This window comes from Eubalaena glacialis, chromosome 5 (assembly GCF_028564815.1).
Source record: "Eubalaena glacialis isolate mEubGla1 chromosome 5, mEubGla1.1.hap2.+ XY, whole genome shotgun sequence".
NCBI lineage: Eukaryota > Metazoa > Chordata > Mammalia > Artiodactyla > Balaenidae > Eubalaena > Eubalaena glacialis.
This window is the reverse complement of record NC_083720.1, coordinates 96,141,469-96,285,647: the sequence shown is the minus strand read 5'-3', so window position 1 is coordinate 96,285,647 and position 144,179 is coordinate 96,141,469. Positions and strand designations below refer to the sequence as shown.

Here is a 144,179-nt window from a genome sequence, read left to right as displayed (position 1 = left end):
TAAATGTTCAGAGATCCATCTAGAAGAAGTAGAATCAGGTAAGTTATAAAATATAAAATATGTAAATATTACTTCACTGCAAGATTGGTTACTAAAATCTGCACTCTGTAAATGTACAACCAGGCTGATATTTGGACTGACTGGGTCACAGGCAGTCAGCCAACAGAATGGAGAAATCTTCTGACCACTTGGAATCTACAAAGAAAGTTGTCTGTTTACATAACTAAGCTGTAGCAGTATCTGATTTTGCATTCTGTAGGTAACAGATACCAGATAAAAATTTGAATTTATTCATGATTAGACTACTAATAACACCATTATAAATATTACAAAAATGTCCAACAGCAAAGGAGCATTAGAACAGAGGAAAACAGAGGGAAAGATCATGTTCCCACTATGGTCAAAAACCTGTTCCGTATTTCCTTCAGAATAAAAGCCTAGATCTTTACAGTGGCCTACATCGCCCCCGCCATCTGTCCCACTTTACCACTCTGAGCTCATCTCCCCTGCCTCTCTGCTCCAGGCACTCACCTCCTCACTGTTCCTCAAATATGCCAAGCATGCTCCTGCCTCAGGGCCTTTGCAAAGAGCGCTCCTGCTGTCTGGAAGCCTCTTCCTCAAGGTGTACACAGGGTTGCTCCCTCATCTTCAAGTCTTTGCTCTAAAGTCACCTTCTCAAGGAGGCCTACCCTAAAAATATAAACCACATAATTTGTTACAGTTAGTGTTTATTGTCTATCTCCCTCTGCTAGAGCCAAGGTCAAGGACGGGGACTTTTTCCAGCTGGTTCATAGATTATTCCTAATCACCTAGTACAGGGCCTGATATATAGAAAATACTGGATGATATATTGTTGAATAATTGAAAAAGCAAATTTAATTTAACCGTATAAAAAGACCAAAGTGAGTAATCTGGAAGGAAAAATTCAAGAAATACTGATGTGATTTAATAATTTTTTCAAGTGACAGAAAAATTAAGTACATCTGATTAACACTTCAACAGGAAAAAGGTACTTTTCCAAACTGACATCAGAGGACTTCAGAAAGAGATGGTATATATCGAGAGAGGTTATCTACATTAGCTTTTGAATATATTTAACTTAATCTGACTTAAAAATAATTGCATTATAGATTACTTTAGCACCTCAATATGTGTTAAAATTAAAATTAGAATCTTATTTTTAAAGAAATAATCATGATTCTTTTATAATGTTGTATTTTACTTGCAGGGTTTTCACTCAGGGACTCACTAGCTGCAGAATTAGTGAAAAAGTCTTGCCCGTCACCTGACATTTCCTCTTCATATCCCCAGATGTCGGGATCTTTCTATGACAGATCAATTTAGGAAGTGCAAAATCACCACATTTAGTTAAGAAGGATGCACATAAGCATGATGGAGGCTGATTTTGCAGAGCTGAAAAGATGTAACCTCAACCTTTAAGAACCTATTTAACCACACTGCTCCAAAGAAGCTTTCGGATACTACAGTTAAATGTTGAGCTCCCCTCTGTGTCTGGGAAAAGCCATCCAACAATTTCTAGAAAAGCAGACTGGTGGTTGGAAGGCTTCAGTAATAAGAAACAATTTTCTTATTACTGTACTTCCTCTTCCCTACTTTATAAGGAGTTCTTCCTCTGCCTGGAGACAACAAAGCTATCATTTGGCAGGTTCAACTACAGCATGCAGAGAAAGGGCTGCCCAAATCCAAAGAAAGCTATACAAGAGTGGTTATTCAGGGACTTCCCTGGAGGCACAGTGGTTAAGAATCCACCTGCCAATGTTGGATACACAGGTTCGATCCCTGGTCCGGGAAGATCCCACATGCTGTGGAGCAACTAAGCCCGTGAGCCACAACTACTGAGCCTGTGCTCTGGAGCCCATGAGCCACAACTATGGAGCCCACGTGCCACAACTACTGAAGCCCGCGTGCCTAGAGCCTGTGCTCTGCAACAAGAGAAGCCCCCGCAATGAGAAGCCCCCGCACCGCAACGAAGAGTAGCCCCCGCTCGCTGCAACTAGAGAAAGCCCGCGCACAGCAAGGAAGACCCAACGCAGCCGAAAATAAATAAATTTTTAAAAAAACCAAATGGTTATTCATATCCCGTGTGTGTAAGCTTGCTTCATGAAGGAAAGAACTATGTCTTCTGTATCCCTGTATCTTATGTATACATGGTTGGCTTCCAGTAAATGGTTATTGAATGAATGAATGGTTCAAAAACAAAAGAACTAATAACTGTTCCCTAGGTTCAGAGTGGGACTACAGCTAAGTGCTGAGCACCTATTTCTTATCATTCTAAGCACACATATTTTACTTTTTTCTGTCTTTTTTATTATTAAACCCCATTGAATTATTTTCTGAACTGCTTACTTTTATCTTTTTGCATAACTTAATTCTTTTATCTTTTCATTCATCCAACAAATATTTGTTCATCCTGAGCCAAACTTCCTACTTCAGAGATAATGAAAGAGCAAATGCCTTGGAAACAGACATATGGACCTATACTTATTCCATCAATCTCTTAAGTGTCCTCAAGCAAGCTGCCTAACCTCTCCCAGCCTCAGCAACTACATATGTTATCTACAATCATACCCATTGAAGTAGATTGTTTGAGGGCCAATTGAGATCATATATGTATATAGTAGGCAATTGATAAGTGTTCATTGTCTTCTATGCTTCCATTTCCTACTAAAAGGTGGGAAATTTAATGACCGATGAGCAAATCCAATTTAAGCTCCCAGAAATTAGAAAAGGTCAGCCTGAGAGATTCCTTCCAATGGCACAGACTATGCTATATGTCATTGAGACTCCACTTTGTTTCCCTCTGTGAACACAGAAAGACTGCAATTCTCAGACCACCTTTTAGTCAGTGGGTTATGTGGCCATTAGAATGTAGAAAAAGTGACATTCACCACTTTCAGAACTAGTGCCTAAAAAAATCTTCCAGGCCTGGGCCCTAACTGAAGCCCAGATGCAGAGAATCCAAGGGAGGACTCCAAGACCTTACATGATATAGAGGCATAGAAAAGAAGGAATCTAGGGCTCTAAATTACTGCGTGGACTAGACCCTTCACCCCCAATGACCTGCAAAAAAGTATGACATGTAAACTGCTCAGTTTGGGAGTTGTTTTGTTTTTACAGCAGTTAGCCTATCTTGAATAATTCATCACACAAACCACCACTCAGTCCTAGAACTGAAAACCTGGAAACAGATTAATAGTTTATCACTAAATTTGAGAGCTGAGACTGGGTCTTAACTTCTTGGTACCCTACTCGACACTTAGCACAATGCCCTAAATAAATCAGTTGCTTATTATCTATGTGTGAATTGAGTACTGCCACAAGATAGGATTAAATATATTTATATATTTATACTTACACACATACATATTTTAAATAAAGTCCACCCTGCACACTGTAGCTATTTTAATTTAAAATACAAAGCTTATTTCCTGAAATCATTCCAGTTTAGGAAACAATCAAGATATGATGACAATTAAAATGGCAATTAGAATATACCCCTGTTTCCCCAGGTCACTTATAAGAGGAGGGCTAGGGTAGGAAGGAGGAAGTTATAGGGACAATCAAGTGAATAGGTAAGACTCCTAGTTGTGTTTGAATAGTAAGCTCTGAGATTTCAAATCCCTAACATTTCCCTGTCTCACTGAGTCCTGGAGGGGTCGGGGTCATTTTCTCCTTGGATTATAGTCTCCAACCAATTCTGTTACTGCTACTGTCACTTCCATTCTTTCTTCCAGCAGCCTTGTTTGTACCACTGCTGGCCCACTTTTTAACAAATTCTCATATCCCACCTTTGATGAATCTCTTTCCATCACACAAGCATCCATCTGCAAGTGTACAAGTATTTGTACAGATACTAGTTCAATTTTTATGGTCCCCTCCCTGATGGAACGTGGGACACATTCCTCCATAGCTACACTGGAGAATGTTTCTTAACTGACATTCTCAAAAACATTTCTTGGGGGCTTCCCTGGTGGCGCAGTGGTTAAGAATCTGCCTGCCAATGCAGGGGACACGGGTTCGAGCCCTGGTCTGGGAAGATCCCACATGCCGCGGAGCAACTAAGCCCGTGAGCCACAACTACTGAGCCTGCGCGTCTGGAGCCTGTGCTCCGCAACGGGAGAGGCCGCGACAGTGAGAGGCCCGTGCACCGCGATGAAGAGTGGCCCCCACTTGCTGCAACTAGAGAAAACCCTCACACAGAAACGAAGACCCAACACAGCCAAAAATAAATAAATAAATAAATAAATAAACAAACAAACAAAAAAAACATTTCTCCCCCATAACAATCAAACAGTATTCCAAGTTTTAGGGCCAGTTGTCAGCTATCTCCAGGTGAATTTCCTACCTAGAGGTGATATTTTCTGTAAGTATCTGTCTCTCTTTACTGTTTAAATGCCCTAATGCCAGTGGCCTGGGTACCCGTTAATCCCTAAATACTCTTCCCACTCTTTCTTAATGTAAATTTTGTTAAGTATATCATATATTCAGAAAGATACACACAGCACAAGGGTCCAATTCAATGAATCTCTTTGCTGCTGTTAGTCAGTAGGCCACTTAGTTAGTTGGCTTTTCCCAGAAGTCTTAGAGAACCCTCTGCAAAAAGGAATTTTGATAACAGTCCCTGATATCCTAACATCTTTGATGTGAGCAGGAAGATTCCCCCACCCTTGTCTACTGCCACTCACACATACTCCTACATGCTTTTGCTACATAAATAACAAACTAGAGTTAGCACTGGTAATATGTCATGAAGAAAATCTGAAGGTTTGATATCTAGTTTACACCCCTGCATATATTGATTTTGATAAAGTAGCACTTCTTATTTACACAAAAGCATCTCAGGGATGGAATACATATTGACACCGTGAACAATACTCTGAAGAAGAGATTTGCATGCTTCACTGGAGTCATATTTATGATGGATTCAAGACAACTCTAGAAATGGTGGGGGAAGGTGAGGAGTGGAGAAACTGGCCTCACATCAGACCAAGAAATCCTTTCGAGACTTCCCTGGTGGGGCAGTGGTTAAAAATCCGCCTGCCAATGCAGGGGACACTGGTTCGAGCCCTGGTTTGGGAAGATCCCACATACTGCGGAGCAACTAAGCCTGTGTGCCACAACTACTGAGCCTGTGCTCTAGAGCCCGCAAGCCACAACTACTGAGCCCATGGGCCACAACTACTGAAGCCCGCGTGCCTAGAGCCCATGCTCCACCACAAGAGAAGCCACCACAATGAGAAGCCCGTGCACCACAACAAAGAGTATCCCCTCCTCGCTGTAACTAGAGATAGCCCGTGCGCAGCAACGAAAACCCAATGCAGTCAAAAATAAATAAATAAATAAATAAATAAATTTATTTTTTAAAAAAATAGAAATCTTTTCATGTCTCTATCCACATATTCACCACATGCTGTGCTCTCTCTCACCACCAGCTTCAAAAATCAAGACGTAAACATACTGGATTTATACCTGGATATAAATTTCCATGTAATCAAATCTTTCCTGTATTCTCAAGCATATCCAAAACATGTTCTTATTTAAATGCCATTAAAAAAATGGAAATTATTTCAAAAGGTGGCATTCCAATGTTCTTAAGAAGACAACTGTGCCCACATTTAATTCACAGGAAAGTGGGGGTAATGGACAAAAGAAAAAGCATTCTTAGAATTATTCTTTCATCCCACAAATCATTTCCTCTTTTTTAATACTCCAATTTTGGATTTTATTAAAACATCAGCTTTTCATTTTCCAAAACTATCCATGAACTTGGTCTATCTTATCTATAATCCTACAACTGTCCATCTATCTTCAGGCAGAACTAGAACTCCTATTTAAAGAATGCTATGAAAATTCCCTTTTCTCCCATTCATAACTAAACACACACACCACCCTACTGCAGCTGCTTTGCTGCAGTTGGTTGTGCTGGAATTTCTTAACTTATTCACACTACTGCTGCAGGGTCTGAAAGTATGGGTGATATGAGCACCTGGGGCTCTAAATGACTGTCCTCTTCCAACAGGAATATGGACATGTTGAAATTATTTAGACGTCCCTCACATGTTTATTTCACTGCTCTTGGGTGGAGTTAAGTGAAGCCTCTTCACCCACATATTTTATTGTAAATTTTCATGAAAAAAGGAACTGTCTCCTGACACAAGTAATCCTATTTCACCATTATTTAGGTCTAATGATGAAACATGCCCAGTGGGCCTGGAGTAATCTAGTAAAAGGCCAGATGACAGGAAAGGATGGTAGTACACCCTGTGAGCAAGCAGAAAATCTGAATCTATAAGCCACAGTCAGCACTCTTAAAACATGTTGCTGAATTTAATTCCAATCTTTTATATACATGTGACATATGTATATCACATGTTTCTTTAAAAATGTAATTGATTATTAAAAAGTTTTACAAAGTGCAGAGGATTTTTAGGGCAGTGAAACTATTCTGTAAGACACTATAATGGTGGATACATGACATCACACATTTGTCCAAACCCACAGAAGATACAACACCAAGACTAACTGTAATATGGACTTTGGGTGCTAATAATGCTTCAATGTAGGTTCATCAGTTTAACAAATGTACCATTCTGGTGCAGGATGCTGGTAGTTGAGGAGTGTGAGTATGTGGGGGCAGGGAGTATGTCTATATTTTTTAAGTTTCTTATCTAGATATTTTTTCATTTAAATTAAATCATGTGGAATAAATAAATAAGTACATAATATGGATATGCCTTCTCTGTGCTCTCTCATTCCTCTCTACCGGGCTAAAGATAATATTTTAACTGCTTCCAACATCCCTACAATGTCAGACAAATCGCTTTCTGAATGTCTCCTTTTAAAGAGCTTTTTATTCTTTCCTCACACAGTTCCTGGAACTACCCTTCTCTTTCTCATTGCATGCAACTTCTTTTTATTTGTATTTACTGTTGCCTTGGCCACCAATCAGAGATGAAATCAGCTTTTCTAAAACCTGGCTGTATTTTTAGGAACATTTTTTTGAATCTGTATGAAGACAGGACTTACAGAGTTAGATGGCACCCCTTCTCTCCAATCTTCTCATACCACCCACCACCCAATCAATTCTATGAGCTCCTATCAGAGATGGCATTTCAAAGAGCCCTTATCCAGTCAGTGATTTCTTGGTTGAAAGTTGGGTTGGCTCCCATGTCCACATGGGCATGCCATGCCGTGAACGCCCTTCTCAATCTGACCTGCACTTATCTTGTCTCCTTTCATTTTCCCAAGAGATCACGCATGGCACTTTCCCACATCCATCCATTGCCTGGCCTTTGCTTTCCTCCTTCTACAATGCCTTTTCCCCTTCTATGCCTGGAAAAAAATGTTTATACATCCTTGCATTTCAACTTATCTTCTCAGTGAAACCCTCCTTAACATCCCAAGATAATATCAACACAATCCCTCTTCTGGTTTATATCACTAGCATAAAATTTGTTAATTATACTCTGGTTAATTATTCATGCAGTTGTCTTTCCACTGGACTGTAAGAAACTTGGGACTCAAATGACCTTCGTCATTTTTGTATTCCCGACTTTCACCTGAGTGGCTGGCACCAAGAAGGTGTCCTGTGAAGTGACTGTTTGGTGAATGCATTCACTTAATAACCAGGAATATTCACCTGACCAAAGAGAGGAGTCAGAATTTTCTAATCTCACCAATGAGAGGAAGCAACAAAGGTTTTTTCTTATTTCTGCTTGACTGATTAGAGTATGTACATTTTATTTCTATTACAGTCTTTCAATGGACATAGTATTACCTTCCTCTACTCTTCAGTTTAGTTTAAAATAGCAAAATTTCCCCATTTTTCATGAAAATGGCAATGTAAATTTGAGTAATGGTCATTTACAAAGATTTATCCATTCAGTCACTCAAATATATTTTGTATCTTCCATAGGGAACAGATGAAGTTCTTTTTATCCATGGATTTTATCTGGGAGACAGAGAACAAGACTATTTATATCAAGCTCACAAGCAAAGTACAAAATGTCTCTGAAAATTCAAAATCCTATGAAAATTTTCACATCAGCAAGATCTAACTCTCATGGGTTCCACAAGAATCAACTTCTACAGCACTCACTAAATAATGCTTTCCTCCAGCCGCTTGAAGCCTAAACCAGACTAATGGGCTTCAGGAAAGAGCTATGGTTTCAGGAAATGGGAAAATATGACGATCTACCGTTGCAAGCTACCCACCACTGCTCCCACTACTACCACTCACCCCTCATTTATCCACTGTCTCATACACACACACACACACACACACACACACACGTCCCCACAACTCCCCTTTTGAGCTAGGCTGCTGTCAGAGGCATATGTAGAGGAACATTACTCTTACAGCAGTTTTCTAGGTTTACTTAAATAGCACAGAAACCAGGTTAAATGGGGTCAGTCATGTTCCAGATTTTCCTAACTTCCAGAAGCCCTAGTTTCCAGGAACCCATGTGGAAAAGACATCAGGCTAAAACATCTGTCAGAGATTGATGGGAAACCCACTGGGCTGGAAGTCACTGGCCCTGAATTCTCTGCTGATTCTACCATGGTGATCTTAAATAAATCTCCTTACATTTCATGGTGTCACTTCACTCATTTACTATAGGATATAATTGTCCAGTCTACATATTTTATACTGGACATGTACTAAGTGCTACATAAAGGGGAAGAATAAATAGGGACCACTGTACTCATTGGTAAGTAATTTAAAATATTTATTAGAGGGCTTCCCTGGTGGCGCAGTGGTTAAGAATCTGCCTGCCAATGCAAGGGACATGGGTTCGAGCCCTGGTCCGGGAAGATCCCACAGGCTGCGGAGCAACTAAGCTCGTGCACCACAACTACTGAGCTTGCACTCTAGAGCCTGTGCGCCACAGCTACTGAAGCCCGCATGCCTAGAGCCCATGCTCCGCAACAAGAGAAGCCACCGCAGTGAAGCCTGGGCACCACAACGAAGAGTAGCCCCCGCTGGCCACAACTAGAGAAAGCCCACACACAGCAACAAAGACCCAACACAGCCAAAAATAAATAAAAATAAAATAAATAGGGCTTCCGTGGTGGCGCAGTCGTTGAGAATCTGCCTGCCAATGCAGGGGACACAGGTTCGAGCCCTGGTCTGGGAAGATCCCACATGCCGCGGAGCAACTGGGTCCGTGAGCCACAACTACTGAGCCTGCGCGTCTGGAGCCTGTGCTCCACAACAAGAGAGGCCGCAATAGTGAGAGGCCCGTGCATCGCGATGAAGAGTGGCCCCTGCTCGCCGCAACTGGAGAAAGCCCTCACACAGAAACGAAGACCCAACACAGCCAAAAATAAATTAATTAATTAATAAATTTTAAAAAATAAAAATAAAAATAAATAAATAAATAAATTTTTTAAAAAAACATTAGAAAATAAGTAAAGATATAACTTGGAGTCAGTTTCAAAGTTGCAGGATCAAAGACATATTATGCTCATTCTGAGAGGAACTATCTCTATACCTCCAGACATCTGGTGAATAGGGTCCTTTTTCTCTGTGTTAGAAATCCCTTATTGAAAAATTATGGCAAAATACTGATAAACACTCTCCAAAAGTCCCTTCTATACCTTTTCATCCTATGAGTCTGTGTATTACATGACAGACTGTTTGCCAGTTTGATTTAAACCCTAGTTATAGCTCACTATTGAAATATGCTGCTTTGCATAGAGAGAAGTTAAAATTCCAGATTAAGGTATATCACAATCCTGAGTCAAATGTCCTTTCTTCGTGGTAGGGGAAGGAAAAAGTAGAGTTATAATGAGAGAAGATTCTGGCAAATGGGCAACTGATTCTCTACAGATGAGGGATAAAAGCAAGAGTGAGAAGTAAAGGAAACATGTAGAACTTGCCTGGAAATGGAGCTGGGACAAAATGGAACTGTCCCAAAGAGAAGGAGCAGAGAAGGAATTTTTCTGCAAGGTGGAAAAAAGCAACTTCTCCCTACAGGAATGTTGAAAAAACTAGACTCCAGTAAATACAGTGTAGGTAGCTTTACTACTTTGGTTCTGGACATCTCTGAGAAGTAAAGGTCATGAAAGGTTAAATTGTACCATTCCCTTTCTCCATATTTCATGTATACAGATTAATTGTAAACCTTGGTGTAACATACCTAGTCTTCATTACATTACTTCATGGTGAATATCATGCATTTGAATACTGTAACTAGTCATAATATATCTAGCCAACTCTACAATGGCCCTTGAAATCAAGAATACAAATGCCCACAGATAAATGTGGTAAATTCAGATATTTTATCTTGACAATATCCATCAGCCAGGAAGCATATGCAGCACTGTTATTCATCACAGCTTTTATAAAATAGGAACTTGAAGAAACATGTCTAAACATGTCTAAAATAGACACAAAATGTACTCTTGGGAAGACACATTCATGGGAAAATATTTTCTTGTACTTTAATTTCTGCTAAGGTTGTGATAACAGGGTTTGTGTTATAAGTACTAAACAAGGAATCAGTTTAAAGGCTACACTTATGTAAGGGAACACTACTGTAAGTCAAAAGCTTTACAGGCACAACTGCAATTCAGCTGTGTGTGCATCTGGCAATGTGGTCATTTGTACATATTTTTTAAGGTGTGCGAAAAAAATGATATACTGAATAGATTATCCATGATTTATGAAAAGGAGGAATCATTATCTGCTTCCAAATTTATAAGCTCAGCATATTCTTTGTATCTTATGGCTTCACATATTTCTTAAAATAAAGATAAGAAAGGGAAAATGGAAGATGATAATTTTCTTTATGGCAGAGATACATGTTGTAAAATAGCTGGTAAAATAATTAGAACAGATAAATTCACAAGCAAACTAGAAACTTCTATCTTGTACACATAGCTCTAATGAACCTGGAGAAGAAAACATTTTAAAGTCTTAGCTGTAGTGTTTTCTGTGGAGAACAATAAACTTCTGAAACTTTCATTGGGCTCTCCAAACAATTCAGGGTGTTGCCCTGATCTTCAACGCCCCAATATCTTTTGGGTTCAGGTTTCCATAGAAACTGCCTTTATGTAGCAGCATGCTTGTTTCAGCTGGCCAAAGAACAGGTGCCAACAGGCCTTAGGTGAAAATACCAAGGGCTGGAAGCAACACATTTTCCATGGAGAGATTCCATTTTTAGAATTCATTTTTTCAGTTGGTTTCACCAAGTTCAGGAATATTGGCCTTCAGGCCATAGAATAGAGCCCAATTACTTGATACTTATGAGAATATTTAGGGGTAAATAAACATCAAGTGACAACATTATTAAGATGGAACAAGTATCTTGGCTTAAATTCTCAAAATTCTTTGACTTCCTTCTGAATTGCTCCAAGCATGCCAATGTGTGTTGAAACTGTAATTAAGTCCTCCCACTTCTCCACGAAGAAGATTCAAGTCTGTCTAAATAATAAAGGTTCCTTTGCAAATGCAAGGTGTTTTAGAACAACTGGCAATGAGTTATTTAAAAAAAATAAAGCCCTCAGAAATAGAACATTTATTTGTATTGCATATCTGGAGAGCTCAAGTAGGGACACAGAAATTTCCATCAAATGCATTCATCTATGGAGATCCACAGGGAAGGATCAATCCCCTGCTCCAATCTATGGAAGCAGAGTCTACAATTCAGTCTGAGAACAGCCCACCATCTTTAGGAAACAGTTCTTTAACCATGACCAAGTCTCAACTCAAGTGTCATCTCCTCAGAGGCCTTCCATATGTACTCTAGCTAAAGTAGTGCCCACTCCAACATTACTCTCTGCTGCTTCTTCATAACAGAACTGGCAGAAGAAAGAATCAGAAAACAGGTCAATTGAGATTAACTAGGCAAGAAACAGAAAGAAAAATGAATGAAGAAAATGAACAGAGCCTCAGATACCTGTGGGAAACCATCAAGCTATCAAATGTATGCACAGTGGAAGTCACAGAAGGAGAGAATAAAGAGAAAGTGGCAGAAAAAAAGTGTGAATAAATAGTGGTCAACAACTTAGCAAATTTGATATAAAAATTAATCTAACAGTCAACTAATATTTGACAAGGGAGCCAAAGAATACTCATATGGGAAAAAGATAGTTTCTTCAATAAATGTTGTTGGGAAAACAGGATAACCACATACAAAAAAAAAAAAAAAAAAAGAAATTGGACCTCTATCTTATAACCCTCCCCAAAATTAACTCAAAATGGGTTGAAAACATAAATGTTAAGACCTGAAACTGTAAAACTCCTAGAAGAAAACATAGGGGAAAAGCTCCTTGACATAGCTCTTTGCAATGATTTTTTTGAATACGACACAAAAAACACAAGTAACAAGAGCAAAAATAAACAAGTGGGATTACTTCACACTTAAAAGCTTCTGCACAGCAAAAGAAACAATCAACAAAATGAAAAGGCAATCTATGAAACAGGAGAAAATATTTGCAATCCATATATCAGATAAGAGGTTAAAAACCAAAATATGTAAAGAATTTATACAAATCAATAACATTAAAAAAAATCCAATTTAAAAATGAGTAGATGGGGCTTCCCTGGTGGCGCAGTGGTTAAGAATCTGCCTGCCAATGCAATTCTGCGAGCCCTGGCCCAGGAAGATCCCACATGCTGTGGAGCAACTAAGCCTGTGCACCACAACTACTGAGCCTGAGCTCTAGAGCCCACAAGCCACAACTACTGAGCCCACATGCCACAACTACTGAAGCCCACATGCCTAGAGCCCACGCACCACAACGAAAAGTAGCCCCCACTCAGCGCAATTAGAGAAAGCCTGTGCACAGCAACGAAGACCCAACACAGCCAAAAATAAATAAATAAATAAATAAATAACAAATAAAAATGAGTAGAGAAACTAAACAGACATTTTTCCAAAGAACACATACAAATGACTAACAGATACCTGTAAAGATGCTCACCATCAATAATCATCAGGGAAATATAAATCAAAACCACAGTAAAATATTACCTCACGTGTTAGAATGGATATCATCAAAAAGACAAGAGATAACAAGTATTGTTGAGGATGTGGAGAAAAGAAAACACACACTGTTGACAGGAATGTAAATTGGCACAGACACTATGGAAAACAGTATGGAGGTTCCTCAAAAAATTGAAAAAGAACTACCATATGATCTAGCAATCCCTCTTCTGAGTATATCCAAAGGAAATAAAAACAAGATTTCAAAGAGATACATGAACCCTCATGTTCATTGCAACATTGTTTACAATAGCCAAGCTATGGAACCTAAGTGTCTATCAATGGATGAATGGTTAAAGAAGATGTGGTAAATATATATGCAATAAAATATTATTCAGCCATGAGAAAGAAAATCCTGGCATTTGTGAACACATGGATGGTCCTTGAGGACATTAGCTAAGTGAAATAAGTCAGAGAGAGAAAGGCAAACACTGTATGATGTCACTTATATATGGATATCACTTATACATATTGTACCATAAGTGTAATATAATACTGTACTATACACTTGAAAGTTGCTAAGAGAATAGATCTTAAATGTTGTCACCACAAAAAAGAAATGGTAGTTATGTGATGTAATGGAGGTGTTAGCTAATGCTACCATGGTAACCACATTGTCATATATAAGTTCATCAAATCAACACATTGTATTGTACCTCTTAAAATTACACAATGTTATATTCAATTTTATCTCAATAAAGTTGAGGAAAAAATTAATCTATTCACCCAAGAAGCTCAAGAACTCCAAGATAAACTCAAAGATCAAGTACTTTATTCACTGCTGCATTTTCAGACCCTAAAACAGTGCCTAACACATAGAAGTCTCTCAGCAAATATTGGTTGACTCATTCAATAAATTAATCTTTATTTTGCAAATGAAAAGCCTGAAGCACAGAGAAGCAGAGTAATTTTCCCAAAGTCAAACAGCCAGTAAGTGATGGAGTCTGGTTTTAAATCCTGGCAGGCTGACAACAGAGCTCTCAATCTTAACCTCATGCTAGTGGACATCATGTACCAGCCCTAGAGGTGCTGAAGTGTTCAAATCTACATCTTCTGTCTGAAACCCATGTTACATAATTAGCCATCTTCTACTGCCTCCCTCTGCTTCCATCTGAAGGACTTGACGTTTCTGAAACATCGCTTCTCAGATCTTCAAAGACAGTGAGGTATAGTGGAAAGAAAATGAGCTTTAGTGTCATACAGACCTCGGTTTGGATCTCTAATTGGGCCCTATCTGAGGCTTGTCACCTTGGATAGGTAACTTGATGTGCTTCCCAATTTTCCCATCTTGCTAGGCATAGAGAATTATAATATTTCTACAGCACACTGGGGCGAGGTAGCACTTGGTCAAAGGTGACTGGCCTGGAAATCCAGGTGCCTCATGCTCTTCCTACCCACCTCTAGGGCTAAGATGATCATAAGGGGGCACTCCTACAATTGATTTGCATACACAACTCTTGAGATGCTCTAATTTACCCAATTTCCTTACCTTTAAAAATGGGGCACCGGTTCATAAAATGGGGCAAATGATGTCTATTTCACAGAGCCCTTGTGAACTATAAATAAAACATCATAGACAAAATGCTTGCTATAGACTATCAATATGTAGGTGCTCAGTTGATGGTAGTTATCATCATGGTTACTATGATTAGTATTGTTTAAAAAGAAATAACAGGTCCCAAATAGAGTCACTTGTGCTGAGCCCCACTTCAGCAAACCAAGACTTAATTGCAGTTTCAACCTCTCCCAGGAATGTGACCTTTAGCAGTCAATCTGGAATCACCTGATCAACACTAGTGAGGTAATCTGCATGACAGACCCCACTCTTCCCCCAAAGGAAGGTGATCTTACCTGAAAAAATCATTTCTTTTGTTTATGACTTCCTTGTCCCACCCCCTTTTTGCCTTTAAAAACCTTCCATTTTGTACAGCTTCTGGGAGTTCCTTTATCTTTGCTAGGTGGGATGCTGCCCAATTCATGAATTGTTGACTCAAGCCAATTTGATCTTTAAATTACTCAGGTTGGACTTCCTTAGTGGCGCAGCGGTTAAGAATCCGCCTGCCAATGCAGGGGACACGGGTTCAAGCCCTGGGCTGGGAAGATCCCACATGCCGCGGAGAAGCTAAGCCCGTGCGCCACAACTACTGAGGCCGGGTGCTGCAACTACTGAAGCCTGTGCACCTAGAGCCCGTGCTCCGCAACAAAAGAAGCCACCGCAATGAGAAGCCCGCGCACCGCAACAAAGAGTAGCCTCCGCTCGCCCCAGCTAGAGAAAGCCCGCACATGCAACGAAGACCCAAAGCAGCCAAAAATAAACAAATAAATAAATATTTTTTTAAAAAAATTACTCGGTGAATTTTGTTTTTTAACACTATTAACATCAGCAGTAGCATTTACTTACAGTTTCTATGGGCTCTCTATACCCAAGAAACAGCCTGGGCCAGATTTCATCATGCAGGTTTGTTTCTCTGCTTCCTGTAACACTGAAGTATTGTTGTACATTACTTTTAGTTTATTAATTTTGACTTCCTGTTCACTCAGTGACAAGGCACCTAACTGTGCACTGTGGGAGATTCCAAGGAATACAATCACAGACTCTCAGGACAGGATGAGACCACTACCCTGTTGAATTGCTTCCCTCAAAGGCTTGAGTCCCTTCTAAAACATTCACTGAATGAACATTCGATCAATTTTCAGATACCTCCAATGATGAGAGTATAACCATCCAAAGAAGCCCATTCTAACTTGGGACAAAATTTTATTAAAAATTCTTCTTTACATTGATTCCAATCCAGCTTCTGCTTACTGATAATTTTTCAATCTGGAGCCATATTGAGGAGCTCCAATATATGTCATATAGAGCTCAGCTTGAAAGATCACATTCTAGGACTCAGACATACCTGGGATTGTCTGAAAAGAGGGAACCTGGATCTGGTCTAGGGTATTATTTGTAGGAGGAACTGGAGAGCTTCCTGGAAAAGAAGTCATTCATCTAATCAAAAACTAGCTGTGGAACAGTAGCAGACAGGAGCCATGGTCTACAAATACAGGAGAACAAGCAAACCACTTCTTTTCTATAATAACTTAATTTCTGACTAATAAAATAACCTACTTTTATCATGCATTTGTTCACAGATGATGAAAGAAGAGCATATGAGTAGAGCCCAACGTCAGTCTCTGAGACTGTCTTCCAATCCTGCCCCTATGGTCTCATGCTTAAGTCCCAGGGACAGGAAGGGCCTTACAATGAAAAGAGAGATAGGGACTTTTCTGAAATTAAATAATTACTATCTGCAAGTCTGTGCTGATAAATTCCAAAATCTCAATGAAATAAAAGGTTGATAGGAAAAATATATATAATAAAAACTCAAGAAAAGTACCAAACATGAAAAGATCAATAAGCTTGGAAGAAATTGAACATTATCAACTAATTACCTCTAATAAAAGATTTTAGAACCAGACAATTTTGCTGGCAGGTAATTCAGTTCATTTTATTAAGCTAGCATAACCAAAATAGCAGAGGTGACCAAAGACGGTCTAAAATACAAAAGCTGGGGACTTCCCTGGTGGTCCAGTGGTAAGACTCCGTGCTCCCAATGCAGGGGGCCCAGGTTCTACCCCTGGTCGGGGACCTAGATCCTGCACGCATGCTGCAATTAAGAGTCCGCATGCCACAACTAAGAAGTCCACATGCTGCAGCTAAAAATACCAAAAAACAAAAAAGATCCCTCATGCCGCAATGAAGGTCCCGCGTGCCACACTAAGACATGGTGCAGCCAAAAATAAATAAATAAATAAATAAATATTTAAAAAACTAAAATACAAAAGCTGTAAATCTCACTTATGTGGATTTGAAAGGTCAAAATAAAATAAGAGCAAATTTTGTAAATTGGAAACAAGTTTAAAAGATGGCTTTTCATTAAAGGAAGGGGTATACAAGGGTGCCAAGCACTAAATACCTATTCCTCTAAGATTTCTGGAAGGTATTTTATTTATTGTTCATTGTCTATATACCCCTGTTAGAATATAAGCTCCACAAAGGCAAGAATCTTGGTTTACTGGTACATCTCAAGCATCTAAACAGTGCCTGGCATATAGGAGACATTCAAGTATTTGTTTCAGAAACAAATGCAATAAGAAGAAGTTTATTTTTTAATCATTATTATGTAGCCCCAATGGCAAGATTTAATAATAGCAGGTTACAACATAACTGTCAAGTGAATACATCCCTATGTCCATCTCATTCTCTGCTATTATTTATCATGACACAATTTGAGCTTGACTCATTTACTGCATGCCTACTTCAGATATAAAAGTTGCATTCTTTAGTTCTTATATGTAAGAGAAACTGCTAGTTGCCAATCTGATTTGTTTCTCTTGCTTTCTTGAAGACCACATACTCAACTAGAAGACCACTTTCTAATCTCCCTTGCAGACAGGTTGTGGTCAGATAATTAATATATCTGATTAATAATGAATATATCTGATAATTAAGATATATATGGAGGGGCTTCCCTGGTGGCGCAGTGGTTAAGAATCTGCCTGCCAATGCAGGGGACACGGGTTCAATCCCTGGTCTGGGAAGATCCCACATGCCACAAAGCAACTAAGCCCATGCGCCACAACTACTGAGCCCACGCGCTGCAACTACTGAAGCCCACGCACCTAGAGCCCGTGCTCGGCAACGAGAAGCCACCGCAATGAGAAGCCTGCGCACCACAACGAAGAGTAGCCCCCACCTGCCACAACTAGAGAACGCCTGTGCGCAGCAACGAAGACTCAACACAGCCAAAAAACCCCCCAAAAAACAAAAAAAGCTGGGGGGAAATAAATAAAAACAAAACACAACGAAGGAAAGAAAGAAATGAAATGGATCTGACAGAAAATCAAAGTGCCATAATGACACAGAATTGAAAATTTCATTATGGGATCTACTTTCTGCCTGCCATATACTGTTTCTTCTTTGCTTTTGTGTGTGTCCTTCACTCAGCAACAGCTGAAAAGAGAAGAGTGTGAGAAAACTAACCATGTTCCTAACTATTGAAACTAACAAGGAAGACTCAGTTCTCTGCTACTCACTGGACATATGACCTGAAACATATCAATTTATTTGGGCCTCAGTTTCTCCTTTTGAAAAACGGAAGAGATTGTCATAGATCAGTGATTCTCTAATGCAGCTCTTGGACCACCAACAAACTAAGAGGGGCTCATCTGTCCTAGGCGAAATGAACAATGTAGAAATCATGTAAGAAATTTAGTGGGTTTTTTAATAAATTTATTTATTTTATTTTATTTATTTTTGGCTGCATTGGGTCTTCATTGTTGTGTGCAGGCTTTCTCTAGTTGCGGCGAGCGGGGGCTACTCTTCGTTGTGGTGTGCGGGCTTCTCATTGCAGTGGCTTCTCTTGTTGCAGAGCATGGGCTCTAGGCGCACAGGCTTCAGTAGCTGTGGCACGTGGGCTCAGTAGTTGTGGCACGTGGGCTCAGTAGTTGTGGCACGTGGGCTCAGTAGTTGTGGCTTGCGAGCTTAGTTGCTCTGCGGCATGTGGGATCTTCCTGGACCAGGGCTCGAACCCATGTCCCCTGCATTGGCAGGTGGATTCTTAACCACTGTGCCACCAGGGAAGTCCCAAGAAATTTAATTTCTTACATGAAATTAAGTTACTAAAATAAAAGATTGCCATTGATTCTGAGATCAAATCCTCTTACCCATCTGGTGTTAAAATATTCCTCCCTCTAGGAAGCAGTGGTGACATGATTTTAGGGGTGGCTTGAATGTCCTCACTAAGTAAAACATTGCCAACCAAAAACTGACCTCCAAATTTGGGGTCTATGAAATCATTGAAAATCCACTGAAAAAAATTTTTTTTCTGAGTGTATAATAGCAAAAAGATAGTTCAGTTTGGAGACTGGCTGACCCAGGCTTCAATCCAGGCTCTGTTAATTACAGATTATGTGACCCAGGATGTGAATAGACTGTCTCTGCTTGAAAAGCTTATTGATCTTGAAAACCAAAAATCTGGAAACTCAGTTCCTTGCTGATCTCTAAAGGTCCTTGCAGCTCTGCTTTCTAAACTAATACATGGATGTCAACTGGAAAAATACACTTGAGTGATCAAATTAACCTTGACAAGCCAAAAACAGTGGATATTCTATATACTCCAGGGCTGAAATACAAAAGAAGAGGAAAAAACAGGCTGTGCATAAACATCACAGAGAAAGATTAGAATTCTAACAGAATGCCTTCTGTATATGCTTGTTACACAACTATTATACACTAATATACACATGAAAGAGTCATTTCATCACTCCTGAAAACATAAACTGTTTGTCATGAGATTTTAAAATTCCAGATTTTCTTGAATTTCATACTCTTATTTGTATCAGTTTTGTGAACTCTCTTTCTAAAACGGGAGAAAACAAAGGGAATTGGCAAAATGAGAACTGAGTAACTATATAGGGTCCCCAAGCTCCTTTTGGTCTTTAACACTGCCTCCCCACAGAGCTTGCAAAGTAGGAAACACACACACACACACACACACACACACACCCCACACACACACACTCACCCACAAAAGCCCCTTCTCCCCTGCAGTGTTTTTCCTCTGCCTCTGACAGACAAAGCTGCCAAATCCAAATGTAGGTCACAGGCACCACCTAGAGGCATTAATCCCAAATCTGACTCTCATTTCTGTGAACTGATACAAGTCAGTTCAAAATCCAGATGAGTTCTCCCTCTAGTCACAGACCTGCAAATTAGTTAATCAAGTAAAGTGCTCCCATTTCTAAATGCTGTCAGGGGAAATGAGTAAGACTAAATGAAGAGATGTGCAAATAGACACATCCTGTCAAATTGATGACTTATCTGTCTCACCATCTCATTCGTTAACATTCTGTGGTTTCACTTGCTGCCTATTCCAAAAGAAAGATGTACAACACAAAGGCCACAATTCTACCTTTGGGGGATCAGGAGATTATGAAACTGGAACCACAATAATTCCACACAAGCCTTAACTCAAGAAATAACATGCCCTTTTAACAATGAAAATGTGTCTGCAAGAAATGATATTAGATCCTCCAGTTACCGTTGCTATTAGGGACAAGGAGTCCATTTCCAGAAAGTTCATCTTTCATGTGCCAGCTTTATCTCATCAGCAATAACAAGACAGCTGAGTGCTGTTTTAATCATCTGCACATCTTGTCTAACTGGAATACATAAACAGAGTCCCCAAGATTCAAAGGCTAATCTAAACCCAAGGTATCACAAAGCATCATGCAAAGTTAGGAGATAGTTTAAAATAATGAGGAGCTATGAGCTTCCTATGCATAACTGAGTCCACAACTCAGGACACTGTTTTACAAATACCTCAAACTTTTAGGATGTCAGCAATCTAACTTAGATGGCAGCTCTGCTTGGCAGAAATTATGTTGGCTATAGACACTGGAGTCCCCATGTTCTAGCATCTATATCACTATCTAGCTTTGGGATCTATAGTTATTCATTTAACCTCTCAGTTTTCTAATCTGTAAAATAAAGAGGCTGTTTCTTATGAATTATAAAGCTCTACAGGCAGAAAAATATTTCATTATAATTTGAAAGTCTTAGGTGTAATAAAGCCTATAAAAAACACCTGCCCTTTATTATCATCGATACTTTTTCTACAAACCACTAGTGGGCAGTGTTGGGCTATCTGGTTAAGACAACCTGCAGGGTGGGCGAAGAGATTCCTTTAGCACAGAAGAACTGCCTCTGCAACTTTTCTCAGAACTGTCAGCAGGCCACCTGCCCATTGCTACCATCACTATCTCACCTGTGCTATAAGACACACCAATCAAGTAGATCAAGAGAAGTTTGAAGAATAAAAGGCTCAACATTAGATTTCATTTTATTTTCACTGTAAGTTAATCATTAGGCCCCACTCTGATATTTTAAGTTTAATCTTTAATTAATCACTTCAATTACCATATTAATTCATTAAAATCATAATTTTTCAAAAAAGACTTAAGATCTCATTTAATAAGAACAATTATATAAATTTTTGCTTTATCCAAATAAATGTTTCTGAAAAGATGTAACTACATTTTTTACGATGACAAAAGAAATGTTTCACTTTTTAACTTCAGAAATTATCCAGAAAAATCACAAAAAAGCAAGAAGCCCCTCAAATATTAATGTTTTGAAAATATCATTGTTTATATTTTGTGGCTTATCCTTTGTGTAAGCATTTAACTTCTGCTTTTTTAAATTTATTTTTTATTGAGGTATAGTTGATTTATAATACCAAATAAGTTTCAGGTGTACAACACAGTGATTCACAATTTTTAAAGATTATACTTCATTTATACTTATTATAAAATGTTGGTTATATTCCTTGTGCTGTACAATACATCCTTGTAGTTTGTTTCATACATAATAGTTTGTACTTCTTAATCCCCTATACTTACATTGCCCCTCTCCCTCTTCTCTCTCCCTACTGGTAACCACTAGTTTGTTCTCTGTATCTGTGAGTCTGTTTCTGTTTTGTTATATTCACTAGTTTATTTTTAAAATTTTACATGTAAGTGATAACATACAGTATTTATCTTTCTCTGACTTATTTCACTAAGCGTAACACTCTCCAAGTTCATCCATGTTGTTGCAAATGGCTAAATTTCAGTTTTTATGGCTGAGTAGTATTCTATTGTGTGTATATGTATGTATATTTGTGTGTGTGTATGCATGTGTATATATACACACACAGACACACATCTTCTTTATCAATTCATCTGTTGATGGACACTTAGGTTGCTTCCATATCTTGGCTACTGTAAATAATGCTGCTATAAACATTGGGGTGCATGTATCTTTTCAGATGACTATTTTTGTTTTCTTAGGATATATACCTAGGAGTGGAAGTACTGGATTATATGGTAGTTCTATTTTTAGTTTTTTGAGGAACCTCCATTACTGTTCTCCATAGTGGCTGCATCAATTTACATTCCCACCAACAGTGTACAAGGGTTCCCTTATTTCCACAACCTTGCCAACATTTGTTATTTGTGGTCTTTCTGATGATAGCCATTCTGACAGATGTGAAGTGCTATCTCCTCATGGTTTTGATTTGCATTTCTCTGATGTTTAGCCATGCTGAGCATTTTTTCATGTGCCTTTTGGTCATCTGCATGTTTTCTTTGGAAAAATGTTTATTCAGGTCTTCTGCCTATTTTTTAATTGGGCTGTGTGTTTTTCTGATGTTGAGTTCTAAGAGTTATTTATATAGTTTGGATATTAACTCTTTGTTGGTCATTTCATTTGCAAATATTTTCTCCCATTCCTTAGGTTGCTTTTCATTTTGCCAATGGTTTCCTTTGCTGTGCAAAAGCTTTTAAGTTTAATTAGGTCCCATTTTTTAATGTCTGCTTTTGTTTCCTTTGCCTTAGGGGACAGATCCAAAAGAATACTGCTACAAGTTATATCAAAGACTGTCCTGCCTATGTTTTCTTCTAGGAGTTTTATAGTTTATGATCTTACATTTAGGTCTTTAATACATTTTGAGTTTATTTTTGTGTATGGTGTGAAAAAATGCTCTAATTTCATTCTTTTACATGTAGCTGTCCAGTTTTCACAATACCACTTACAGAAGAGTCTTTCTCCATTGTATATTCTTGCCTCCTTTGTCATAGATTAATTGACCATAAGCGCATGGGATTATTTCTGGGCTCTCTATTCAGTTCCATTGATCTCTGTTTTTGTGCCAGTGCCATACTGTTTTGATTACTGTAGCCTTGTAGTATAGTTTGAAGTCAGGGGTCATGATTCCTCCAGCTCTGTTCTTCTTATTCAAGATTGTTTTGGCTATTCAGGGTCTTTTGTGTTTTCATACATATTTTTAAATTATTTGTTCTAGTTCTGAGAAAAATGTCATTGGTATTTTGATAGGGATTGCATTGAATCTGGAGATTGCCTTGGATAGTATGGTCATTTTAACAATATTAATTCTTCCAATCCTAGAACATAATATATCTTCCCATCTGTTTGTGTCATATTCAATTTCTTTCATCAGTGTCTTACAGTTTTCTGAGTACAGGTCTTTTGTCTCCTTAGGTAGGTTTATTCCTAGGTATTTTATTCTTTTTTATGTGACTGTAAATGGGATTGTTTCCTTAATTTCTCTGATAGTTTGTTGTTACTGCATAGAAATGCAACAGATTTCTGTATATTAATTCTGTATCCTACAACTTTACCAAATTCATTAATGAGCTCTAGTAAGGTTTTGGTAGTGTCTTTAGGATTTTCTATGTATAGTATCATGCCATCTGCAAACTGTGTGACAGTTTTACTTCTTCCATTCCAATTTGGATTCCTTTTTTTTCTTTCTTCCCTGATTACTGTGGCTAAGACTTCCAATACTATGTTGAATAAAAGTGGCAAGAGTGGGCATCCTTGTTTTGTTCCTGATTTACAGGGAATGCTTTCAGTTTTTCACCATTGAGTATGATGTTAGCTGTGGGCTTATCATACATGGCCTTTATTATGTTGAAGTGTGTTCCCCCTATACCCACTTTTTGGAAAGTTTTTACAAATGGATGTTGAATTTCGTCCAAAGCTTTTTCTGCATCTACTGAGATGACCATATATGGCTTTTATCCTTTAACTTGTTAATGTGTATCACATTAACTGATTTGTGGATACCAAACCATCCTTGCATCCCTGGGACAAGTCCCACTTGGTCATGGTATATTATCCTTTTAATGTATTGTTGGATTTGGCTTGTTAACATTTTGTTGAGGATTTTTGCATCTACGTTCATCAGTGACACTATTCTGTAATTTTTTTAATGATAACTTTGTCTGGTTTTGGTATCAGAGTGATGTTGGCCTCAAAGAATGAGTTTAGAACCATTCCTTCCTCTGCAACTTTTTTGAATAGCTTGAGAAGGAGAAGTGTTAACTCTTCTCTAAATGTTTGGTAGAATTCACCTGTGAAGCCATCCGGTCCTAGGCTTTTGTTTTTTGGGAGTTTTTTGTTGTTGTTGTTGTTGAATTACTGATTCAATTTCATTTTAAAGAACCTCTATACATATTGTTCTATAATTTGCTCTTCCCCCATTAATTATGTCATGAATAGCCATGTCATTAATTACCTTCCCCATCATCTTCATTAATGTCTACACAGTATTACATCACGGACATAGGAAAAAAACTGAGTCAACTGCCTTTTTGGAAACTTAGGTTTCTTTCTGATTTCACAACACTGAAATGAATATTCTTATTGATAAATTTCTATACACATTTTTGATATCTAAGCATAACATAAGGTTTAAAAAATCAGGCAACAATTACAGATGTTTCAATGTTCAGATGTCTTCATTTGAAGACATTTCAGAGAGCCTGTTTTAAGTAGATTCCTGGGTATTTGAAGAAGCCTTGGGGTTACTGTTTTCTGATCTTGATTTTTACCAACTCGGATACTGTCTTAGTCCATTTGGGATGCTATAATAGAATATATAGACTGGGTGGCTTAAACAACGAACATTTATTTCTCATAGTTCTGCAGGCTGGGAAGTCCAAAAGCAGGGTGCCAGCAAATTCAGGGTCTGGTGAGGTCCACTCCCTGGTTCATAGATGGCCATCTTCTTGCTGTATCCTCACATGGCAGAAGGGGGCAGGAGCCCTCTAGGGTCTTTTTTTTTAAGGGTACTAGTCTCATTTACAGGAGCTTCACACTCATGCCTAATCATCTCCCAAGGGCCCCACCTCCAAATAACATCATCTTGGGGGTTAATTTGGAAGGGGGGGACACAAACATTCAGCCTATAGCAGATGCTTTGGTTTAAGTTACTGTAAAAGAATCATAAAGTAAATGTCTTGGACCCATCCACTATTCCCATACAAATTTGGTTAATACTCCTCTCCAGCCAATATCCTCCTTCCTTGCATTCACATTTTAGGATTCAGTAGAGACTTGGATTTAAATCCAGATTGAATTACTTATTACTATGTACTATGCACCCTTGAGCCTGAGATTTAACCTCTTTAAACCTTAATGTCTTCATTTGTCAACTGGGAATTATAACAGCCTATAACTTACCAGGTTCTTGCAAGGAGTAAATAAGCTTAAGCATGAAAAGCATTCAGGACAGGGTCTGACACAAGTACTATGAAATATGTGGTAAATATTGTATTATTTTGTTCATTCAGAATTTATCAAGCGTCTGTTCGTGTGCTAGGTCTAAGGGGTACAACCCTGTACCTGACACTCTTTCTGCCCTTATACTGGGTATGTGCTAATGAGGATACACATCCAAGTCAATTATAATACAGTGTAATAAGGGCCATGTAGAATCAGGCAAGAGCTATGGATGCAAAGAAGAGGACCACTCAACACTAATGAGTGAGGCAAGGGAAAGTTCCCAGAAGAAACGACACTTCAGCTGCAGGATGGTTGAAGTGCGAAGCAGTGTTGCTAGGAATGTGAAAAGTCCTGGGGGAAAAAATCAGGAATAGAGTGACTGCATAAATTAAAGCTGAGTGTATAAGAGTCACCATGTTGAAGACTTTGTATTCTATTTTTTAAAACAGTGATTAGTAAAGCATTTTAGGCAGGAAACGGCAAGATTCTATTTCCTTTTGAGAAAGGTCTATAGCTACAGAATGAAGAATAGACTGAAAAGACAAGACTGCAGGTAGAGAGCAGTTAGAAACATGTTGTAGAAATTCAAGTGGAATAATGGTGGCTCACAAGTACCAGCAATGGGGATTTACAGAAGCAGACACATGCAAAAGAATTTTATAACTTAGAGTATGAGGCAAGAAAGGAAGGTTACAGCAGAGGGTGAATTCAGGATATGTATTTCTCTAACCTGAGCAACTTGCTAAGAGAATATAGAAAAAAGAAGGGGTTTGGTCAGAGGGTGATAATGAGTTGAACTTTAGGTATACTGAATTTACCTAAACAGACAGCCACGTGGAAATGTCCAATAGTCAGGTAATGTTATTAGTCTCGAGCTCTAGAGAGCCAAAGAATTGGAGGTGCAGATTTTGAATACACAAGTGCATAGATGGTACTGTGGCCAAAGGAACCAATAAGATCACCCTAGAGGAGGGTGTAGCATGAGAAGATAAGACCTAGAAAAAACTCTAATGGTCAAGACTTAAGAGGAACAGGAGGCCACAAGGGAGGTATTGGAAATAGGAGAGGAAGACTAAAAGCATGCTTTGCCATGGAAATTAAAAAGGGTGTTTAAGGAAGAAAAAAGTGGTTAAGCATACCAAATGCTGCCAAGAGGTAGAAATCAAGAAGTGAAGCAAAATAAGGATTGAAAAACGTTTGAGGAGGAATGTGGATGTTTATTGCGGTGGCATAGTGTTTGAAGAGAAAGGAGGAATCCACACAGCAGACTGGGGATACCTGTCTGACTGCTCAAACCTCTAGAAATTACCAAAAAAAAAAAAAAAAGGTATTTTAAAAAAATCTATAGCAGCAATGAAAAACGAGGGAATCATTAATGGAATAGAAATGATGAAGAAAACGTACGCAGGGAAGGAGTTACATGAAAGGTGGAAGCAGTTCTGAGGGTACTCTAAGCTTGGAAATTTGGCAAATATGAAGATAGACAAGGGAAAGGGCAACTGTCCGCTTGTTTTCAGAGCCCTTCAACCACTTGATCTTGCTTATGTCAAATAACAGCCAGCAGAGTCATCTAACAGCTATAAGAAAAATGACTGTAAGTCCTTGAATTAGGGGGGGCAATGTAATGCCCTGAGTGGCCAGCTACACTTCAGAGGAACAAGGAGCACTCCTCATAGAAGAAGACATTATTGACACCTTCTGCCTTGCAGCCTTTCCTCACAATTACTGGAGGCTGCTACAATAACAGATGCTAGCAGAGAAAGTTAAATCAAAGACAAAAACACAACCAAGAATGACCAAATAGTTAAGTAAAATCGTGCCCTGAAATATAAGCATCGACCTAAATAAACAGAACTAACTCCTGAGGAAATAAAACTGAAAGTTCTTTTAAAAGAAGTATAATTAGTATCTTCAGAAGCATTAAACAGAAAGATCCATGTAGCAAAAGTAGGCTTACTCATGTAGCAAACGTTGGCTTTTGTGAAAAAAGAATTGATTAGAACAAATAAACTTTTAAATATTGTAACTGAAATTGTCAGGGGAACCACTGACTGAAACCGCCCGCCCTGGCCAGGCCCAATAGTAGCCACTAGCATGCGTTATCTTAAACAGGAGGTCCTGGTAAGGAACACAGAACTAACAAGCCACCACCAACCGGAAGAATTCAGGAAAGGTCAAAAGGAGGCAGGAGACGCCAGTCCACATGTCCTCCCAGAATCCTTCTCACTGGAATTGATCTTGGCTGAACGATGCACGTGCCACCGGGAAGGACCCTGAGTCAGAGTGTTTGGCCAGAGATAACCCGGAAACTAATCCTATCACCATAAAACCCGAGACTGTGAGCCATGTGGCGGAGCAGTTCTCCCGGGTTCCCTTATTCTCCTGCTCTCCACCTGGGCGCCCCTTCCCAATAAAGTCTCTTGCTTTGTCAGCACGTGTGTCTCCTCGGACAACTCATTTCCAAGTGTTAGACAAGAGCCCACTCTTGGGCCCTGGAAGGGGTCCCCCTTCCTGCAACAAAATGAAACTAAGAACACTGAGGAGACACAACTGCAGAATAGACACAGATGAAGAACAAATTAGTGAACCAGAGCACAATGCAAAACGTCAAAGTAATGGAGAGTGGGAGGGAGTGAAGAATGAGAGACTGAAGACAGCCAGTACAGACAACTTAAAAATAAAATGGGGTGCTTTCCTGGTGGCACGGTGGTTGAGAATCTGCCTGCTAATGTAGGGGACACGGGTTCGAGCCCTGATCTGGGAGGATCCCACATGCCGCGGAGCAACTGGGCCCGTGAGCCACAACTACTGAGCCTGCGCGTCTGGAGCCTGTGCTCCGCAACAAGAGAGACCACGATAGTGAGAGGCCCGCGCACCGCAATGAAGAGTGGCCCCCGCTTGCCGCAACTAGAGGAAACCCTCGCACAGAAACGAAGACCCAACACAGCCAAAAAAATAAATAAATAAATAAATAAATTTAAAATAAATAAATAAATAAATAAAATGGCTAGGGAGTTCCCTGGTGCTCCAGTGGTTAGGACTTGGCGCTTTCACTGCCATGGCCTGGGTTCAGGACCACGAGGAAGAACGAATTAGTTATTTGATCAGGCACTACCAGAAGCTCAGCTGTGTTTTAAAAACAGGCTCTTATTCACGAGAGTTCAGGGCCTTTCTCTTCAAGGTGCCACATTTTTCTGCTTCTGCTGAGCTGGCCCTGTGATGGCAAACTCCTGGGGAATCCCTTCTGAGTATTGGAAAAGACCCAGGAATGCTGGGACTGACTGGCCATAGGGTTTAGTGTTATACCCCAGAGGCCCGTCCTCCATACTGTTAGTGACAATGCAGCCTGGCTGGCCCAGGCCCTTTTCCCTAGAACTTAGAAGAACTAAAGGAAAGTAAAAATCAAAGCAGGAGCTTGCCAGGTGGAGTTGGACACTCTCTATTATTTTCCTGTCACTATAGGAGAGGTGTGGCCCAGGTTCACCTACAGGTCCCAACAGGAAAATCTTTCCCCACTGCACTGCCTCTCCCCAGCAGTACCTCCTACAGTCCTCTTTCTGCCTAGCAATGATAGTAAGTACTGCCATTCTAAACAGCAACGCACTGGGATGCAGCCTAGCAGTGAGGAGGAGGTTTGCTCCACAGAACGACCCCCAGCCTATTGTTTCTGAAGAACAGGTCCATACGAAGCAGTAAGCAGAGAACCAGAAGATGGGCAGTGCAGTAAGGCCTGCCCCTAAACAGGGTCAGGACTCACAGACCACACATCAAGCTCTCTGGCATTGTTTGCTAGACCATGGAACTGTGAGAAAGCAAGTCAAGGGGAAGGCTGGAACGGTTTCAAAGTAAATATTTTGCCAGCGGAACCACAAGCCTGTTAACCCCCGAGGTGCCTCCCAGGCAGGAAAAGCAGTACCAAAAGGGAATTGGTGCAGCTCCGGAAGGGAAGTCCTCCCAGTGCTCATCTCACACGCGGCTGTGGGCAAGACAAGCTAAAACGGCTTTACTTCCCCGTCAGGGAGCCGCAGGGGCTGTGTGTGTGTGTGCACTATGAACCTGCAGCCACGCGGTGATTTCCCTTCTTCCCTACCTCAAATGGGAACTTCTACTGTGATTTTCCTGTTTTCTCTCCCTTCCACTACTTATTATTGGACACTTAAGTATATTTCTTACCATGTAGAATCTCATGAACCTAACTCAGAGGGATATAAATTATTCAAAGATCTTGGATCTAAAAGCAAATGCAGGGCTTCCCTGGTGGTGCAGTGGTTGAGAATCCGCCTGCCAACGCAGGGGGCACGGGTTCGAGCCCTGGTCCGGGAAGATCCCACATGCCGCGGAGGAACTAAGCCCGCGCGCCACAACTACTGAGTCTGCACTCTACAGCCCGTAAGCCACAGCTACTGAGCCTGTGAGCCACAACTACTGAAGCCCGCACACCTAGAGCCCGTGCTCTGCAACAAGAGAAGCTACCTCAATGAGAAGCCCACACACCACAATGAAGAGTAACCCCTGCTCACTACAACTAGAGAAAGCCCGTGCGCAGCAACAAAGACCCAACACAGCCAAAAATAAATAAATTTATTAAAAAAAAATAAAATAAAATAAAAGCAAATGCAGGAATTATATGAGAATTTGGAATTTGGGCTGTCTTCTGTTAAGGAGGAATAGTTACATTATGTTTTAAGTTATATATTTATATAAATTACATATTTATATATAACAAATGTAATGTTTAAATTATATTAAAATTAATATTAATTCTACATAATTATATATTAAATAAAATTAATTATATTGATTTTAATAATTTTATTAATTTTAAATTAAATTAAAATTAATTTTATTAATTTATTAATAATTTTAATAAATTATATTATATATACATATGTTGCTGAGCAGCTAAGGAGCTGGATGGAGAAGTCCTGTATCCTTTGAAAATCCATTCCTTCCCAACACTCCATTCACATGGTTTAGGTTGGAGTTACCCCAACACTGGATCTGGGAGTGGTAAACGTAACCCATATCTGGCCAAACAATATACTACACCCACACAAGCCAATCAAGGTCTTCCCTAGAACATTTTCTAGAAGTACAGGAAGCACTAACTGAAGAGATATTGTGAGCCTAGAGCTACTAGTGGCCATATTTGCCACTTGAGCTTCAAAAATCAGGCCAACCCAAAGGAAAGCAAAGTTGAAAAATAAAAGAAAATGGTCCTGAGGACACTGTTTAAACTTCTAGGACCACCCATGCCTAAACCCAACATTACCTATAAACTTTGTAGTTATATGAATAAATATAACCTCTTTTTTCTGAAGTTAGATTGAATTAGGGTGCCACCTACTGTGATCAAAAGAGGTCTTATAATCAAACTAAGTAATGGAAAAGTAAACTATAAATCAGGATTTAGGTGTTCTCTATCATTGAATGGGACGTAAAATATGCTAGAGAGAAATAACACTGGCAATATGAAGCCCTCTACTTTTTAGGGAGTATCCTAGAAAAAAATGGCTTATTAGAGAAAATGACTAACTTAAGCATCATATTAATGAAGTATTAATGTCAGAGTGTCTGGATATTGGAGTGCAACAAAATTAAGACATATGTGGAGCATGGTATGGGACAAATGGGCTAAAACACATCAATATCCCACGTTGGCACTTCAAAATGCTGAAACTGCTGAGCCAGTGCTCGGTGGTGTGGTCCGTGGTAACAGGTTTCTTAAATTTAAGAAATGGGTATTTTCCCAGAGGACTCACCCTGTTGTTATGGGAAACCCTGGGACCCTCTGCTATTACCACATAATGATCTTAGTTCTCATGGAAATCAGATGAATTCGTAGATCGTGAAAACTATCTCTTGTTCTTCCAACTACATACTGCAATTATCTGTCTGTCCCTTCTGAGGGTACATAATGCTACAAAGAAAGTGAATGTATAATGCTTGCGAAATTATTATGAAATAGCCTTCTTTCTGTCTGCAAAACATGCTTGGTCTTTATATATACATTAAAAATAGTGTAAGAGAAAAAAACAGTGTAAGAGACCCGAGAACCTTCCACTGGGTCCCTGCAACTGTTCCTCTCTACTCCCTTCTACATATGACCTTAGCCCCTTGTCGTTCTCCACTGCTCTTGATAAAATCCATGCCCAAACCATGGCTATGAATCAGCACAAACTATTCCTCTCTCTTAGGAGAACACCCTTGACTAATTTTCCAAACCATCTAAATGTTAAGTAACCCTTCGTGTTAAACTCTATACAATTTTGCCCTCCTCCCCCATGTTAGAATGTTCCATTGGACCTTCTCCGGGCCAGCATTTTAGAATAAAGATTTATGCTAATGGTGCTCTGGGTGGTTACTGTCTACAACAAAAGATAGGGGGAAACAATCCCTTTCCCTTCAATATACTGCATGAGATAAGAAAGTTTTGATTTAATATCACCCCAGGTCCACAATTTCTTTCCCAAAGAAAGCAAGAAAGAATACTTCCTTCCAGAGCAGGCAAAGTCTTGTCTGATTGTAGCAGACCTGCAATCTGACCCCTCAGACCAATTGAACTGATATCATTTTAAACCCATTTGAAGACTTTAAACCCATTTGGCCTCAGAGAGAGGCGAGTGTGCACATAATATCTGAATATACCTGGGAATAAAAGAGAAGAAAAACCTTGTAGACGAGTCAAAAGCAGTCTTATGGCAAGAAAGGAAAAGTTAGATGAAACAAAGGAAAGGTCTAGCTCAGGGAAAAAAAAAAAAAAGTTAATCCTACATTTTATGGAACAAAAACACCAAATCTCTGGGGCTCCAACTACCTTTCAGCAGCTGATCTAGAGAAAGTGCTTGGGAACGCAAATTCCCTGGACATAATGATGCATCTAGACAATCTCATTATATTTGGTAACTCTTTGGAAGAACAAGAGAAGAGACTTTAAAGCAGTAGACCAGGGCTTCCCTGGTGGCACAATGGTTAAGAATCCGCCTGCCAGTGCAGGGGACAGGGGTTTGAGCCCTGGTCTAGGAAGATCCCACATGCTGTGGAGCAACGAAGCCCGTGCGCCACAACTACTGAGCCTGCGCGCCTAGAGCCCATGCTCTGCAACAAGAGAAGCCACCGCAATGAGAAGCCCACGCCCCGCAACGAAGAGTAGCCCCCGCTCGCTGCAGCTAGAGAAAGCCCACACGCAGCAACGAAGACCCAATGCAGCCAAAAATAAATTAATTAATAATAAATAAATAAAAATAAAGCAGTAGATCATCTCAAAGAGGCGAATCTGAAACTTCGCCATGGTAGTCGTCAATTGTACTGTATCTACTGTATCCCTGTTAAATATGCTGGGCACTTGTTATCTCAGCCAAAGGCAAACACAAAATCCCTTGGAAGACTTGCTCAAACACTGGCCCTGTCCCATGCACTTTAGAGAACTAGAGATCTTATACCTGGGAGTTATCAGTGGGCTGTTGCTGTTTTTTAAGGATTTGGGTTTCCAATTCCTCTATTTTGACTTGAGGCTACACTTTCACTAGGTAACCACCTTGTCTTCTCTCTCCTCTGATGACCCCCAGCAGCCCTGGGCACTGGAAGAGGAGTGGAGTCATTCTATCCTGGTCCCACTGGGAGAAGAAGCCTGCAGGCAAGCATTCTATGCATAAGTCGATTGACTTCTCAGTGTCACTGTACCAACATCTGACCTACATATGACACACTCACATCTGTTTGGAAGGCTTAGGGGCAGTGCAATATAAGATGATTCCAGAAAAGAAAAGAACAGGAACAGCTGGTTGCCTTTGCTAGTTGAGGGCCTATGGAATTATAGAGCTTTTTACTCCACTTACAAACCAGAATTTTTAGGGAATTCCCTGGCAGTCCAGTAGTTAGGACTCCTTGCTTCCACTGCCATGGGCCCAAGTTCAATCCTTAGTTGGGGAATGGGGAATCAAGATTTTGTAAGACACATGGTACAGCCAAAAAAAAAAAAAAAGAAGTACAAACTAGAATCTTTAGCACTGGAATGGGCTATTAGATATAAATTTACGGAATGAAGAGGTACCATTTCAAGTGTGGGCTCATAATTACTCCCTTATCTTCCTATTCTGTGTAAATTGGATGCTTCCCAGGACTACTGTAAGGTGGTATTCTCGAACTATAACTTCAGCGTCTATATTCAGTCTGGGGTAACCATGGAGATTCATGTGTCCCACCAGCAAGGGCATCAGAACAGTATGGAATACTGGAGGAGAGAGAAAGTGGCGAGTAGACAGGTACCCGACAACCCACGCCTCTGTACCTGGGCACGTATAAGGCCCTAAATTATATAATCCTAACCCTACTGTATCTCAGATAGAGGTTGAGGACTGGTCAAAGTCTGTCTGGAACATCTGAAGCTTCAGATGGGGTGAAGGGAGAACTGAGTCCTACTTGTGAGGATGAAATGGGAATAAAAGCATTCTTGAAAAAAATGGCTGTGGGTGCAGCTGGCACCTCCTCAGAAATGCTGCCCATGGGAGGCTGAGGTCTATGCATCTTAACTTTGGACACTTGGGGAACAGAGGCACTCCAAGAGCTCATGTAGAAATGCTTCTTCTCCAGGACAAAGAGAGCTGAGTGTCTTGACTAAAATGTGACTCTGGTGGCCAGTGCATTCATTTCAGCATATTACCCACCACAGTGGGCTATCCAGGCTAATTTTAACAAACTCATAGAATTCATATCCATGAAGCTTTTTCATAAAATCAGAGAGTAAAATCTGTATACACACTTTTGTTGGTGGATCAATCACTTTACTTCCTACCCTCAAGAAGGCCAAATTCTAGCCTAGACATTATGGGGAAAAATATCTCTGCTTTACTCTATGTGGTCAAGGGGGAAAGACTGAGAGGTGGTTACTAAAGAAATGTCTCATTTGGCAGGGCTTTTTTTTTTTTTTTAAGTCTATTCCCTTTTATCCTCAGAAGAACCCCAATCCTGAGAATTTTAATAGAACTTCATCGACAATGAATGTGAGCAACTCTGCATATAGAAAATAACAATGGAGCCAATGGGTGGGTTGCCAAGGCCACCAGGAATTACCAGCTGCATGACGGCCTCACCTTTTTTGATTTCTGAATATGTGCCCTGCTTCCATTAAACAATTTTAGGGTAAGTGACAAGGTGTCAGAGCTATTAAGCTGGGGCTGAGCTGGGGGAATGAACATCTTACCCCTTGGGCAGTTCAGCACATCACTGACATACAGAAAAGACAAGTTACTCATGTGCAGCAACAGGAATGGCAAGCCAGATATTGGTTCCAGAAATGTCACTTGTGCGTTCCAGACATATAAACAACTGACTACTGGAAGCTTATCATATGTAGTGGTGGACAGGTTAGGTTCCCTGAGGTGGATGATGTCAGAGACCATGGTCAGGATTACCTTGGTAAGGCATTTTAGTAAGCTCCTGCCCACAGGAAGAGGGTAGGGAGAAAACACACCCTGCCCAAGGCACTGACATTAACATCCAAGACACAAATTGGAAGGATTATTCTAAATAGTGTCAGAAAGTGACCCTGCTCTCCCCATCACCACCTAAAAGAAACAGGGGGCTACAGATAGGAAGAAAAAGGGAGGAGATGATGGGAGATGGAGTGACTCCTTAGATCTAGATGGTGCAGTGGCAACATGGAAGACAGAGGAGTACATTCATCTCCACAGATCTTGATCTACAAGTGGTAGTGCTGAGACATGAGAAACAAGGTCAAAAAATGTACCTAAATTAAGGATCTTGAGATGGGAAGATTATCCTGGATTATCAGAGCAGCCCAATATAATTACAAGAGTCCTTATAAAAGAGAGGCAGGAGGGTCATAGTGAAAGAAAGAGATAAGACAAGAGAGAGACTGGGTGTGTGTGGGGGGGGAGGGAGGCCATGAGCTAAGCAACTTGAGCAGCCTCTAGAAGCTGGAAAAGTTAGGAAACTAGAGTCTCTCCTAGAGCCTCCAGAAGGAAAGCAGCCCTGTGGATCCATTTCAGACATCTGACCTCCAGAGTTGTAAGATAATAAATGTGGGTTGTTCCAAGTCACTAAGTTTGTGGTAATTCACTACAGCAGCAATAGGAAAATAACACGTGGCTTGAACTTCAAAATTTGGAATTGTGGCTAATTGCTCCATCTCTTAAGGTGGTGGAGTCTATGAGATCTCTCAATCTCAGCTTCTTTTTGCAAGATGGTGTAATTTTGCCTCCCCTCTTATCATAAGCTTTCTCTGCTACCCTTGCCTTCTTTGCAACATCCTAGTCTTATCAAGCATGTGAGTTTGGGCTGGTGGATGGCTGGTCTAGCATTCATTGTGCATGAATCTGTTCCCCAACTGACTTGGTCTCCATACCTTAGTTCAAATTTCCAAGAGAGATTTAATCGGTCCAGCTTGAGCTACCTGAACAACCCTGACCCAATCATCTATGGCCTGCAATGGTAATGACTTGTCACCTGGTAAAAAAACTTACTCCTGAAGGGTGGAAAGGAAATTACAAACCCAGCAAACATAACAGGTGAAACGACTGAGTGGCAAAGCTGTCTGATGGGACATCTGTTTAGCTATCGAAGTCACCCAGTGTGATGGCAGGACTGAAGATAGAGAGGAAGCCAGTAAATAAGAGGGGTGACCAGGCAGCCAGTAGATGTCAGAAAAAAAAGAGGGTAGGCAGTGGTAGATCCAGTTGGCATGTATATCAAGAGAAAGTTATTTTTACATAAGAGTAAAGGAATAGTAATCTATGAGTAAAAACTGGAGGTCCCTTACCTTCTACCATCCTGAGTTACAAGGGGAGTGAGGAAAGAAAGCTGAAAAGGATGTGGAAGTTGTGGGGAGTTTTCTTTACCATGAAGATAAGAGGAGCAGAGTGGAGAGGTTTGGGAGAGTAGGGATAGAGTGGGAAGCTTAGTTAAGAGAAGGGAAACCTAGATCAGAATGAGAAGGAGAGCTCCAGAGTCAACAGATGACAGAAAGAACCAGTGATCAGGCATCATGGATTTAGGCAACCACATGTTTTCCCAAATAATTAGCTCTAGCTGTGCCCTTTTGCAGAGGTTGGTGTCCACTCAGAGAAACATACTAAAGCCTGGTGGGGTTATTTCTGAATGTGTCCTAGCTCATAAGAGCAGACCAGCGCTGAAATCTGGTTCCAGGGACCAATCCCTTTGGGGTAGCCACTTTAATTTTCTTTTACCACCATTAGAAAGATTCTTAAAATGTTCTTAAAAATATCACTTCAATTCACAGAACATCTTGATGACATCATGTCTTTCCAAAGCCTTTTTGAAGGCATATGTGTATATGTGTGTATATATATATATATATATATATATATTTTTTTTTTTTTTTTCTCTTTCACCATAGCAGCTAGTTTGGGAATAATGGGTTATAAAAGTAACAAATAAGTCAATCTGGCTATATACCAAATTGTTAGGTTCTTTTTGGCAGACAATGATACTCTTTCAAGAGTTTGATAGGGTTGAATGTTAGTTATTCCCCCATCCCACTCTCCAATTTCACTAGCAAGTTAAAATGAAAGCAAGTCTCAGACTAAACTCTACCACATATACATTTATTAAACAAAAATATTTGATTAGCAAGTAGACACAAAAAGTTCAGCTCTGTGCTCTGAGCTCAAAGAAATCTCAGCCCCTGTCCTTTAGGTGATCTCATCACATCTGGCATGAAGACTTACTACAGGCAGGGTTCTGTTATCCTTGGAAGGAATCAGAACTGCTCACACAGATTAAGCCTTAGGACCACCACTGAGGTTGCATGTACAGACCTCATCAGATTCTTATCCCCTATTCATTCAAATGTAGGCATGTCTCTAAACTATCTCAACCAATCCAAATGCTTTCATACAACTAATCTGACCAATGAGAATCCATTTCAAATATCCATTGTGGTGATTAAAAAGCCACTAATTTCATCAAATAAAACCCTGTGATACTGCAATATAATAAGAAATATGTATTTGGTCTTCATTCATGATTCCTCCTGGCACAGAGCTCCTAGAACACTTGTAATTTCCTAGGTGAAAAGAGCAATAGAAGGATCTTCTGTTATGCCGTTTGTCTTTTGTGCGCCTCAAACAGCTCCTAAAGGAGCTGTGGGTTTTGTTATTCATAACAAGGCCCTTTCAAACACAGCTGAGTTTATAGTAATGAGGTAATTTTTGGAAAGCCCCTCCTGGATGACCAAAGGATGGAGGCTGAATGCCAGAGGAACCAACCACAAGATCAGAGGGTTGAAATGGAAACTTTCAGCCCCATCCCTTGACCTCCCAGGTGGGGAAAGGGGCTGGAGACCGAATCCAATCACCAATGACCAATGATGTAATCACTCATGCCTACGTAATGAAGCCTGCAGAGTATGGGAGCTCTGTGTACCAAGCCCTATACACTGACCCAGGCAATCCTTCCATTTAGCTGTTCCTGAGTTGCATCCTTTATAATAAATGGATAATAGTCAGTTAAATGCTTTCCTAAGTTTTGTGAGCTGTTCTAGCAAATTATCAAACCCAAGGAAAGGGTTATGGGAACCCCAGATTTGCAACCAAGTCGGGCGGAGGTTGTAGGTAATACTTCAGATTGGTGTCTGGGGGGGCGGTGTTGGGAGGGCAGTCTTGTGGGACTGTACAATCTGTACTGACTCTGTAAGCAGATAAGGTAGGGGGTGAACTAGGCATGGCTTCCTTGATGTAAGAGAAGCCATTTTTGCCCTAAGCCTGCCTACGATGCTTGCCCTTGAACAGGTCTCTGTAATCAATGATCATAAGGGAATGCAGGAACAAAGGAAATGCAGTCAAGAAACAACAGTTCAGAGATAAAAGAGTCTTAGTTCCTCCTCAAGGGAGACACATAACAATCTGATACATCACCTTTGAGTTCTGAAGGCACTAAGGCCCCCACCCAGGTGGAGGATGGTAACTACACGCTGAGACCTCAGATAGGTCAGAACCTAAGGAATGATGATGTTAACCTTTTCCGACCCTTGGGAGCTTGGACTGTCGACCTTTGCCCCAATTCTGTGCTGAATTCTCCTCTGCTCTAGCCCCTTCGTGAATGGGCACATATCCTTAGCTTAAAACTTCCCCAATTTTGCAGTTCGGGGAGACATTCCTTTTGGAAAATCCCCCGTGTCCTCCTTACTTGCTGCAAGTAATAAATCCTTTCTTCTCCTGATCTTTGGCTTGTTTGTGTCTCTTGGCTGGACACCCACCAAGAGGCAAACCCAGTTTTCAGGTAAAAACTCCAGGTAGTATCAGAACTGAAGTAAATTGTAGGACACTCAGTTGGTGCCTGCAAAGAACTGGAGAACTGCTTGGTATGGAGAACACACACACACATTTGGTGGCCAAAAGGGTTCTGTGGGTAGTGTATAGAAGAAACAGAATTTTCCATTAGTTGTGAGTTTTTCTTTCAAATCCATTCTGCTGTGATGAGATATTCCACTTTAAATTTTCTACTTTTTCTGACCACTGCTTTCCTGCAAGTTGGGAATATCATGATGTCTGGTAATGTTAACATACATCGTGTTCTTTCAGCGCAGCGATAGTGTCATTGCATAATAAACACAATGTTTTGCCATCTAATTCAATAACAAAATAATCCATACTCTACTGTGCTTTAAAAGTATGACATTTGAAATCCACTTTTCTTATTTTGACTGGATATGAACTGGTAATAAAAAATAAATAAAATGTCTCAGTAGGGCAGTACACATGAAATGCTGTGGAGTTATAACTGTATCACTAAGATCTGTGTGCTGAGCAGAGTATGAAGCACTGTGACATAAACTCTCTGTCACAACCACTCAGCTCTGCAGCTGAAGCATGAAAGCCGCAGACAATACATAAACAAACATGGCTGTGCTCCAGTAAAACACTGAAATGTGAACTTCATATAATTTTTATGTGTCACGAAATATTATCTTTTCATTTTTTTTTAATCATTTAAGAATGTAAAAACTACTCTTGGCTTTCAGGCTGTACAAAAAAGGGCAGTGAGCTAGATTTGTGGCCCATGGGTCCTCAATTTCAGGATGCCTGATTTAAACCATCATATGACTATAAAACTGTGTGGCATAGGCTGAAATACATTCAATTCTCATTCTTCACGGTAGTTTCGTTCTATAAAGCCTCCCATCACTCCTAGAGGAAATTCAGAGTTAGGTTCCTTCAAGCCTTTGGTCACAACAACCAATTTCATCAACCAATCAAGACATAATCACGTCCTCTGTGTGTTTCTGTTTAAAGACACCTTATGTAATATATATTGTTGATTCGTTAACACTGAACTCATGGCCAGTAGCACCGTAACTCACACTGGGAAGAGACTCACCTAACACACATTTTCTCTGTGAGGGCATCACAGTCTCCTTGTACTTAGTGCTTGGGGGCCAGCTTAAACAGAGAAATCATCAACAAAAAGTGTAAAAATGAGAAAAACACGGCACTAAATAGACCACAAGAAGGACACATGTTTACAGCATGAGAGCTGAAACAAAACGCCGTGTCACTTGATTTGACTGCTGCTGGGAATGTGTGCACTGGTCTCATTTTTTGCTGCTCTGAGCGTGCAGCCACATGTCTGCTAGTAACAGCAAAAACATCACGAGCATTTTACAAATAAATTTTAGTGAGTAGGTGAATTCACAAATATGAAACTGTGAATAATGAGGACCGAGTGTATTTTAAAGTAAAGTAACACATTATGATGTAGATAGGTGAGAGTTAAAGATAAGGAAGAAGATATTTCACTTTAAAATCTCTACTTGGTTGTGACTGTAATTTTAAATGGGAATTTCGGGTTCTCACTTGCATCCCAAAATGGAACATCTGTATTTGAAAACTCATATAAGCACAACTGAAGCTTCTATAATGAAACCACAAAAGAAGAGTTTCCTACCTATAGCAACACATGGGACACATTTGGAATAACATGGAATAAAAAGCTGTTAATTCTCTCAGATACAGAATTCATATTTTTAATACTCCTTACCCTCAGAAGCATCCATCACTCACAGAAAAGCCAGGAAGTTTGAGGTTATAATTAGAAGAAATTCCTCAAATTATCAATTGTACTACCGTTGGAACATGCAGAAATGCAGCTGCAATGAAAGGGATATAGTTAGGTATATTTCATATTCCAGTTTTAAGTTTCCCCGGAGAGCTACAATTTAGCCAGAAGACAAAAACCAAGGCTAAATTAAATACAATGCTGCCTTCTCAACTAAGGAAAAACAAATATAACTGCCATATCAGGGATACAGAGGAAGAGGAGCATGACCATAAAATTTTCTCAAAATAGGAAAGATAGAAATGGGGCATTTTCCCTAGAGGCTTCTTTTTCAAGAAATTCTTGGCCCTCTGGAGTCTAGCAGGGACTTTCAAGGATAGAAATTTTTTTGTTGCCTTAGACAGAATAACTCAATAACAGTGGCTGCTTTTTTTTTTTTTTAATTATTTATTTATATTTATTTTTGGCTGCATTGGGTCTTCGTTGCTGCGCATGGGCTTTCTCTAGTTGCATCGAGTGGGGGCTACTGTTCGTTGCAGTGCACAGGCTTCTCATTGCAGTGGCTTCTCTTGTTGTGGAGCACGGGCTCTAGGCATGCGGGCTTCAGTAGTTGCAGCACGCAGGCTCAGTAGTTGTGGCTCACGGGCTCCAGAGCGCAGGCTCAGTAGTTGTGGCACACAGGCTTAGTTGCTCTGCAGCATGTGGGATCTTCCCGGACCAGGGCTCGAACCCATGTCCCCTGCACTGGCAGGCGGATTCTTAACCACTGCGCCACCAGGGAAGCCGGGCTGCTTTCTTAAAGCATTTATTTTGATTTTAAGGTCTTTCCATCAAGGTTTTTGTTCTCAAACACCCAGAAGTCCTCATTTTACAGAAGAAAATCAGCAGTAGAGGCCTAGGCAATTAAAGGTAAGACTATCTTGCAAAACTTACGTAAAAACTGGGCAGTCAAGAAGGTAGTCAGCGAGAATACAAGGGAACAGGGTTCTCTTGTTACATATTCCTTTGGGACAGTTGTGTCGGATCTCTCTCATGTTCAAGTTACAGCAAAGCAAAAGTTACTGCTCTAGGAACTAGGCAAGGCTTCTGTGTAAAAGTGCTTTCTTGGTTTAATCTCTTTTGCTGCCATTCCTCAGCTGGTAATGTTTTTCTTTTTTTGTGGTAATTGCCAGGCCTTGTGGTTGCTATGGACAGGAATCAACCAGGATCAAAGTGCTTTTATGTACAGTCCTGTCAACAGAAAAATTCATCAACCGTTTAAGAAAAATATGGAAAAATTTCAAGCCAATTTGAGGGTTATAATCTGAGAGATAGACTTTCAGAAAGCTCCAGGGACTGTTCTGCCAATTAGGGGTCAAAGCACAGTTATGTACGTTTTTGAGACAAAGGGTTTAGTTTATGTCAAATGACGTATTATTAACAGTTTACACGATCCAGACCTACAGGTACAAAGCAAATAGTGGGTCATGGGTCATCATGGTCCCTTACAAGAAGGAAGGTTATCTCCTAAGAGTCAGTGTCCCTTAATGAGATTAAGGAATGTCATCTCTCAAAGAGCTCTGGTTAATGCAGATGCACAATACCTGTTAAAGGGGAGGGAGGAGGCCCAAAGGGACAAAGAAAAAATTTATGTTTAAACTTTTCTCATCTTGCCATCAAACATGAATTTTATTTCATCAGTTCTTAACTGAGATTGTGGAAGGTCTTAGGTGAAACAGATATGAAGGCTAGGCTTTCTGAGCATACCGGTGGAGAACTGTGGGGAGGACCCTCTTTTGTAGGACCTCAGGGGCAATCCCTAAATCTATCCCTTAAAAGAAAAATTTGAAAGAGATATATCTTATAATATCAAACACATTCAATAGCATCTTCTTCTTGGTGCATAAGCAGCATAAAGATTTTGTTAACAGCATCCACAGAAAACAAATATACCAGTAAACATCATTATATATTTTACCTGACAATAAGAATTCCAAAACAGCAATGCAATATTAATAAGAGCAATACAATTACCAAATAAAGTTCAAAGTTTTCTAATAGTCCTTTTTACTTTGAAACTGTATTCCACAAATGACTACAGTCAAGTTAATATGTTCAAGAGTCACAGAATCATTCCCTCTCTGTGGCTATGTTAGTCCTTATCTAATGAAGTCTGGTTCAGCTGTTTGTTGGGATTCTAGCTGCTGACAGTTTGAAGCTCTTAATGGTTGTGGCTTTGGGGCTAGGAGACAGAAGGGTCTACTGTACTTTGAGATGATAGGAAAGACTCAAACAGCTCTGTCTCCAGAATTCTGCACAACAAGCTTATTTCACAATTATGTGATCTACCTACATTCTCTAATGAGTGAATACACAACGCTCACATGCATGCTCTCTGGCTGAATAAGATGATTCTTCATCTACTATTTAATTTCTAGTAATAGTGTAACTAATGTATCTTCATGTATTCAGTCATTATTTTTAAAACTTGCTAAATACTATCCTGATCTTTTGAGCTTTTAAAATTTACTTTGATCCTTTTTTCCAAGCTATGAAATTATGAATTTTATAATATATAAGATCCTCAGACCAATTTAATGTTATGTATTATCATACCAAGGTGTACAGGTCTAAAGGAGTCTCCCAATTAGCATAACCTTGACCCTAGTACCAGTTTTTCACTTTCTTAAAGGATTATCAGAGATATTGGGTTCCTTCATACTCTATATGATTAGCTTACGATTTTCTACTTTGGGCTCTAGCAGGACTTAGTTCTATGCTCTGTATTCCGGACTTCTTAAATTATAGAGAAAGGAAATGTACACCCTTTGTATCCTTTCAGAGCAAGGCTGAGGAGCAACACTACCTACCCTACTAGGTACTTTCTTCCATGCGCGGACCACTCCACTGCATGTCTCTCAAGTCCTCTTCATTTTAAAATCACACATTAACTCATCATCAATGTATGTTCCATTAGAATAATACTTATTAACTAGGAATTACCAGAAGGGGGGGTCAATAAAGGCCTCCATGTTGTGAGTTCCAGGACTTTTCTGAAGAGAAAACCATGGCTTTATTAAATGATCAAACGGGTCTATGATCCTCCACACCCCCAAAATTTTAAGAATCACTTCATTGGATTCTTTTTTTTTTTTTGGATTCTTTTATTTTATAAAACTTCTCTAGTCCTGTTCTCCAACGTTCTAGCACCTCTCGCAAGTTGTAATTTTATAAACAGGGCCCGACACTTTGATCCCACTTTTATATAATTGAACATACTACATTTTTAGCACTTAAAAGATTTTAAGTACTGTCAAATATATCTGGATTATATCTTAATCCACAGTACTTCACAGAGCTCATGATTTTAAAAAGCAAATTAAACCATATCTGAATTTCTAAATCTTCTAAATACATTAACAGTGAAACTTGTAATTGTTTCAAAATTACTAGAAAGTATGTCATTTTCTTGAAATGAACTTGGCATAAAAGGCAGCAAAGAGGTCTTTATAAGGAGTGTCTGAATCTGACTTGGTCAACGGTATTCGACAAAGTTGGCGGAATCTAGGAGAACGCAGCAGCAAGTTCTGTGCAAGGCCCATGAGGCTGGAGCATAACCAGTAGAGAACAAGCGACTGTAAAGAGAAGAAAGGACGTGAAAGTTAGCATCTCTCCATTCTCCAAGGACACCAGTGTCTAGAAATAGGTAGGCAATAAAAAAAAAATTACAATCTCTGCAAATATAAGTACACCAGGACTGACCAAGACCTTCAGTAGCTATTAGATACCTGTGACAGATCTAATACAGGTAAGGAAGTTGACAGGAAGACTCAAAAGTGAAAAGAAACAAAAAGGAGAGGTATTCATGACAGAAAGTGGATGACAGAGAACAGGTCCCAAGCAGAGGTCCAAGAGAGATCTCACCTCCGTCTCTGGCAGTTAAGCATACTTTTTCCCCACCAAGAATCTTGACAGGCTGCTACACTGAAGGTACGCTACTGGGGGCACGGCCATTTATCATGGCAAACTTAGCCCCCCTAGACCTATATACAGTCACCTATCTTGCAAATTTTTCCCACTAACCAGTTTCTAAGTGTAGTCAGGACTGCATTATCTTTGCCTTTTCCTGAGACAAAGAGTCTCAGCATTATCTTCAACTTTCTTTTTTACTACCATTCAGATTGACTTATTTAGGTCAAAGACTAAGTTCTGTGGCCTCTCAAAACATTCCCGTACATACATACATCTTTCCCAAGCCTTTCTTTGGCATCAGAAGGTAATCAGTCCCCAGAGGCAAGACCATGTGGTGGTTGAATCCAGGTCCCGGAGTCAAACTGCCTGAGTTTGAAATCTATTTATTTAACTTTGGGTACGTTATTTTTCTTGTTTCAGTTTTCTCTTCTATAAAATGGAGACAGAACTGTACCCACCTCAAAGAGATGCTGTGAGGAATAAATGAGAAAATTCAGGTAGAGTGGTAAGCACAGTATGTGGCCCATATTAAGCACTTGCATTTGTTCCAGAGCAAGTTTTTAAGGGCAGTAAGCAATACATCCTTAAAGGCAAGTTAGCACAGTAGTTAAGAGTAAGAGCCAAACGGCCTGGAAATGTGTTAGACTCTGCCACTTAAAAGATGAGTAACCTTGATGAGTTACTTATCCTCTCTGTGCCTCAGTTTCCTCAGCAGTAAAGTGGAGATTATAATAGCTCCTACTTCAGTGCATTGTTGGGAGAAATATGTGTACTAATATATGTAAATGATTTTAAAAAGGGCCTGGTACAATGTTAATGTTGAATAAATATTAACTACCATCATCGTCAAACTTATCCACGAAGCGAACAGTATCCTGAGCCTCAACTACGTCAGACTAAAAACTGCCTACTAAGTAACATTCTTCTTCCTTAGTAAAAAAAAAAATACTAATTTTCAGCAGGGTATACTGCCATCTACAAAGAAGAAAAAGAAGACTATCCTTCCCAACCTCTTCTGCAGTTAGGTACAGCCACATATTTAAGATGGAAGCACAGTGTTTGGTGGGGCACCCGGCAAGGGTCCTGAAAGGGGCTGACTGCGCTTGAGGAACTTTTACTATTCTCTCAAGATAACAAGCTCCAGTGGCCATCACGACTATCCTGCGGCCTTCAAGACCATTACAGGCTGTGGACAATGCAGCACTGAGAGAGAAGCAGGCTGCCTTTCTCAAGTCTTCACAGGGATGCTACATCAGCTCTACATTGAAATACCTAATTCAGAATTTCCTGTATTTGAGGGAATGAATTTTTGGGTACTTAAGACACTGTTTTTCAGGGCTTCCCTGGTGGCGCAGTGGTTAAGAATCTACCTGCCAATGCAGGGGACCTGGGTTCGAGCCCTGGTCCGGGAAGATCCCACATGCCGCGGAGCAACTAAGCCCGTGCACCACAACTACTGAGCCTGCGCTCTAGAGCCTGCAAGCCACAACTACTGAAGCCTGCGCGCCTAGAGCCCATGCTCCCCAACAAGAGAAGCCACCGCAATCACAATGAGAAGTCTGCGCACCGCAACCAAGAGTAGCCCCCGCTCGCTGCAACTAGAGAAAGCCTGCCCACAGCAACAAAGACCCAACACAGACAAAAATAAATAAGATAAAATAAGTAAGTTTTAAAAAAAAGCTTTTTAAAAAAAAAAAAGACCGTTTTTCAGATCTCTGTTACTCACTTCAAATCCAACCTCTCACTAAAACTTTACTGCTCCTATTTTACTTGATCTGGGAGTTTCCTCAGTTATAACTGGTATTATTTCTCCTTAGAAATGCAGTGAATTTGTATTGTTCTGTTTTTACAGAGTATTTTATAACAATATTATCATTACATGAAAAGTACTATAACAGACACTTGTCATTTCATTAATTCTCACAGACTTTATGGTGTCTATTTTAGAAACAAGGAAACTTATTTATTTTACACAGGATTAATGATGGTACTACGTCTAAGTGACAGCTTAAAAACATTTAACATTTCATTGAGCCCATGGACACCGCCAAGTAAGCGTCGTTGAAGTCTCCCCCATCTACTGCCGTCATGTCTAGTCGGAGTCTCCCAAATAGCCCAAACATCTGCAGAAGCTCTTCATCGGAGGTTTGAGCTTTGAGCTTTGAAACAGCCGATGAGAGTCTGGGGAGCCATTTTCAGCAAAGGGGAATGCTCAGATTGTGTGGTAACGAGGGATCCAAACACCAAGCGCTCCAGAGGCTTCAGGGTTGTCACGTATGCCACTGTGGAGGAGGTGGATGCGGCCATGAAGGCAAGGCCACACAAGGTGGATGGGAGAGTTGGGGAACCAAAGAGGGCCGTCTCAAGAGAAGATTCTCAAAGACCTGGTGCCCACTTAACTGTGAAAAAGATTTTGTTGGTGGCATTAAAGAAGACACTGAAGAACATCACCTAAGAGATTATTCTGAACAGTATGGGAAAACTGAAGTGATCGAAATCATGACTAACCAAGGCAGCAGCAAAAAGAGAGACTTTGCTTTTCGTAACCTTTGGTGACCATGACTCCACAGACAAAATTGTCATTCAGAAATACCACACTGTGAACGGCCACAGCTGTGAAGTACGGAAAGCCCTATCTCAGCAAGAGAAGGCTAGTGCTTCATCCAGCCAAAGAGGTCAAAGTGGTTCTGGAAACTTTGGTGGTGGTCGTGGCGGTGGTTTTGGTGGGAATGACAACTCTGGTGGTGGAGGAAACTTCAGTGGTCGAGATGCCTTTGGTGGCAGCCATGGTGGTGGTGGCTATGGTAGCAGTGGGGATGGCTATAATGGATTTGGTAATGACAGAAGCAATTTCAGAGGTGGCGGAAGCTACAACGATTCTGGCATTTACAACAGTCAATCTTCAAATTCTGGACTGATGAAAGGAGGAAACTTTGGAGGCAAAAGTTCTCGCCTCTATGGTGGTGGAGGCCAGTACTTCGTCAAACGATAAAACCAAGGTGGCTATGGTGGTTCCAGCAGCAGCAGTAGCTATGGCAGTGGCAGAAGGTTTTAATTACTGCCAGGAAACAAAGCTTAGCAGGAGAGGAGAGGCGGAGAAGTGACAGGGAAGCTACAGGGTACAAAAGATTTGTGAACTCAGCCAAGCACAGTGGTAGCAGAGCCTAGATGCTACAAAGAAGACATGTTTTAGACAATACTCATGTGTATGGGCAAAAAAACTCGAGGACTGTATTTGTGACTTAAGTGTATAACAGGTTATTTCAGTTTCTGTTCTGTGGAAAGTGTAAAGCATTCCAACAAAGGTCTTCACTGTGACTTTTTTTTTTTTTTGCACCCATGCTATTGATTGCTAAATGTAATAGTCTGATCATGATGCTGAATAAATGTGTCTTAAAAAAACAAACAAACATTTAATTCACATTTTTTATGATGAAAACATACTATTTCAGATTCCTAAGACAAGTCCTATAAACTACTTTTATATAAATGATATAACTCTAACTACCAGCAACAAATGACTACTACTTTATGGTCTATGTGTTGGCTCTGAGCTAAGACAGCTCTATACCTGACATAGCTTTACTCATCTTAGCACTAAAGTATCCATGGAAGTAAAAGGCTAAAAATATGAAATAACTGCAAATATAACATTTCTTTTTCTATTTCTATAAAAGTTTAATTACATATGAATAGGGACAAGAATACGTATCTCATAAAACTGTTATGAGATTAAACAATATTACATATGAACCCATACAAACCTAGCACAAAGTTTTGTTTCTTTTTTCAGTGCTAAAATTCCTTGGACCAGTCTATGAAGACAGAAAGAATTCAATATATCAGTTAATCAAACAGAGCAAATACTACGTTCATAGTACTGTGTCAGGTACTTTGCAAGATTAAGAAAAAAAAAAGAGGAAAAAGGAGTTTGGTTTAATAGGAGGGTTAAGACACATTCACGTAAAGGAAGATTAACCAATCCCCCAAGAAATATTCAGATGTCACTTGGTGATAGAGACAGTAGATTCGTTACTACAGAAACCCAGAAACCAGTAAGGGATTGAGTAGTCAGAGGAAGCTCAATAGAAGAGGCAGAATCCCAGCCAGTCTAAGCTAGAAACAGAAGATTTATATTTAGCACATGCTTCGCGCAATACTGGTGCTTACTCACTGAAGGTACTGTCGCTGCAATTGGAATCATCAACACTGATACTGCACGAACAAAGTACGTAATATATGTCTGGAAACGAGACAGTCCAATATTTTGCAGAGCAAAAATCTGAAGGGGTAGAATATATAACACATGCTGATTATTGAAATGCACATTAAATGAGACAAGCTTTAAAATACAAACTAATTTTTGACTGGCCTCTACCTATATTTTAAGAAAAGCAATAAAAATTAAAAATAAAACTGATAAATTTATGTACAATTCTTAAATGGAACTTTAAATAACAGCAATAAAGAGATTCATCTAAACAGTATCACAGCATAATTTTTACAAGTCAATGTTTTTTAAAGATTGTCTGTAAAACTGAAGTCCCTTCAAGATAGGTATTATGTATGAATCACTGTCCTTGTTTTTTAGCACCTAAACACAGGACCTGGCATAAAGAAGGAACTTAACAGGTATCTCAAAGGTTTGTGATCTGGCTACGTGGAGTACGGAAAAGAACCAAGGCTAGGAAAGGCAGTTATGGTTTATGAATTACTTATTTAAGAGGCAGCATAACTTAATGATTACAAGCACAGATTCTACACTCAAACTACCTAGATTCACAAGGCAGCCCTGCATTCAGTGGTTATGTGACTTTGCACAAGTTACTCAACCTTTCTGTGCCTTACCTTCTGCACCTTAAAATGGGGATAATAGTAGCACCGACATCACAGGATTATTTTAAGAAGTAAATGAGTTAATTCATGTAAATTGCTTACAATAGTGCCTGGCACATGGTGAATGTTAAGTAAGAACAGGCTTTTATTAAACTTATGCATGCTGGGTCGTTAGATGGAATAAAAGAAAGACTAGAGGACTGACATTATTCACTGTGACCCTGTGTTATCGATTCTTTCTTTCTAAGAAATATTCACTAATTACCAACCACGTTAACAGAACTGTGCTAGATGCTCTTAGGCTAACACAGTTAGATTACACATAGAGTCTTTCCTCAGGAAAACTTCACCCAAGACCTCAGAGTATCATCCTCACTTTTCTCATCTGAAAAAATAAGGGGTGTATTAGACTTCCCAAACAGAGAACAGTGGATATGAGGTCTGTGAAATCTCAACTGAGTTAGGTCTTTTCTAAGGTTTCTTCTAGCTCAAAGAGTCTATGTTCTACTCAGAGTCTGAGAACAGTTCTTTATGGAATAGAGGTCATATTTTATATGTATGTTTTTCCACTCCATCTTATAAAGAAGTTCTATGACTTTTCTAAGGTTGTGTAACTAAAAAATGGCAGTCAGGTACAGACCACCTACAAATTGACATATTAAACATATACACAAAACATCAATATATTGTGGGAAGAAAACCAGATTCATTAGGCATCTTAATTGCTGTCTTTACCAAAAAGCAAATCACAAAACTGTATGTATTAGAATCATATAATTTTAAAGCTAAAAGACATTTTGGAAATGTTCTAATTCAGCTCTCTTATTTTAATTATGAGCATTCTGACCCCCCGAGATGTTAAGGAACTGGCCTAAGACAATTTATCAACAGCTGATCAGTGACCAAAACTAAGGAGTCTCAATTTTAGCTCAGAGCTATCGCCACCAACTCAAATACATTTACATTTCAGGTCAGAACAGCAACAACAAAAACTCCAATGATTTAAATGGCAAGCAAATCTCATTTAAAACCACTGACCTCCACTATTAATAAATTGATGACACCAATGGAGACAGGCAGAATCCAAGTGGAATCCAGGGCAGTGAGGTCAGGAAACCATAGGACCCCACCGGTAGCTAACTGCTCCTGAACAGAAAAACCTGCTGAAACATTTTTATAAGTAAAACAAAAGAATTTCTAAAATAGCAGAGGGAAGTAATTCCAATAAGGTGTTCCTCACACTAAAGATCTGCACTTCTTATTCAGGTTATTTTCATTCCACAACATAAGTTAGTTCTTCCTGTACTGAGAAAGAGGCAAGAAGCTTTTTGTAGTAAATAGATGTAGAGACAATAAAGATATGTAGCAGTAATCTTTTCAGACTTAAATTTTAAAAATTTTAAAAATTAGACTTTCTTTCAAGTCTATTTAGATTACTTTCTGGTTAGAAATGCCTTTAAATGAAAGTAAAAAACAAGCCCTTTAGTTTATAACCTTTCTTAATTAATGTTTACAACTGTGAAAGCTTTTCTGGCTTCTTAAATTTATAAATAGAAAAAATTCTTGCCCAGGAAACCATATTATGGAATTATAACACTAATTTTATCATGACCTCCAAGAAGCAGTACTAATGACGTCCTTCCTAGATGGATTTGTTTTCTCAACACAGCTAGTTTGCTTTATACTTAGTATTTTAAATTCTATACCCTTGTAAGGGAGATGATAAAAGTGTATTCTAGTTATGAGAAGTATGGATGTTTTTTACTTTTTGCTTTTTTTTTTTTTTATTAAGAGTACAAAGACAATGTTAGAAAACTTATTTGGGGGAAAGAGACTTCAATAATAACTACCTTCTGAATGTGTTGCCCCTGTGCTAAAATTCCGGAGAGCAACAGACATGAATATCCACATTGGAAGCTGAATCCAGACCAACACAGTGGCTTTGAAAGGGTGGCAGTTATCCCGAACATACAGCTCTGAAACGAGCCTCCGCGTAGTCTTTAGATAAGTGAGCCTAGTTTGAGGGAAGAGGGAAGAGGGAAAAAGGGAAAGGAGAAAATGTCATTTGACTACTAGCAGTGCTTCATCCCCACAACACAAACACACCCGTGCTGTGGTTACTGGCTAAAGGATTTATGCAGGATTTTTGGTTGTCGTAAGCTATACCACGGGGCTGCCTAAACAAAAGGCAAATAAAGCCTTTTACTCAAAGTTCTTTTGCAATGTACGCAAATTACATTAACAATTTGATAAATCTGACACTGTCAGACTACAGTCTTTGCTTCTGGTGATCTCTGGCAAACTAGGCTTTGAGGAGGGAAATTTCACTACTAACATGGTATGACCACAATTTAAATCACAAATACTAGAGGTGAAAGCACATTTTACTCATATCTCTCCACTCCAGCCAATCACTTGATCCCCGAACATACCTTGCAATGTGGTTCTGTCCTGTGTATGCTCTTGGCCCGTCAAAATGGTCTTCACTCTTCAATCAACTCTTTCATAAAGACTTTCTTATTCTGTTTCTCTATTAACCATATTAGTTATTTCTGTTCTTAAGTCCCACTTTCTAGACTATAGTATTGGGTCTTCATCTTTAAATCTCTCATAGCATGTTTTGTACAAGGTTGGTTTTCAATACGTTTGCTGAATTTAATCAAATTACAATGTACTGAATTAAGACAGTATACGGAGACATCGCAGGCTCTTTGTAATTCAGCCTCTGCCTACTTTTCCAACTTTATTTCCTGTTACTCTTCTTTAGACACCTGTATATTCTGGTCCCTTGAATGACTGGGGTCATCCAACAAATCAGACTTCCACATCAGCATGCCTTTGGAAGTTATTATATCATCTGTGTGGACTGCCCAGTTTCCTGGCTGTTCACCTGACAACCTCCCTTTCACGCTTCAAAACACAGCTCCACTGAAAATGCAGGAAACCTCAGATATGTCTTCCTAGAAAGCCACTCATCTGTTTAAGGCTGTGTCTGGACAATCATCCTGCCGGTGCTGCATAAGCAAGGTGCCACAGTCTTGTCTAGGCTGCATTTATAACCCAGGTGAGCAGCTACTAATCTGTTCTTCTGGCCTAGAGCTGTAGTCCTCAGATTTCCCTGATCAGTAAAACTTTAAAACTATAGGTTTACCAACTTTCTATTTTAACAAGTAAAGACATTAAGCTGTAAAAATGATTTTTTTTAAAATGTCAGGTCTTTTTAACTCTATATAAAGAGGAACACAATTTCATACTGAAGATAGTTGGCAAATTTACACCTATATAGATAAAAATATATGGAAAGCTATATATATATAACATATTCATACTAAAAAACCCTTATTCTTCTCATTGCTGTGAACTGGTGAACACTTTGTCACAGTCTAGTAAGGATCAGAATCTGGGAAACTGACTAAGCAGAACTAGCTAGGCTGATAGAAGGAGGTGGACTTAGAAGTTCCTAGTGGACGACTGTAGGCATAGAACTGTGCCATGGTCAAGCACCCTTGGGCAACGGCTTTCTAAGAGCCCAGGCAGACAACTACACAGGGTAACCACAGCAGAATGACAACACCTTGCCTATCCAGTTGCTTTTACCATGGCATTCATACTTTCTACCTCCCCATTCCTTTGGGCTACTACCTGCTATATGTTGTCAAAAGGTCAAGTTTGTAAATAACCTGTATCATTTGTTGACTAAAATCCCAACAACTGTCACAGTATCATCCTGTGAAGCCTTTCCTGACTTTCCGTGATGACCCAACTCCTTGTACATAATCTTTTGTACAGTACTTAGTTCAGTCATTATTTGATTACATGTCTGTCTTTTTCAGTAGCCTGAAGTCCCTTAAGGACAAGGAACTCTCTCTTCTTGTTTCTCTATTTTTTTTGCTTTCAGTCCAGTATATAAAACTACCATGCCACATAAACTTATTAAAATATTAAAGAGAAAAAAGAACTACTTTGCTGCTAAAGCTACAGAATACCAAAACTCATAATAAATATCACTTATACATTATATATATGTATATATATTTTCATGGTCTTATATGCACAGAATTAGCTTACCTGGCAGCTCTTTTGGACCACCCCAACTGATTTGCACGAACTGCAACTTCTTGGTTAAGATGCCTTGCAATGTTTTTTATTTCTGGCTGCAAATTTTCCACCTAGCTAAAGAAAAAGTAGACTTTGTTATGAGAACATAAAAGATCTTTATTCATAACCATTCATAATTTCACTCTCTATTCCCTCAGCTCATTTAAAAATGTGGTTTACTGGTCATGTCAAGAAACCCTAAGTCTGCATATAAGATGTTAATTTAAGATTTCCTCAGTTGCAACCAAATTCAAACTCCATCTTGTACATCAGTATGATCTTGGACAAATTATTTAACCTCTAAAGTCTCGTTCTCTCATATATAAAACGTATATCAGCACCTACTTCACAGGGTTATTATAAAGATTATATAAGAACTACATTCTGCACTTTAATGTTTCAATTCCTGGATTTCCCAGTAATGTCAACTGAGAAAACAGAAGTCTATTAAGAATCTTTAATATGCTCTGTGGCAGTCACAGAGCCACCAAAAATTGCATTTACTTCTGCCCTGTGTTAATTCCTTTTTGTAAAGTAGCTCACTGCCTTACTGGTACTGATGACTAACACTAAGCACTTCGGAAGTACCTGGGGACCTTAAGCCCCGGGTAGACTTCGACCCTCCTAACCACGGAAGCGGGTCCATGCGCGGCTCGGCGCCCCTCACCTTGGCCAGGATGTAGTGCTGGTAGGCGGCCAGGGGAAGCGTGACTGCGCCGCGCAGGGCCACGGTGGTGAGGAGAATGCTGCCCCACCAGGGCAGGCCCGAGGCGGTGTGCGCAAAGAGCAGCACGTCCTCGGCGCCCTGCACCGGCGCCGACGTAGCCAGGGCTTCGTACCAGCCACCCACGCCGCTCGGGCCAACTGCAGAGACTGATGCCACCGCCCACAATGGCAGAGCGGAGGGCTTGGCGCCGCCGGTGGGGGCCGATGCGACCGGTGGGCCCAAGCCCCGGAGCTGCAGGGCAGGCCCCGGCTGCAGCCACCTAACGCTCAGCCGGCACAGCATCTCTGCACACGACTGTATCCAGCACGCGGACAATACGGACTATCGGCGCATACCGCTCCGCCGAGGCCGCTACGCGCATGCGCCGGCGACCCCGGGCGTAAAGATGGCGGGAGCCCGCCGGCAGCCATAATTGACTTTCCCAGTCACACCAGTGACGTCTTGAGTCGCACTAGAGATGACGCAGGAGGTAGTGAAGTCCCGCCTTTCCCACGCGGCACTAAGCAAGCCTACTGCGCACACACGAAACTTTCGCGCTGCTGCGGTGGAGCTCCTCAGAGGCTCGACCGGAATTGCAGAGTCGGGGGTGGGGTTTGCTGCCCGGGGCCGGGAGAGGTGTTTTCTGGGAAGTGCTCACCTTGGAAAGTTGGTCTTCGGGTTGTGCCTTTCCGTTCTTTTTCACTTAAACTAATCGGGTCACGGTTTAAGTTTTAACCTTATGTGATCAGGAGGTAGTCCCCCACGTCTTTTTGTGCGCCCCAATTGCTTCCGCTAGAGATTGAGATAGATTATACTACCCAGGAGTCAACATGTTGCTGAAATGCCGGTTTGGAGAGAGGCGTGTGTTTCTGGATTGTTTTAATCAACAACCTTTATGCACTAGGCATAGTTTAGTCTGTGGTATAAAGATTTAATTGGCTCATCTGTCCTAATAGACATTTTCAGACCCAACTTAAGTGTTTTCTTACATCATAAAGAGCAGCAAAACACCTTATGTTAAGGGTAAAGTACCATCTCCTGAGTTAAGGGGAATTATCACTGGCAGCGCGGTGAATTCTTTACTGGGGCTTAACATATATCCTATATAAGCTTTCAAGAGCCTGAACAGCAACATTAGGTGTCTTCTGATTAAAAGGAATAGGCTAAATGTACATGGACTAATTTTTGGCTTTCTGTTCCCGGCAAAAGCAAACACGGGAATGACATGAAGGAGTTTCCTAAAAGAAGGGTCACCCCTACACCTAGAGGGCAGATTGTGTTGTGAAGAATAAAACGTTGATTAAAACGAAGGCTCCAACCAATGTTGGGGTAAAGTCAAACTGAAGCTACTGTTCTTGCTTCATTATGTACCTACCCAAGGGTACCAGATATACCCTTTCCTCTGGATTCTGGAAGTCATCTTCCTTCAAATCGGCTGATAAATCCATGCATGAATTTTTGAATGTTAACACACACATCCCAATATATGTTATACATAGGATTTCCTTTTTAAGAGTAAAAACCTATCAATCTATCTCCCTATCCGTTTGTCAAGTTAAAACAAGCAACCTATTGCTACTGACTACTGATTTAAAGTGGAAAGGAATTTAGAGGGAAATATCTTGGCCTAAAGATTGTGAGAGTAAAGAAGCAACTTCTATGCTGCTGCATTCCTCTCTTCCCAGAGAACTGATGACATTAGGAGTTGGCCCTTCCACAGTGGCACATAAGCTTAGGGAATCTGATCTTTTGATATCCAGGAGAAAAGGAGTTGATTAAAGGATAAAGATCCTAAAGTGAAAAATTCATATTTATGCATTCACTGTTCATATAATTTAAATCAAGAGTTTGTCAAGCTATTCCTCAAACTCCTAAGACTTCCTTCTGTTGAGCTGTATCAGGAGTCGGGACTGGGACCTCTTCAACCAGTGTAGGTCCACCCTTTATGCTACATTTTGGGGTCACAAATTACATTCTCATTTACAAATGTTCCATTGTTTTAAGTTTGAATATTGTGAGGTAAATAAAATTTATGAATATTTAACTTGCTAATTTCATATACATAAACATACATTTTAAAATTTGGATAATGGGGATGATCAGAACTGGCTGTCTACTTGGTAGAGAATATCGGGAAAAGTCTGTCAATTATAAAGCCCAATGCAAAAGAAGTGTTAGCACTTATGTATATGTATGTACTGGTAACAAACATTGTGATACCTTGTATCTTTTGAGTTGCAGAGTACAGTACAAAATGACCATGCAAATATTGGGCAAACCAACCAACTGAAATCATGTACTTTGCAAATGGACATACTAAACATTTTTAAAGTTCAACATTATTAGCCTATTCCTGTCTTTTATTCTTACTACATCACACTTTTTTCTAAATTTTATTTAAACTCCTTAAAAACAAAGACTATATATTTTATTTACTTTCTAAAGTTTCTGAAATTCTTATCCATCGCTGTGCTGAACATAGGAATGGAGGTCAAAATATGAATGTAGGCTATTATACATAAACTGTATATATGTACAGTCATTTAAATTTCTCATTTCCCATATATGCCTTCTGAAATGTTTGACTTTAAAGGATATTTTCACAAGGAATTGTTAAAGTGTTCCCTGGGAATCAGATTTAATTTCTTCTCTTTTTCCTATTTCTTTAATACATTACTTTTTAAAACCAAAGATACCTAATGTAGAATTAGCTTTTTTCTCTCATTAAAAAATATCCTCTTGTATTATCTTATCATTGATTTTTAAGTATTGAGCATACAAAATTGGCTTTTACTTTTCAAAAGTGTGAATTCATTTAAAGGTAGAAGTCTAATATGAGACCCCTTGTAACACATCTATTAGTCCTACATTCCAAGTGTCACATAAAGAAATTCTTATTTCTAAGAATTTCTAAGCCACAGTGGCACACTTTTCTCTATATTCACTTACCCAAAATGGTAAGTGATGGTATTTTTGCAATCAAGGTCTGTAACACAGTAGATTAAGTATTAAAGCACTAATGGTGCTCTCACCCTAAATTCCAGTCACCTGGAATTAACACCAGTTGATTCACAAGAACACCAGTTAATTGAGTGTTGTGACTTGTTTAAGCATTTATCAATAGGATATATATATTTCTAAAGAGATTCAGGAGCATCCAGAATTTACAAAGTATAATGTAAGTGTCCCAAACGTTAATATTAAAAGACATCTGAATAGATACATTTATCTAAAGTAAAAATACATTGAGTACTGGAATACTGAATCTCCATATTAGTAACGAAAAACAGTGTAATGGTTTTCCTTTGATATTTTAATCATTTTGAAATAATCCTGATTTAAAAATTTGTTATTTGAAAGTTTTGTCATTCTTTAAATGTTCTGTTCTGTAATGCGAGATTTCCAGTTTAATCTAACACTTTGTATTGTTTTAAAACTAAAGTGAATAACATATTCACTATTGTGCAAACTATTGTGCAAAATAGTTTTTATGAAATGTGTATTAGGTCATTTGAATCAAAAGAAAAATGGAATAATATTTTCATGAAAAACAAGACAGGAACAGTTAGTGAACTATTTACCTCCTTCTTTTTCCTGAGAAGAAAAATGACTGTAAGGTAAGTATAGTAATTACCAAAAAAAATTAATTTTCAATTACTAATAAAATGATTTAACTTTACAGTAACAGGGAACAGAAAGGGAAAATATCTTTCACATGAACACTAAAATTACTTTTTTTGAATATATTGGTATATGTTGAAATATATGTTGAAAAGGCATGAAATGGGGATTCTCTTGGCACAAGTAAACAAAAGTATCTCTAAAATGGAATGGTTGGTATAAACAGATTACACAATAATTGGGATATTAACTGTTTTGGGATTTAAGGTGTGAACTAACCTAACCGCTATGTCCAAGAGTTAAGCTGCTTCTTAAAAGAATAAGAGAAAAGAAATACCTTACATAGTCTGCAGTTATACATAACACATACTTTCAAAAAGGGGGGGGGGAGACCTGCATGGTCTCAAAAGATTATGTTTTATTGTTCAAATAAAAGTGCACTGCATTACATCTGAAATATAAAAAATGTATTTGAAAAATGTTCTTACTACAGACTTCTAAAATCATGGTATTTTATTTAACAAGCCTGAACCCCAAAACTAAATAAGGAACATTCCAATCAATACTCCCCTGTCCTGTAGCTTTAAAGTAAAAATATATATATACAGGGTTTTTTTTTCTTTTCTTTTTTAGTAAGACACCCTATCTTAAGAAATTCACTTTTGTGAGTCAACACAAGTCATGTGTTTTGATAAATACTGGCTAGTATCTGTTATCTAGCAAGATTATTTTGAATGTTAACACACACACTTAGAAAATAAACTCTAGTAAACAAAGAAATTAAGCAAAAAATTATAGGATGGTGGCAAAAGTCATACATAAAATACTCTTAAATAGCATTATACCCCTTTCTTAGTAAAGTGCAATCATTTTATGTCATAAGTATATTTATTTGTAGGATATCATTTAGCTTTTCCTTTAAATTTGGTCATATCAATCAAGGACAGGTAGGAAAACAAATTTATATATTTTAAGACTACCTCCTAAAATAAAAGATATAAATGTGTTGTTTACAAACTTCTGGATATGTTTGAGAAATCCTCTGTTTACTCTTTACTCAGGCTACCAGAGTAAAGAAATCATTTCATTTACTTGAACAGCCAAGGAACCATATTAATATTGTCAATTGTGGGTGATCTATCTGAATTTTAGTTAATGTTTATGTTTCAACAGTGAGGAATTTAGGTCTAATTTTTTTTAAAAAAAGAGATTGATATATACATTACTTCACTTTTATGCTTACTTTCTTTTACATTTCAACCATATAATTTATTTTTCCACATGAGACGGTAGGACACATATTCTTCTTGGATATGTTACTGTTTATTGTTTCAAGTGAACTGAATAGATAAATTCCACTGAGTAGTTTAGTGTGGCCCTGTGTCTTATATAAACAGGTTAAATGGAGACTTTATTTTGTAACCTGTGTATTCCTGTCTACCATAAATTGTCTTAATGAAAAATGCAAAATGTATTTTATTACTTGCCCCAAGTTAGCTGTTGATCCCTTTCACTTTTAATATACACGTGTAGAGATTAAGAAGCCTTTAAAACTGAAAAAAAAACCCAAAAAACCAAAAAAAAAACACCTTCCCCTAAATTACTGAAAATTGGAATTTTTATGTTGACTCCTGATGACTAGAAAGCCAATGTTAAGAATCAATATTATCCAATATAAAATAGTACATTGAATTGTTTAATAATAAACAGTATATTAAGAGCTTATATATGCTGACTGGGAACCAGTGGTGGCTTTTTAAATTCTCAGAAAGACTGTATGTTTTATGGTTAGAAGAAACGACAGGTGATGATGAAGATTCTCCATCTCTCCGTAGCAGCCATTAGAGTAAATATCTTTACAGAATTATTTCACTATCAGCAAGAAAATTTTACTGGTATTAGTGGTAAGGGTGAGGAGAGAAAAAAGAATGAAGAGAGAAGTGTGTATTAGTTTTAAAAGTGTGACAAGGTAATAAAGAGACATGAAAAAGTGATAGATTTCTTATTCTATATGTGCCTTGCTGCAAACAAACTCAAAAGAAAGAAGCATGGGTATTTTAAAAGCCAACGTCGGGAAGCATTCACTGATAATGCCCATTGTTTTACTTTATACTTAAATTACACAAGCAAAAAAGTTGTACTTATTAATAGTTTAATGTATGAAGGAAACATCCAGATTTCTGAATATGAAGGTACATATCTCACATTAATTTAAGTCTACATAAAGTAGAGCCTCTATACTGACATATTGAAATTTACTTTCTGCTTAGCCTTTTCTGTTATGTAAACAATTGTACATTTATTTGCCATTCTAAAACTTCAGGATCAAGTTTACATAATTTTGCTAAATTTCCGTGTTTGCTCAGAAGCAGTTTACAGTACTAAAACCAACCAGCCAAAGAACAGCTTCAACAGAAAGTTATGTCCAAAGGGGAAGAGGGAAAGAAAAAAAGAAAAATGATAAGAAAAATGCTAACTAAGGTAAAACAGATGATGATGGGGAATGGGCAGTCACAAATGTTCACAGAAAATAGGTCAGTTAGTAAGTTCTTCTGCAAAAAGCCTACACACTTCAGTCAAGCACATCAGTAGAATGATTTGGGAGCATAAATTTTTTTTCGGCCACTTGTGATTTCCTCTGAATGAAAAGGAATCTGCAGGCTAACAAGCTGATCCTCATCAGCCAAGCTGGTTCATATGCACACTGTTCATGTGAGGTGCCCAGGGTCCAGTCCACACCTATGAATATAGAGCACACATTTTATTAAATATGTATTGAACATATATTTGATTAAAACAAAACTCTTAAACACTAAGGAAGTGCTCCTAATATTTATGAACTAAAATAGCTAAGTCTCAATCAGTTTGCAACATGCTGGGAAACAATGAAGAAAAGCAGTGATAAACCACTTTTATCTGTTGTTTTCCTGCCTCTCCCCTTATTCCTCAAACAGGATCTGAATTATCATCGTTTTTTAAAAACCATTATCTGAGTACATACAGGTTGATGACTGTGGAAGGAAAATGAATCAGGTATTAAACATATACCATAGGGGCTTCCCTGGTGGCGCAGTGGTTGAGAATCTGCCTGCCAATGCAGGGAACATGGGTTCGAGCCCTGGTCTGGGAAGATCCCACATGCCGCGGAGCAACTAGGCCCATGAGCCACAATTACTGAGCCTGCGCGTGTGGAGCCTGTGCTCCGCAACAAGAGAGGCCGTGATAGTGAGAGGCCCGCGCACCGCGATGAAGAGTGGCCCCCACTTGCCACAATTAGAGAAAGCCCTCGCACAGAAACGAAGACCCAACACAGCCATAAATATAAAGGAAGGAAGAAAGAAAGAAAGAACAGCAAACTTAAAAAAAAAAAAAAAAAAAAAACATATACCATAATAAGCTAAAATATACAACCATTTCTGTGCATTTTCACAGTTATATACTGTTTTGACATTTATAATACTTTTAATAAATAACCTCTAGATGGCCCTTTTCACACCACTAGTAAATTTTGATACAGAAAATTACATTACAACACTTTGTAACTTAAAATCTTTTACTTACCACCCGCTACCCAATAGAATATATTATATTATGCCTTTCATAATTTTAGCCCCAAACCACTACCTTTGGTACCATTTTCCATATCACTCTGCTGTATTTCAGCTATATTAAACTTCCCTCAATTTCCTCAACTGCCCATATTCACCATACTCCCTCACAACAATGATTTATCTTTATCCCATTTGTCTTGGCAGCTCATAAACACTAAATAAAAGTTCACTGAATGATCAGCCTTACCGTTTGAGGGCCATTATTTTCTGTGGAGCTTGAAACCATCTTTATCAGGGAATTCCAAGAGGGGTCCGCAGCATGAGGGCCATTAAATATGGGTCCTCCAGCACCATCAGGAATAGGTGCTACTGGAGGAATCATTGCATTCCCATACACAGAAAAAGGCATACCCTTAAAAGAGGAGAAAACAAAGATTATGGACATTCAAGTCACTGGTTACTTTTCCCAGTATAATCAATAGCCTTAAAACTGATATTTGAAACTTCACCTCATTTTGGAAAAGTGTAAGTTATCTAGGTGATGTAAAAATTATTTTCCATAATATGATTTCTTCTAGCACTAAACAGAAGATACTATAAGCCTAGTATATAAAGTATTTTGTCAAAAAACATTTCTCTAAACAACTGGGACAAAATCAGGATTTATAAATGTTTATATTTTAGCCAGATTTTGACCTATAATTCCAAGCCAAAGCTCCAGCATCATTTCAGAAATGCTTATACACTGGTAAGTGAAATAAGGCTAATAATCAGAAAATCATTTTGAAATAATGAAAATGCTTTTAAATCACCATTACCCCAACTTTAGGAAAGTCCATGTATCCTGCAGGAACATGCTGATGGAATGTACCAGAAGGAGTTACAATTCCTGTACTCTCTCGCTCCATTGCTTGATGCTGTGAAAACACTCCTGGATCAGACATTGGCCTGTGCATCATAGGATTTCCCATCCCAGGGTTACACCAGTCTACTTTGTCTGAGGGAAAGTGAAGAGGCAGAAAAAAATAATTGGTGATATTCAAAATCAGAAAACAGCAAAAAAAGTTTATATATTTTGAATATTTTCCACATTGAATTGTGAATTCCTTCAGAATAATGACCTACTTTTATATATTTACCACAGTATTTCCATGTTTGTAGGTAGTGACATAATAGCCTAACAAAGTAACATAAACACTTTGTGTTACAAAACAAAAAAAGCTAAGATAAAAGCTTAAGAGACCCAAAAGAAATATTAATATTTCCTTAACATGAAGAAAATAATATGCTTGCATTAAACTATCTTCAGGAAGCAATGATAAATTCAGTAAGAGCTAACATGGGAACAAAAAAATGTTTCAAACTCTTAAATAAATTGATTAGTCAAAAAGATACGAATACAGATTTTTAAAGAATGCCTATGATAATTAAATACTGCTTACAATACTTTAGTTAAATGCATAAACTTACTTTCCAGTAAGCAGAATAGCATATCATACCTTGATTGCCACCAATCCCTTCAAAGGACCAGATGCCACTATGCCCTACTGATGTGGACAAATTACTCCCAATAACAGATGGAGCTGAAGTTCCAGTTTGCCTGATCCGTGCAGAGCGTTCTGTCCCAATAGGGACTGGAACTTTTCTATCCTGAGAGACGTTGCTGGGCTTTTCTGACCCTAAAGGTACTGATGACGGGGCAGGAGAAGGTGCACGAACTCCGGAGGATACCGGCTGTGCAGGAGAATCTAGAGAAAAGATATTTTCAAATAATATACATGTCAACTATACAGCCTGTACTTTTGTAAAACAAAATCTTAAATTCTGAAGACACCTTAAATATGCATTCTTTGAGGAAAAAATGAAATTTGAGTATAATGCTTAGATAATAAATTATGTATATTAAAATTTGGTTAAAGTTCTATGACTTCGCAGCTTTTAATTTGGCTCACAATTTTCCCATTTAGTTTCATGATAGTAGAATGGGAAGATGTGAATGCTGCAACTACACGCTAATTAATATTTAAATAAATTTACCCTTGACAGTGAGTAAAATATAACACCAGAGCAATGAGAAGACAATGTTTAAATTAAAAAAACAAACAACAATGACAACAACAAAATGGAGGTGGGGAAAACCACTGCCTGTATTGGCAATTCTCAAACTATTTTCCTTGGGAACATTTGTCCCTTGGTATGTTATGATGAAAAAACAAAGATATTCAGGTATCTAACAAATTTGGAAGATCAAGCTTAAGAAAAAAATAAGTTTCTTTAAATCAGGACTTCACAGAACTTTAATATGCTGATAAAATACCAACAGAAGGCTATGCTTCATAACCCAACTGTTTCATTGTATCTTGTGGGTATTCCACAGAACACTTTTAGAAATGGCGGTTTAAGCTCTACTTATCAAAACAAGGCTAGTTCTTAATATAGGCAATTTGGGAGCATTCATTAGTGATTTAATCTCTTTACACACTACAGAGAAGAAGGATAAACAAAAAAACCCAAACCTGTATTTCTTATGAAAAGTTCAAATCTCAAGCACATTTAAATTTAAATAGAGTCTAAATTGTGGAGGAGCTTGAAGCTTAAAAGTCAAAACAGTTGGGCTTCCCTGGTGGCGCAGTGGTTAAGAATGCGCCTGCCAGTGCAAGAGACACGGGTTCGAGCCCTGGTCCGGGAAGATCCCACATGCCGCAGAGCAACTAGCCCATGTGCCACAACTACTGAAGCCTGTGCTCTAGAGCCCACGAGCCACAGTACTGAGCCCGTGTGCCACAACCACTGAAGCCCACGAGCCTACAGCCTGTGCTCCGCAACAAGAGAAGCCACCGCAATAAGAAGCCTGTGCACTGCAACCAAGAGTAGCCCCACTCGCCACAACTAGAGAAAGCCTGTGTGCAGCAACGAAGACCCAACGTAGCCAAAAATGAATAAATTAATAAATTAATAAATTAATTTTTAAAAAAAGTCAAAACAGTTACCTGCATAGATACAATTTATTCATAACTGTCTAACTCTATGCCCTAGTGATAGTCATTAAATATTTTTTCATTTATCTTTGCATTTAAGTTTTCTATATGTATGTGTGTGCGTGGGAATGTGTATGTGTGTGTGTGTGTGTGTGTGTGTGTGTGTGCGTATCTATCCAAAAGGACTCAGGTAGCTAATAAATTTACAAAATCAATCAATCTATCTATCTGTACACACAAACATAGTGCTTCTATATCCTGAGGTACTTTTCAGGGAACTTGGAAGACAAAGAAAATTCAATAATATTATTGACCTGAACATGTTTTTTAGAAGACTTCTCACATATATTTTAGAATCATACAAAATTGGAAAGTACTGTGGAGATCAATTCCATCTTACTAGTACTTGCAGAGGTCTATTTTGGTTAAGTTGATAGTACCGCCACTCAATGAGATGTAGTGACTATTAACTAAAAGGAATGAATGCTAAAGTACCTTATAAATTATAATTTATTGTATGGATACTGATTTCATTGGGGAACAAAAACATGAAACATGGACTTAACTGTAAAAGTAAACCAAGAAAACTATTACCTTCTAAAAATTAAAATATATTTCCTGTGGTCATGGATCCATTAGCATTACTTGACAGCATTTACTTTTAACAAATGATAAGAAAATGGAAAAGCCACATGTGTCTTTAAAAAAATTATAAATATTTAAAAATTCATCTCACAGTGGTATAAGAAGGAATCCTAGGATGATGGAAGTAACAGTAGCACAGGTTTTGATTCTTCCCATTAAAAAAACCCACTAAGTTAGCTAAGCCCAAAACCCATGGATAACATCTATAACAAAACAGACAAGATATCCAAATGAATCCAAAGATACAAGTGAATGGGGACAAATCACCAACAGCTATAAGACTCGTGTAGTAGCAGCATCTGTGTGGAAGGAAGCAATTCTCTAGACCTGAGAACAGGAGAGCCACAAAACAGTCAAAGGTATTAAAAGGAAAGCAGGGCACGCCAATCTGAGAACAGCAGGTGAAAGTGGGAGAGTTCTGCCTATGCATGGGTGATTGTAAGGGATTCACAGTAAGGTCTGAAAAAGCTGGAGCAACTTGGGCCCTATGACTTTTAAAAAATATTTATTTATTTATTTATTTATTCGGCTGCATTGGGTCTCAGTTGCGGCACGCAGGATATTCGTTGCAGCATGTGGGATCTTTCATTGTGGTGCACGGGCTTCTCTCTAGTTGTGGCGTGTGGGCTCCAGAGCGTGCGGGCTCCAGGGCAGTGGTCCCCAACCTTTTTGGCACCAGGGACCAGTTTTGTGGAAGACAATTTTTCCACAGGGTGGGGAATGTGTGGGGGGGTGGGGAATGGTTCAGGTGGTAATGGGGGTGATGATTCAGGTGGTAATGTGAGCAATGCGGAGCGATGGGGAGCTGCAGACGAAGCTTTGCTCGCTCGCCCGCCACTCACCTCCTGCTGTGAGCCCTGGTTCCTAACAGGCTGCAGACCGGGGCCTGGGAACCCCTGCTCTAGAGCGTGCAGGCTTAGTTGTCCCACAGCATATGGAATCTTAGTTCCCCGAGCAGGGATCGAACCCACGTCCCCTGCATTGGAAGGCAGATTCTTAACCGCTGGACCATCAAGGAAGTCCCTGCTATGACTTCTTAAAGGTACCTGCTGATAAAGTCCTACACTGACAAGAAACTTCTGGCAACAGATTCTAAACTGAACAGGAAAGCGACAACAAAAGCAAAGTGAAGAGAATATCCAGTCAAGAGTAGGGCAGAGGTGGAAGTAGGTGGGTAGGTTGGATGGGTGGGTAGGGACAACAAAGCCAGGAGATTTAACAAAGTATAAGACCACATTTTTGCACACTTCCTTATAAGAGGAAATTCTAGAGTCTTTATGCCAGAGAAGATATCCTGATCCACTTATTCCTTCTAAATGTTCTGGAAAACTCACTTCATTAAAAAATGCAAAACAAAATAGAACTGCAGTCGAATTCCATGCAGAGCTATTATATGAACTAAAGGAGATATGGACCCATAATAACTTGTAGACCAGAGGTCCCCAACCCCTGGGCCGCAGACCGGTACTGGTCCGCGCCCTGTTAGGAACCGGGCCGCACAGCAGGAGGTGAGCGGCGGGCAAGCGAGCGAAGCTTCATCTGCCCCTCCCCAGGGCTCCCGTTACCCCCGTCCACAGAAAACTGTCTTCCACGGAACCAGTCCCTGCTGCCAAAAAAACCAGTCCCTGCTGCTGTCCTTGGGGGCCGCTGTTGTAGACAATAAAAGCATGCCAGAAAGAAAGCTATAGTGTAGTCTAATATTCTAAAGGCACATCAGAAAGAGAATATAATCTAAAATTCCAAAGTAAGCTTAAAGAAATAAAAGGAAAAGATTTGAAAGAACAGCATAATTCAGAATTAGTAAAACTAGAAACAAGATGACAAAACTCAGGAAAGGATTAGAAATGAAAGAATATTCCAGAAAAGACTAAATCAAACTGCAAGGAACACAAGAAGTTGTAAATATGATACACAGAGTTCTATTTTTTGTTTTTTTAAACTACATATTGAAAGGGCACAATTATATACTTGAGAAAAATCAACCCAGAAAACTAACACGAAGACATAGTCAAAGGTGACCGGGAGGAAGGAAGCAGAGATGGAAGGCAAGCAGGAAGGACTGATGGAAGGAGGATGAATGAATCCTACCTTCCCTCAGACTCATCTCTGGGAGCCTGCCCTAACTTCTACGTTAGAGCTAATTTTTCACTCTTTTACTGTATCCTTCAAAAAACAAAAGCAAAGCAAAATAACAGAAACCCTCCATATTCTGTTTTTGTTTTTTTTTTTGGCTGCGTTACGTCTTCATTGCTGCAAGCGGGCTTTTTCTAGTTGCGGCGAGCAAGGGCTACTCTTTGTTGCGGTGCGCGGGCTTCTCATTGTGGTGGCTTCTCTTGCTGTGGAGCACAGGCTCTAGGCGCGTGGGCTTCAGTAGTTGTGGCATGCGGGCTCAGTAGTTGTGGCTCGTGGGCTCTAGAGCACAGGCTCAGTAGTTGTGGTGCACAGGATTAGTTGCTCTGTGGCATGTGGGATCTTCCCCTACCAGGGATTGAACCTGTGTGCCCTGCATTGGCAGGTGGATTCTTAATCACTGCGCCACTAGGGAGGTCCCAGGAAACCCTCCATATTCTGTTTAAATGAGCAGAATAACTAGGCTTGCCTGCTAACCCACCTCATTTAAGAAATTTGCCCTGGGACTTCCCTGGTGGCGCAGTGCATAAGAATCCGCCTGACAATGCAGGGGACACCGGTTTGATCCCTAGTCCAGGAAGATCCCACATGCCGCGGAGCACCTAAGCCCATGCGCCACAACTACTGAGCCTGCACTCTAGAGCCCGCAAGTCACAACTACTGAGCCTGCATGCCACAGCTACTGAAGCCCATGCGCCTAGAGCCCATAGTCCACAACAAGAGAAGCCACCGCAATGAGAAGCCTGTGCACCACAACAGAGAATAGCCCCTGCTCACCACAACTAGAGAAAGCCTGAAAAAATAAAAATTTGCCCTTTTCACAGATTCTGCCACCTCACTAGCCATAGTTCATTGTTTTTTTATTTTATTTTTTTTAAGTTTATCAGATGACTGTTTTCTGCTTCCTTCCTGATGGCTTAACTGGACTAACAGCAGACATCTGACTGAAGAATGATCTACTTCAGGCTAGCTGGTAATCTATGACTGACGACCTTACTTGAACATATGAGCTGAGCCAACCATATTTCTCAATCAGAAAGGTGCAATTGGTAAACAGAGAAAAACTGGTTTCATTAACTATGAATTGAATCTTTGAGGACCGTATATAAGATGAGATTACGAAGAAGCCTAGGTGTAAAGAGAGTAAGTAAGATAAGAAACAGACCATGAGTGAGAGATCATAAATCCGCTATAGAAAGAGATAGAGAGTTGCTGTATTAAATCCTGGACAGTTCTGAAGATCACCCTGCATAGCCTTAAAGTAAACACCATTTTCCTTGAGATTGCTTGGGTCGGTCTATATTCCTTGCTACGAAAAGAGCCTAATTATAATTTCTCTTCTCATCTCTAATTATTATAATTTCTTTAATTAGAAAAAAAGAAGCAAAATCTAAATCAGAGTCATGTTATTAAATATGCTAACATATATTAGAGAAAAAACAGGTTTTAGAGGTTTTGTGGGATCCTATATAATCTTGGCAATCTGTTTTAGAAAAAGAATGCGAAACTACAAATACAAAATCAGGTACAGGACCTTGGCAGGGCCCCTTGCAAATAAGATTATCCTGAAACTGAAGCTTCAGTAAATCCACCTCAGTTCTGAAATGACAACAGGGTCCTGAATTCAAATTGAAAGAGCAGTGTGACTTACAAATGGAAAAAGTGCTCCTGCAGGAAAATTACACTGTACTTTCACGCTTCAGTTCAGTGTTGATTAAACTATAGTAGATCATGAGATGAATGTGGTTGGTCATGACTAACGTAAAAAACTTTTTTAAAGGTTAAAGAAAACAGAATAGAAAATACCAGCATGCAACATATATTGTAAGGATAAGTATTGTTTTGTAAATATATTTCAATCACACACAGGTACATGTGTACTGAGTCACGATGTAAAATTAGTTTTTTCCTTAAAAAACTGTAACGCTTTTTTACTGCTTTTTGATCCGACAACAGCTTTGTAAGACTGAATGTCAAAATGGCCCACTGACTAAATTTGCCAAGGCCTGAAACTCACAGACCAGAGCCAGTAATCAGTGCTCAATGCATGGACTGGTTGAATGTTGGTAGGATAGACCTTAGCAGTTTGAGTGGGATAAGGGCCAAAATGATCTCTGCCCAGCCTGTATGCAGAGGGATCTCGGGCATTACCGATCTGCTGTTTGGGGGCCTCAAGGAAGGTTCTTTGCTTTCTTCCTTTTTTTTATTTTTTTTTGAAGGAAGGGACCCATGTCCCCCACATCCCAACTTAATTTGCCAGAGTCCTAATACCATGTCCTGATGTCCTAAAGAGGGGGAGGGAAAAGAGAAGTGGAATGTATGGAGAAGTGTTGATAAAACCTGTTCAAGTACAGAAACCAGATACATATATTGTGAAAAATAAGTCATGCTTCTGTGGTTAGTTCTACAACAACACCCAGAATGGCAATTTTTAAGAAAAATATAAATACTAAAAACAAAATTTTAAAAGACTACCATAAATAAACAAAAATATGAAGTTACACTCATGTGAACAGATTACCTAAAGAAGAGTTAGAAGTCAGATGAAACAAACTAAATGGTCATTAAAAAGTATTAAGATTTACATTAGGTACGGAAAATGCAAACTAGTTAAAAACTCAGTATTAAAGGTAAAAGTCTGAGAGTCTTGCCTGAATCATCCTAACAGTTGCAAAATGATGACTCAAATTATAATTCCTCTACATTTATGAGTTGTCATTATACTGTAAGGAGCAACATTCCCTCTTCTGCATTTTAAAATTTTATTTACAATCATTCTGTACACATGGGTTCTTGTTTTATTCAATGAGCTGACATTATTCATTTTGATGGTCAAATTGTCCTGAATTTGGCTAGTGGGAGCCCCTTTCAAGCTGCCTCCTGTGTCCTTCTGACATGTCCCAATCATCTGAGCACTGAATTACTTTCTGACACTATAAGACTTTTGCAGGCTCCCCTTATACTTTCCCTGCCCGAGCTCAGCTATTTCCCCAAGAAGACCTAGTTTCTTTTAGTGAACTAAAATATTTAACAGACAGATCTGGACACTGAATATGCTTACCGCTACTGAAAATTCATTGCTTCTAGGCCCTTTCAGTAGGCAGTGCTGGAGGGGTGGGGGTGGGGAAATGGCAATTTTATATGATTCAATGCAACACATAACGTCATTTTAAAATTATGAGTTCAGGGACTTCCCTGGTGGCACAGCGGTTAAGAATCCGCCTGCCAAAGCAGGGGACATGGGTTCAAGCCCTGGTCCGGGAAGATCCCACATGCCGCAGAGCTACTAAGCCCGTGCGCCACAGCTACTGAGCCTGCACTCTGGAGCCCGTGCTCCGCAATACGAGAAGCCACCACAATGAGAAGCCCGTGCACCTCAACGAAAAGTAGCCCCTACTCGCTGCAACTAGAGAAAGCCCGCTCGCAGCAAGACCCATCGCAGCCAAAAATAAATAAATAAATTTATTTTAAAAAATAATAATAAAAAAATAAAATAAAATAATGAGTTCATATTGATCCTCTAATTCCAATCCAATTCCATAGGGTTCTTCCTTGCCTTACTCTACTCTACATTTCTCTCTTCTTACAGTGAGAATCCTGGATCACATCATCATCAATATTTTTACTTATTCATTTGCTCAATCTTACAATACACCCCATATAGTTTTAAAATTGTTTATCCATAACATTATAAAAAAACAAATGTCCTAAGTAGAATTGCAGATTTGTCTGAAGTTTATTTGTCTTTAGACTGAAGGGTATACAAAACACTACTGTCTTCAAGAGTTTTTTGGATTGTTTTTCTTTTAGTAGGTTTATGTTAATAATCTAAAATACAGATAGGTTTACTTGTTTCTATTTACATTCAATTTTAGTGTTTTTCCCTTCATCGAGGTTGGTTTTGTTTTAAATTTATAAACATTAACATGGTTACAAAAATAAAACTATTATTTCTACTGAGGTAAGTGCTACTTCTTCCCCCCCTTCCCTTATATTCTGCCTGAAAGTCTGATGAGGAATAAGAATTGTCTCAAAACAACTCCCCACAGATTAATTATAAATTACAAAGGAGAAGATGACAATTTGACAGTGTAGAAATCTGTGAAACCAAGTGATCAAAGTTAACAGCACCAATAATAGCACAAACTGACATTTTATACCTTCTAATGTCAGTGAGAACGGTGCAATGTTGACTAATACTAATATTCGTGTCAAAAATATATAACTTAAACTTAATCATGAAGAAATATCAGAAAAACAAACTGAGGCATTTTACCAAACAACTGACCTATAACCTGAAAAAAAAAAAAGCTTTCTCTGAAAGATACAGAAAGGCTAAGGAAACAGTTCCAGATTGTCTGAGACTAAAAGACATGGAAATTAAATGCAATTTGTGATACTGATTTGAATCTTGAATGAGAGGAAGTAATAAAGGCATTATTGGGACAAGTGATGAAACGTGAATATGGACTATACATTAGATAATAATAACGTATCAATGTAAAATTTGCTGAAATTGACAACTGCATTGTAGTTGTGGAAGAGAATGTTCTTGTTCTTCCAAAATATTATAATCTGGAGTATTTAGGGGAAATCAGCTTGATATGTGCAACTAACTCTAAAATGATTCAGAAAAAAAAAACCCCTACAATCCCTACACATAGTCTACACACACACACATACACAGACACACACCCGCTCGCTCATACATACAGGGATACATGGTGGGGAAAGGGAGGAATGTGGCAACATGTTAACAATTAGTGAGTGGGGGTGGGGGGATATACACGGGTTCTTTGTGCTACTCTTTAAAGGCCCTAGAGATATAATCAAATGCAACATGTTTACCTTGACTGGTCCATGGTTCAAAAGGGGAAAAAAAATCTCTAATGTATTTCCTAAAGTAATAAACATTAATATCAGTAAGTATGTTTTATTTTATTTTAAAACATTCTCTGCTTCTGAGAATCCATTGTATTTTAAAGATTAACTACCAAAAAATTTCAGGTAACACATTTCAATAGCAATGATGTTACAATTTTAACACCTTTTCTCCCAATTCCTATTTTTTTATGAACATGAAAATCAAAGACTATCCTTATTTTTATATATAAATAGGTGAATATGAATCACCCATATGTAGATATTTTAAGGAAGATGTTTTTATTCCTATAATGGTTTAGTTTCAGCTCAACATACTCAGAAGACACTAATCCAGATCTGTTATATACTTAGGAATAAAAACTAATTTTAAGAGGAGTCAAAGAAAAAACTAAGTAGGTAAAATCATTCAAAAATTATGTTTCAGACTTTTTAATCACTGGCTATAAAAACGTTCGCTCTTCTGTTACCATTCCATTAGTACATTTCTAAAACTATTAGAAAACAGGACTAACACTTACTGTTCATTATCATCAAAAAGAAGAAAGACCAACAGTAATAGTAGATAATAGTAGATAATAGTAGTAATAGTAGCTAATAGTAGACCAATAGTAATAGTAGATTATCCCATTTACTCCAAAACTAATCCAGTGTGGTAGATATTAACAGATCAGAAAATTGAGGTTCACTGAAATGACTTGTCTAAGCTCACCTAACTGTTTATATTAAGATTTTGCTGACAAAGGCAATCTGGGGGGAAAATTACCTTGAAAAGTATCTAAACCTCAGTAAATTAACTGTTGTTACTGTTATTATTATTATCATTTAACATATGGTTATTAGCTACACTACAGAGTTCGTTGGTAATCCTCAATATTTTACTTTTCTGGGTTTTTTTTTCTTAATTGTTGTAACTTGCCCTAAAATCTCTTCAAATTCACCTCCCTAAAGGGAGAGAATCCTGAATTAGGATAAAGTACCAATTTTTTCTTTTTTTTGCTGCACCACGTGGCGCGGCTTGCGGGATCTCAGTTCCTTGACGAGGAATTGAACCCGTGCCCCTGGCAATGGAAGCTCGGAGTCCTAACCACTGGACCGCCAGGGAATTCCCCCCCTTTTTTTGGGCCAACTTTTAAAATAAATTTATTTATTTATTTATTTGTTTTTGGCTGTGTTGGGTCTTCGTTGCTGTGCGCAGGCTTTCTCTATTTCTCTAGCTGCAGCAAGCGGGGGCTACTCTTGGTTGCAGTGTGCAGGCTTCTCATTGTGTTGCCTTCTCTTGTTGCAGAGCATGGGCTCTAGGCACGCGGACTTCAGTAGTTGTGGCTCACGGGCTCTAGAGCACAGGCTCAGTAGTTGTGGTGCACGGGCTTAGTTGCTCCGCGGCATGTGGGATCTTCCCGGACCAGGGCTCGAACCCGTGTCCCCTGCATTGGCAGGCAGATTCTTAACCACTGTGCCACCAGGAAAGCCCAGGCCAATTTTTAATACAGAGTGAATTACCTTCCATTCAATATATACCTATCACTCTTCCTTATAATAAACTAAATAAAAAAAACAAATATCCATATTCCTCTAGTACACAGAAATTTATGTTGCATTGAATACAGCTTTAAATAACTGAGGCTATAACCTTTCCTTATAAGCCAGATAGTTAAGACTAAAATGTCATAATCAGTTATTCCTTAGAGTTATATTTAGTTTCAGTGTTCTGTTAATAGCTTATGTTTAGATAAGCCAGGCTAAGTAGCTATGTTATACTATATTCACTTTATCTCAATTATGATTCGTAAGAAATTTTCTAAAGCTTTTTCAAAGATGGGTAAAGTATCCTCAATGAGAACTGCTGTAAACTTTTTTTCTTCTTACATTTGTACTTTATTTTCATACTTCTCACTTTGTTTCTGGCATGTTTTATCACAGTCACTTTGAATTCTTTCTTAAACCACTTCTTTTCACTTAGGGACACCTGTACAAGGATAATTAATATTCCAAGTGACAGTCCTTGTTATTTGACAAACACAAGAAAAACTATAAATATGTAAATTCACTATATGCTACACCTTACTTCATGATTTCACTGGCAATGTACTTTCATATGCATCTCTCAAATACTAATATTTTTTTACTCCTTCATTCAGTTAACCAGTCTCTATTAACTGGGCTCTAACATTGTTAGAAGAAATTTGGTAGTTTAAAAGAAACTGGATTCTTATTAAAACTTCCTCAAGGTGAAAGCAATTTGATGCCTTTATCCTCGCTAAATAAATAAATAACCACAAGTAATAGCCTCACTATGGAATTCTCTTAATATGAGTTGAATTCCCTATTGATGAATGATCTTCCCTGGTTTGAAAAATCTGATCAATGCTTCAAAGTCTGACTACAATTAAAAACACACATCTGGTAATGTGAAATCAGTTGTATTATTTATGTAATAGATGAGATTTAAAAGTAGACCAAAAGCACATGATATTTATACTACTTTTAAGGCTACAAATCTTTCTTCTTGGGAGCTACATTCTCAAACCTGAAAGTAAATGTAAATCAATAGATGATACAACAAGATTTTTTATTCTCAAAAAATGATCCCTCTTAGAAATTAACTTCAATATAATATGCTAGGTTTGATAGAGCCGAAGTTGATTCTAATACTTTAAAAACCTGGAAATTCTATTTAAATTCCTCCTGATTTCAGATTGCCATGAATACAAATTACATTTTTATAGAATTTAAATTATTAAGAGATTTAAAACTTAAAAATTCCAAACTTTGAAAAACTTAAAACCTTTTGTTTTTTAAGGGAACAGACAAACTCTTCCTCTGGAACTACAGTGTATATTACTCACCATTTGATGCTGATGAACATGGAGTCAACAAACTAAGTGGGGAAAAATGTTGTCTGTTAAAGTTAGTAGCTGTGGGTGCTCCTCCAAGGGGTGTCCCAGGTCCATACATTTGACCTCCTGAAAGGTTTGAGGCAAAGTTTCCCAAATGTGTAGAAGAAGGTGTTACAGAACCATATGGTGAGTCCAAATTGACAATACCTATAATGTAGAAGATAATCATAATTTATAATAGTTACCCCTAGGAGATATAATTAGAAAAACCTAAAATTCCAAGAGGTCCCTAATATATCCAAAAATATTTTAGATTATTAAAAAAATTTCTCCTTGCTTACTTCTTCCAGTCATTCCACTCATTATTCCACTCATTATTTCCCCCTTTATTTTATAAAGATAGCTATAAAAAAGAAATTACCAAGGAAAACATTTTACATTTAATTTTAATTTTGACATTTTATTACTTATTATAGAATACATATAGATTTAATATTAACACTAGAATTTAAATAGGTTTGGTGGCCAAGGAGTTGTATAAAATTTTACCTTTAAAAAACGTATGGGGAAGGGAGGGATGAGTAGGCAAGCCACAAAGGATTTTTAAGGCACTGAAAATACTCTGGATGATAGTATAATGGTTACTATACTAGACTTTCGTTCAAACCCACAGAATGTACAGCACCAAGAATGAACCCTCATGTAAACTACAGACTTTGATAAGGATGTGTGACTGTAGGTTCATCAACTGTAACAAAAACACCATTCTGGAGTGGCATGTTGGTAATAAAGGAGGCTATGCCTGTGTGAAGGCAGGGGGTATATGGAAAACCCCTGTACTTTTCTCTCAATTTTGCTGTGAACTTAAGAGTGCTACTAAAATAAAAAACAAAAACAAAACTGAAAAAACCCCACAAAACTAAAAACAAACCAGAAAAAAACTATAGGAGATAAAAAAAGATTGTAGCTATACTTTATAATAGAGAGATCTGACAATCAGCATCTTAACTAAGTGGCCATGCTTTCCATAGATAAGAGAAGGACAATCTGTCATTGAGTGCCTCCTGATACAATACAGTGTGAGATTCAAACATTACCTATCTGATGTTCCTGCTATAAATGTTTAACCAGAATGTAACCACAGATTGAGAAAACGGGTGAATTTGAAATGCAGGACATTCTTCAGTACAACTGGACTCTTCAAAGGATTCAATGTCAAGAAGAACAAAAGAAGGTGGTGAGATGTTTTAGACCACGGGAGATCAAAGAGACATAATAGCCAAAAGCAATGTGTGAATCTTGATTGGTTGGATCAAAAGGAGAGAAAAAAGAAACATACAGGCATAAAGGGTATATTTGGGATGATGGTACTACATATTGGGTGCTATTACTGAATTAATGTTAATTTCTAGGGTGTAGAAATAGTGGTATAGCTGTAAAGGCAAACATGCCTAAGTTGACCTGAAGCTAATACTTCCCTCTGATAGACTCTTAAGTTAAACTTCATTGCTAATTTTGGCTCTAATCAACTGTACACTCCAAAACCTTACGTCCCGACGGAGCACGTCTTTTTTCTATACTTTTCCACAAAACAAGAATTTACTTCTTTTTTCTCTAAATCTTAATTTTAGTCTTTCTTAACACATTACCTAGATTTCACATTTTTTGAAAAGTGAAGTATTTTCACTAAATTCCAACTTTACAAAAATGAAATATAAAAGCATTTCCAATTAATCCCCAAAATATACAAACAGCTCATGCAGCTCATTATCAAAAAAACAAATAACCCAATCAAAAAATGGGCAGAAGATCTAAATAGACATTTCTTCAAAGAAGACATACAGATGGCTAAAATTACATGAAAAAATGCTCAACATCGCTAATTATTAGAGAAATGCAAATCAAAACTACAATGTGGTATCACCTCATACCGGTCAGAATGGTCATCATCAAAAAAATCTACAAACAATAAATGCTGGAGAGGGTGTGGAGAAAAGGGAACCGGCCTACGCTGTTGGTGGGAATGTAAATTGGTACAGCCACTACGGAGAACAGTATGGAGGTTCCTTAAAAAACTAAAAGCAGAGCTACCATATGATCCAGCAATCCCACTCCTGGGCATATATCCAGAGAAAACCATAATTCGAAAAGATACATGCACCCCAATGTTCACTGCAGCACTGTTTATACAATAGCCAGGATATGGAAGCAACCTAAATGTCCATCAACGGAGGAATGGGCAAAGAAGATGTGGTACATATATACAATGGAATCTTACTCAGCCATAAAAAAAGAATGAAATAATGCCATTTGCAGCAACATCAATGGACCTAGAGATTGTCATACTGAGTGAAGTCAGACAGAGAAAGACAAATATCATATATTGCTTATATGTGGAATCTAAAAAAAGAGTACAAATGAACTTATCTATGAAACAGAAATAGAGTTACAGATGTAGAGAACAAACTTACAGTTACCAGGGGGTAAGGGGCAGGGAGGGACAAATTGGGAGATTGGGATTGACATATACACACTACTAGACATAAAATAGATAACTAATAAGAATCTACTGTATAGCACAGGGAACTCTACTCAATGCTCTGTTATGGCCTATATGGGAAAAGAATCTAAAAAAGAGTGGATATATGTATATGTATAACTAATTCACTTTGCTGTACACCTGAAACTAACACAACACTGTAAATCAACTATACTCCAATAAAAATTTTTAAAAAATAAAAAAATGAAAAAAATAAAAGCATTTCCAATGTACTAATTAGCATATGAAGCTTTTACAACCAAATTATATAGATTCTATTTAGTATTCAAGAGAAAGTGTTTTTGAAAGTACATGAAAATATTTCAATCAACCCCCAGCAAGGAAATATTTACTGACCATGTTCTTTACATTATATTTATGTGTTATAGAAATACTTAAAAATAACAATCAGTTCCCATTATATTTAGAAATTTTTAGTCCCAGAATGTCATCTCTTCAATAACACATAACAAGTTGGCAACCTTTCTGTAAAGGGCTAAATAATAAATATTTTTAGGCTGTCAGCAGAGCATGGAAGCAGCCATAACACAATATGTAAATGAATGGGCATACATGTATTTCAATAAAACTTTTATTTATGAACACTGAAATTTGAATGCACTATTTTTTTAAAAAATATTTATTTATTTATTTATTTTTGGCTGCATCGAGTCTTAGTTGCGGCACGCGGGCTTCTCTGTAGTTGTGGCACACGGGCTCCAGAGCAGGTGGGCTCTCTAGTTGCAACACCAGGACTTAGTTGCCCCGTGGCATGTGGGATCTTAGTTCCCCAACCAGGGACTGAACCCACATTCCCTGCACTGGAAGGCGGATTCTTAACCACTAGACCACCAGGGAAGTTCCGAATGTACTATTTTTTGTGTCACATATTATTCTTTTTAAAAATAAAAAAAAAATTTTTTTTAATCTTACACAATTGTTATAACTCAATTAAAAAAAACCACAAATGTAAAATCAGGTAGTATGCCATACTTGGCACATGGACAATAGTTTGTCTATCTCTAGCATGAAATTATCGTTATTTATTCTTATTTTATTATTGCTTTAATGGTAGACTTTTTTTTAACATCTTTATTGGAGTATAACTGGTTTACAATGGTGTGTTAGTTTCTGCTTTATAACAAAGTGAATCAGCTATACATATACATATATCCCCATATCTCTTTCCTCTTGCGTCTCCCTCCCACCCTCCCTATCCCACCCCTCTAGGTGGTCACAAAGCACCGACCGAGCTGATCTCCCTGTGCTATGCGGCTGCTTCCCACTAGCTATCTATTTTACATTTGGTAGTGTATATATGTCCATGCCACTCTCTCACTTCGTCCTAGTTTACCCTTACCCCCTCCCCGTGTCCTCTAGTCCATTCTCTACGTCTACGTCTTTATTCCTGTCCTGATCCTAGGTTCTACAGAACCATCTTTTTTTCCGATTCTATATATACGTGTTAGCATACAGTATTTGTTTTTCTCTTTCTAATTACTTCACTCTGTATGACAGACTCTAGGTCCATCCACCTCACTACAAATAACTCAATGAAATTATCTTTAATTATTTGAAATATTCATATTAAAACACAAAGCTCAAAATGCAACTTGGTATCCTGGACACTGCAACAGAAAAAGAACATTATTGGAAAAACTGTGAAATCTGAATAAAGTCTGTAGTCCAGTTAATTGTACTGTACCAATATTAATTTCTTAGTTTTAATAAATATATGGTGTTTATGTAAGAATGTTTAATTAGGGGAAACTGGGGTAATTATAGAAGAACTCTTCTATAAATCTAAAAATATTTCAAAGTAAAAAGTTAAAAAAGAAAAAGCAGTCACTCAAAACCAGATCTTTAGATCCTCTTTAGATATCAGCACTGTCTAACAGAACTTTTTATGTTAATAGATGTGTTCAATATCTGGGCTCTCCAATATTGCAGCTACCAGCCATTATGTGCTTATTAAGGAAGCACTTGAAATATGACCAGCCTACAGCCACTATGGAAAACAGTATGGGGGATCCTCAGAAAACTAAAAATAGAACTACCACATGATCCAGCAATTCCACTTCTGGAACTATATCCAAAAGAAACAAAAACACTAACTCGAAAAGATACCTACACTTCCACGTTCGTAACAGCATTATTTACAATAGCTAAGACATGGAAACAACCTAAGTATCCATCCATGGATGAATGGATAAAGAAGCTGCCATTTCTGACAAAATGGATGGGCTGTGAGGGCATTATGCTAAGTACAATAAGTCAGACAGAGAAAGACAAAAACTGTATGATCTCACTTATATGTGGAATCTCAAACAAACAAACTCGTAGAAAAAGAGATCAGATTTGTGGTTACTAGAGGTGGAGGTGGGGTGGGGGGGAATTGGAGGAAGGTGGTCAAAAGGTACAAACTTCCAGTTACAAGATAAGTAAGTATTAGGGATGTAATGTGCAACATAGTAACAGTAGTTAACACTACTGTATGATACATAGGAAAGCTGTTAAGAGAGACTAAATCCTAAGAGCTCTCATCACAAGGAAAAATATTTTTCCTTTTTCTTTTTTTTAAAAAATTGTATCTATAGGAGATGATGAATGCTAACTAAATTTACTGCTGTAATCATCTCACAATGTATGTAAGTCAAACCATTATGCTCTACACCTTAAACTCATATACAGTGATGTACATCAATTGTATCTCAACAAAACTGGGAAAAATTTTTAAAAATAGTCAGCTTGACTGAGATGAATTTTTAATTTTATTAAATTTAAATAGCACATATAGTTAGTGCCTACCCTATTTAACTATGTAGCTCTATATTTTTCTCATTATTTTTAAAACAAAAAAGACAGTCGGAAGTGAAATCAAATTTTTAAAATCTTTGGTAATTATTTTTTATTTGAACTAAAAGCAAACTTTTGATGGCATTATCTTATTAAATTAAAATATGAGATTTTCCAAATTTTATTTATTTATTTATTTTAAAATATTTATTTATTTATTTATTTGGCTGCTCCCGGTCTTAGTTGCGGCATGTGGGATTTATTTCCCTGACCAGGGATCGAACCCGGGCCCCCTGCATTGGGAGTGTGGAGTCTTAACCACTGGACTACCAGGGAAGTCCCCTTTTCTTTATTTTGAGAGAGAAAAATATACCTGATGAAGAAATTTATTTATAGTAAATTTAAGATAAAAATCCATTACAGCTTCTAAAAAGATTAAAAAAATAATAATGCCATACTAGACATACTCAATACTCACAATAGCATTTGAATTAGTACTACAATCTGTCTATCTGACCCAGTCACAGAGTAAAAATATTAGAAAATAACCAAGAGTTTCAACATCATTTGTATAAACGAGCAGCTGCAGAATGTCAGAAAATACAAACTTACCTGAGGGACTTGCAGCAGGTCTCTGTAATGGTGGTCTGAAACCTGGAGCTTTGGAAGTATCAGACCGATGTAAAGGATCTGTATTTGGCAAATATGCGGATTTTCCTGATAGCATAGATTCTGGTGTTGACTGAGATGAAACAACAGATCCTCCCCAGAAGGCATGAGCAGGAGTAGGGCTACTTTCAAACAATGTGCTAAAGGGCCCAAATGGTAAGGGGGCACTGAAACTGGGAGCAATAGGCTTATTTGCTGGATGTACTGAATTTTGACAAGCACTTTGTGTACTTAAGGTCGAAGGTAGCTGGACAGAAGAGGGAACACTGTGAGGTCTTTTAATGTGATTGACACTGAGGACTGCAACAGATGAATTTTGCACAGGAGCTGGATTCTTGTGAGGGGCAGTTGTGCCATGAGAGGGTGGTCTAATAGCAGGGGGTTCCATTTTAGGCGGAGGCTGGGAGCATCCCATTTGTGTCTGAGGCATAGGGTAAGTCACTGGGGCAGTAGAAGGCACCGCCACTGGAGCAGAACTTGTTGTTACTAAAGGAGGAACAGTCATTCTAACTTCCGGGGGAGGAACCTGAGACTGCTGAAGAGGTGGTCTTGGCTCCTGAGAAACAGATCCCGGAGGTTGCTGCTGAGTAGAATGAACTGATGAACTCCCAGAAGAACTGCTGCTGTTTGGAGGTCTACTGTTTGTTGTTTCTACTACTGGTGGACTACCTGCTTCCTGTTCAGAGGAAGATGCCCCTTTATTTGGAGATGCTGTTCCACAATCCAAAGGGCTGTTTCTAGAAACCCCTCCTGGCTGGGCTGGTGGTGATGGGGAAGATGGGGATGATACTGGGTAGTGTTCTTCGGCAGTAGGCATAGGATATGTGGCATTTGTGGGTGCAGTGCTGTTGTTACTTGCTGTGGTTGTGACTGTTGTGGTGGTGGCATTGGATGTCTTCACAACTGTGACAAAAAGCTGCCTTCTAACAGAAGGTGAACTTGGACTGCCATTTGTAGATGTACCAGGCACCGTTGAAGCTGATGAACTGGTTGTAGTTGTTGGACTTGAAGTTAAAGAACCTGCTGAATTCACCTGAGAACCACTGCTATTCTGATTGCTATGGCGAGGCACCATGTGAGGCTTAGGCGAGTTAGTAGCTCTGGCAGGGCTCAAAGGCCTGACAGGAAAAGGACCCCAAGTGGATTGAGCTGGTGGAAAAGTACCTCCAAAGTGCGTCATGGGCAACCTTGGTGGACGGATCTGCTGGAAAGTCTGAGCAGCAAGCAAAGCATGTGCAAACTGTGGAGGAGGATATGCTAATGGAAGAGAAACTGGAAAACCAGGCCTCACATTATTCACTGGGTTCTTAATGGTTTTGTGAGTAGATGCAGAGGAAATTGCAGGCACAGTGAGTGCTGTGGCAGTCTGAGATGTTGGTGACAGAGCTACAGTCGTCATTTTAATCCCCATTAAGGAACTGTTAGCAGCAGTGGTGGTAGGTGCTGATGACCCAATTTTGGAATTTGCTGAGGAGCTTTTCAAACGATTCTTTGGAATAAGTTCATCAATTTCTTTGTCTGGATCCTTGATCAGAGCATTGATCAACTGAGTTGCTTGTCTTGTTGATTCAGTGCCACCCCTATAAGTTGACAAAAAAAATTAGGTTCAATTTCGCCTTTTCAATATGTAAAGCCTAAATTAATTCATGTGTGTATGTGTATGTACACACATACAGAGAACAGATAAAAGTTAAGAAGCAATTTTCTGACTATTTTTGAGGTATTATGCAAACAAAGCAATAAACTGTCCTGACACACCACTATATTTTTCAAAGGAAAAGTAAATGACTTCTTTTCCAAGAAATTTAATTTCACTATTGTTTCCTCAGACTAAGCAATCATCTTTCTACTGTGAAATACATTCTAGACAGAAAAACCACTGCACTTTAAAATCCTATGTAATCCATATTGTTACCATGAAGTTAAACAGCTGATCAATATTAAAAGCAGTACAAATAAGCAAGAAAAATAATACCATTGAGTAAGAAAATAGTATTTTATTTTAAATCCTGGTAGCTAAGATGACCCCATTTATATTTATTAGTGGTTTCTCTATTAGTAGAGTGATTATTATAACTCTTTTGGACAGATGTCTCAAAATGAGAGAAGAATCCTGATAATGACAACCATGGCCATAAGGTCAAACCCCAGTCTTGGATGTTCAGGAAAATATTTGATTGAAAGGAAAGCCTTATAGAGATCCTAAGGGGGAAATTACTTACAAAGGGTATATGCTTCCCCTCTTCTCTGGATAAAGCAAGTTGTGACTACACCTATCCCAGGGGAGGCATAAACAAGATAGGAGAAGGGGATAAGTGCAAAACAGAGCTGGTTAACGGCCTCCTTCCTCTTGAGGCAGGCCTAAAAACTATCTGCCCCTTTACCACTGGGAAGGGCACCTGTCTCTCACAACCAAATTTATGATTTCTTAGAATATCATCTTTACTCTGAGGGTATTCAGGCATAGACATGTTCAAATATTCAATTTAAAACAAACATCCACTTCAGATTTAAATCTATTACTGAGCTCATATTCTAAGGATACAATCTCAGAATAACAAATCTCAAATGCTAATTTAAGAGAAAGATGGAAAACTACAGATTAGAATGTGTTAGAAACCCATTCCTTCTTAAAAAGAAGTTTTTAAGAATGTCATATTAAAATTTTATATAAGGAAAAGATTATTCAAACCTTTGCCATACACACACAAAAGAAAAATTCCTTTAAAGCCCTTTGAAATACTTCACAAGAGCATATAAATAAGAAAAAAAAACTGTAAAGGTTATCTTAAACACGAATCAAATTCCCATTTAAAAAAGTATGCTATTAAATACAAAGTTCCACTGAAAACTCAAATGCTTATATATATTGATAATTAAGCTCTAGTGCAATAAAATACAAAAGAATAAAACCGTAAGAGACAAAATTTTGCCTTCCGGTCTCCTGTCTTGTCTTTCTGCTTATCAATATCTATGTGTGCACCAGTGAACTCCCGAATAGCGTTAATATTACAGCCTCCTCTTCCAATCACTCTGGATATCACAGTTGATGGAACAGATACTTTCTTTGACCTGTTTAACAGTTGCAAAAATAAATTAAGATAAATCATAAGTATCAGTGGTTGTACTTAAAATAAGAATTATTACTAAAATATGTGTCTGTAAATGCAGAATATTGTCGAATAAGCCTCTTCTACCTACTCTCACTCTAAGTGATAAAAGGCAACTAAGAGCCACAGAAAAAAGAGAAAGAGAGAGAGAGAGTGAGCTTTACCACAGCTTCTCATCTCATTACCAAAAACTGTTTGCTTTTTTGACTTTCGTCCTTCATTAATATCTGTGAAGCACATACATGTAGATATACACTGTGTTAATGCAAATACTAATGGCAAATAAGACAGACAGGGGTTCTCGCCCACATATACTGACTATGTAGAAACCAAGTAAGAAAACTACAACACGATGTTGTAAGTGCTCTAATAGGGTATCATAAAGACACATTGGTTGGGGCATCTAATCTACCCTAAGGAGTCAAGAAAGGTTTCTTGTGGGTACCTTTGGGTGTTTGACTCACATTATTGTTTTTATTCCCTAATACATAACTGAAAGGATGATACTAAAAATTCATTGTTGCCCTGCATTCTTCTAGAGGCATTAAAATGATTATCCACAAATATGGAGACTTGCTAAGGGATGTTTAGTTGTGTGAGGAAAGAGAAAAGCCTGCTGGAATTCCAAAAAAGCAAAACCCACCTAACACTTACAAAATTACATTACAATTTTAAACACTCAGATTCAGGAAAGGTAGATATAAATTTCTGACAAGTCTAAATTAAAGAATACTTCTAAAAGAAAAACAGTATAACTCTCAATAAAAAGAAGGAGCCAATTGTGCTTCAATGAATAAGTAAATTATTTATTTAGAATAGATTAAATATGAAATTATACATTATTTTTTTAAATGGTAAGGTATGATCCCTGCCCTTTTGTATACATAACTAAGTTACTTGATAATTCCTTTTTCCCTAAAGGACATAATAATCAGTCAGTGATCATTATTTTAAGTTAGTTAAGAATTTGCCTGCATACTACAATATAAAATACATGCAGGAAAACTGAATTCTCTTACTTTTGTACAGAGAGTATTCTGATGTTGTGATTTCAGTTAGTTCAAAAGAATGTGTGTGAGACAGAGAAAGAGATAAAGATAGAGATGGGGGTTGAGGGGAAGTGTTGGCCCAAAATAAGATAAAAAATGTACAGTACATTTTGAGATTAACAGTAATAAGCTTGGTTCACTACAGATTTTGTTTTAAAACAATCAGAAGTTTAATTTTTTGATGGAATTTCTGGTGAGTTCCTTAAAATAGGTTATCAAAGATTTATAATGGATCACATCCTTTCTAGGTCTGTGGTATCTTACCACCTTTTAGTTTCTGGGATGTTGTTTTACTTTTTAACACATATTATTTAAAAGTTCCAAGCAAAATACAGCAAACTATTTTAGTCCTAAAACCCTTGAAATAAAGGTATCCTATGATTTGAAGACAAGAATAGTTTAAAACCAATACTTAATTCATTCTCCAAATATTTACAAGTTTGTAGTAGACACTACATATTGGGCTCTGAGGTTACAAAGCTGAACAAGACAATCTATCACCTTAAATAAATTAGTTCACTACCAAATACCAATACCCATGGGGGTCAAGCAGACACCACAATGATCTAACTTTTCATATAAAATTTCCCAATTTTAAAAGTGTTAACATATACTTTTTTTTTTCCATCTAAAATATAGTATAGGTTGTCTCTGTTGGCCAGATGCAGCCTTGGGCCACCAGTTTGTTTGCAACCTTTGGAAGAGTTAGGAGAATTTAACTGTAAGGTAAACTATGCTTCATTGTGAAATAGAGCACATATAAAAATGAGAAAAACAATCAAAGAAATAATCAGTCACCTTCTTACAACTTCTTTCCATCCTTCTTACCACTTTTGTCCATGCTTAGGACTTGCTACTGTTAATTTCCCATTTGGAGAGGAAAGGGGAGATGGACCAGATTTTGTGCAAGTGGAGAGAGAATTACTGGTCATTTCACTGATAGTCTCTGACAATCTTTAACAGGGAGGAAAAACACATTAAATATAGAAGAGATGTAGAATTTTTTAATGATAAAGGCAAACTATTATATGATTTTATTCTTTATTTTAAGAATACTATGATGAATAAATGAGAAATTTATTTTTCACTTTTCAATACTTAGCATAATATGAAGGGCCAATTTTAAGAAGATAATATCTACAGGTCAAATTTAGCAGAACTGAAATACAATAATAATCCCTGAGAAACCATAATCAATACTTTTCATGGGTTAAGTTTAACAACCAAAACGAAGAAATTACACAGTAATTCTTTAATTCAAATGAAATCATGCCTTCTTTAGAACAAAGACAAACGCTTATTTTGTCAGTTGTTCATCTGCCTGCTTTACTAAAAAAATCAGCAACAAAGTGTTTCATAATGATACTATAAATCATGAAAATGAAAATTGGAACTAACTTTATTGAAGCCTTGCCAGAAACAGATTTTCTCTCTTCCTTTGGAAATGTAACCAGAACTGATGGCTGCTTCTTGCTGGTCATAGTGGTGGTGACCATAGCAGGTGAATGACTGTCACTCTTTCGGCTGCTGTTGCTGTTACTACTTTCATCACTGCAACTGGAAATTCTCATGTTATCACTGTCTCCACTCTCGCTGGTACTGCTGCTCTTGGACTCTCCATTCACCTTCTCTGGCTGACTGTATGAGATTCGTAGTGGATCATCAAATATAATTTGAACATTTTCTGGAGTAATTTTATTTTTCCTGTTTTTCCTCTTTGAACTGGTTGTAGTTATGGTATTGTTTCTTTTACCATGGGAACCTGCCAAAATGGTCCAGGTTGCAGATATACCTATGGTAGTAGTGGTTGTGGCACTTGGAGGCTCTGTCAAGACTTCAGGCTCATCTGTAGAAGTAGCAATACTGAATTAGCAAGTTCTAACGTTCTTGGCATATATTTAGCTTTAAGCACTCGACAAAAATAAACGCTGCATTTACTTTACTACTACTATTACATATAAAATTATCAGTCATTCCAGCATTCACTGGTAATGAGATGGATATGACTGATCTATTCTCTCTGTCCCTAAGTTCTAAACAACGCATAGTAGGCAGTTATAAAAAATATTTCAGGGACACTTTGGGAAATATGAATATGTACTGTATATTACATATTATTACATAATTACTAAATGTCTTAAGTGTAATAATGTTATTGTGGTTATGCAAAATAATGTTCTTTTACTGGGAAACACTGCTCAAGTATTTAGGGGTAATTTCGTATGATGTGTAGAACATATATAAGACTATTCAAAAAAAGAGAGAGGAAAAAAGATAAACAAATGTGCCAAAATGTTATATGAATCTAGGTGACTTACAGGTGTTCATTATACTAATCCTTAAACTTTTCTGTAGTTTGAAATTTTTCAAAATAAAAGGCTGGAGGAGGGGGAAATTAACACACACACACAGCATAAATACTTGGTGGTTTAATGACAACAGTTCTTTCTAACAATATCCTCATCTCAAATAATTTTTTAGTTAGAACCTAGTTTAAAATAATTCCCTCATTTAAGAAAAATCTGAATATGGTCTTGACTGTAGATGAAATTATGGAATTACTGTTAATTTTTTAAGGTATTATAAATGGTATTGCAATTATGTAAGCAAATGTCATTCCTTGGATGTGTGCTGATGTTTTATAGATGCAATGTCAGATGTCTGCAATTTACTTTCAGACGGCTTAGGAAAAAACTATGTATGTATATTTAGAGAAAAAGATAAAGCAAATATAGTAAAATGTTTATTTTTAAATTAGGTGAAGGGTATTTCAGGTGTTTGTTTCATTATTCTTTCAACTTGTATGTAGGTTTGAAATTCTTTATAATAAAAAGCCGGGAAGAAGTCAATAAATGAAAATAGCATATAAATACTTTAGGCCTTAGTAACGTAGAGATCTTTTTTCACCTTAAGTTACGGATATTTAAGGAAATATAATTTTGAGTAGAATGTATTACATGAAACAAATTAGATGGTTTAGAGAAAATACCTTCAACTTTATGCTTTTCTTTTTCTTGAGCAGCTTGGAGTTCAAAGTTTTCTTTATTTTTGGCTTCCATCTCTTCTAGTTTTCTTCTTTGTTCTTCTTTTTTCTTTCTTCTCTTCTCCTTTCTCTTTTCTCTTTTTGCAGCCAAAGCCAGCCTCCGGCTTTCTTCCCTTAACTGTTAAAGAATCAATAAAACAGAATTATAACACTGGAATTTACCTTGGAAAAAAGTTGTCATATAATGTTATTTTATCATTAAGGGTACTGGGCTACCATACAATTCAAAGTCATCTTAGTTCAATTCATTGTTTGATCAAGATCATACTCAAATCACTGTAAAGAGAAAATAATATTTTTAAATGTCAAGATCAAATTAATGATAAAAGACAACCTAATCTCAAAATGGATGAATGATAAAGATATACATAACTTCACAATCACTACGGAAATATAAATTAAAATAACAAGCTACCATGTGTTGTTCATTAATTTGGGAAAATTAAAAAAGATATCAGGTAGCAAAAGTTTGGGAAAATTAATTCTTCCCTACACTGCTGTCAGTATAAACATTAACATTTTTAGAAAGGTAATTTGAAAGCCTCCTATGAAAATTACAAAGTGCTTATCCTAAGAATATATTCTATAAAATGACTACCTCTAGTGGAAAAATATAGGCTCAATACTTTCCATCGCAAAGCTGATTACAATAGTAGTAAATGGAAACTGGGTAAATCCATGGGGTGGGGTCGGGGGTGGGGATAAATTAACAACAGTATACATTCACAGAATACTAGGCAGCCATTAAAAGTTATAAATGTATACCTGGGAAAATGCTCACAATTTACATTTGCTAGGGAAAAAAAGGCAAATTGCAAATCAATGATCTCATTTATGGGGGGGGCAGTGCTTTATGTGAATCTATCCGTGGGAATTTAAAAAAAAGGCTAAGAGGATACAAATCAAAGGCTTACTAGTGATGACCTCTAGAGCATGGGCTTGGACAAGAAGTAGCAGAAAGATGGTGACTTTCAATGTTACTTTATATGAATGTACATTGTTTCTATTTGTTAAACTGGATACATATTACTTTCACAGTCAAAAAAACTAGGAATAAGTTTTAAAGTCCAATAACATCTCTTAATAAGCTATTTTAACTATTAAATTTTCCTCTTTGGCTCATAAAATGGTAAAATCATCTACAAACTCTTTTGTTTGCATGTTCTCTAAATGACATTTTCAAAGTACATATTCCTTGATATAATCTAGCTTTCTATATATTTTATGTGTATTTTAAATATGTGTCAAAACAATGATACTCAGTTTATGGAAAATGTCACAATATCCTAACTACTGAAACCAGCCCTTAAAGACAAACTTATAAGCCAAATCAGACTTACTTTTCTTGAGAAAAAGTCTGACTTTTTAAGTCTCTAGCTTGTGCTAGACACTCCTCCTCCCTTTTGAAATAATCCCTGTTGGGTGCCTAAAAGGTTTTGCCCACCTTGAAAGTTTTCACACCCTGGGGCAATGCACCATAATTACATTCTCTTGGGTAAGAGATATGACCTTTGTTTCCAAAAAGGTAAATAATTAAGGAGAATCTATAGAACACCAGATACTTTCTCAAGCAGATGGATTTTAGGAAAGAACACAAATGGAAACTGGAGATATAAAAATTGTCTGCATAGTACCTACCCCCTAGAAATTTTTGCTGGTCTTCCAGAAGTACCCAAGTTTCCTCTGAAGACCAGTAAAGGAGGAGCTTTTGACCTTTCCAAAGGACTGAGAAGAAAACAGTAATTGGTGACCTTCACACCCTAGTTCACTACAAGGGAGGAGTACTACCTGATTGGTGAGTTTGAAAGAAGGAACTGAGCGTGTATGACTCAGCTCATTCAGCCTTGCTTTAATGTAGCTAAGATGCCTGTCCTCAGGAACTGTACTTTCTACATCTTTGCCTGAGCTCCAGTGAGGGAGGCCTGGGGTTGATCTGTTTTGCTGACTTTCACAAAATAAATAGGTAAGTGTAAAGGGAAGAGAAGGAGTAGAAAGGGGGGTGAAGGGTGTGCCAGAGACATTTTCAAAGCAACTGTGGCTATAGATAGATACTAACCTCTCCAATTTAGAATCAGGAATAATAAAACTGATATTTTATCTATATCACATCTGTATGGACAAAAAAGCCTTGAGAAAGGTACAGGAAATAGCTTTGGGGGGATAAAAATAACAAGTGAGGTTTAAGACTTTTGGTTCGGCCAGATGAGTTATTCATTTTGCTTGATTTTAAAAATGTGTCCAGTGGTAAGAAGTAATTGTGATTGGTATTCAAGGGGGGAAGAACGTTTAAAAATAGAAAAACTAGAAAGCAGGCTTTCCTCTAAAACCATCTGGCCTTAGGGGTGGGTAGAGGTGATGGGCTGGGATAGGTCTTAGTGTCTAGGTGTGGCTGGGTCCTTAGGTATGAATGTGCCTCAGGGCTTACAGAGTTCAGTCAGTGGAGGCTGGCCCGCTGGCAACAGTCTGAATTATCAAATTTTAGAGTTTAGCCCTAAGGGATAAGTAGTTACTCTTATTTCTAAATTTTGAAGTTATAAGGCTGGTATTTTGATAATTTCATAGATCTTACTAACCCTTTAGATGCACTAAAAAGTGAGACACAAATTCAGAGGTCTTAGGGAAACAATTTCTTTCTAGGGGAGAGATCTCAGACTATGGCTGCAAAAGGACCTACAAGGTATGGAGCTCTCTAAAACTAAGCAGAATTTGACAAGATAGATACAGACTTAAGAGGCATTATTAGTTTGCAGGTGGTAGCTGAAACTAATAAATAAAAGGAAATCACCAAAGGTAAAAGGCTATAACAATGTGTGTGTGTGTGTGTGTGTGTGTGTGTACACATAAAGAGGGGGAAGGTAGTGGGGAGGGAATATCCGTTATTAAAAGGAAGACCAAATGAGACTTTTAGAAAGGCATATATCAGGCAGAAGAAGACAATCAGGAGAAAGCAGCTTCAATGGGAGAAGAGTTTCATAAAGGAAGGCAAATCAACATTGGTAAGTATCACAAAGTATCAGTAAGGACACAAGTATGAGATGTCTAATCTTATTCTGGATTTGGCAATAAGATGCCATTGGTGACCTCTGCCATAGTTAGTTCACTGAATTAGTGGAGTAGTAAGCAAATGGTCCTGGACGGAGAATTAAAAAGAAAAGTAGAGTCAACAAGACATAGATTATTCCCTTAAAATATTTAGATAAGGAAACAAAATACTAAATTTTAGGTAAGGTTTCATTAGGATAGTTAACTTCATAAAGTTGTAGAAAGAGGGTAGGAGTTAATGAAACAGCAGGCACTAAAGTATGGGAGAGGTGGTAATAACTGATACAAGATCCGAAAGAGAAAAGATGAAAACAGAGTATTTAAACCATGAGACTCGAGTAAGTCTGGAGGTGCAGGTAAACAGGGTTAGAAATTCAGCCTACATTCTACATTTTCTCACAAGGTACATGCCTAGACCTCCTTTCACTTACCGGGGAACTACTACATGTTTGTGAGCATATGTGGGGGAGGGTAGAGGTTTTGAAGAAAAGAGTCAAATTGCAGAATAAATAACCTCATTGTGGAAAAGGAAAGAAAGAGCACTAGTCCAGCTGATTTTTTTTTTGGCTGCAGGATCTTAGTTCCCCAACCCAGGCCCCAGCAGTAGTGAAAACACTGAGTCCTAACCACTGGACTGCCAGGGAATTCCCTAACTGGTGATTTCTAATTATAGATTCAGGAAACAAATTGATGTTTGAGAGTTAAGCTTTTTAAGATGAGAATTTAAGGATTTAGGGAGAGGCAGTCCAGACTAAAGAAATACCATGTGCAAATCTGTTTTTTTCTTTTTTTGGTCGCACCTCGCGGCATGTGGGATCTTAGATCCCTGACCAGAGATAGAACCCACGCCCCCTGCATTGGAAGCGCGGAGTCTTAACCACTGGACCGCCAGGGAAGTCCCCCATGTGCATATTTGGATACAGTTATGTGAATGAGATATGTGAGTAGAAAACCATTGTGAGTGAGGAGCCTAGAGAAGACAGGAAGAGCTGAATGTCTGAAATTTCCCATGCAGACAATGAAGACAGACTGAAGGATTTCGAGTAGGGAGTAAAGGCAATCTTATCTGTGTATCAGAAACTATGGGAACTGGAAAAGTTACATTGGAACAAAGAAGGATTAAACTGAAGGCAAAAGATGACAGAGGCAAAGGTATTTATTTATAGACAGACTGTTAAGAAGCCTACTGCAATACTTCAGGCGAGAAGTGATAATTTAGGAGAGGATGGAACAGAAGACATAAAGAGACTGCCAAAGCTCAGTTAAAGGTGATGATGATGATACTGATACCATTAATATTTAGGGGGTTAATATGTGCCAGATACTGGATTAAGTTAATTTACTACACTAACTTATTTGATGGATATAGAGAATGCGGAGCAAAGATAATTGAGAATCTGAAAATGACATCAAGATTTCAGTTATTTCTGAATAATCAGTAGTGGTATCAATAACAGAAAAAGAGATCAAGGAGTACAGGGGAAGGGAAGGGCAGGATCCAGCGAAAATTTTTTGATAACTATGTACTAAGCATGGTTCTAGTCTCTTAGGACTCAGCAGCAGACAAAATATCCCTGCCCTCATGAAGCTTATGAAGCTTACATTTAGTTGCTGGGGGAGGCACACAGATAGCAAACATAATACATTATATAGTTTTTTAAAAAGGTGTTAAGTACAATGTAAAACAGGAATACTGGAGCAGAGGAAGAGAAGTGTGTATATGGGGACATGTAGGGGAACATGAAGGTGAAGTTTAAGTAAACATTTAAAAGATTTGAAGTAGAGCAGGCAAAGAGAACAGTCAGTATATAAGCCATATGTTCAAGTAAGCCTGGAATGTTTAAGTAGGCCAGTCTGGTTGAGAATAATAGAAAATGACTTTCAGAAAGCATATCAGGAGACTTCATCACCTAAGGTCCCACGGGGCATTTTAAAGACTTTTTATCTTTTGCGCTGAGGGAAACGGCACTGTAGGGTTTTGAGCAAAAGAGTGATTCGATTTAAGTGATATAGAGGATCACTCTAAGTGTTAAATAGAGAACAGACTGCAGAGCAATGATGGAATCAGGGAGACCAGTTAAATGACTACGGTGGAAATACAGGTAAAAGATGATATTAATGACTTGAATCAGGGTGAGAAGTGATAAACAGTGACTAGGATCCTAGATATAGTCCTAAGGCAAAGGTAACTAGACTTTCCAACACAATGGAGGACAGAGAGAAATCAAGCACGATGTCAATATCTGTAGCCTGAGCAATTACAAGACAGAGCTGTGGGTTTGGAGTGGGCAAAGATCAGGAGCTCACATTTGAACATAAGTATGAGATGTCTAATTAGGTATCCAAAAGGACGTGTTGAGTAGCTAGCTAGATATAAGAGACTAGAATGTAGGGAAGAGGTCTGGGCTAAAGATATAAATCTGGGATCAGCTAGATTATATTTAAAGGTAAGAAGCAGGATGAGATGACCAGTGGATAAAGAAGATCATGTAATAAGCTAAATGACTTGCCAACTAAGAGGGGAGAAGAGGAGGAACTAGAGATACAGAAGGAACATTCAGAAAGATAAGAGAAAAACCAAGAGTGTGTAGTGTAATGGAGGCCAAGTAAATAGAGTATGTCAGGTGTTATTAGGCTTAGTACGATAAGGATAGAGACGTAATCACTGGATTTAGCTAGTGAGAGTCCCCAAAGACCGTAAAGGCATAGTTTTGGTGGAGCTGTAGGAGTGAGAACCTGATAGGAGTAGATTCAAGACAAAAAAGAATTGGAATACCCAAAATAGACAAGTTTTGCTGCAAATGGGAGCAGAAATGGGCTTGTAGCTGAAAATGGGGGGGCGGGGAGGTACGTGTTGGAAAAATCAAAAGTTTTTTTTAAGATTGGATAAAGAAGCTTATATGATGATGAGGATGATCCAGGAGAGGAGGGAAAATGATATAGAAGAAAAGAAAACTGCCACAACAATGTTTTTGAGTAAGGGATGGCAGACAGAAAATATGATGTAGTTCACAAATGGAGGGATTGGTTACAAGTTTATCTAGTAATTGGTAGGAAATATATGGGTACAGGGCTTGGTGGGTTGGGAAGATGAGGTAGGGGAAGTCTCTGGCAGTTTTCTTCTGGTGCTTCAGTTTTCTCACTGAAGTAGCATGCAAGGTCATCAACTGAGGTTGAAGAAGAGGATGTACCAGAAGTCACAGGATAAAGGAGAAAGAAATAATGGTCTAGAAGAGTGGGAGAATAAATTAAACTAGGGAAATATATAGTATGACTACTGGGCAGCATTAAAGGGTTCACTGTCACACATTTAAAGTAAAATTAGTCATCAAGGTTGAATGCTTTTTTTTCCTTAGACACCTTTAGTTACTAGGCTTCAATTAAGAATAAGGAGAAAGAAAAGAGTAAGGCCAGTGAAGGGTGGTACGATAAATGGATCCTACAATTTATTGGTAGACAGAATGTTTTTAGGATTTCTGGAGGTAGAATTCTAGAGAGAGTAAAGCTGAAAAGACAAGAGGTGATAATCAGAGAATGAAATGTATGAAACTGAGATTGTGAGGTGGACATATTAATAGCTTCAGTGGTGGCAAAAAACCCAACTGAAAACATCTATGAGGAATATTTTAAAAATATACCATACATAGCTCCCTAAAAGATTATGAAATTTTACAAAGAGAAAAAAACAATAAGTGATAAAGTAGAGGGGTAAAACATTAAAAATGCAGACCAATAATACCCACTATGGATTCTAACAGCCCAAAATATAACCTAGTTATTAATGTCCTAAGAGAAGAAGCAATCAACTGCCAGAGAATTCCACAGTTAGACCAGATGAACTGCTCTAGAGCATGGACTCTTCCACATAGTGTTTGCTGCATAAGGAGATAAGGGAATCTGATGAATATAATGAGCAGTATTCTCAGCAGCAATTTTTACAAACCTATTACCCAACATTTTCAAATTAGAAAGGTTGATCAAAGGAGCATTTTTACACAAGCAGTAAGTTACCCATGCAGAACATCCAAGTCAAACCAGACAAGACCACTCCAATGATACTTCTAAATCAGAAATGGTGGAGCCAGAATGTACTGAGCCTCAAAAAGCAAAACAGTGTATTTTTCCAGATGTAAATCATACATAAAAAATAGTGAACCAAACCCTATCTCAATCTGATAATTTTTCAAATAGAAATAGAAAGGGGCTGGAGTTCAGGAAAGAAGAGTCTCGTCCACAGTCTAGAATTCTATCTATGTACCATCCCCATTCAAAACTGTTTATAAAGTATCAGTGCATGCAGAAGAATTTGCATCTAATTAATTTATGATTAGGAATTAATACTGGAAAATATGCAATGACATTGAAAGAAGTTCCTTTTGAATTGCTTTAAATCTGAGGCTCTGAAAGCATGAACATCTAGGTTAAGAAAGACTGGCAAGAATTCAAGGAAACAACACTTATGTATTGCTGATGGTAGTAGGAAAATATTCTGAAAGTATCAAATTTAAAATATACTGACCCAAGTGAAGAAACTTACTCCATAAAAATAAAAGCACCAAAATATAAAGAAATATGTATAATGATGTTTATTGCAACATTATTTGTAGTGACAAAACTGGAAACAAACCTACTATGGAGTATATTATGCAGTTATAAATCACTATCAGTTGACAATATTCTTCACTTATTGAGAGAGGGAAAAGCAAGTATTAGAGTAATATGTTCGCATGATTCTAATTTTTAAAAAGTACAGTTTTCATATACATGGATATTTATTTGTTCAACAAATGTTTACTAACATGCCAGGCACCATTTTGTAGTTCATACAATCTAGTGGTAGAGAGAGACAAACAAGATAACTAAGTAAAATACAGTATTTAGAATATTAGAACATGAAAATAAAGAAGGGAAGAAGAGTAGGAAGAATGTAAAAGGGAGACTAAAATATGAGGCAAGTGAAGTGACATTCAAGGCAGAAGGCATAGAAAGAGCAAAAATGATGGTCATTATGGATAGAGCAAAGTGACCAGGAGAAAGTAGTAAAATAAGCTCAGACAGGTGTAAGAAGTGGTGTGAGTGGGCAGAACATGTAAGGTCTTAAAAGGCTTTAAAAGTTAGAAGTGAGGACTTTTAGTTAATTACCATACCAGGTTTTGAACTTCAGTTACCTTACAATGATGGCGTATGCTTTTCTTTTAGTTATCTTTGCATAGTTCACAGTTTAAACTGAACACATTATTGTAATAAAAAAAAAAGACAAAAATCATTGAAGTTGATTGAGAATAGACATGCACAATAGGACATTCCTAAAAGCTGCTTCTTGACTTTGTGATCCACAGGTATGCAGTAAATCTCTAAATGTATTTCATGTAACGTATAAACAACAAAGGTATGAAACAATTAAAGATTTTATTTAAAAACAGATATCTATGTCTCAGCTATAGAAAGGATGCCTTCTAAGATTCATAAAAATGCAAAAAGAAACAATATTATGAAATAACTATTACTTAGCGATTCTAACATCTAAAAATGAGAGAGTAATGCAAAAACAGGATATTATAATATTATAAGGGGAAAGCACTAAAAGGTAGGTTGACTTCAATTAAGGGAGGAGAGGAAAGCAGGGAATTTAGAATTTAAAAAGTGGATTTAAATCTTAGCCTAGCTTCAGCAAGTTACTTAACTTCCCATAGATTCAGTTTCTCCATCTGTAATATGAGGGTAATAATATTTCTCACAGAGAAGACTCAAATAATACATCATCTGTCATACAACTTGGCCCTATTACATTGTCTGGTATTTAGTAAACATTAAATAAATATTTGATGAAACTGAATATTAAAAATAGGTAAAGTAACAGTTACAATAATTATAACAATATCTGTTCTCAATGTGTTCATATTCAATTAAAACTTCAAAGTGGCCAAAAAAGCTAATTTTCATTTGATCAGAATCTAAACTAGAAAGTTGTTAAAATGAAGAACCTCTGATTTTAAATATATTTTTCAGAAAACAATAGTGTATTTTCACATTGACTTTAGAACAAAATATTTAAAATAATTCATATTTTCTTTATGTGAGATGAAATATATAGCTTAACAAAGTCAGTAAGTCTAATTAAAAAGAATGGACCTGACTCAAATGAAAAATGTTATATATACAATTGACCTGTGAACAACACTGTGCAGGCCCACTTTATGCGGATTCTTTAAAATAAATAAGTACTACAGTACTACATAATCTGTGGTTGGTTGAAATCCATAGACTTGAAACTGCAGATACGGAGGGCCCAAATGTAAAGTTACACATTGATTTTCAACTGCATGGGGGTGGGGGGCCCCAGCCCCCACTATCACTGCATATCCTTTATAAATCTAAAAAGTGTATGTTAAATTTCATAGCATTTTTAACCTTTTTAAAAAAGATGAAATATGGCAGAATATATATTCCATAATATTCAATACCAACCAATTCTTTTCCTACTATTACATTCTAGAGTACAGTTATTGATAGGAACAGAGAGTAAAGAAGCAGCTAGGGGACTGCCCAAACTGTACATTGTTTGGAGTGTTTTACTCCCCATGGGAATAAATGGAAATGACACTGTAGTGTGCCTGAAAGAGAAAAATACAAGAGAAGTCATCCATTTAAAAAGGTACGCATTAAGGGGCAGGAAAGGAATAAAGACGCAGACGTAGAGAATGGACTTGAGGACATGAGGAGGGGGAAAGGTAAGCTGGGACGAAGTGAGAGAGTGGCATGGACTTATATATACTAACAAATGTAAAATAGGTAGCTAGTGGGAAGCAGCTGCATAGCACAGGGAGATCAGCTCCGTTGCTTTGTGACCACCTAGAGGGGTGGGATAGGGAGGGTGGGAGGGAGACGCAAGAGGGAGGAGATATGGGGATATATGTATATGTATAGCTGATTCACTTTGTTATAAAGCAGAAACTAACACACTATTGTAAAGCAATTATACTCTAATAAAGATGTTAAAAAAATAATAGATATACAATAAATTTCATGCATTTAAATTGTACAATTTTATAAAAATAAAATAAAATAAAAAGGTACGCATTAAACATTCCATCAACTGGTCATATTTCACTAGTTGGTCATGGCTTGGTAGTGTATGCCTTCGTAGTGTATTTGGTACTTCTGATAAATCCGTTGGCAACAAATTACAAGGTCTAGGATCAATGAAGTACAGAGTTGGATGGGAATTAAGAGAACAGTTGAGATAATTGAGCATTAGAGGCTAGGTTCCCTGACTTGCAGATCAATGCAATTCCTACAATAACATTTTATTAATTTGATTATAAAGAAAACTATTTTAACGATATAATGATGTTTAAAATACTCACAATTCTCTCCACTATTTGAGCCAAACTTGGAGAGAAAGCCATGTACATAATTTAAAGCAAAACCAAAACAAAACAAAAAACCACAGATTACAAATTAGGAGGAAGAGAAGCTGAAAGGAAAAAAGTAGGTATTTTTCATATGTAAAGGTTACCATTACCTTTTCCAAGTCTAACTCCTCTAATAAAATGCTGGCATTTTTGTTTGCTTCAGCAGCCTATCTTTGGCTTGTACTATCAACTCATACAAAGGTGACACTTCTTCAGCATCTCCTAAAATGAAAAATTAAGATGTTTCCAGACTCAAAAAATTAACATTTAGAGATTCCTGAAAACATGAAAATATTAATTAAGGTACTTGAATGAACATAAGCAATAAAGATCAGTAGTAGGGCAAAAAAAGAGTGCAAATAAAAACATAATTTAAATGGTATATTTTTAAAAATACATAAGCAAAGAGCCTCTATTTTTCTTCAAAATAATATCCATTTGACTGGTACTAAAATTATTTACTCCTGTAATTTAAATATGAGAAATCATACTGCAAATAGAGCTGCAATAATCTGTCAGCTGGTTAATGGGCTAAAGGAAAAGGTCAATGTCAACAAAAGAAAATGGGTTTAAAACAATTTAAAATACTAATTTGGCAAGAACTGTTCTCAAATATTTAAGCTTTGTTGCTATAACTTCTTGTGCTAGAATCATTCATAAAAAGCACGTATTTATAGACTTATCTCAGTGATTTCATTCTTAGAACATACACTTTTTGACAGGAAAGAGATATTTCCCTATTAAGACAAAAGCTTTATTTTTAATCGCTGCCCCCCTTCCATAAGGGGTATCCAGGAATATTAATCGTCATAAATGAATCTAGAGGCAGGCAAGACAGTGGATTAGCTATGTTAAATAAAACTTATGGGAAAAAGCTGTTCACTATCATGTGATAACTGCTGAGAAAATGAAAGACATTTTTAGATTTTCAGAGGCATGTCTTAGGATTTTATTCAAATATTTTGATCTCAATTAGAATTCTAAAGGGATTTATTTTATTTTCTGTACTTTCCCTGCAAAAGTCCTAGCAAATTCATTCTTAAACTGACAGTTACTCCAACTTCTATATTATGTTGAACATGTTAAGAGTTTTCTTGACCATAATTAAAAGTACTGTGTTAATTTTTGTTTAGGTATAAAAAAAATCCACTGACTTGTTCCTCTCAGAAGAGATATCTGTCTGGATAGATTATAACACTAATGAATAGTAACAATAATTTGCTTTAGATTGTTTAGTATTTACATTAAAATTAAATTAGCTTAAGTACTATTTAAAAAGATAAAGTAATTCTAAAACAGAAAATGTTTTATTACTTCATGAGGTAAGTAAATCATCTGAAGAGTTTCTTAAGTATTATACTTAATTCCCAAATACTAGATAAATGAAAATTGCTATGTACCACACATTACTGCTCAAACTAAGACTTTTTTTATCTTAGTGTGGAATATACATACATATAAAAAGCCAAATGGGATCCCAAGCTCATATAATGGGGATGAATTTAATCAGTATATTACCTTATCAGTGATCGTTGCTATGTATCTCATACATTCAGAATCTGATGGAAACTGATTGACTTCTTTGACTAAGTAGCGTACCACCTTCACATGACCCTAAAAAATAGATATCAATGTCGGACTGAAAACAGACTCTATCAGGATTCAGTGAATCTAGTCTGTCTTAACTAAGATTCCATTAACATTAGTGCCACAAAATAAAGACTTAAATTGGGTATTATTCGCATTTTAAATGAAAAAGAGACAGGCTTTGGTTCTAATAAGTTAGATAAATCTACATTGTTCATTTTCATCCTACCCTCCAAAAAAAAAAAATACAGAATAACGTGACCTAAAATTCTAAACCATTCTGAATTTAAAAAAACAATAAAGTCAGTATGAAGAAATACAGGATATGTGTGAAAGAAAAGAAAAACCTCATCTTTTTTTTCCAGCTAATTCATTAGAACTGAGCATCCTGTTTCAATTTTAAGCATTAAAAGAGTAGAAATAACAATTTTGTTCTTCCTTTGAGATAAAAACTGAATGCATAGCACTATACTAGGTAGTGCAAAAGAAATAACATACACTTCCTTAAAGCTTGAGCGATGATATTATTCACTGTAACACAGTTCACTAAGTTCAAAATCTTTAGACCAGCCTTCAAGAGGCTCTCTACTTTCTCTAATCCACACTATTACTGACACAACACATATAAACAGATGAATAAACATCTGTTTATATTTAGTACATTTCCTCTATTGCATTTATTTCTTCCTTCTCATCTGCATCCTTTTGAACTATCCCTATCTTTTAATGAATAGCTTAAATGCCATTTGCACCTTTCCTTGATATCTCACCAACACTTCTACAGTATTTAAACTATTTATATGGGACAACTCATACAGCTACCTGACTTTGTGTGTGGATCCCTGATTATTACATTTTGTACAAAATGCAACAGTTGGAATCTGTACAATGTAATATGCCAACAATTACAGTTGTACGTGGTAGGTACTAAGAAAATAAATAATGGAATGAATACAAAGAGTATAAAAGATAAGTGCCTTTCTTAAGGAGCTAAGTCTATTTGGAAAGATGAGATATATTCATGTTAGATGTTAAGGTAATAACAATATATATTTGTCAAAATAAATGATAAAGATAATAATGAATTGTAGAATTTCTACAACCTTTAAGAGATTAGATATCTCAATGTGAGCTCAAATGGAATGGGAAGAGTTTCTGTAGAAGGGGAGATTTACACTGTACCCAAAGAATGAGTAATTTTGGAAGAATGAGGAAGGACATGGGCATTCCCAAGATGAGAACAAAGGTGCTATGAGAGACAATGACAAAAGACCAAGCAAGGAGAAGACTCCACATTAGGGACTCAATGGGAGATGAGTTCTAAAAGCACTAGATTGGGCTTTGAATAACAAACTAAGATTGGATTTCAAAGGATTACAGAGACTGGGGAGACATGAAAAGGTACTTGAAGAGGATACTAACATAGTGAAATGGTTTGGATGATAAACTTGATATGCTAGCTTGCTTGGAGAAGAGGTAGGTAGCCACTGAGAATAAGTTTGATTAGCGAGGAAAAAAAAATTCAGAGAGTCAGTGGGAAGGTAGTTTAGAACACCCAGGGAGGAGGTGGTATAAAGAACAAGAGTCAGAGAGAATAATAAGAGAAAAAGGAAAAGATGATTTTTTACAATTTATATATTAAAAATTTTCAATACAACAAAGTAATTTGGAATCTATAGGAGATTTTACCTACGTGAATGACAAAACTCAAAATTATACCTACAGAATGACAAAACTCAAAATTATAATCCCTGGAATAGTAGTCTGGCTTCCCCAATAACAAATCAGACCTGCATTTAAGAGATCAACCAAAACATTAAATCAAATTACTTATACACAGTTCTGTGCTATGCATTACAGAAAGTTTCAATTTCACAAAATTTATTTCTACTTCTGAAGGTTTCAAATACTGGCAGCTGAATTTTCATTTCTCCTTTTTTCCTAGAAATTAAAGTGAATAATTAAAAATGAAATCAATTTAAGTTAAATTTTTCTCTGCTGTGCTAATACAAGAAAACACTCATTCATAAACAAGTAATTAATTACTCTTAGTTGGATTTATATTTTGTGAAGGATTAAGATTGCAACTAGATTTTGAAAATACTACTTAGAACAACTTTTTAAAAGTTTACTTAGCTTTGACATCCAATATGGATACTATTAATGGCTTTTCTGGCATGCCTGTACCTACCTTTCAATATTGCCATCAGAGAGATTATTTGCTTATTATTTTACTGCTTTCATCACTACTGTTAGATCCTAAAATGAGAGTCTTTAGTGATAATTAAATTATGCACTTCCTAGCCTAAGTGAAAAATATCCAAGTGACTGAGGATGAAAGACTTCTACCTCTCTAAATGCTGCCATAAGAGGAGTTATCTTGCGGTTATCAGCTGCATCCACATCTGCACCTGCTTGCACCAGTAACTGAACCACGTCAAGGTGTCCACCATTTGCTGCCAGCCACAATGGAGTGTTCCCCTTCTTGTTACGTACATCAATGTGAGCACCCCTAAATGAATGACACAAATATCACTTTTAAATGAAATGACACAGATAATAATAAAAATCAACTATGAATTTTGTGAAAATATTTTGTAAAGGAAAAAATTGTTTAAAATATATAGGACTAAAATATATTTCTCTCTCAGAATTACATTACAAAGAATTTCCAGTCATCACATTAAAAGCCACTGAATCAAAACTAACGATACATCAATAATTGCTTTTCTTATTTTAAAAATAATGACTCTTTGTGCATAATTCTGAGCTTCAAATCCTGAGAAAATGTAAAATTTTCTTTAGTGAAAAATAATGGTACATCCTGTTAATATCATAATATATTAAACAGTATCCTAGAGCATAAACAGTATCCTATGAGGCGATTATATCTTTCAGATTATTTGTATTCATGTATTTATATTACGTGGCTTCACAAAAGAATGAATCTTAAAATAACATGAAGGTTTAGCACTCAGTGGGCATCATGGTAGATAAGACTAATGGTAAATAACTAGTTGATAGTAGCTACTACTAATTACTACTGTTAGGACACCATGAAAAAGTCTTTCAGACTGTTAAAGTAGGAAATCCAATTTAGCATACAAGCAACTTTGAAAGACTGGCAAGTAACTCCTAAGTGACTGAAAACAAAAAATATCCTGGACTCTATCTTATATCTTGAACAGTTCCATAACTGTCTCTTAAAAGCCCTAATTACCATAAAGAACAAGAAAATCAACAATGAAGCCTTAGATTATTGCCAGACTTCACACATCAAATGTCACAGACATAGCACATTTTATTTACTACATTTAAAATGTTTGAAAGAAACTAATACATTCAATTTTCAGAAAGAGCTTTGTAAGCATTCTCTAACTAAAATGTTCTATTTGTCTGCTGGTTATCAAGAACTCAGGATGCATTCTGAATAGCACCCTTTTAGCCTCCAACTCCCCACCAAACACTCTAAACTGAGCAGCTCTGAAATAGTTGTTAGCTCTTGTGTTGCTAATATATCCTACCCACAGTAAGAAGGGTTCTTGTGGTAGAAGATGGAAAAGCAGTTATTATGCAAATACCACTGAAGTCTTATATTCCTATAGTCATATAGTAAATACCATTTACATTATGGAAATCAAGGTTTATGCAATGTTTATGGCATAGACAATTGTGCTATAACACAATAAATGCACCCTGACGAACCTCACATTCTGCAAAATAGCACATTAAAAATAATATGACTTAGGGAAAAAATAGGACTGGGGACATTCCACTCAAAACTTTAGCAACTCTAATCAGAACACCACAAATAAAGAAATGTCTAACTTTTAAAAGAAAAGAGAACCCTGTTACAGCACTTTCAAGAAAGAACATTTAGCCAAATTAAGCCAAGACAAAGAAATTCAGGTGAATGAGAATCACATTAAATATATTATTTACTCTTTGACTTGGGGTATTCAAGTGTGTTAGTATGCTTTACATTCAGCTCCTATTATCCCGTGGTACAAAACCTAAAAATATTGGGAAAAACCATGTATGAACCAAAGTACCCTCAGACTTATACTACTGCCATCATTCACCTTAGATATCCATATGTATAATCTCAACCAACACATTTTTGAAATTATCCCAGGAAAACAAATATAGACTAGAATTGTCCCAGGCAAACTGAAACATGGTCACTGCATCTACTTAATAATTGTACATGATATATAATATAGGAATATAGGCAACCACTGATCTCCTTTCTGTCTCTACAGATTTGCTATTATGGGCATTTCATATAAATGGGACCATACAATATGTGATCTTTTGAGAGTGGCTGCTTTTCTTTACAGAATGCTTTCATGGGTCATCCATGTTGTAACAAGGATCAATATTTCATTCTTTTTTATAGCTGAATGCTATTCTATCATACAGATATTCCACATTTTGTTTATTCATTTGTCAGATTGACATTTGAATTTTTTCCACCTTTTGTTTTTAGAAATATGCTTCTATGAACATTCACATACAAGCTTTTGTGGAGACATAAGTTTCTATTTCTCTTAGGTATATATTTAGTAGTGGAACTGCTGGGTCATAGAGTAACTCTATGTTTAACACTTGCAGGAACTGTCAAGCTATTTTGTAAAATGGCCGCATATTTTGTAAAATGACTCAGACTGTACTTTCTATCCAAAGGTATCCAAAGCCACTTTAGATGCAAAATGTTTAAAGTTGACCTTTGCAGCTGCCCAAATCGTAGCCACTGTGGGCAGTCTGCAAGATGGCATCTTAGGTTTCTCAGGAAGAAATTAGAATACACAAAGGGGGAAATAAGTGTACAATTACATAATGTAGATTTCATATTTAATTTTTATGGGAAAAGCAATAATTAGGTGGCTTTTGGTTTTAACTGGAAATAACCACTCATTGGGAAATGATTACTCGCTAATGGCCTTAGCGAGTCACCCTGGAGCTTCTCCTAGAACAAGAAAACCTAAGTTCTGCTCACAGCAGAACATGGAGACGGTGCCCAGTGCTGGCGAGGCAGCACAGAACAGGGGAGTCGTCGCCGGAGGGAGCGGAAGACAGTGCAGCCACTCTGGAAAGGAGTTGGCCAGCTTCCTAGAAAGCGAAACTACATTGCCCACTTTTCCCCAATGTCACCTCTTGTGAAAGTCAAGTCAGCGTCCCAGCAGGATCCTGACGTTGACACGACTGCCCCTGTCATCCGTTGCCCTGGGAAGGCCCCCGGCGGCTTTCGGTCTGGGGCTCTTCCCAGTCAGGCGAGCGTTTGCGTACAGCTTCTGTGTGGACTTCGGTCTCCATTTCCCCGGGGTAAGTGCCCATGACTGCGGTTGCCCAGTCCTGCGACGGCTGCTTTTTTAGGAAGTTTCGCAGTAGGGGAGCGCCTGGGCTGAGCCCCGCGTGCCGGCCTCTGCCCATCTCTCTGCCGCCTCAACCCCAGGAGGGAAGGTCCACGTGGACCAGCGCTCCCTCTGCACCTGCTGTGCCCTCGGTCCTCGGGTCACAGGGCTTCCCCAGAGCACGGGCGGCGTGGGCCCCTCCCTTCGTCCCGCCCCACTCCCGCTTCATCCGGGCACCCCGCCCCCCGTGGCTTTGGTGGGAGGGTCTCAAGGAAGGACCCCCTCCTCCGAGCCTACTCCACCCTCAGCCCCCGCTCCCACAGAGCTTCCGTCCCGACGCCAGGCCCGTGGGGCTCCCGCAGCAGCAGCGCTGGGACTGCCAGGTTTCTGCAGTTCAGTTCGGACTCCATCTACCCGGAGTCAGAGCCTGCAGGTCAGGGCTCGGCCCACGCCAGCCACAGGTCCACGTCGTCCTCTGCGCTTGTGGCCGACAGGCTGTGTCAGGAGTTCCCACGCCCCCAACCCGAGTTCCGTTCGTTGGCTAGCGCGGGCCCCCAGAACACAGGCACCCAGTCCACGGACTAGAGCACCGGGCTATTAGAAAGGAACAGCCAGGTGGAAGGAGGAGGTGGGGAGGTGTGGGGTGGGGCGCGGGGCTTCCAGGCCGCCTGCAGGCACCCACCCCGCAGCTCTCTGAACCCCGTGTTTACCGAGATTTTGTTCCATGAGCACGATTACAGCGGGGGCCATGGGCAACGGATTCACGTTGCAATCCCTGGCCCTCTCCCCTCGCAGGAGGTGGGCAGGCAGGGGGGCTGTAAGATGCAACCCAGCCTGTGGCTTTAGGTTTAGGAGCTGTGTGCCAGGACTGGAGGCCAAGACCCGACCCCTTTCTCCCGTAATTCACAGCGTGGCTCCTGCTGGGCACGGAGGCTGGGGGACGACAGGAGGCTGAAGAGCGTGGCGTCCGCCTTCACTCCCTCCCTCCTCTCTTGGCTGAGCCCTGCGGCCGCGCGGGTTCCCAGTGGGCCCCCCCCGGGGGGCCTGTACCTTCAGGTCCTCCCAGCTGCCTGACACCCCTCTGTCCCCAGCGTGGACCCCAGAGCCCTCAGCTCTTCCCACTCCTGGTCCAGCAGGACGGGGTCCCTGCGGCACCCTGGACAGGCGGGCGATGGGCAGCCCGGCCCCTCCCGGGAGGCAGCCCCATGGGGTGGGGAGGGGGGCGGGCACTGCGAGCCACCCATGGTCGAGCGCGTCACCTCGGTGCGTGGCGTGGGGCGCCGTGGCTACACGCATCTTGATGGCCGGGATCAGACCCAGCTCTGCCACCAACTGGCTGGGTCCCCTGAGGCCGGTCACTGGACCCCATTGTCCCTGTTCACCATCTGCAACGTGCGTGACCCGAGGACCCCCTCACAGGTGGTCGTGAGGGCTGACCGAGTAGGTTTGTGTGGAGGACAGAGAACAGTGAGGCCAGCAGATGAGGAAAGAGCTTGTCACTCATGGTTCTGGGCAGGGGCACGCCTTGTCACCTAGGGCCTCCCAGGAGCACGAGGGTTCTGCAGGAATGAGGGGAGGGGTGGCTGGGGACTGGAGCCTGAGGTGTGGGTCCCCGGGAAGGAGCAGGCTCAGGATTGGCTAGAATGACCCCGGGGCTCCGGGCCTCTCCGGGGTGATGAGGGCAGGGGGACGGTGGCCCCGAGTGTGGGAGCCCCGTACAGAAGGGGCTGGGGTGCAGCCCTGCGCTGGCTGATTTGCGTCAGAAAGTGACAGACGCGGTTAACGCGGGTACCAGGCCCGACCCAGGGCTCAGCGACAGTTCTTGTTCCTCAACACAAACGCTGTCCCTCTTCGGCCGGTGTTGTGCCTTGCGGTGGAGGAAACCGGGACTCAGAGGACTGTGGGACTCCGGCATCCAGGGTGGGGCCCGGGCACGTGGGCCCCGAAGTCCTCCGGAGCGGCAGGCACATGGAGCTTCGAGGCTGGGGGAGGTGAGGGTGTGGACAGTGGGGCTTCGCAGACTGCCTTGACACTTGAGAACCACTGGCCCGAGGGACCACGGGGACGCCCGTGGAGGGGGGCGCCCAGGAGAGGCGGCCTGCTGGCGCGGGGCGGGGTCCTGAGTGCCGCCCCGCCCTCCCAGGGCGCCCTGTGCTCCTGCCCAGTCGTGGCTGGTGGGGCCGTGAGGCTGCAGGGAGGCCAGGGCCCGGCACGGCGCCTGCTGCCTGCAGAGCCCGGCGTCCCTCGGGCTGCTTCTGAGCCAGGCATGCCCGACGAGCCCCTGCGCCTGGCAGAGCCAGCGGGCACGCTCCCCCAGCGCCCCTCCTGTCTTCGGACAGGCACGTCTGCTCAGCCCGGGAGCGGGGCCGGGCGCGCTGAGTCCTGGGCTGGGCAGGGGGCGCAGCCTGGGCAGGTCCTCGAGGCGCCCCGCCTGCTGCTGGCCTGGCAGGGGCCCCGGGGAACCGGCACCTTCCTCTGCGCCCCACGTCGCTCCCTCCCCGAGGCTGGTCCATTTCTACCTGTTTCTGCAAACCAGATAGACCCTGAAGGGACAGAAACTTAGCTCCGTTGAAACGGCTGAAGCTTAGGCTGTCACCTTGGGGTAACTCCTGAGGAGGGTCCTAACAGTTAGGACCCGAGGCCCTTTCTTTCCCATCTCCCTCCTCTCGTCTGCCTCATCCGCCTCTTCTCCTTGAACCCCCCTCCGTGCCCCCGACCCCCGATTTTACAGCCGTCTTCTTCCTTCAGAAAATCAAGAGCATCAAGAAGAAGTTGAGGACTTCCCTGTTAGCACAGCGGTTAAGAATCCGCCTGCCAATGCAGGAGACATGGGTTTGAGCCCTGGTCCGGGAAGATCCCACATGCCACGGAGCAGCTAAGCCCGTGCACCACAACTATTGATCCACTGCTCTAGAGCCCGTGAGCCACAATTACTGAGCCTGTTTGCCACAACTGCTGAAGCCCGTGCACCTAGAGCCCATGCTCTACAACAAGAGAAGCCACTACAATGGGAAACCTGCTCACCGCAACGAAGAGTGTCCCCCCCCCCGCTCGCCGCAACTGGAGAAAGCCCGTGTGCAGCAACGAAGACCCAATGCAGCCACAAATAATTTAATTAATAAATTAATTTAAAAAAAATTTTTAAAAAATAAAAAAAAAGAAGCTGAGTCTCCTGTGCATCGACTTCAACAAGAACCTGAACGGGGACGTGACCTTCCTGCCATTCACGCGCGAGGAGCTGGGTGCGTGCGGGCCCCGCGGGGTGGTCGAGAGGCGTCCGTGTGCCCTGCCCCCGGGAGGGCCTTCTTCTCCTGAGGCGCTCAGAGTGTTTGGGTCCCAAGGTTCTGGATCCTTCCTAGGGGAAGGTGGCGGTCTGCCTACCGAGATTCTGCCCCGAAGGAGGGTGTCCCTTGAGACCCCCCCGCCCCCCCCCCCCCCCCCCCCCCCGCTCTCTGTGATGTTTCTTTAATCTCACAGGGTCCTCCCGCACCTGACCCGGCGTGGGGTCTTGAAGGGCTGGGGCCTGGGCGGCTTTTTCAGCTTCTGCCCTCTTCCCCGAATGCTTTATTTTGAAAACTTCACACCTGTAGGGAAGTGGCAAGAAGAGTACCAGGGAGACCCCGTGTGCTCCCCGGGCCCGGCCTCCCTACGTGGATGCCATGTGTGCTTTTCCTGCGCTGGGGCCTCTGGACGCATCGCCAGGAGCAAGGGCGCCTCCTGAGTCCCCGGGTGCAGGCCCCCCTCGGGAAGCAGAGCGTGGAGCTGTCCCCCAGCCGTCCCAATGGCGGTCTTCTTTTAAAAATTAATTAATTAATTAATTTTTGGCTGCGTTGGGTCTTCGTTGCTGCACGCGGGCTTTCTCTAGTTGCGGGGAGTGGGGGCCCCTCTTCGTTGCGGGCACATGCTTCTCATTACGGTGCCTTCTTTCGTTTCGGAGCACGGGCTCTAGACATGCCGGGTTCTGTAGTTGTGGCACGGGGGCTCAGTAGTTGTGGCTCCCAGGATCTAGAGCACAGGCTCAGTAGTTGTGGCCCACGGGCTTGGTTGATCTGCGGCACGTGGGATCTTCCCGGACCAGGGCTTGAACCCGCGTCCCCTGCATTGGCAGGCGGATCCTTTTTTTTTTTCTTTTGGAACCAAAACTTTAATCCCAAGGATTGTCACAAAACATATTACAAATGACAGCATGAAAAAACAATTGCACAGTAACTCAAAGTTCAGCTCTACAATATACTCTTAATCTGGCAGGACATTGGTGTCTTGAATACTCTCAAATTCCCAAGTAATATTACAAAGAGCTTTGTATTCATGTACAGCAATCACACAGGGGACTTATGACCTAAATCAAAGGTAAACTAAGTTTCTTGAAACTTCTTAGATTCTAAAGTCACTGGACAACCTCTTGTCCGGTGTGAAGATTAGTGGAATTTTTAAACCTCTAAACTAGGGTAAGGGTGCAGCTTTAATTTTTACCTGCTGCCTTGTGTTCACAGCACCTTTTAAAGACTGCTTGCTTAACTACAGCTGCATACCATAACCCAGCTACAGAAAGCCTTTTCAATGTTTGCCAGTGTTGTTTCCATAATAGTAAACATCACACTTTAGCTGGGCAGGAGTCAGAGTTTTATTATCAGTCTAGGCAAGACCAAAAATTCAAAGCAAATTCAGTTTTGCTTAAGGGAACATTGTAAGGTAACAATTCTTCATATTACATGCCTCATATGACCCATTTCAAACCATAGAGAATGACACCTTTATGTGTCACTGTCCCAAGAGACAAACAAATGTGAACAGCTAAAACATTTAAAAAGTGCACCAAGCTTCGGAAGTCTCAAACAAAACTTGAATTTTCTGTACATACTCCTGCCAAATGAAGTTACTGCCTGTACACCACTCCTCTTGCAAAGTGGTCTTCTATTTCCTTTCATTTGACCTAGATCGGCTAGGAGACCTAGAGAAAGATCGGGACGGCTTGTGATTTCTCCCCTGGGACAGTGATCTCTCTCTTCTCCTATATCCAGAAAGGGACCTGCTCTGGCTGACGGAGAAGGCTCTCCATCTTGGAGATGTGTGGGAGGTGGAGGACTCCTCCTCCGATAATCATCTCGAGGGCGACGACCCCAAGAAGGAGGCGGTCACGATTTCGACTTCTCTTTTCCCCATTCCACAGGTCCACTCTTACTCGGCAGCCACATAGTGTTCTCCCATCTAGTTCTCGGACAGCATCGGCTGCATCTCGGGGATCTTCACGTTCAACAAGAGGGAAGCTGGGAGGGTTTTTAGCAACCCACACACTTCAGAGTAGTCCATAATAGCCTAAAGCTCGTTCCAATTCAGTCTTGTTACCAGTTTCCAAGATTCCCTACATAAACTTGACAGTCCAACGGACAGGAATCACGATGCAAGACCCTCGTGGCTCCTGGGTTTCACGGGCCACAGGGTGATCCTGGGCCTCTAGAATCTGGCAGCTGAATCTGCTCGCACAAGCTGTCCTGTGGGGATGCTTTTCCCCCTATGTGTCCAGCCCGGGGCCCTACTGGCTTGGCCCGGCCTCCCGGGTGAGAGGGTGAACCCCAGCTCCCTGGAGCAGACACTCAGAGCCCTGGTGACCGGACTCACGGCTGATGGGGCTGGAGCGGCGGCTGGACATGTGTGGCCAGCCTGGTGGTGTTTGGCACCGTCTGCAGTTTCAGTTCCAGCTGAGAAAGAGCCTCCCTGTGTTATTTTCTCCTGGTTGTGTAAGGATCCCCGGTGTCATTTGACAGAAATGTAGATGGTGTGTTCTTTCTCTGTTTTCTCCCTGCTTCCTCTTCTCTCTCTCTGTCTCTGTCTGTCTGTCTCTCTCTCTCTCTGTCCCTCTCCCTCTCTGTCTCTCCTTCCCTCCTGCTCCCACTCCTTCCTGAGAGAGGATAGACAGAGTGTGAGAGAGGGAGACTCAGAGGGAGGGAGAGGGAGGGAGAGGGAGGGAGGGAGAGGGAGGGAGGGAGGGAGGGAGAGGGAGGGAGGGAGGGAGAGGGAGGGAGGGAGGGAGGGAGAGGCAAGAGGTAGAGGAAAGAGGGAGAGGAAAGAGGGAGAGGAAAGAGGGAGAGGAAAGAGGGAGAGGGAAGAGGGAGAGGGAAGAGGGAGAGGAAAGAGGGAAAAGAAAGAGGGAGAGGAAAGAGGGAGAGGGAGGGAGGGAGAGGAGAGGGAGAGAGGGAGAGGGAGGGAGGTCTCTTCCTCCCTCCCTCTCCCTCTCTCCCTCCTTCTCTCCCTCTCTCCCTCACCCTCTCTCCCTCACCCTCTCTCTCTCTCCCTCCCTCCATCACCCTCCCTCCCTCCCTCTCTCCCCCCTCTCCCTCTCCCTCCGTCTCTCCCTCTAGAGACGGAGGGAGAGGAAGAGGGGGGAGAGAGGGAGGGAGGGAGAGGGAGGGAGGGAGAGGGAGAGAGGGAGAGGGAGAGAGAGAGGGAAACAGGGAGAAGGAGGGAAGGAGAGAAGTCTCCTTCCCTCCTTCTCCCTGTTTCCCTCTCTCTCTCCCTCTCCCTGGCTCCCCCTCCCTTTCCCTCTCTCCCCCTTCCCTCTCCCTCTCTGCCCCCTCCCTCTCCCTCTCCCTGTCTTCCTCTCCCTCGTCTCTGCCTCTCCCTCTGTCTCTCCCTCTCTGGGAGGGAATGAGGAGATGGAGAGACGGAGGGAGAGGGAGAGTTGGAGGGAGAGGGAGAGGGAGAGAGGGAGAGGGAGACGGAGAGAGGGATAGAGGGAGGGAGGGAGAGACGTCTCTCTCTCCCTCCCTCTATCACTCTCCCTCTCCTTCTCCCACCTCCCTCTCCCTCTCCCACCTCCCTCTCCCACTCTCTCTCTCCCTCTCCCTCTCCCTCCACCTCCTTCCCTCTTCAGAGAGGGAAGGAGGTGGAGGGAGAGGGAGAGGGGGAGGGGGAGAGGGAGAGGGAGAGAGGGAGGGAGAGAGGGAGAGGGAAAGAGATAGAGGGAGAGAGGGACAGGGAAAGTGGGACAGAGAAAGTGGGAGGGAGAGAGGGAGAGGGAGAGAGGGAGAGGGAGAGGTGTAGGGGGAGAGGGAGAGGGAAAGAGGGAGAGGGAGAGAGGGACAGGGAGAGAGGGAGGGAGAGTGGGACAGGGAAAGAGGGACAGGGAGAGAGGGAAGGACAGAGGGAGAGGAAGGGACAGAGAGAGGCAGAGGGAGAGATGGAGGGAGAGGGAGAGTGAGAGGCAGGGAGGGAGAGGGAGGGAGGAAGAGAGGGAGAAGGGCTGAGGAGGGGGGCTCCCTCCCCCTCCCATGCTCTCCCCACTGCTTTCTCTTTTTTCTGCTTCAACAGACACCAGGCACCTTTTAGATCAACCCTGAAGTCAACGTTGATGCTTGGATGGATGGCCTGACCTCCCCGCTGACTTCCAGCCCTGAACCACAGCTGGGAGATGAAGTCTACGGGGCCCTGGGCGGCGGGCTGCACAGGCCCCTTCTCTGACACCCCATTTCTCCTCGTTTACGAGGCAGCCGCCAGCTCCCCTCCCTGACTCCCCAAGATTTTGGGCCTTTTTAATATGTGTCGATAATGCCATGAGCTACTATTTAACTTTTCTACAAGGACCCATTTCCTGAAATGCAGTGGTTTTGGGCCTTGGCTGCACTAGAGAACCCCCAGGGAAGGGAGAAAAGTCTTTCCCTCCCTCTCCCTCCGTATCTCCTTCTGCCTCTCTCCCTCTTCCTCTCCCTCTGGGGTGATGCCTGATGAGCTCAGATTCGCAGATGTTCCCCCCATCCCCTCTCTGTGCCTTGCGTGGGGTCTGGGCCTTCTCAGTGTGGCCCGGGCATGGCCTTGACATTCAGACATTGGTTCCTGCAAGGACACTTGCGTTTGATCCATACCGCGTGTGGCTGCAGTCTGTGCTTCTGCCGTTTAGCATCTTCAGTCGATGGGGGCTGTGCGCGAGCCCTTCATCTTCCCCGTAGACAACACTGGTGCTTGCCGGGCCTCGCGGGTGGTGCAGGGGGCACGGGGAACAGTCCTGTGTCCCCACCTTCTTGGGCTGCAGACAGGCCACGTTGGTCCTGTGGTGACTGGGGGCTCCCAGGAGAACCCCACCGCAGAACCGGAGAGGTGGCCCCAGAGAAGGTGGCGTACGCCTGGAGCCGGGCCTCACCAGCGAGCCACAGGCCACCTGCAGCAACAGGCCTCTCGCCGTCCAGGGGCTGGGTGTTCGGGCGCCGTGGGGATGAGCTGCTGTCTGCACGGCAGCCGAGTTTGTATTGTTGAGCCCGGGGAGGCCCCTGGGTGGCTCCTGGAGAGCCTGGCCGCATTTCTTCCTGCCCTTGGCCTTAGAGCCCATCACGGTTCATGCCGTTTCTGGTTCCAAAAGGACCTGTGTTCATAAAGACCACGTGTTAGGACAGCACCAAAGTGTCTAGAAATCCGGGCCAGGAGGACGAGGGAGGGGGACTGGCTGTGCCCGCCAGTGGCCTGAGAGCCCTGCCCGCCCGCAGAGACCTGGCCCGGGGCCCCACGGGGAGGGCATGGCCCACAGTCCCCAGCGCCGGCCGTCTCTGGGTTCCAGGAGAACTGCACGATCCTCGGGGAGCTGGTGAGGCTGCAGGCCCAGAAGTCCTGCCTGCTGGGGTTCAGCACGCGTGCCGACTCCGTGCTGGAGATGAACATGGCCAAGACCAGCCAGGTGGTGGCCACTTTCCTAGGTAACCCCGCCTCCACCTGAGTCCCAGTGGGGAGGGCGTCAGGCGGACCTTAACTGGACGTGGTGCTGCCTGAGACCCCACTGTGTCAGCCCTTGTGGGCCACCTTCCCAGAGCCTTCATTCTGCCTCGAGGGGCACAGGGTGGGGGGTGGCTGGGGGGCCGCCACAGGGGCGTAGCCGAGCCTCTCCCCTCCGCCCGCAGATGAGCTGGCCCAGAAGCTGAAGCCCCTCAGGGAGCAGGATCCTGGAGCTAAAGAAGGCTAAAGTGCCAGAGGCGGGGCCTGCACTTCGACGGGCCCATCAACGCCTGGGACCTGCGCTACTACATGAACCAGGGGGAGGAGACGCGCTACCACGAGGACCAGTACCTGCTCAATGAGTCCTTCCCCATGCAGGTGGTCATGCGCGGGCTGCTGGGCATCTCCCAGGAGCTGCTGGGGCTGACCTTTGACCTGGAGGAGGGCGCCAAAATGTGTCACGAAGACGTGAGGCTCTACACGGTCCGGGACGCGGCCTCGGGCAAGGTCATCCATCGGCAAGTTCTACCTGGACCTCTACCCTCGGTGCGTGCGTGCATGCAGGAACCTGTCGGCCGTTGGCCGGAGCTCCTCTGCGGAAGCTGGGCCTCACCCCGCGTCCCTCCCCAGGGAAGGGAAGTCCGGGCACGCGGCCTGCTTCGGCCTGCAGCCGGGCTGCCTGCAGCAGGACGGGAGCCGCCAGATCGTCATCGTGGCCATGATGGCCAACTTCACCAAGCCCACGCCCGACCCGCCCTCCCTGCTGCAGCACGATGAGCTGGAGACCTACTTCCACGAGTTCTGGCAAGCGATGCACCAGCTCCGCTCTCAGGTGGGTGCGGGCGCGGGGCTGCGGGCAGAGGCCGGGGAGGGCCTGGGCGCGCGTGGTCCTCAGGCAGGCCCTCGGCACGGGATTCTTCCGCTGATGTCACCCCGCACGTGGCGACACCCTCGGTGTCAGCTTCCATCATCAAAGCCCACGCACTGGGCGCGTAAACAACAGAAATGGATGTCCTCGAGACTCTGGAGGTTGGAAGCCCCAGATCAAGGAGTCAGGACTGGTTCCCTGCATGTTAAGTACATGTACTCAAGAGTTGCCTTTAAAAAACACAAAACAAAAGAAAGGCACGTTGCATGCAAGTCTGGTGACAGGCGGCGATGAGAACCAGAGGGAAGGCTCTGGGGTCGGGAGCGCCGCGCCCTGTGAGGCCCTGGGGCTGCTGCCAGTCTCCGTGGAGGCTCAGCAAGTCCCAGTGACTTCCCCACGGGGGGCCCCCCAGCTCAGTGTCTGGGCCAAGGACCCAGTGCTCGTTCAGTCTTCCTGCGGTCAGCCCTTCGTCCTGAGAGCGATGCTCTCAAAGGCTGCACCGGAGCGCGTGGGGACACTTTACTGAGCTGTGCAGCTGTCACTACTGCCCTGTTTTGGAACATTTCTATCACCCCAAAAATGTCCCTCACGTCCTTAGTTATCACTCCCTCCCCTCCCCAGCCCCTGACAACCAGCAACCCACTCTCTGACTCTGTGGATCTACCTGTTCTGGACGTTTCCCCTCAGTAGGGTCACACCCTGTGTGTCCTTCTGTGTCTGACTTCTCTCGCTGAGCATCGTGTTCTCAGGGTCCATGCACGTGTCAGCGAGTGTCAGGGCTTCACCCCTTTGCGTGGCTGAGGGCCAGAAAAAAGAAAAAAGAAAAGAAAGGCACGTTGCCTGTGAGTCTGGTGACAGCCGGTGATGAGAACCAGAGGGAAGGCTCTGGGGCCGGGAGCGCCGCACCCTGTGAGGTCTTGGCGCTGCTGCCAGTCTCGGTGGGGCACAGGCAGCGCCGTCCCCCAGGGGCTGCGGGACAAGCTCATCAAGTCCCAGCAGGCCAACCCAGGTGCGGCCGGGCCGAGGGAAAGGAAAGGGGCTCCCGGACCGCCCGGCTGGAAAGCGCGGCCTGGACACAGTGCCATCCGCCCGTCTCCTTCCTCCCGCCCCCCAGGCGTCTTCAACCTGCGCCAGATCGTCCTGGCCGAGGTGGACCAGGCCCTGCACACGCAGACGCCCGCGGACCTAGCCCAGGAGAATGCCCGCCTCTGCCAGGAGATCCTCAGGGGCCCAGCCATGCCAGGTAGCCAAGCGCGCGCCGGGCCCACCTTAGCGGTCGGTTGGCGGCTACTGCCCAGGTCAGGAGGATCGTCTGGTGGTGTGTGAAAGGGGACCGACTGACAGGCTCTGGCCGAGGCCCGGAGACCTCTGGCCTCTTCCTGCCTCGGTTCCTTGGCTGGTCCCTCCAGCTGTGGCCTGCGGAGTCCGAGGGTGGGGTGGGCGTATCTGCACGTGCTTTCTGGAGAGCCTGGAAGAGGCAGGAGAGGGCTTCATAGCCCGGACGGAACGCGTCGACGAGGTTTGCCCGTGCGTGTCGGTGCGGACATGCGGTTCACTCCCTCGTGAGCACTTTAACCCGCGCTCTCCCCGTGCTGGAGGGCGAGCCCTCACTCATCTCTCGGAGCCTCGGCAGCTGACCTTGTAAGAGGCTTAGGGGTGAACCCTCGTGAGCTTCAGCAGAAAGTCGGCAAAGATTGATTTGTGTCCCTCCACTGAGTTGCCCGAAAGGTCCCCGTTTTCTAGAAGTGTTGGGCCAATACTCCCTCTAGTGGCAGGGGACTCAGACAGGGCTGTTGGAGGCCCCCGCTCTGGGGAAGGGGCACTGAGCGGCCAGGGGGCCGGTCAGGAGCCTCTCCGCATATGTCCCAGGGACCCACCTGCCTGCGACCTTCGGCTGCCTGGCAGGAAAATACAACGCCCAGTCCTATGGCTACCTATGCAGCGAGGTGTACTCCGCTGACACGTTCCACACACGCTTCAAGCAGGAGGGCGTCCTGAGTGGCAAGGTGAGAGGCCATCCTGCCGCGCAGACCAACACGGAGGTCCTTGGCCTGGGCCTAGATGCTTGTACCGCCCGCCTGGGCCTGCCAGGCTCTGAGGGCCCTGCCCTGGACCTCCTGCTCCCCTGCCCTTTGTTCAGTCACAGCAGAGGTGGCCACACCCACACCCTCAGTGAAGGCGGAGCTCCACACTCCTGCAGCCCCGCCCCCTCTTGGCAGGTTGCCATGGACTACAGAAGCTGCATTCTGAGGCCAGGCGGCTCCAAGGATGCCAAGGAGGATACCTTCCTCCTGAGCAAAGGGCTGCAGGCTGAGGGCTGCAAGCCGCCGGCCTGCTGACGGCACGGGGTTCTGCCCACCCAGGCGGGCCCGGTGCCTTAGCGCCCCACCGGGGCGGGGGAGGGGCCGCGTGTCCTCCCAGCCCCTGAGTCCCTGGCGGCCGGCCTCGGCCAAAAGTCTCCACCTGGACGTGTCTGGAGAGCCTGGCGTCAAGGCTCCCCCTTGTTGCACTAATGCAATCCCTTCCTGGGGAGCTTTCCTGCTTACAAAATGGTTCTTTGAAACGCAGCCATTAATAAAAAGACTCCAGTCCTGGTCTCTGCCTGCGGTCCCTTCCACCACAGGAGCGGCATGGGGGCCGTCACACTGGGGGGAGTTCTAATCTTGGTCGGGGATCAGCCCTGCAGCCGTTGCAGGCTGCTCTCTGCTGGTGTAGCGTCTGGGTCACTGGGAGATGGCTGAGCTGTGGGGTGAGTTCAGACGGGGATGGCTCCCCCCACCCTGGCCGGCCGGCTCTCCAGTGAGGGGGTGTCAGGTTCCTGCCGGCCTCTCGCCTGCCCGCCACTGTTTGGCATGTCGGGGGCTGTGATTGGCTGCAGCTGGTTCTGGCGGTGGGCACAGCTGCGGGAAGCCCGGCTGTGGCTGTCCCTGTCCCCGTGCCCTGTCCTCCTCACGGCCGGCCGGCTGGCTCCCTCCGGTCATCGGCAGCTGGTGAAGTCTGGACCACAGCAAGGGGCCGCCTTCCTGGGTCCTAGCAATTCTTCCCAAAGGCTTTAGGGATGTGTTTTGGTGGCAGTAGGAATTCAGAGAGGGTGCTGCCCCACTGGAGCGCTAGGGTGGGTCTGGACCGTCCCGTGTGTCCTTCCCTGGCCTTTGAGCTCCTCGGGAGCCCTGCCTCCAGCCCTTCGCCCCCACAAAGGACTCCAGGCAGAGGAGAGAGGGCATGGGCAGCGCCCCGACCTTCTCCCCGGGGCCCAGGCGGGCAGGCTGTGCCACGTTCTGTCCTCCCCTCAGCCTGCCCGCCCGTTCTCACCCGCCCTGGGCCAGTCGGCTGTGGACCAGGCTGTGGTGTCTGCCCTTCTGCAGACCCGGCTCAGCTCCCTGCACCCACTTCTGTGCCTTCTGTGTTCTGGGCTGGTCGCAGGCCCAGAGCCGGTGGGCAGGCACCCCGTGGCCGGGAGGGCTGTTCCTGTGAATTCCCTGGGGCTCGATAAGGAGTACAGCTGGCCTTCCATCCGGCACTTCTCGATGGACATGGAAGGGGCATGTCGAGGCCTGGGGGCTGCTCGTCTTCCCGTGCACCGAGCCCCCCGATGGTCCCCGCGCAAAATCCAGGTGTGGCGTTAGCACCCCAGCCGTGCGCCGGGCAGTCTGTGGCGGGCGCCACAGGCCTCGGGCTGGTGGGCCACAGGGTTCCCGAGTGGCAGGTCAGGACTGAGAGGGTGAGGCCTTTCCCCGGGTCCCCGGCCCAGACTGACGCCGGCTGGAGGCCCCTCCACTCACCGCCCGCACCCCCCAGCCCCTGCCCTCACGTGAGCCCCCAGGGCCGAGCTCAGGTGTTGCATGCCCAGGCTCCCTGGCAGCCCAGCCCGTTCCCACTCCTCCATGGTCACTGAAGGACTTGGAAGCAGGTTGCCCCACAGACACTGCTGTTCCCCGAGCCCTGGGCAGGGGGCAGGGGGCAGGGAGGACAGGCACAGGACCCTGCAGGGGTGTGGTCGCCGGGGCAGCCGGAGCAGCTCCACACAGTAAGTAAGAGCATCTCACCTAAAACAGTGCGTTTCTCCAGCCGCCCCGGGACCTGAGCTCAGGTCCTGGGGCAGGAAGGGGCAGCAGTGCAGCTGTTAGCTGTCACTGGGGGTCGACTGGGGTCCGGTGCCACCTCTTAGATCCTCCCCCGTCCCCTTCCAGGGTTGCGACCGGACCCCTGCCAATCGGGTTCTCACTCCTCCCCATCCCCTACGCCTGCTCCATGAAGGTGGAAGGAACACATTTTTAAAAACGTTCAAGCCTGGGCTTCCCTGGTGGCGCAGTGGTTAAGAATCCGCCTCCCAATGCAGGGGACAAGGGTTCAAGCCCTGGTCTGGGAAGTTCTCACACGCTGCGGAGTAACGAAGCCCATGCGCCACAACTACTGAGCCTGCATTCTAGAGCCCGCGAGCCACAACTACGGATGCCCGCGTGCCTAGAGCCCGTGCTCCGCAACAAGAGAAGCCACCGCAATGAGAAGCCCACGCACCGCAAGCAATGAGAAGCCCACGCACCGCAACCAAGAGTAGCCCCCGCTCGCCGCAACTGGAGAAAGCACGCACGCAGCAAGGAAGAGCCAATGCAGCCAAAAATAAATAAAAGAAATAAATTTTTAAAAATCATATTAAAAACCTATTAATGAGATTTTAAAAAATAGTCTGTTAGCTACTTAGTTAATTGTGCCGGGTCTTAGTTGCCACAGGCCGGCTCCTTAGTTGTGGCAATCAGATATTTTATATTCTTTTTTGTTCCTGAACAAAGGCCTCAGAATCCAGTATCTATTTGATAACGCTCACAGCATAGCTCAGCACGGAATAGCCACATTGTTTTTCTTTGGCTGCTATGTACCAAACAGCCTTTTGTACTGTTTTACCAAATGCATGTATTTAATACCTGTTTTAAAAAACATAGTGAGATCTCAAAACTTTAAATTGACTAAAGTAAGATTCTCTCTGTAGTACTACTTATTTGACCAACAAACACTACCTGATGACACCGGTGTGGTGCACTGAGCCTTACTCTAGCATATTGGGATAAACCCTGTTGCGACAAGTGTTCATCCTCCAAGTCCCCAAGGCCTCTCACACACTGCCAGTGAAACTGCTTCCTGCTTGGGAAAGAGTGCCCCAGTTCGTTTCTTCAGAAGCTTGAAGGCTATGGAAGCCCTCCAAAAGGTTAGAGGGCAAAGAACAACTCTAAAACTGGCACATTTGTTTAAAAAAAAAACACTTGTCAATATTACGAGAGCCAGCTTGCTTTCCCTTGTGACACGTTTTCTTAGGAGGCAAGGGATGTGGCCATGTGGCTTGGACAAGCTGTTTCCCTCTGTCTCAGTGTCCCACCTGTGAGTGGGTAGTCTGACTCAACTTAATTACAGACATCTGAATAAGGATCATGAACAGTGGCATCTAATTTCCAAAATAAAAACAGGAGAATGAGTATGTCTTTTACAACAGGACATCAAGTCTACCTCAATGATATTGCTAGCCTTGAGTCCAGTGCTCCTCGCTCAGTGCAATTGTGCCCCCCAGGGGACATCTGGGAAAGTCTGAAGGTGATTTTGGTTGTCACAACTGGGAGGAGAGAGAGGGAATGTTACGGGCATCTAGTGAGTAGAGGTCGGGACCTTGCTAAACACTCTACGATGCACAGGACTCACACCCACAGCAAAGGTTTATCTGGCCCCAAAAGTCAATGCCTTGGTTGAGAAACCCTGCCTTAGAGCAAACCACGGATACTCATCTTTAGCAGGTAACAGGGCATTTACTACCCACCTGTAAACCTACAGACTTCCCGACTTACACAGCTAATCCTGTGGCAGGAATTAAATAGATAGCGTGTGACCATCTGGTAGTATCTAGGTTTGCCCCTCAAGTCACACGGGACAGTGCTAGAGACTGACATTTTCTATATTGGAGGCCTTTGGCAAGCTACCAGTTTTCTAACCTAAAAAGTCTAAGCAGCATTATTACAATACACATAATAACACGACAACTCTGCGTTTATAGAGAGATTAGATGTGGGAAAGGAGCTTATCTGACATCAGAAGGAAATGCTTTAAACGCATCACATCTGCTGGTTTGACTGTCAAATCTTGACAGCTGGAGAGGTAGGAAGGTAGACAGGAGAGAACACACCAAAGTTACGGGCCTGCTGAGTCCTCGGGTCTAACCATAATACACTTCGTACTGCCCTGGGTCCAGGGATGTGTTCTAACACCCTCTCAGTCACTTACGGTCCATAGACAGACCAAGTGTAAATTCACAATTACCAGCAAGTGTACCAAAATAAGGCAGAGTTAAGAAACGGAAACGCGAGCCCTACCTGGTCTTTTTCTTCTTCATCGACAGAATCACCTGATTTTGCTTTTTCAGGGTCTTCCTCAGGTTTCTGTTTGGCAGGGCTGTCACACACAGTAAGGCCAACTGGTAGACCCTAGACTTGCAGTGGGCACAAAACAACTTATATTCCTCCCTACCAAGAGTACCCTCTGTTCGGAAAGATTCAGGGCATGGACACCCTCTTCCCTCCAAGGAGAAGTCCTTTTTGCCAGGACATTAAAACAAGCTTCGAGCTTAATGTTTCTTTGGATGACAGGTTTAGAATACCACAGTTTTGCAAACCCGAAGAAATAATGGATCTAGACTTTCATCAACGGCTGCTAGAATCACCGAAGAGACATTACATGCCTCGGATGGACAGCCCCATACCATCAATGAAGTCGCACAAAATAAAGCTGGAATCTGATCAGGACTCTAGACCTAACTACCAGTTGACAGAAAACTGGAGACAAGGGAACACATTCACCACCGAAACGATGCAGTCAGCCAGACCTAGAAGCTATTAGACAAAAGACCTATTTTCTTTAAATAAATGGCAAGAAAATAAGGAATCTATCACTTGAAAGGCTTAAGGAACAAGTCAATCAAACTCTGTTACACAAGGGGAGGTATGAACACTGCTATATATTTGTTAGTAAGGAACTGTTACACTTTATAAGGCATGTTTTGTCTTCTTCAAAAGACTGTTTGCTAGATGTTAGCAATTATAGCAAAATATGAATAAAAAACTTGTCAGAGAAAGAGACCTTGTCATTTAGAAATATCGTATTTGTGGATAAGATGACATGTCCGATTTGTTTCAAAGTAATCCAACTGGGGGACATGGGTGTGTATGGAGTTGCAATCCATTTGGAATAATTTTCACTTGGAGCATATGGCGGTATAGATGAAACAACAGCCAGGAGCTGTTAACTGTTGATACTGGGTGATAGGTACACAGGGGTTCATTTTACTATCCTTGGTATTTTGTGTATGTACATTTGAAGTTTCCTATGCTAAGAGTAAACATGGATGAGGTCTTCAGAAATGCTGTTCATGAATGTCTAAAAACAGAATATCAAAAGGAAAACCTAAGCAATGTGGAAGTCAGAATTACTAAGTTGCATCCTACTAATTCTATATGTGTTTTACCAAAAACAGTTGGCCCCTAAAATGGGGGCTGTCCATTCGTTATATACTGACCCCCTTGTGAAATGAGATGTGATGGTGGTCTGCCTGGTAGTTTGCCTTGTAATCCTGGGGCTACATGAGACTTCAGCTGCTTACAGAAAAGAAACAAAAAAGCCACTATGAATAAAGAGTTCACAGCCAAGGTACAGTTCTTCAGCATTAGCAAGCTGGTGCAGAGACCAGGTTCTGAGGATTAAGTATCCTTCTCTTCTGATTCTAAGCAACCACCGTCTTCATAAAGTCATCAAATTAGCACCTGCCGGTTTGCTAGGCCATTCTAACACAAGGTCTTGTATGAAGGGCCCAACCCTGAGACGGACAAGGAAACAGAGCCTCTGCTTATTTCGTCAAACGATGAAGTGGCCAAGCACCTGACCTGAGCTCAAGTCCCAGGCTCTTATTTTTAAAAATTCCAGAAGAGTTACTCTGACTACAAGCGGGGAAGGAGTCTAAGAATAAATGTTTAGCTTAAACAGGCATGTAACTTACAAGTCATAAATATCAGCAGCTCCTGTCTTCTTATACCTCAAATTCAACCACATTTGGGGATCTAATGCTCTATAACTTGGTCGAAGACAAAAATTTAAAGTATATATCTAAGCTAGTTAGAAGTATACACAAGAGGGAATTCCACGGCGGTCCAGTGGTTAAGACTCGGCACTCTCACTGCCGAGGCCCCGGGTTCAATCCCCGGTTGGAGAACTAAGATCGTACAAGCCGAGCAACACAGCCACCCCCCACCCCCAGCCCCCCAAAAATAATTAAAACAAAAAAGATACACAAAAAACAAGTACTGCCGGTGGAGGGGTTGTGTGGGGGGGGAACAGACAGACCCTATGGCACCAAGTCTGTCCTCCCCTTAGGCGGTACCAGACTCCAACGAGGTCAAACGAGTCAAGTGCTCTTACATTTTGTTTCTCCATCGGACTTGCTTCTCCTGGGCATGCAAAGTTTGGAAACAGGTTTGGGGGACTTCTTTTTCTCTGCTATTTCCACTCCGCGCTCCTCACCACTTGTCTGGCTCCCGTTTTCTAGACATCCATTCACTTCCCGACTGAAAGCATGAGCTCCGTTCTCCAAGGACAAATCTGTATTTAAAAGGGATTTGACTTTAACCAGGTAGCCCTCCTACAGCAGGAAAGGATAATTTAAGTAGCAGTGAATGTAAACAAGTGGCCATGAGAGAATAAGGAAACACATGCGCTTCCTTTATAACTATCAGGTAACAGGGGATTATCCTGCCTCCCTGGTCACAGACAAGTTACATGGGAGGAAACGTTTTCTAGCCGCCGGGATGCTGACGACTTAACCTCTGATAATTCTTCTTTATGTAATTTGGTTTCCAAGTCACATAACTGCTTCTTTATTTCTGTCTGCAGAAATTCAGGCAAGAGATTCCATTTCTCCTTCACGCATTCCTAAGGGAAGGATATAGGTTTAGAAGTCTCCACATTCCCAAGCTATGAACCAATGGACTAATACACAAATAGTTACACTGCCTGGTCTCATAACAATGACTGAATGGCAGGTAATGCTGAGTCGGCCAAAAAGAAAACTAAATATTCACAAGACATGTTCCTGTTGTTTTCGTTAAGATCATATCACACCATCTGCAGAGTGGTGAAAAATGGAAAGATTAAAGGTGAAACAGACACATAATAGCATACTAGAACAAACCTGATTTTGAAAAACAGTGTGACCAGGACAAATTATAATCCGGACTTGATGGTACGGAACCCAGACTGGGAAACTCGATGAGTTACCAAAAGCTAACCAATAATAGCCTATTAGTCCAGCACGTTAGACAAAAACATCCACGTTATCCTCAACTTCAGGGAAAAGAGAGCCAATTCCACTTAAATTTGTTTTTAGGAACTACATAGTGTCTGTCAAATGGTCACATTTGATCATACACTTTGTTAAGGTGGAGATTACCTTACCTTTTCTGTTAAACTATCTCTTTCCAAATCTTTGAGCCTGGGGGAAGAAAAAGGGAAGAAACAAACGCTTGTTCAGCAACATTGTCTACCTGTAAGAATACCACAGTTTAAAGAACTTTGGAAAGAAGTTTAACATGAATGTTAGAAAAAAATACAATGGCTTTTCCCTCCCCCAGTGTCTAGAATGCCCTAAGGTAATGCCTACACGTTAAGAAGTTATTTTCAATATGAATGAGGTCCCCCTTTTGGGGGGTGGTTTTCTGATGGTGGTAAGAGATGGTATAGGAGCTCTAGAACAACATTTTCCCTTTTTTTTTTTTTTAACATTATTTTAAAGACACTGGGAAAGGGGAAGCAGGTCACACAGTTGGGCTCCTTCCCAAGCTAACTGACCTATAGGTGGTCTTCCTTCAGTTGGACCTGACAAGATTTCATAGAAGGGCATACAGAGGTTAGAAAGAGTGGACCAGGGTGACAGGATGCTGTGGGGAACAGCTAGCTAACATTCCCAAAGGCCAGGATGGGGTGGTGGCAGCATTCTGAGGAGGAATATATGAAAATGGAGGAGTCAAGGCATCTGGGGCAGCAGGGGGTGCCCACACACAAGCAAGAGAGATGAAGCTAGAAAGTTGGCTGGCGCCTTACCCAAGAGCTCATCCTTGCAAATGTTTGTACCCAGTCATTCAGAAGTGCAGAACTGTCATGAGTTTAGCTGGAAAATCACGGCCTGATTTGGTTCTTGAAGATTAGTATCTTGCCTCTTTGGGGAGAAAGGCAGCGAAAAGAAGAAAGGAACAAAACTAGAAGACACCAAGGAAATGGGGAGGCTGCTGTTCCTAGCCTGGGTGCTGACTATGGGCAGTTGGGTGCGAACAGGTCTAACCAGCTGGGCAAGCGTCCCTCAGCAGAGGGGCAGCACCCTGGGCAGGCACTGGGCCTCCACCATCTATGGATCCTCCCCTCCAGCACCCAGGCTAGGTACTCAGTTACCAGCAGCCCAAAGGGCAGGAACAGAGCTCTGCCAGGCTGGCCTTCCCAGAGGGCAGGTGTAAGCAGCACAGCCAGGAATGTGAGCGACAGGCTTTGCTGGCTTGTCGGGAAGGAGGGCGACGTCTGGTTCGGCACGGCTGGAGTCAGCGCTAGCCTCCCTTCGGACACGGGCACTGGGCCCCCGGTCTCAGGCTCACACAGGCCTCCAAAGCCCTTCCCTCAGGATGGCGCTCAGACCCTCCACCCAGCCCACCCTCCCGCCCCAAACACCGGCAGGTCAAGCACCACTCAGAGAAGGGGGCCTTTAAAGGGCTTTAGAAAATCTTAGAATCCGGATATGGAAGCTACTATGTTTCACTTGTAGCTGCGAGCTCTGCTCCCAGAGCACAGGATGGCCGAGGGGGGCGAGATGCGAGGGTCTCGCTGTGACCCCCCAGGCACCGCTGGCCTTTTCAGCCACATGCCTGCATTCCTTGGAAATACATTTCATTAACAGCCAAACGGAACACCCTGAGAAACAGGAGGAATTATTGGTTCGTTTCAACCCTTAGCAACAGTGAATTTTCACCACTGGGTATTTCGTCTGCTCTCTGCAATGCGCTGGAACTTTCCTTTGGGCTAAACGTGCCTCAGCTGTCCACGGCACCCGACACACTTGGCGACTCCTAATATAGGCCTCCTAATATGCATGTGGTTAATACTGACTGTTTTAATTTTAGCACATCAGAAAACATAAGGGGTATAAGTTCTAGTAGCATTAAAAACAAGAAAGAGTTAACCAATTCTAATAGTAGCTTTTCCTTTTCGACCACTTCCCAAAATTATAGTTCTCTTTTTCTGTCTAGCAATTTTGGATGGTTCCTTCACGGATGGAGAAGTTATCCACTGGTACTGAGACAGAAATGATAAATATGCCATTTAAGTTACAGGTAATTTAGGAGGGTTTGATCTTCATTGGAAATTAAGATACTTTAAGTTAATAAAAGGTTTTCAATCTGCATTTCTGGGAACCTAAATTAAGGCATCACACAACATTTTCAAAAACAGAAAAGCCATTTCATTTGACTAAAAACTTAGTTTTAAGATGGCAGAAAGTACCTTGATAATTTTCTTTTAAGAAAGAAAGAAAAACAAGCCATTAAAGAGAAATTCTTCCGAGAGAACTAAAACATGTTATATACCTCTGACTTGGCACTCCTTCCATCTGGAGAACTTTTTTGATAACTGCTTTCATCACAGAATGATCTAAAGTAAAATAAATTGAAATTAGAGTAATTATTTCCCAGTGAGTGGCTATTTCCATTTAAAACCAAAAGCCAACTAATTATTGCTTTTCCCATAAAATTAAATATGAAATTTACATTATGTAATTATACACTTATTTCCCCCTTTGTGTATTCTAATTTCTTCCTCAAAAACCTAAGATGCCATCTTGCAGACTGCCCCCAGTGGCTACTATTTTGGCAGCAGCAAAGGTCAACTTTAAACATTTTGCATCTAAAGTGGCTTTGGATACCTTTGGATAGAAAGTACAGTCTGAGCACTGTCCAGACACTTAGATACCTAAAGCACATCTAAGATAACAAACCAAAGTCCTGATATTCCCTCAAAAGCTGCTCCTCCCATCAGCCCCCTTTTTCTAAGTGATACCACCCAGTTGCACACATAATCATCAACGACTTGTCTTCTTGTTACTATTTCCTTCATACCCCACATCTAATCTATCAGCAAGCCCTGTTAGCTACACCCTCAAAACACAATTTGAATTCAACCACTTTTCACTTGCTCCAAACTTCCAACCTAAGCTAAGCCATAAACATCTCTTATTTGGACCATTGTGATAGTCTCCTAACTGGTCTCCCTGTTTCTCTTCTTTATCCCCCCAAGTCTATTCTCTATACCAAGTCATCTTATTCAGATACTATTTGGATCATGTCTTTTTCCAGTTCAAAACCCTCTACTCATTTAGAATAATCCACACCTTTACTCTGGCCTTCAAGACTTTACAAGATCAGACCCCTGGCTAGCTCCTTGACCTCATGTCATACCACACTCTTCTTCACTCAGTACTCTGACCATGTTGGCCTCCTTGCTTTTCCTTAAATACTCCACCCACCTACATGCCTGCATACTCATTGCCTCCTTGTCCTGGAATGTGCTTGCCCCAGATCTTCCATGGCTTGCTCCTCTCTTCATTCAGGTCTCCGTTCAAATGCCACTTCTCCAGTGAAGCTGTCCCCTAACAAACCTATCCAATGGAGTCCTACCTGCTCCCCCTCACTCTCCTTACATTAAGATATTTTTGCACTTCCTACTGTCTAAAATTATATTACTTATCTGTTTACTCATTTCTATCTGAACCCCTTCACTAGAATGTAAGCTCCACGAGGGCAAGACTTTTGTCTGTCTGGTTCACTGCTTTATCCCTAGTGCCTGATCCGTATCTGGCACACAGAAGCTATTAAAAAAATTACTTGTGAAACTGACAAATGAATAAAGTACTCCTTGCAAGAATTCAGAGGTTGCACAACAAGGAAATAATGCTCTTGGTGGAAGCAGGCTTAGTATGTAGGTTCACCTCTATTCAGAGTAGAGATAAGAACAATTTAAAGGTATAAATCACTTTAATTAGTACATTATCTGCTAAAAACATAAGGGAAGTGCAACATTAGAAAAGTACAGTTGACACTTGAACAACATGGGTTTGAACCTCGCGGGTCCATTGACACACGGATATTTTTCAATAAATATGTACTATCGTCCTACACGAGCCAAGGTTGGTTGAATCCACAGATGCGGAACCACTGACTATAAACTTATACCCAGATTTTCAACTGCGTGGGGGGCGGCACCCCTAACCCCCAAGCTGTTCAAGGGCCAACTGTATACGATGAGGAAAGTGAAACACATTAAGTTTTAAAAACTGTCAATACGTGAACAAACTCTTTTTGTTTTGCTATGTGTTAATCAATTTAAAAAAAAAAGTGACCACATACCAACAAGTGGATTTTTTTCTTATATCCAAAACGACCAGAGTTCTGTTGCTTTCAAGGGCCTTTAGTAAAGCCTTTGCTCCTTCACTGGTGAGGCCACACTGCTGCAGGTCAAGTGCTTTCGATGAAAGACAAAAGGTCACTTGCGAAGTCTATACAGATTTAACATATAGACAACTCTCATTTTCTCACGTGTGGAAGAGTCCTGCACAAGACCAGCCATGGCAGGTTTGTAATTTTGGGCATGGAAAAAAACAGAAACGTATATGCACACACATAATGCATAATCCAATTTAAAAACCTCTTCTTGGAATGTTCATTGCAGCTCTATTTACGATACCCAGGACATGGAAGCAACCTAAGTGTCCATCGACAGATGAATGGATAAAGAAGATGTGGCACATATATACAATGGAATATTACTCAGCCATAAAAAGAAACGAAATTGAGTTATCTGTAGTGAGGTGGATGGACCTAGAGTCTGTCATACAGAGTGAAGTAAGTCAGAAAGAGAAAAAGAAATACCGTATGCTAACAGATATATACGGAATTAAAAAAAAAATGGTTATGAAGAACCTAGGGGCAGGACAGGAAGAAAGACGCAGGTGCAGAGAATGGACTTGAGGACACGGGGAGGGGGAAGGGTAAGCCGGGACGAAGTGAGAGACTGGCATGAACATATATACACTAACAAATGTAAAACAGCTAGTGAGAAGCAGCAGCACAGCACAGGGAGATCAGCTCGGTGCTTTGTGACCACCTAGAGGGGTGGGATAGGGAGGCTGGGAGGGAAACGCAAGAGGGAGGAGATATGGGGATATATGTAAATGTATAGCTGATTCACTATGTTACAAAGTAGAAACTAACACACCATTGTAAAGCAATTATACTCCAATAAAGCAAAAAACAAAAACAAAACAAAACCAAAAAAAAGCACTTTTTGGATGTGCAATGATAACCCTGCCTTTAGCACCAATAAATCGTCCAACATATTCTACAATTACAGAAGTGAAGAATAACTGTATATAACCTATGAGAAAAAAAATCATAAAATGAATCTCAGTTCATAATTAGCAAGGGCAGCAGTGGCATGTAAACCTCAGAAGCAAAAACTGGTGGAGCTGAGAAAGGCACTGCATTCTTTTGATCATGATCTTGAGCTTCAAATCGCACTTCAGACTAGTTAAAAGGGGAAAACGAAAGAGAAGAAATGCAATAACTGTTAGTTTTAGAGCAAAAAAGACAAGTCTAGGAGGATACAAATAATAACAAATTCAAAGAATGTGTGAAGACACAGTACATACTAAAAACCTATCATGAAAGTATGATGGTCAAGAACTCTCTCAGTAAAAGGTCAGACAAAAACTAGAACAAATGATCATGAATTCTAGTAGTTCTGGGGCTGAACAACCTACTCACTTAAACAAAAGGGATCATCACAAAAGCGCAGGTATTAAAAAATATTACATGAAAGGCAACTATCATGAGTCATTTTTTTAAGTGTTGTGTGGAGCATCACATTAAAACAACTGGAGTCTTTCAACACCCCATTACACACAGAAACAGAAAGTCAGACATATGGATCTGACAGGATAGGATACAACTGTTACAACCTGTCACTACAGAAGAATGGACACAGGGTATAATTAACCAACTAGCCAAATTAATACAAACAGCCAGTAAACCCACCAGTAAATCAAAGGAATACAAAATAAAACAAAACGTGGTTATTCTCCTATCAGATTGAGCCAAGCCTTTAAAATGTGTATACCTTTCGATCCAACAACTCTCTTTCTAAGTATTTAACCAAAAGAAATAGTCAGAGATATAGGCAAGGATACATATCAGAGTACTATTTGGAACTGAAAAACTGGACATAGCTTATATACAAGAATGGATAAGCTATGTGTACTGTGGCATATTCATATAATGCAACACTGAACAGTCACAAAAAATGATGCAGTAGATGCAAATTTACTGACTTGCTAAATTAACTGAAAAAAGTTATGAAATTTGGAGTAATCTCACTTGCATGAAAAAGGGAGAGGTACTCATTTTTGTAGTTTTACACTTTTTTAAAAGTGCTACAAGCCATTGTTTGTGTGAGGCAGGCTTCACGTCCACTGTTGGGGTGGACTACAAACTGGCATAGCATTTCTGGATGATAATTTGGCAATGTGTATCAACAGTCTTAAAAAGGCGGAAGCAAGAAGAACTACAATCCTGCAGCCTGTGGAACAAAACCACATTCACAGAAAGATAGAAAAGATGAAAAGGCAGAGGACTATGTACCAGATGAAGGAACAAGCTAAAACCCCAGAAAAACAACTCAATGAAGTGGAGATAGGCAACCTTCCAGAAAAAGAATTCAGAATAATGATAGTGAAGATGATCCAGGACCTCGGAAAAACAATGGAGGCAAAGATCGAGAAGATGCAAGAAATGTTTAACAAAGACCTAGAAGAATTAAAGAACAAACAAACAGAGATGAACAATACAATAACTGAAATGAAAACTACACTAGAAGGAATCAATAGCTGAATAACTGAGGCAGAAGAACGGATAAGTGACCTGGAAGACAGAATGGTGGAATTCACTGCTGCAGAACAGAATAAAGAAAAAAGAATGAAAGGAAATGAAGACAGCCTAAGAGACCTCTGGGACAACATTAAACGCAACAACATTCGCATTATAGGGGTCCCAGAAGGAGAAGAGAGAGAGAAAGGACCAGAGAAAATATTTGAAGAGATTATAATCGAAAACTTCCCTAACATGGGAAAGGAAATAGCCACCCAAGTCCAGGAAGTGCAGAGAGTCCCATACAGGATAAACCCAAGGAGAAACACGCCGAGACACATAGTAATCAAATTGGCAAAAATTAAAGACAAAGAAAAATTACTGAAAGCAGCAAGGGAAAAACGACAAAAAGCATACAAGGGAACTCCCATAAGGTTAACAGCTGATTTCTCAGCAGAAACTCTACAAGCCAGAAGGGAGTGGCATGATATACTTAAAGTGATGAAAGGGAGGAACCTACAACCAAGATTACTCTACCCGGCAAGGATCTCATTCAGATTTGATGGAGAAATCAAAAGCTTTACAGACAAGCAAAAGCTAAGAGAATTCAGCACCACCAAACCAGCTCTACAACAAATGCTAAAGGAACTTCTCTAAGTGGAAAACACAAGAGAAGAAAAGGATCTACAAAAACAACCCCAAAACAATTAAGAAAACGGTCATAGGAACATACATATCGATAATTACCTTAAACGTGAATGGATTAAATGCTCCAACCAAAAGACACAGGCTTGCTGAATGGATACAAAAACAAGACACACAAATATGCTGTCTACAAGAGACCCACTTCAGACCTAGGGACACATACAGACTGAGAGTGAGGGGATGGAAAAAGATATTCCATGCAAATGGAAATCAAAAGAAAGCTGGAGTAGGTATACCCATATCACATAAAATAGACTTTAAAATAAAGAATGGGGCTTCCCTGCTGGCACAGTGGTTGAGAATCTGCCTGCTAATGCAGGGGACATGGGTTTGAGCCCTGGTCTGGGAAGATCCCACATGCCGTGGAGCAACTAGGCCCGTGAGCCACAACTACTGAGCCTGTGCGTCTGGAGCCTGTGCTCCACAACAAGAGAGGCCACGATAGCGAGAGGCCCGCGCACCGCGATGAAGAGTGGCCCCTGCTTGCCGCAACTAGAGGAAGCCCTCGCACAGAAACGAAGACCCAACACAGCCGGAAAAATAAATAAATAAATAAATAATAACTAAAGGTGCTAATAATTAAAAAATAAATAAATAAATAAATAAATAATGTTACAAGAGACAAGGAAGGACACTACATAAAGATCACGGGATCAATCCAAGAAGAAGATATAACAATTATAAATATATATGCACCCAACATAGGAGCACCTCAATACACAAGGCAACTGCTAACAGCTATAACAGAGGAAATCGACAGTAACACAATAATAGTGGGGGACTTGAACACCTCACTTACACCAATGGACAGATCATCCAAAATGAAAATAAATAAGGAAACAGAAGCTCTAAATGAGGCAATAGACCAGATAGATGTAAGTGATATTTATAGGAGATTCCATCCAAAAACTGCAGATTACACTTTCTTCTCAAGTGCGCACGGAACACTCTCCAGGATAGATCACATCTTGGGTCACAAATCAAGCCTCAGTAAAGTTAAGAAAATTGAAATCATATCAAGCACCTTTTCTGACCACAATGCTATGAGATTAGAAATCAATTACAGGGAAAAAAACGTAAAAAACACAAACACATGGAGGCTAAACAATACGTTACCAAATATCCAAGAGATCACTGCAGAAATCAAAGAGGAAATCAAAAAATACCTAGAGACAAATGACAATGAAAACACGACGATCCAAAACCTAGGGGATGCAGCAAAAGCAGTTCTAAGAGGGAATTTTATAGCTATACAAGCCTACCTCAAGAAACAAGAAAAATCTCAAGTAAACAATCTAACCTTACACCTAAAGGAACTAGAGAAAGAAGAACAAACAAAACCCAAAGTTAGCAGAAGGAGAGAAATCATAAAGATCAGAGCAGACATAAGTGAAATAGAAACAAAGAAAACAATAGCAAAGATCAATAAAACTAAAAGCTGGTTCTTTGAGAAGATAAACAAAATTGATAAACCATTAGCCAGACTCATCAAGAAAAAGAGGGAGAGGACTCAAATCAATAAAATTAGAAATGAAAAAGGAGAAGTTACAACAGACACCGCAGAAATACAAAGCATCCTAAGAGACTACTACAAGCAACTCTATGCCAATAAAATGGACAACCTGGAAGAAATGGACAAATTCTTAGAAAGGTATAACTTTCCAAGACTAAACCAGGAAGAAACAGAAAATATGAAGAGACCAATCACAAGGAATGAAATTGAAACTGTGATTAAAAATCTTCCAACAAACAAAAGTCCAGGACCAGATGGCTTCACAGGTGAATTCTATCAAACATTTAGAGACGAGCTAACACCCATCCTTCTCAAACTCTTCCAAAAAATTGCAGAGGAAGGAACACTCCCAAACTCATTCTATGAGGCCACCATCACCCTGATCTCCAAACCAGACAAAGATACTACAAAAAAAGAAAATTACAGACCAATATCACTGATGAATATAGATGCAAAAATCCTCAACAAAATACTAGCAAACAGAATCCAACAACATAGTAAAAGGACCATACACCACGATCAAGTGGGATTTATCCCAGGGATGCAAGGATTCTTCAATATATGCAAATCAATCAATGGGATATACCATATTAACAAATTGAAGAATAAAAACCATATGATTGGGCTTCCCTGGTGGCGCAGTGGTTGAGAGTCTGCCTGCCAATGCAGGGGACACAGGTTCGAGCTCTGGTCTGGGAAGATCCCACATGCCGCGGGGCAACTGGGCCCGTGAGCCACAACTACTGAGCCTGCGCGTCTGGAGCCTGTGCTCTGCAACAGGGGAGGCCGCGATAGTAAGAGGCCTGCGCACTGCGATGAAGAGTGCCCCCCACTTGCCGCAACTAGAGAAAGCCCTCGCACAGAAACGAAGACCCAACACAGCCATAAATAAATAAATTAATTAATTAATTTTAGAAGAAAAAGAAAAAAACCATATGATCATCTCAATAGAGGCAGAAAAAGCTTTTGACGAAATTCAACACCCATTTATGATAAAAACTCTCCAGAAAGTGGGCATAGAGGGAACCTACCTCAACATAATAAGGCCATATACGACAAACCCACAGCAAACATCATTCTCAATGGTGAAAAACTGAAAGCATTTCCTCTAAGATCAGGAACGAGACAAGGATGTCCACTCTCACCACTATTATTCAACATAGTCTTGGAAGTCCTAGCCATGGCAATCAGAGAAGAAAAAGAAATAAAAGGAATACAAGTTGGAAAAGAAGAAGTAAAACTGTCACTGTTTGCAGAAGACATGATACTATACACAGAGAATCCTAAAAGTGCCACCAGAAAACTACTAGAGCTAATCAATGAATTTGGTAAAGTTGCAGGATACAAAATTAATGCACAGAAATCTCTTGCATTCCTATACACTAATGTGAAAAATCTGAAAGAGAAATTATGGAAACACTCCCATTTACCACTGCAACAAAAAGAATAAAATACCTAGGAATAAACCTACCTAGGGAGACAAAAGACCTGTATGCAGAAAACTATAAGACACTGATGAAAGAAATTAAAGATGATACCAACAGGTGGAGAGATATACCATGTTCTTGGATTGGAAGAATCAATATTGTGAAAATGACTATACTACCCAAAGCAATCTACAGATTCAATGCAATCCCTATCAAATTACCAATGGCATTTTTTTACGGAACTAGAACAAATCATTTTAAAATGTGTATGGAGACACAAAAGACCCCGAATAGCCAAAGCAGTCTTGACGGAAAAAAACGGAGCTGGAGGAATCAGACTCCCTGACTTCAGACTATACTACAAAGCTACAGTAATCAAGACAATATGGTACTGGCACAAAAACAGAAACATCGATCAATGGAACAAGATAGAAAGCCCAGAGATAAACCCACGCACCTATGGTCAACTAATGTATGACAAAGGAGGCAAAGATATACAATGGAGAAAAGACAGTCTCTTCAGTAAGTGGTGCTGGGAAAACTGGACAGCTACATGTACAAGAATGAAATTAGAACACTCCCTAACACCATACACAAAAATAAACTCAAAATGGATTTGAGACCTAAATGTAAGACCAGACACTATAAAACTCTTAGAGGAAAACATAGGAAGAACACTCTTTGACATAAATCACAGCAAGATCTTTTTTGATCCACCTCCTAGAGTAATGGAAATAAAAACAAAAATACACAAATGGGACCTAATGAAACTTCAAAGCTTTTGCACAGCAAAGGAAACCATAAACAAGACGAAAAGACAACCCTCAGAATGGGAGAAAATATTCGCAAACGAATCAATGGACAAAGGATTAATCTCCAAAATATATAAACAGCTCATTCAGCTCAATATTAAAGAAACAAACAACCCAATCCAAAAATGGGCAGAAGACCTAAATAGACATTTCTCCAAAGAAGACATACAGATGGCCAAGAAGCACATGAAAAGATGTTCAACATCACTAATTATTAGAGAAATGCAAATCAAAACTACAATGAGGTATCACCTCACACCAGTTAAAATGGGCATCATCAGAAAATCTACAAACAACAAATGCTGGAGAGGGTGTGGAGAAAAGGGAACCCTCTTGCACTGTTGGTGGGAATGTAAATTGATACAGCCACTATGGAGAACAGTATGGAGGTTCCTTAAAAAACTAAAAATAGAATTACCATATGATCCAGCAATCCCACTACTGGGCATATACCCAGAGAAAACCATGATTCAAAAAGACACATGCACCCCAATGTTCACTGCAGCGCTATTTACAAGAGCCAGGGCATGGAAGCAACCTAAATGCCCATTGACAGACAAATGGATAAAGAAGCTGTGCTACATATATACAATGGAATATTACTCAGCCATAAAAAGGAACGAAATTGAGTCATTTGTTGAGACGTGGATGGATCTAGAGACTGTCATACAGAGTGAAGTAAGTCAGAAAGAGAAAAACAAATATCGTATATTCACGCATGTATGTGGAACCTAGAAAAATGGTACAGATGAGCCGGTTTGCAGGGCAGAAGTTGAGACACAGATGTAGAGAACAAACGTATGGACACCAAGGGGGGAAAACCATGGGGATGGTGGTGTGCTGAATTGGGCGATTGGTATTGACATGTATACACTGATGTGTATAAAACTGATGACTAATAAGAACCTGCAGTATAAAAAGAAAAAAGTCTTAAAAATATGTCACACTTAGTCATTCCACTTCTAGGACATTATTCTACAGAAGTAATCCCAGTGGACACAGAGACGTATATACAATGTATTCACATTGTTTCTGACAGGGAAAAGCAAACTGTGTAAATCTAATTGCAAAGAATTGATTAAACTATGGGACATCAATACGATGGAATACTACATGATACATCATTAAGTGAAAAAAGCAGTAATATGAAATAGCAAGTATACTACAATTCTATTTTTGTAATCACTAAGTGTACAAATATATTTACAGAAAAATAAAAGACTGAAAGTGTATGCACCAAAATGAACAGTGATTATGTCTGGGTATTAAGATTATAGGTAATTGTTCTCTTGTTACTCTGTATTTTCTATAAAGAATATATGCAACTCTTAGAGACAGATTAAAAGCAAAATAAAAGTTATCAGTAAAATGAGGCTTTAAAAAATATCCTATCACAACAGTATCATGCCAAAAGCTAAGCATATATCATATTAAAAATTCAATATTTTCAATTTTAGAATTTACCTCTAAGCCATAAATCCTCACTAAGAGATTCTGCCAAAGCACTTGTACCCAGGTCACCAATGAGTGTGTTGCAGTTCAGAGTGATGCGCCTCAAACCAGCCATACACTCAAGATCAGGTCTCCTGGAACGAAGACTCTCAGCCCAGGTTTCTTCATGCCTTCTGGTAGTCTGATACTTCAAAGATTTAATGGGATGAAATTAAGATGCTTGAAGAAGGAAACAGGGTGTGCCTACTGAGTATGGCTTATTATGTCAGAGATTTACACACATACATATCAAGCATATATGCCAGGAGAATCAACCTGAGAAATTAAACAGTCACTGCTGCTTTACGAGTCCAGTGACCCAGATTCTAGTTGGTCAGTCATTAGATTCCAGCCACTGGATGACCTGCTTTTGAACAGTTATGTAAAGTTGGACAACTCAATTACAGTCTATGAATTATTTTCCTTATCTTCTAAGTCAGGGAATTGGTTCTAAATTTTATCATTGCTGAGGCTCTAAATGTCATCATTCTGTCCTCCAATGGTCTCCAAACACCTGACTGGGCAACCCATAAGAAAACTTTTTAATATGCATCTAATTTTTTAACAAATTATATACACGAAGTTCCATACATATAATGTATGTGCATTATAAACTACACAGATATTGTTTAAATGATACAAAGCTAAATAGGTTCTAATATGTTCTTTTCCTAACTCCTAAGGCATTATTTTATTTATTTTTAAAAAAGATTTATTTATTTGTTTGTTTGTTTGGCTGTGCCGGGTCTTTAGTTGCAGCATGATGGATATTTTAGTTGTGGCATATGGGCTCTTAGTTACAACAGGCACGTGGGATCTAGCTCCTTGAGCAGGGATCGAACCCAGGCCCCCTGCATTGGGAGCGCAGAGCCTTAACTGCTGGACCACCAGCGAAGTCCCAGGCATTATTTTAAAAACTATATTTACAAAATGGATCTCACATGCTACCTAGGGTACGCACACAAACTTTAGAGGCCTGGACTATGCACAGCCAGTTGGATGCGCCTTGGGAAAATAATGGTTTGACATTTAACCACAAGTATTGTCTTAAAGACATTCAATTCTTTATATTCATAAAATAAAGTTTGGTAACAGGGAATACTGACTTTAAACGGAAAAAGTCTTGTTACATTCTTGAAAAAATAAAAGACTCAAAGTGCCTTTGACACTCTAAAAGGAAAATCATTAGTGTCATTTTTCTATTAACAATAACTTATAAAAGCTCCAAGCAGAAATAACACCAATCACTTACACAGTGCTTAGTATGTGTCAGGCACTATTTATACAAATGAGTTCATTTAAACCTCATAATGAGGCATAGACATTAAGTGATTTGCCCATGGTCAAATGCTATGAAAACGGAGAAAGGGAATTTGAACCTAGGCCATTTGGCTTAGGCACCCAAGTTCTTGACTGTTTTCAACCCCAGGGGTCAATGGACTTGCCCTCTATAGGCTCAAAGAATTTTTCAATTTTTAAAATCTAAATTTAAACATTTCCAGCTTTGTGGGCTATACAGTTTCTGTTGCAACTACTCAACCCCACTGGCGTAGGGTGAAAGTAGCCATAGCTATCATGTAAACAATGGGTGCGACTATGTTCCAAAAAAACTTTCTTTACCAGGCGACGGGCTGGATCTGGCCCACCAGCCATAGTTTACCTACCCTTGATCTGCACCATCAAACTATTCAGAAGGCTTCATGTCAAATTATTAAATAACTTTAGGCCTAAATACAGTAATTATAACCACTGTAAAGTTGTTAAGGCATTATTTTAAAAACTGTATTTACAAATTGCTGATGTAGTGATTTTTATTAGTTTATAAACTACAGCAGCTAGTAAACACTTGATTCATTTAAGTCTTGAAGACTATAATGGCATAGTTTTTTCACAGTATCACAATCAATGTTTTCAGTAACTAAAAATACATTAAAATATTATTATATATTAAATCTCTTATTTCTAAAATTAAGTGGACTATCTTTACTAAATGGCAGAATCCCAAACTGAAAACTGGTCATATTCTTTCAACAAAACGAAAGCTGCACTCACACGTATCAAAAGACAAAAATTAACTGCCATCTGTATCAATATATTAATGTGCTTCAATCACATATGTTTTCATGAAAGTTCAAACATAAAAAAATCACCTTTAAGATCTTGGCCATGTGATCTGCTCCCTGCCATGTCAGACTACACCCCGTGAAGTTTACTGTCTTAAGAGTGGTAGAGTTCTTTACACCTTGACAAATAACTAAAAGAAAGAAAAAAAACCACACACACAATAAGATGAACAGCCTATACATTTGTCAATCTTGACTTATTTGCTTTTCTTGAGTCAATTGGAGGTTTATAGCCACATTCTTAAAATCATTAACTACAATCTTCCCAAACAGGTAATTGACGAACAGATGCATTCGAAAACTTGTCAGTAACAAAGTGTTATTCCAGTTTACAGCAGCAGTTTAATTCTATTTAGATACTAAAACTGAATACACTGAATACTGCAAACTTTATTCCCAACCACTCAGTAAAATACTACATACCTTTTGAGACATAGGAAAAAAAAGAAAAACCTAAAAATCTTAAGACTCTTCCTATTTTCATTTCCAATGATACGTCCCAATCTTGATGATCAATCAGCGATTTAAATGTCAACTATAAACCCAGTATTCTGTTAGGTGCTATGCAGTATACTAGAGCAATAGAAGAGAGAGGACCTCAAACCCTCTGCTCCCTCAAACTGAAAGGCAGGCTTCCTTACCCCTCCAGACCACTACTGGACACAGGGAACACACACTAATGTTTCAGGACCCCAACTAACAGTCACCTGCTTTGTGATTACTTCCATGACACACCCCCACTAACACCACTGAGTTTGCTGCTCTTATGGGACGTGACATATATTTCCTATTTTAACACATACCACAGTGCATTATAATTATGATTGCAGATACATGTTCTAACAATTTAAAGATAATGATGACTTTTTTGCTCTTTACATCTTGCTATTTCCCTTCCCATAATATTTCTTGAAGAGAAACATTAAAATATAGACAAACACAAAAAAACAGAAAATATACAAAATGTGTGGTTTGTGGCTTAACACAAACTTAAGTAAAATTAGTTCTGACAGTATCCAGCATGACAAACTTCCACGGTACAAATGAGAATGGACCAAGGTTTGAGCAGGCACAGGAGACAACCCAGGCATGAACAACACCAAGAAAAGGTAGACAGGAAGTAACATGGTGTGTAGGAAATCACGAGACCAGTCTGATGAGAAGAGACTTAAACAAGACTGAAACTCACTTTCTAAACATCTCCAAGTGGACAATTCGCAAGACACAGGTGCACCAAAGTGGCCGATTTATTCAATCCCTTTAATGGGGAGAACAAGTTTAAAATTTTATTGCTTTAGTTTGCTCCAAAAGCAACTATCAAATGTTGGCAGGACACAATGAAGGCTTACCTTTGTTAACATAGTTAAGTCGCTCTCTCTAAGAACTAGCCTATTTAGCTCCAGGTTCCTTAGTGCACCCGAAACACTTACACAGCATTTAAGAGCTTTACACAACTGCAAGGTCACATCTTTATTTCTTATCGCAGGAACACGACTTCTGTAAACTTTATTTCTGTCACAACCTAAACCAAAATTATTGTAAAATAAGTGATTTAAACCATATATTTTATCATCACTAAAAAGCATCTAAATAAAAAAAAAAAAGCATCTGCTCTGTGCTAAGGATTAGAAATGACTCCTGCCCTTAAAGCCTTCATTAAGGAGGGAGATGTATAAACTCAAAATTTCAATCACATGAGATAAAGAACCATAACCTTTGTGCACAGAGGTTCCTATGGAGGCAAAAAGTTATATCTAAGTGACGGCTTCATGATAACCCTGAAGTAGAATCTAGAAAAGATGAGAGTATGCAGAGTTGGAGTAGGAGGTGCATTAACTGCACAGGGAGCACCTGTGCAAAGACACTCAAGCCCGACACCTGCTGGGCACTTTAAATACTGCAGGTGGGGATGACTAAAGGCCAGGGGGCCAAGTGTGAGAAGAGACAGAAATGAAAATAGAGATGCTGGCCGAAGCAAGCCTGGGAGAGAGCATGGCTTGTATCCCACAGGTGATGAGGCTTGGGGCTACCACTGGCTGAGTAAGGGTGCCTCCGCTGATTAGAAAAAGGTGCCCCGCTGCTGAAGGACCGATTAGATAAAGGGAGTGATCACAAAAAGATCCCCTTCCTCAGGGTCAAAGAGCCCCACGAGGCTTGGCCGAGCACAGTTCAGACTTCACGCCTCTGTGCAGAGCACACGCTGGGCGGCTAGTATGCACTAACTCTGTGTGGGCAAGCCATTAGCAGCATTATTTTAAGCGTATCTTTTTATGTTAGAAGATCACTCAACCCGAGTAGGCAGATGAACTTAGAGGAACTGATGAGCCCAGGGGCCGCGAAACCACCCAGAAGCTTCTGCCATAGTCCGGGCAAAATGTAATATAATATGGATGAAGAAGCAAATTTAGGAGGAGGCCAAAATCTGCAAGCTAGACCCACTGGATGAAAAACATAAAGAAAGTTCAGTGAAGGAACTCTGAAGAAAATGGGCTCTGCAATAAACTTTTCTTACATTCAATGTCAAATATTAGGCAAAATTAAGTACCGTGGCCTTTCAGGTCCCTTCCAGCTATAATTTCTTTTGATTTCTAACTTATTACTCTGGTTAAGTAATGTCCCTTCAGAGGTACAGAACAGTTCTTACACCTGAATGGGATGCAAAGAATAATCTGACTTCTCTTCACCAGGGGATGAGTTTAACTGTCCTTGCAGAAGAGATAACACACGGTGTGAACCCCAGATCCTAGAAAAGGGCCAGGCACACGATAAGTATTCAGCTTTTTGAAAACAAATGAACAATCATTTCCTCTCCTAAATCTTCACACCCTTCCTCTGCTGGCTACTTTCTCTCAGCTTATAAACATCCTCAAATATACTCACTTAAAAAACTCTCAGACCTATGATTCTTTGTATCATCTTGTGGGTAACCTAAGTCTCTCCCATGCCTTCAAACACCTGTCCTCCCAAAAAGCCCAGATCTGAACCTTGGGCCCAGACCCCTCTACCAGGCCCCTCGAAAGCACTGAAGATGAAGTAAGATCCTCTCCCCACCCCCAATCCCTTCCTATTGTGCTCTGTATCTCACAAAAAGATGCAGCTGTAAACTGTCACCCACGCTTGCTGCCCTCCCTTTTCTAACTGGTCACCAGGCCCCACCCATTCTCTCTCGGATCTCCAAAATCCAGTCCAACCTTTTATAACTTAAGTGGGACCTTTAGATTACAATTCACCCTGCACCCAATCAACTGCTTTCCACATGGAGGTCCGAGTGAGCCTCTAAACCAGAAGTCCATCTCACTGTTCTTTAGGGTTTCCCACAGCCTTCAGGATAAACATCCAAACTTCTGACAGGACAAACAAGGCCCCTTTCTGTTGGGCCCCACTAGGTTTCCAGTATCAACTCTCATTTCTTTCCCAAACCCTGAGGTCCAGTCCTGTACATTAATTTGGCCATATTTTCTTATATTTCTCAAACTTTGACACACTGCTCCCTCCTGCCACCCCAGGAGGTTCTACTATCCTTAGAAAGGATGGCACCTCCTCCAAGAAGCCTACCCTGAACTTTCCCTTTTAAGATTCTGTGCTCTGCAAAGGGGAAAGGTGGGGGGGAGGGATAAATTAGGAGTTTGGGATTAACATATACACATGGCTATATATAAAACAGGTAATCAACAAGGACCTACTGCATAGCACAGGGAACTCTACTCCATATCCTGTAATAACTTGCACGGGAAAAGAATCTGAAAAAGAATGGATATATGTATAATTGAATAACTTTGCTGTACACCTAAAACTAACACAATATTGTAAATCAACCATACTCCAATATAAAATAAAAATTAAATTAAAAAAAAAAAGATTCTGTGCTCTGCAGCACCAGAACTCACTTCTTCCAGAGCACTGACTACTGTGCTTGTGTTTACTTGCCGCCCAGTAGAAGGGGAGAGTACCTAGGGCAGAAGCATTGTCTCCAGCAGCCCTTGGTTCTGACAACTCATTCAAGTGCCAGGATACTTTACACACATAACGTGCTTAATTAATTGTAAGAACCCACAGAAAGAGTGGTTTTTAATGTCACTTTACAAGTGTGGGGATTGCAGTTCAAAAGTAACCTGCACAGGCCACAGAGAGCATAAGCCCTGGAATTCAAACCCTAAGCTGCCTTCACACCAGTGCTCTTTCCACTACATGATATGACTATTGAAAAAAATATTTTTTTTTCCTGAGCCCTGTTTTAATGGAAAGGAAATGAAGCTGGGATATATCAATTTCCTAATCGCTTTGGTCTGTACCAGGCAAAGTCATTCAACAGACCAGATAACATCTGTGGAACAATTAAAGATGCTCCAAACTGTGCTAAGTGTTCTACACTGTAGAGTCTACAAGCATTAACAGAGTGAGTCCTTGTAACCGCCAGAGAGTGGGTCCTGTTAAACCCATGCTCCAGATGAGAACACTGAGACCTAGAAGCCTTAAGGCACTCGGCCGGGGTCCCCGAGCCGGCAGGAGTCCTAGGCCGCACGCCCCGTCTAGTGCACGCACACCCGGCCACCGGGCACCGGTTCTAGTGCCCACCCTCCACCTTGCACCATCTAAAACCCCGCTTCGCAGCGCCCACACGAGAGCCCCTGGAAGCGGGAAGTACAAACCTGTCTCGCCAAGCCGTGGCTGGAAGAAGCTCTGGATACAGATCAGGGGCAGAGGGTGCTCAGGAGCGGCGCCCATTCCACCCCGCGGAGGCGGTCGTCGTTAAGTCCAGCAGGCCCTCCCTCAGGAAAGCGCGCAAGGCGGGCAGTGGCACCGAGTCCTGCAGCGCACACAGGTCCTCACAGCGCGGTAAGAAGTCGGCTGCTCTGTCGCAGCGCAGCTTCACCGGTCATCATGGCCCGAGCGCGGCCTCGGGGACGCTGGCTGTGGACACGATGCCCACACCCGCCTGGGGGCCCCGGCTCGCCTCCCGCCCCTCGGGCGCCCACCGCCCGGCAGCTGCGGCCCCGCAGCGTGCGCAGGACCCGCGTTGCAGCCAGAAGACGCAGGGCCACGGGCCCCAGTTAGGCAGGCCCCTCCATGCCGCGCTCACTTTCGCGCCGGCCTCATCGCCCTCCGCGCCGGGGGGTTGCCCTTCCAACCGGCAAGCGGCCCCGTGGGAGCGGGGCTCGAGGACGTCAGTGCACTCGCCGTGCGTCCGCACGCAGCCCCGCCTCCCATGGGGACCTGGCCGGAGGAGCAGGGCGGCCGGAAAGGTAGGAGGTGTGGAGAATTTGGGGTTTCCAAAAAGCGTTTGCTGACTGATCCAAGCAAAAGTGAGACATGGTTGTATCAACGCATTTTTTTTAATATTTAATTGCAGTGGTTGATTTTTTTATTATTAATTAATTTATTTAATTTAATGTTATATATAAATTTATTTATATTTATATATATTTTTATATATATTTATATATTTATATTTAATTAATTTATATAATTTAATTTTTATTAATTAATTAATTTATTTTTGGCTGTGTTGGGTCTTCGTTTCTGTGTGAGGGCTTTCTCTTGTTGTGGCAAGTGGGGGGCCA

General features: G+C 40.7%; 3 protein-coding genes and 2 pseudogenes across 3 annotated transcripts; 2 read left to right on the top strand and 3 right to left on the bottom strand.

Moving 5' to 3' along the window:
• Window positions 1–42,083: 42,083 nt before the first annotated feature.
• On the bottom strand, window positions 42,084–54,170 carry LOC133092264 (cytochrome c oxidase assembly protein COX18, mitochondrial-like). The gene is made up of 6 exons (XM_061191511.1): window positions 53,714–54,170; window positions 53,017–53,117; window positions 50,799–50,962; window positions 49,987–50,111; window positions 48,287–48,394; window positions 42,084–43,775 (listed from the first exon to the last, which is right to left on the bottom strand). The coding sequence occupies exons 1-6, from the start codon at window positions 54,053–54,055 to the stop codon at window positions 43,602–43,604; spliced, it is 1,014 nt and encodes a 337-aa protein (XP_061047494.1). The 5' UTR covers window positions 54,056–54,170; the 3' UTR covers window positions 42,084–43,601.
• Window positions 45,357–47,198, top strand: LOC133092479 (heterogeneous nuclear ribonucleoprotein A1-like 3; annotated as a pseudogene).
• A 5,301-nt stretch (window positions 54,171–59,471) lies between the features above and the next one.
• Window positions 59,472–104,866, bottom strand: LOC133091822 (ankyrin repeat domain-containing protein 17-like). Its single transcript, XM_061191024.1, is given in 15 exon segments — window positions 59,472–60,112; window positions 61,172–61,336; window positions 61,743–61,921; window positions 62,424–62,672; window positions 74,408–74,605; window positions 80,346–81,982; window positions 83,316–83,474; window positions 85,360–85,515; window positions 85,960–86,407; window positions 87,551–87,722; window positions 98,172–98,253; window positions 98,255–98,283; window positions 99,580–99,675; window positions 101,998–102,160; window positions 104,787–104,866. Coding segments are annotated over 15 exon segments (3,873 nt in total). The 3' UTR covers window positions 59,472–60,052.
• An 8,464-nt stretch (window positions 104,867–113,330) lies between these two features.
• Window positions 113,331–116,906, top strand: LOC133091821 (thimet oligopeptidase-like). Its single transcript, XM_061191023.1, is given in 10 exon segments — window positions 113,331–113,342; window positions 113,548–113,683; window positions 113,885–113,932; window positions 113,935–114,212; window positions 114,214–114,245; window positions 114,330–114,691; window positions 115,517–115,576; window positions 115,682–115,810; window positions 116,437–116,573; window positions 116,787–116,906. Coding segments are annotated over 10 exon segments (1,314 nt in total).
• A 969-nt stretch (window positions 116,907–117,875) lies between these two features.
• On the bottom strand, window positions 117,876–143,494 carry LOC133091820 (centrosomal protein of 78 kDa-like; annotated as a pseudogene).
• Window positions 143,495–144,179: the final 685 nt, after the last annotated feature.

Excerpts from the sequence above, each read along its gene's own strand:
- LOC133092264 (XM_061191511.1), bottom strand. The coding sequence starts at position 54,055 with ATGCTGTGCCGGCTGAGCGTTAGGTGGCTGCAGCCGGGGCCTGCCCTG. Across the intron at positions 53,118-53,713 it reads AGCACTACATCCTGGCCAAG|GTGGAAAATTTGCAGCCAGA; the intron begins GTGAGGGGCGCC and ends TTCTTTAGCTAG. Across the intron at positions 43,776-48,286 it reads TTGCAGCGACAGTACCTTCA|TCGCTTGTTCTCTACTGGTT; the intron begins GTGAGTAAGCAC and ends TTCTCTTTACAG.